This window comes from Haemaphysalis longicornis, unplaced genomic scaffold (genome assembly GCF_048455015.1).
Source record: "Haemaphysalis longicornis isolate Haplotype H1 unplaced genomic scaffold, Haemaphysalis longicornis Haplotype H1 scaffold_1, whole genome shotgun sequence".
Taxonomy (NCBI): Eukaryota; Metazoa; Arthropoda; class Arachnida; order Ixodida; family Ixodidae; genus Haemaphysalis; species Haemaphysalis longicornis.
Genome location: NW_027526203.1, coordinates 134,681,613 through 134,825,791, shown reverse-complemented (window position 1 = coordinate 134,825,791; position 144,179 = coordinate 134,681,613). Strand labels below are relative to the sequence as shown.

The 144,179-nt window shown below is 46.8% G+C and overlaps 1 protein-coding gene across 1 annotated transcript; it reads right to left on the bottom strand.

The window, feature by feature from the left end:
• Positions 1-88,316: 88,316 nt before the first annotated feature.
• LOC144152322 (uncharacterized) lies at positions 88,317-88,972 on the bottom strand. Its single transcript, XM_077683616.1, has 2 exons — positions 88,370-88,972; positions 88,317-88,325 (listed from the first exon to the last, which is right to left on the bottom strand). The coding sequence occupies exons 1-2, from the start codon at positions 88,970-88,972 to the stop codon at positions 88,317-88,319; spliced, it is 612 nt and encodes a 203-aa protein (XP_077539742.1).
• Positions 88,973-144,179: the final 55,207 nt, after the last annotated feature.

The window sequence follows — 144,179 nt, the reverse complement described above, 5'->3', positions numbered from 1 at the left end:
CGCGGGATATCCACCACATATTTTATATGCACCCGGGCCAGTTTCATGAACTAGAATCTTCACCTGATACGGTGTAGCTCCTTAGAAATAAACGTTATAGAAAGCCGACAAATGACCAACTTATGACATTCACTTGAAACAGTATCAGCAAATAGACTTTTATAATAACAGCGTGCAGACTTAACAGCTTATTAAAAGGTTTAAATTTATAAAACTATAAAAAGTTTGCTTCAATTGTTATAAATTAAGTACACCGTTTCTGTTGCGTTACAATAGAGTGTAACTGTCGTGAAAAATGAAATTCTCTTCGTGTTATTTACTTCTATTGGGTCTGTTTTTGTGTTGGTCAAGTTGATTTGCCTTTTGTGAATTGCTTTGAATTTTCAATGAGTTTTTCGCCTCTTCAAGCCGCGTTCATGTTACACCTTCTCTTTTTATTGACAAATTGTTCGTTCGGTAAAACGTAAGCGGATGGTATGCGTATGTACATTTTTATTTATTCCTTTCACTGTTCCCGTTTTTTGGCTTTGTTATGCTGCTATGCTGTTATGTTATGCTGTTCCTTTTCAGCGTAGGATGAGAAAGTATTTGTATCTTAGACTTTTTCCTTTTTTTCCTTTGTTTATGGGCTGTGTGCGGCCCTCGGCTCAGGTGTAGGTCACAGGCTTTAGCCTTTTGCACTGCTCCCTAGGTGTAAATGTATTTCCCCCATCGAATAAATAAATAAATAAAATAAAAAAATCAGTATTTGTGCCCTATATTCAACAAACGCCTCGACGATGCCGCCGCCGTGCTCAGCATATGCCTCCTCACACGCGGTCACCTGTTCGCCACGCTTTCCATACTTCTCAACCAGTGCACCTTGACACAACGTGGTCTGCTGGTTGATTTGGACGCAGGTTCGACACCGATCATGGTGGGAGCTTTTCAGATGGAGGCGAAAGGCGGAAACGCCCGCGTGTCGATACTTCGGCGCACGTTAAATATTCCTCCCAGTTGTTCGAACTTAATCCCAGATCCTTCCGCGCGTAAACCCCCGAAATTAAAAAAAAAAATTGTTTGATTTCAGATTCAAAATCAATGTATCGTATTCAACCGGAGCCGTCCATGGGCATGTGTCAGCCGGATTTCTCGCAATTTCGAGACTTGATAAAAGGCTGAGTAAGGCGTTCTAAAACATATTTAGTCGAAATCACGCGGCTGCAACTAGCAGAGACAAGAAATGGCAGTGAGTGATCCCTGAGGAACTATCACTGAAGTACAGCAACGCGTAGGGATAAGTAGGTTCGTGTCTGGACGATGGAAAACTATCTGGATGAACTGACAAGCCACTCCGCGCGTGCATGTACCCGTTGGGTGCGGAAACTGTTGCGCACAGCAGTGCTTGCGGCAACCGCCACTTTATCCCGAGCTGTCGGAAGTTTCGCAAATTCCACTCAATGTACGACGCTCCAGCGCGCTACTATAGCAGCAGCTCGCACGATGGTCCTCTAGGAAATCGGATGCAAACACCATTAGGGAAACGCATTAACCGCGGCGCGTTCACCGACATGTCGCCGCGCCTCACGTCGTCCCTGGCGTCGCCGCCCACGCTGCCGCCTCGGATTTGCCACATCCGGGAGGGCCGCTGGCCTCCTCGTCGTGTCACCGTACCGATTGGCGGGCTTACGCTTCATATTTCTCCGCCTTGTGATTTATTCATTAGAAGCTTTATGTGGCTAGGGCGAAAGGAAAATCCCGTGTACGCAGAAAAACTCCTCCGCCGCAACCGGAGAAGAATGTGTGAAAACCATCTGTCGTAGAGGAGTCAGGGGGGAGAGAGTAGCTCTCTCGCAGAAGAGCACGCCCTCAGCGAGCTACTGTGTAAGCACACGTCGGCCAGCAGGGGCAGCGGTACTTCGGATGGAGCAGCTTCAACGTGGCACTGACAAATACTGGCCACACGTTACTTGGAAATTGGAATGACGCGCACCATACGCGTACTTCCCAGCAGCCGCACGGTACAGCTTCAGTGATTAAATATTTGTTAGGAGTGCATGGGCGAATTCCTTTTTTCGTAGAAAATCATGCGCCTTCAGAAAAGAACGTTTTATTTCGGTTGCACACTAGTGGTTCACGTTAGCTTGGCTGTACTCCCCGATTCCCTGCATGTGACGCGTATATTAACTGCATTTACGAACATCTCAATTACTTGCAGTCATGGGCTAGGCGGGCCAATTTATAACCCATGCGAATTCATCGAAGAACCTCTCAACAGCCACCATGCGCTGATGTTTGGCACACAAGCATATATGCCATTACATACCCCGTGGCTCGAGGCGCCCTTTTTAGGGTGCGAGGTAGCGCCCTCGCCTCCGCCCCTGTCTTCGAGTTGGATTAACTCGATCGTCGGCACCGTACCCAACGTATCAAAAGCCACAATTAACAAGATCAAAGCTGCGCGAGTGTAGCAAGAGAGAAGCGTGTCACCGGACCGCCAGTAGACGTGTTATCGTCTGGGTCTGACCGGATGTGTTAGCGTGACCAGCGGCCGATCAGAGGTGTCCTGTTTACTTTAAGACGGCCACGTGAGTGCGATAGCGTACTCACAGAAGAAACGGCAGGCCGCGCAGCGTTCGCAGCACGCACACACATAATTTTAACATAGTTTTCGGAAACATGCTTGAAAAAAAAAAAAAAAATGAGTACTCTCGTTTCGATAACTCTAACTGGGCTAAGTCCTCTTAAAACAAGGATCGCAGTAGAGCAAAAAGTTATCGTGGGATATGTGTCAGGTCTGTTCTATTTGGAAAGCACTTCTCTGGGATCGCATTTTATACTTTTTAAAGGCTAACTGCGACGAAATTTTCGGCGCCTAAATATACTGTTTTGCTGTAGCATTACTTTAAAAGGTGCTACCTACAAAATTTACAGGCCCAAATTTGCGTCGCTGCAATGTAAACGAAGGTCAAAAGTGCTCTTTTCCGAACCGAAATCGGAAAAACGGGCGGTCATTACGGCCGGCCGGAAGTCACGTTCCAGCCAGGAATCGAGTGGGCGCGGTCGGCGGGTTCGCCCACGGTTGCCTGCGAGAAGACGGCGCGCATTCGATGTGTTTCGGGTCGTCCGTTTCTTCGAAAACTCAAAACATGCGCGAAAGGAGTTTGGGAAGTGCGTGCAAGCATTACTCCTTCCCTAGCAGCGGCTGATACGCGCCTATAGTCGCCCGGAAAAGGGTAAAAACAGGAATCGCGAGGCGTCGTGAGAGCTAGGATATCGGCATACCGACAAGAGCTTTGAGAGCTAGGTGGGCGCTCGCACCGGGCGCCCATCGAACCGGGCTTTGCGAATCGAAATACCCTGTATTTGTGAGAGAAGAAAACAAAAAGAAGGTACTCTGGGAGCAAAGCGCCGAAACATGCCGGCTAACCTGAAAGAATTTGGTTGAAGCGTTTGTCATCGAAGTTGAAACCCGGAATTTTGTTATTATTTTGTTTACACAGGCAGTTTTGTTCCTGTTGGCAGGGTGGCCGCGCCAAATCTTTTGATAATGATGTCCACCTGTATAAAAAGCCACGCAGCGACGAAAGCACTGCCGTATATAGCTGGCGCCGGGAAAAAAAAACGTATAATCGATGTTTCCAACGTTGTTAATACCCATTCCGCCAAATTTAACCCCCCCCCCCCCCCCTTTTAATCCTTTTTTTTCTAATCGGTGAGCGAAGTGTTTCCAACAGCGGCTATTCCTTCGTTACTTTTTGACGAAGTTTTTTGAACTGAATCATTTCGGTACATTACGTCGCGCAGCTCCTGTACGTCTTCGCGCCCCTACCGGCCGCGACAACAGCGTATCGCCAGTATCGCCTCGCGTCGGCTGTACCACGGCCGCGCTCTCGTAAAGTCGACCGGCCGCGATCGTGCAGTGCGCCGCACAGCAGCCGTACCCGTTCGTGCCCCGACCAGCCGCGACAACAGCGCATCGCCTAGCGTACTCCGTTCGTAGATCCGCCCGGCTGCGACCTTGCAGTGCGCCGCATGCAGCCGCTGTACACGTTCGCGTGCCGACGCACCAACCAGCCAGCCACGCCAACAGCGTATCGTCTCGCGTATACGACGTACACGCGGCTCGTGTGCTCGTAGAGTCGACGGAGAGCCTGCTGCGGCCATCGAAACCATGAAATCGGCCCCTGTCCAACTGCCGTACTCGCTCGCCGACGGCGAATCGCCTTGCGACGACCGGCGGCCGACCCCGGAACTTTTCGAGTTTGCCCTTTTTGTATCGGCAACCCAGTGCTTCTTCTTCATCTCGCATCGCATTTCGGAAACGCGTGAAAACAGTTATTCACGCAGGAGGCAGGAATTACGCTGCACACTGGCGTTAGGCCTCACGGTAAATGCACAGAACAGGGAGGTAAACGGGCTACTGAGGTGAGACGACAGCACGACGGGGGTCCTGATTGGAACGTCACATCCGGAAGTTCGCCGCAGTGGCGATCAGTTGTAGCGACGCTCCGCTAGGTGTTGCGTTGGCTGAAGCGTCGTGTTTTCTAACGCTTCTAACAAAAATACCGCAATTACCCGATTCTAACGCGCCCCCGATTCTAACGCGCTCCCGATTTTCCTGAGAAAAAACCCGAAAAAACTTGCACCTCCGATTGTAACGCGCACGGAACTGTGTGAGCAAGAAAAACGAATGCGAGAGAAACGGGTGATTTATTTCCCGAAGTAACATCACTCATCTCACTCCTCGTCGCTCTCCGCAGACCACATCTCGTCCTCGGTGCCGTCAAGCACGTTCGCGATGCCACACTTCTGAACTAACGTTCAACCATGGTCGATGGGATCGTAGCCCACGCCTCACACGCCCATCCCGTGAGCTTCTCCAGAGGCGCACGCTTCAGCCGACCACTCGTTTTGAACGCGTGAGAGCCGCTGCTTCCATTGCTGTTATCAAGCACGCAAGTGGAACGATTTGACAATTTGTGTGAACGCCGATAGAAAAGCCTAGGCGCCTATGCTTCCTGCGTCCGAAAAATCGTTGCTAAAAGCTTTAGCGCCATCTTGACATGGCGATGGCGATGGGTGGGACGAAATTTCCGATGTTTCTGTTTCGTATCCGATTCTAACGCGCATGCGATTTGTCGACCTAATTTTCCGGAAAAAAAGTGCGCGTTAGAATCGGGTAAGTACGGTACTGCGCGCGTGTGGGGCTGAAAATTTGGTCAAAACAAAGTTTATGGGTGTATATACCACACGTTGAAACAGAATTTGGGGCGGGTAAATTTTCGTTGAAGATGGCCTTTGACTCACAGGTGGATGCTAGGACTGACGCCACCTATCTACGACTCCTAGCATGAAACTTGCGCCTACTCATCCACCACACCGAGCAGCGTGCTGATGCGGCGTTGCGCTACCCCTGTACCAGGCGCGGCATGTACCGACGTCACGCGTCATCTTGCTTTTCCTCGGTATTTGGATTATGGCGTCGGCAACAGGTGGGGCATGTCGGGAAAATTTCCGCATCGGTCGGTCTACGCATCCACGGGGCTGGGTCATGATAGCGGACGGGACAGGGCGGAAATATACTAAACACAACGCGCAGAGATTGCTGCCTTCGAGAATAGAAAGGGTGACGTCACTAGGGAAAAGTGTTTCCTATTGCCCTTTCCTGTCATCCTCCCCTCCATAGCCTTCCTGCTCCATCCGGGCGGGAGCAGTTTCCGCCAGCGCGCTCCTACCGGGGATAAGCGGTCAAAGTAGGCGTGGTGAAGTCGGCGTTTGTCTCCGTTGATGCATAGTATGAAGTGGGCCTCGGGAAAATGTAGAAAATGCTCCCCGGCGACGGTATGCCCAAACCGCTGAACAACTGAAGGAGTGAGATGTCGAGGCCTTATTCATTTACCCTAGAGGCCCATACGGTCCTTACATAGTGTGGGAGTGAAACAGAGTACACATTTTGGCATTAAAAGCATCAACACTCGTGGAAAGACAAATACAAGCGCATTCATGTCGAAATGCATAGTTGCAAAATAGGGGTACAGAAAAAGAGGCACAACAGTTATCCAATTTGAAAAATAACGGTTAAAAATGACACAAGTTCATTTTTAGCGCTGTTCATTGAACATTAAATATTGAACAAATCCAACAGGTTCACAAATGACACAGACATTGAAAAATGACATATACATGGAGGAATAACTAAGTCTTTGGTGAATGAGTTGTGGTTAATTAGCGTGACGATTTTACCTGGGAGCTGATTTCAGTGACGAATAGCAAGTAAGCATGTAAGCAAGTAATGCATGATCTAAATATAAAAAAAAAAACGCTGGTCGCGGATTTCATGTGCGAGACAGCGAAAGAAGACTGGCTGTGGTATAGCCTATGAAAAACCGATAAAAGACTATGAAGCCGGCGTTGTTGTAGAGCTCGTAAGTTTATAATTTTTTTTTTCATTTCTGTTATACTTGATGTTCATGAGTAGTTCCTGAGAAGTAATCAGGCAACTTTATTTTGGGGTGCTTCAAGTTTGTTTACGTGATCGACTGAAGGGAGTTCCAGATTAGTGCTGCATATTCCAGCTTTGATGGAACTAGTGTTTGGTAGGCCAGATGCTTTGTGGATGTGTTAGCTGAATGCAGACCGCGCCTAAAGAATAAGAGCGATTTAGATGCTTTGCTGGTTATTTTATCGCTATGATGGTTGCAGGTTAGATCAGACGTTATGCGGACCCCGAAGTATTTTACCATGCTTACGGTTTGTACAGGCATACTATTGACAAAATAGTGACGGGGCTCTGACGCGTTAGTGTTGGTAAATGTTATGGCGTTAGTTTTGGGCTCATTTTCTTCCATATGCTAATCCCGATACCATTTTCTCAGTTTATTGAGGTTTGGTAGCAAGAATAACGAATATTGGGCTTTTTCATTTGTCTATAAATTACGCAGTCATCCACAAATAATCGAATAGTAGAAGGAATATTACTGTTATAGGCATTGATATATATTTAAAAAAAATAAGACCCAAAACTGAGCTTGGTTAGACACCGCAAGTTACTTCAGCTACAGGGGAGGGGTGGTTATTAATGGTTATTGACTGATACCGATGGGTTATGAAGTCATTCATCCACCTGTTAGCCTTAGTGTTGATATTCAGAGCAGTAAGTTTTCCCATCAGGTGGATGTGAGGGACCTTGCCGAAGGCCTTCACGAAATCTATGAATATAGCACTATTCATGAGGCTGAATGAACTGAAATATGAATATCAGTAATTAATTCGATTGACTAAGTTTCACAGTAACGGCCTTTCAAAAAACCAGGTTGATTGAAAAAAAAGAAGCTGTGTTTTATTGGGTAGCTCATTATGGCAGATGATATTATATGTTCTGGAGGTTTGCAAACTATGCTGGTTAAGGACATCGGTGTGTAATTCAGAGGCACAGGTGTGTCGCCTGACGTGAAGATGGGGGTGACACGCGCAATTTTCCAGGCAAATGGTACGCATCCCGTCTCTATGGATTGCTGATATAAAGGAGCTAAGATCAGGGATATGGCCATTTTAGTTATGTTTACTACTTTGCTGCATGTTTCATCGGGGCCTGGCACCGAGTAGGTTCGGAGTCTGTCAATGGTTGCAGCAATAACCTCATGAGTGATAAACAACACATCTATTGCTGAATCTGAAGACTGTGTGGGAAGAGTGGCTGGTAATGGGATTTCATTCGTAAACACAGAACAAAAAAACATATTCGAATTCCTCGGCAGCTTCTGACCAGGAAAGGGGTGTGCCATTTTTTAATAATGATATGAACGATGATGATGAGCAGTTTGGATTTATACTTTCCAAAATATTCTTGTGTTAGTCTGCGGTATAAAGTTTCATATATCGTTGTTGAAGACATTTTCGTTGGCTGCCTAGATTTCGGCATTGCACAGTTCAGATTGTTCTTTGTTGCGTTTCCAGTCACCGGATGAATCAAATCGATTGGCTTTCGAATAAAGAAGCTTTTTCTTATTGATGCAGCGTTTAACGCCGGTTGTAAACCACTCGCTTTGCGTCGATGACGTGATACTGGTTCTAGGAACGCATTTTTCTTTCAGTCGCAGAAGCTTATCGCGAACAAATTACGAGTTATTATTTACAATTCCTACCGCAAAGGAAGTGAAGCACTCCGCGGAAAATGGCTATTCGGTTATCCTTGTAGTCCAGTACACAGCCTATATGTTGAATGCCAAAAATGGTCGTTACATCACCAGTGAACATACATACACGTTTTATACGCGTTTAGAGCTTCATCACTGACCCGCCATCCTTTTAAACCTTTCATCTGTGATGCAGCCACAACCAAACTTCTTTTAAACTGTCCATCTTATCCTGCTCCATTGTCACATCGAGTGCGAGATGAAGCGTCTAATCTTAGTGTTCATCTTTTCAGACACCTTTCCAGACACCTGCAAATAATCTTTTTTCTGACCTTTTGCTGCCATGAAAGAACGCTTAAGTATACAAAAAAAAGAAAACAAGTAGACTTACGACGCATAGGATACACCCGACAGAATGTCAGTACTCGAAAATCTTTTCATTTATTTATTTATTTATTTATTTATTTATTTATTTATTTATTTATTAGGGATACTGCCGGGCAATTCTTTGGCCATGGCAGAAGGGGCATTACATAAACAATGATAAACCGTATTAATCCAAAAAAAGATCACAGTGGACTAGGCAAGCACAACTGGCATACATTTGCCAAAACAAAAAACAGGTATTTAATCATCGTCAACACTTAGAAACATAAGACCGTAAGCTTAATAAATTACAGAACAAAAAAGGCACAAACCCCAACCTATTCACCAGACCTCCGGTACCACACGTAATCTTCAGAGGCCCTGGTGGAATGACGATTGCAAGAAGGCCAGAAATGCTCAGAATAAGGCCTTGGGGGTCCTCCGCAGGTATCCTACTACAGAAAACCTAATTTCCTTCAAGTGCGCAAAATCCATGCGACGGCGAATCCGACGTCAGGCAAAAACAGATAGTTGGAGGTCTTTTCTATCATCGATAAATTCCTATACAGATGCGCGCAAAGTTTAGAACAGGACACGGAAACTGCAGGGGCCGAAAACATATGTCACACCTCTTGTCGGAACCACTGGCGATACACTTGAAGACCAAGCGAACACCCTGGGACAACATTTTGAACATAGTTCCAGCTCCTCCCACTACACCGAGACATTCCTGCGGTACAAAGAATCTGTTGAAAGAAAGCCTATTCGTGACAACAAGAAATCTAATTATGGGTGTAACTCTCCTTTTTCGCTGCAGAAACTTATGGTAGCCCTCAACACATGCCGTTATTCAGCGCCAGGAGCTGATAAAATAACATACACAATGATTCAGCACCTGCACATAGATACCCTCAATACTCATCTCTTCTTGTACAACAAGATATGGTGTGCTGGGTACTTTCCTCGTGCTTGGAAAGAGGCAATTGTGTTAGCTATATTGAGAGAGGGAAAAGATGCCTCTTCTGGGACGAGCTATCGCCTTATTGCTTTGACAAGCTGCTTGAGCAAGCTCTTTGAAAAGATGAAAAATAGACGGCTGATCTATTTCTTGGAATATTATGGTGTCCGCGATAGCTGCCAGGCAGGCTTTCGGTTGGGCATATCAACAAGTGACAATCTTATAGCTGTTGAATCTTATGTAAAGGATGCTTTTGCTCATAAACAACACTGTATATCTGTATTTTTTTGACATTGAAAAGGCCTATGACACCGCTTGGCGGTATGGCATCCTGCATGACCTCAAATCTGTCGGCATTTGTGGAAACATGTTAAAAACACTGGAAAGCTACTTATCAGATAGAACATTCCGGGTACGAGTTGGTGCAGCGGTATCCAGGACGTATACACAAGAAAATGGCGTTCCCCAGGGTGGAGTGCTTAGCTCCACACTTTCCATTGTAAAAATGAATACGTTAGGGAGAGCACTGCCACCCACCATTTTTTATTCAATCTACGTAGACGATGCTGACATAAGCTTCAGGTCATGCAACCCCTGTATCTGTGAATGGCAGATTCAAGTTGCTGTGAACAGACTAGCCAAGTGGGGAGACACAATGGTTTTAACCTAAATCCGCAGAAAAGCACTCGTGTTCTCTTTTCCAGGAAGCGTGGGATCCATCTGCAACCGACCATACAACTTAAGGGAGTGGACATACCCGTAAAAAGAGAACACAAGTTTCTTGGAAGAGTTTTAGATGATAAGTTTACATCATCGCACATATTAAACAATGAAATGTGTGAAGTCTACGAACATCTTTAAAGTCCTTACCCGCCAGTCATATGGCGCAGATACAACATGCCTTTTACGTGTTTTTAACAGTCTTGTCAGGTCCAGTATGGATTACGGAAGTGTAGTGTATGGGTCTGCCTCAAAAACAGCTCTAAAAATGCTGGACGCAGTGCTGCACTTCGGGCTCCGCCTGGCGTCCGGGCCTTTCCGGACGAGTCCTATTGAAAGCCTCTATGTTGAAACTCATCAGTGGTGCTTAGAGAACCAGCGTACATACATGGCACTTTTGCACTGCGTAAGGGCGACATCCTTAAAAAGTCATCCGCTCAATGCTATTATTGAAAACACATCCCCCGAAAGGCTCTTTTTAAGCCGTCCGTCGCTTCCTCTGCCTTTCTCTATCCGAGTGAAAGAGGAGGCACAGAAACTGGTCGTTATCTTATCTCAATCTTATAACACTGACTTCGCCGAGTTCATGCCGCCTTGGCAACTGCGCCCTATCACCTGTGACATGTCGTTCAAAGAAATTTACAAAAAAACATTCACCCACAGAACTCATCCGACAACACTTCCTGTACATGCAAAAAAAATTCCCATACACTGCTTTTTACACAGATGCCTCCAAAACTGCCACTGCTGTGGTATGTGCTGCACACGGTTCCAACTTTGCCAGCACAAGGACACTAAATACAAACACAAGTATATTTACGGCTGAGGCACATGCTATATTGATTACGCTAGAACACATAATACGAACAAAGCACAACAATGTATTATATACACAGACTCATTGAGTGTTGTGACAGCATTGCATTATGGAAAACCAAGTAGGAACATTGTGCTGAACAGATTAGTTAAAGAGATAATGGCAACCTACGCTTTAACACAGGTCATAGTCGTGTGTTGGGTGCCTGGACACAGGGACATTCCTGGTAATGAACTCGCAGACCAGAGCGCCGCTGTGGCAGCGCTTCGCTGTGGCGTCGACGTTCAGCAACTTCCCTATCTGGACTGGAAACCATTCATTCGATAGGCAATCCGACAACGCTGGCAGCAACACTAGGACACTCAGACAGATAACAAACTCCACACTATAAAACCCCAATTAGGCAGCTATTATACAGAAAAACACAACAGAACAAGGGAAGTTTACATGTGCAGATTACGAATAGGCCATACACACGCTACCCACTCGCACCTTCTGCAGGAAAAACCACCGCCACAATGCGACAGGTGCGGACATCGCCTATCAGTCACACTTGTCTTAGTTGAGTGCGGGTACTTCCAAAAGGCAAAGAAAAAGCATTTCCGGGAACTCTACACTAACAAAATTCCACTTCATCCCTCGAAGTTTCAGCTGATCAACCCCTAATTCCAAGTAAACGCCTTTTTGCTTACCTGGGAGGTATTAGTTTTATACACCGCATATCATACCACGTGTAACCTCAGGGCCCCTCAGTGTGGGAGGAAGCTATGAGTGTCTATTTATTCTTTACATTCTTATCCCGCCATCCCCATTTTCCCAATTTTATTGTTGTTTTAAATTAGGGCTGTATACACCCCCACACTAACCTCTTTTAGTATCATCACATTTACAGCACCATCTTACTAAAACATCATTCAAAATGATCAACCATTGCGTTGGCGCTCTTTGGCCATCGTTGCCCTTGCGCCATAAAACAAACAGATACGAATTCAAGTGGGAATGTCTTAGATTTGTGCCTTTGCCTGAGTAGTTCTGAAGCTGTCGAGGTCTCACGCAGTAAAAATAACCTGGCAAAACCTGACAAGTTTCATCCTCCATTGCATATTTCATTGCGCTACGTATCTCCCCTTCATCACAGTCCCCCTATTTGCCCTCGAGGAAGCAGTATTTATGACTGTGCTCGTGAGGACTACTTTATTTGAGTTTCGTAATAACACTGACTGGTCGCCAATAGCTATCTTCAACGACGTTGACGAACAGACAGATTTTTTACTGAAGTTCTTCACGATGACTCGAGTACCTTTGTTCCAAAAAAAACCGAAAAGAAAGGCAATTTCCCGCGTTGGTTTTCTGCTGAACTAAAACGAGCTTTGGGGAGGAAAAATCGGGCGCACAAGCAAGCTAAGAAAACGGGGCAAGAAAGATGGCAGGATGAGTTTCGTCAACTCAGATCTCTGTGTAAATGTCTGGTTAAGCGCGATAGGTCGTGTTACATTGCCGCGGTTGAGGCTGATGCAACCCGCAATGCAAAAGCTTTCGGGGGCCACGTGCACTCCCAAACGTCTAAAAATTCACCTGTAGACATTAACCTCCTCGAGGAACAAGGAGAGAGCATATCGGACGTTGCCAATGCCTTTGCGCAACAATTCCGTACCGCATACGGCATAAAAATGCAGCTTGCCCCCCCCCCCCCCCCCCACAACTGTCTCTAGGTAACTATAATTGCTAAAAAGTGTTGGTTTCCGAAAGTCTCGTTTCGAAAGCTCTAAAACAATTCAAATCGTCATTTTCGTGCGGCCCTGACGGCATTCCATCTGCCGTACTGAAAGCGTTTGGTTATATCCTTGTTCCAGTCTACGTGTGTATATTTCAAACTTCTCTCAAGACTGGCAAGTTCCCCACTCGTTGGAAGAATGCAAGGGATGCTCCGGTATTTAAGTCAGGTTAAACATTGGATCCCACGACCTACGGATCAATATCAATTCTACGTGCTGCTTCTAAACTGTTTGATTCCGTACTGCATAAACTACTCCCGTTCAGTATAAAAACCATATTAATACCTGAACAGCATGGCTTTTTTCTCCGGGCGATCAACCACTACAAATCTCGTCAACTTTATGCTGCATGCTTCGGAAGCTGTGCAAGGAAGAGGTCAACTTGATGTCGTCTACTTTGATTTGAGCAAGGCTTTTGATATCGTCTGCCACGAGCTCTTATTCAAAAAACTGTCTCAGCTAAATCTTCCACCATCCCTCATATCCCTTATATGCAAATATTTATGTGATAGATCATGTTTCGTACGTGCAAATGGGTAGTCGTCTATTTCCTATGACGCCACCAGTGGTGTCCGTTAGGGCTCAGTTCTCGGCCACTTCTTTTCGCAATCTTTAAAAATGATGTCTCACCAGTATTTAATGATTGCAATTTTCTTTTATATGCCGATGATGTAAAAGCATTTAAACCCGTTGCGAACACTGCCAGCTGCTCCGCTCTCCAGAGTGCAATCTCGTCCATTTCGCATTGGTGCTCATGCGACAAACTCCTCATCAACACATCTAAAACTAAGGTAATGACATACACAAGAAAAACTGACAACATCTTCTTCCCCTATAACATCAACGGTGGATATATTCAATGATTGCCCTACTCTGTTTCGCAAACTTCTCTGTGGGTTTGTATTGGCGTAACTGTCAACTTTACTTATTCTGCATTTGGCTTTTACCCCTGTGTCCATGACCTTGATTGACTTTCATTCTGTGACTTCAGCATAAGCTATCCTTTCGTTCTTTTCTTTTTATTCGCTTTTAATTGTCTCGTTTATTTCAGTCAGATATGATCCTCTTTTAGGCATTACGTGAGTGTATGAATGGGTGCTTGTAAGTGTGTGTGTTTGTGTATGTTTATGTCAAAATGTGTAGTTTTCTTCGTATGTAACCACTACTATTGTGTTCGTGCGTGTGTGTGCGTTTATGTCAAAATGTGTAGTTTTCTTCGTGTGTAACCACTACTGTTCTCTTATTTCTTCTTTAGAGATATGTACATCATGTTTCGTGTGTTGTTTCCGTGCGCCATCACAATGGCCCCCAGCTGTTCCTAGGCACGCAAATTAATGATTGATTGATTGATTGATTGATTGATTGATTGATTGATTGATTGATTGATTGATTGATTGATTGATTGATTGATTGATTACCTATTAGCTATACAAAATTATTCACGGCTCAGCGTCTTCTGTAATGCTGCTACAACATGTTTCACTCTACGTGCTGCGGAAATTGACCCGTAAGCACGATGCTTTCTTAATTTCAAATGTCTGCGTGGCTTGTGCACCATGTTTTCAATGCAGTGTTTGTACAACCGGTACTCTGAATACTTAGATATATTTAATAATTCCTCGACTCTCTCTCGCAAGAATGTCCGCGAGCTTGTAACGCCATAACTTTGAGCTTTTTTCACTTTTGCCATCACGATGTAGGACTGACTTTTATGCTGTTAATGCGGCGTGAAGTGCTAGCAACACAAACCTTTTTCCTTCTTTATTATTGCATTTGTATTTTTTTTCTCGTATCTTTTCATGTATACATTCCTTTTATGCTGTTTTATCTCGAGTGGAAGCCATCTAGGATCACTCCGTTTTTTTTTTGTCCGCACATTATTTCTTCTGTACATTTCTCTTGCCAGTATGTGTGCATGCGCAATAACCGTTTGCGTGCATTGCGCTATTGATATAGGCACTAGAATTTGTATATATATATATATATATATATATAAATTGTAGTGGTTGTTGTTATTGCTGTGGTTGTTGTCGTCGTTACCGCTCGTACAGCCAGGTGCGAGGCAGGTTGGCATTGCGCCAGGGCCGGCACATAAAAAAAACGCAGAGTGTTGGCGGAATCGCGAAATCCTTCCGTGCGCGGCCGCACTGGTCAATAGCACCACAATCCTAATGCACCGAACTGGCAAGGTTCTCGCACAGGGGTGAAGACAAACGCAAGCGAAAAGAAGAAACTTATAGAGCCGACGCAACTTCACTGCAACTTTCAGCCAAGACGTCCGGCAAAAACACTGCTGCAGACTCCGCGCCTCCGCGCTACGCGTGCCCGCAGCGCCCTCTCAGCTCTAAGGAGGAAATTACGCCCGCTGGGGAAGCGCAGTTCCGGAACCTAAAAGTGCATGGCCCAGCCGCCATGCGCCGACACTTTGGGGGCCTCTTGGTCGACGCCGCGTGTTTCGAATGTTGTTAGTGCAAAAACAAGGTACAGATCTGAGGTCACTCCAAACGCCTGTACGGGGAGTAACCAACCGCCTAATACCTCTATCTCTTAGCTAATTGAATATGACAATGGAAAATCAGCTAACAAGAGATTCAGTAAAACTGGGTGGCTTGGTGGGCGAGCTGGCGGGTGTCTTGAACAACGCACGCAGGCGAGGACACTCAAACCAGACACGGAGAACAACGTGCTGTCCTTTAGGTGCGCTGTTAATATCCGTTAGTGAAACGCGCGCACTCTTTGAGATAAACAACAAAAACCTTTGTCCTCTCTCCTTAACCCAATGAATTCTAGAGTATTCTTTGCAAAGTACATGCCCGCTGTCTTTCAGTGATTCTTCACAGTTTGAGGTGCTTTCTGAGAGTGGTCTTTTGGTGAGGTGGTGGAACGCATGGCACCAAACGCAGGGACGTAGCAAGGAGACGGGTTTGAACCCTTCTTGCGAATTTTTCCCAGCCAGTGCAAACGCTCGTTTTGACAAAACTTCTCTCTTTTCATAACCCCTTCCCCCCACGAAAAAAATTTCTGTGTCCCTGACCACACGCGTAGTTCGCAAAGAGAGGCCTCACAAATGTACTCCGATAATTCATTCATTCATTCATTCATTCATTCATTCAGTGAAAGCGAAAACGCTTGTGTGCTCGACATTTCTGCGCACGTTAGGTATCCCCAGGTGGTCAAAATTAATCCGGAGCCTCCCACTACGGCACACCTCATCGCCCGTGTAGCGTCGCACGTTAAAACCCACAATAAATCAATCAGCTTTATTCACCTTTGTTGCACATAGTCCTTTTCTCTTGTTTGCCAAAGCACTGAATGCTTGTCGGCTTTCCAGCAGGTGGTGAAAACATAAACAAAAGGGAACAAGCACAGTCAGAAGTTTTTAGCATCAAAAATAATTCTTTCTTAGAAATCACAGCAGAATTATGCTCTGCAACACAACATAAAAGCAAAAAAAACTCTTGCAGTCTATACGTGACTTCCCACGTAACAATATTCCCTGTAGCCATGTGTCAGTGTCAACTTCTGCTTCCAGTAACAGTATATACAATTGTACACCAATATATGTTACCTCAGACGCAGTATTCCCTAATTTTCTTCAGCATTTTCGTCGCGTTTTTATCGTATAAATCGTTTCGGAGAGCAATTACAACTTCCGGCAAGTAACGTTTCCTCATTTTTTTCAAAAAGTTTGAGTACACTCGCGGCTTCACGAACATTTGTGATTTTCTGAGTGTTCTATTTTTCTCAACAGTAAATTTGAACCCATCGCTGAAATTACCTCGTGTAGTACCTCGTGCCTAAACAGCTGGCGCACCTGAAGTATGCCTTAATAAGAATACTTGCCTTCTATTTTTGCGTTTGAACTTTGTTTCATAGGTAATACTATTTGCCATTCCATTAATTACTCGGTTTAAACATCGTTGTTTATGATCCATGCAGAAACCATACAAGGTAACTCCATGATTCAATATGCCTTCCGCCAGTGCTTTATATATATTTTGTTGATTTCAATGGTGCCTTCCCCCTCAAATTGTGAATCATGGCTCCTATATCCCTTAATTTTGTACATTCAAAGAGGACATGATTATTTCGCGTTAAATGTTCAGCTAAGAAGAGGCCTAAATATTTTCTTCGGGCCTAAATTCAAGGGATGTATGCAAACATATAGGCTAATCCAGACAAACAAATTTGTGTGGATTCCTAAAGCATTTCAATTTTCTTTCCTGTGGATTTACAAAAATTGAATTTCGTTCCATCCAATTCATGACTTTGGGAATGTAATTTGGATAAGTGTTCGTTCCGCAGAAGGAAGGAGTCATTGAATTTAAGAGCTATAACGGTGTCATCTGCATAATGGAACATGTTCGAGTTTAGTGGGAGTAACGATCGGTAACGTATATTGTGAAAGGTATATATGGGGCCTAGTGTGCTGCCCTGACGCACCCCACACTACTTACTTAAGTTAACTATATTCTCCCTGGGGTTTTGCGCATTGAAATGGTTGTGAGAAATAACTATAAAGAACTTAAGAAATTTCCCATGAAACTACGAAACCTGAAAGTGCAGAATTTGTAACATCAATTTATGGTGTACTGCATCGAATGCTTTCGACAGGTTTTAAAATAACACTAAAACGATTTCATTATTTTTAATGAAGCCATTAACATGGTCCGAAAATTGTTCTAATAGCGAAATAATGGTTCTGTTCTTTTTGTGAATCCGAACTGCGCAGGGCTACTTAAGTTGTACTTTTCGCAAAAGAATGGTACTACAGGCGCCATATGTTTCTCCATTGCATGCGATAACACTGAATAGAGAGGTTTAGTTCCGTACGTTCCGTTTGTACCGAGCGTACCGGGACCCGACTTTGTTCGAGCTGGCATGGCGAGGAGGGCCGCACTCCACCGGCACGAATGCGCGCGAATAGCGAGGCGGAGGCGGCCCGTCAGCACAACTACGCCACCCTACGGAACGAATGCACACGTGCGTAGTCGGGTCCCGGTACATACGGCACACGCGGAACGTACGGAACACGCGCTATGCGAAAATTCTCTAATATTGCAATCGGCCTGTAACTTTTATTTCTTTTGGTACGTCTCCTGTCTCAAATATTCCATTCAGAATCTTCAAAACCACACGCTTTGATCTTTTGAATTTTAACAAGTCTTTGAATTGAATGCTCTGAAATGCGGGTGATTTAAACGGTTTCATTCCGCGAACCATGCTCCAAAGCTCCGCTTCGGTAATCAACGGTAATCAGGCTGTGTTCGCGCACGCGCGTAATAGGTTGTACTTTTGATTTCACCGTCCCCCTTTCCTATCAATTCCTCAGCGGTTTGTATAAACATGTCGTTCAATTTATTGAACCACTCATGCATGTATGTTTTCGGAAAGTTTTTTTTCTTATTGTGTTATCTACGCTCGCTTGTTTACCTCTTCTCATTATTTCGTTAGCCATCCTCAACGTTTTTTACTGTTATTGTTATGTTGGGAAAATTGAAGCAAGTGGTACCACCTCCTTTTACCGTGGCGTATTTCGGCTTTTACCCAATTCTGCAAGGTCGGAAACTCTTCTCACTTTAACTTATCCGGTGCTTCTTTCCTTCATCTTCGCCATGCCTTGTCTTTGAAATAGCAAATCTCCATTGTTTCAGTTGTGATCCACCGGTTCTTTGTTTGCCTTTGTTTTTATTTTACGCACCTACTCGCGCGCTCGTAGATGCCATGAAAAATTTCCGTTACTTTGGTGTACAAGCTAAGGTGACCCAGCGCCAGCAGGGTGTTCCAATTAGGCTTACGTATGTAAGTATAAATTTTTAAGAAAAGCTTTCTACCTCTACCAGCCAACGTTTTTTTCGCGGCGTGCGGAACAATAAACTCCCAACGCGGCGGACTCGGCAGTGGTGGGGGGAGAGAGGGTTTCACTCACGGAGCACACTAGATGGCGCAGCGACTTTACCCAGCGTAGATCCACTAGATCAGTTGTCAGAACATCGGTACTTTTTTCTTTCATTGTTGTATGCGTCCGAAAGCGGGCATTGGTCAAACCGCCCCACGTGACGTTTCTTTAACCCGGAAGACCCATGGGCGCTGACATTTTGTTGCCTCTATGTTGCCGCGGGCACGCGTTATTCGATAAAACATGATTTGGGGAGCGCAGTGCAGCTGTATGGCACGTTGAGAGTGCGTTTTTAAGCCCCAGGCAGAGTAGGGATGCTGTGCTGCTCTGCGCTGGGCTGATGCAACCGTCCGGAAGGTGGAAAACGCCTGCTTTTCTTCCCGCTGCAAAAGAATGACTGTGGCCTAGCATAACCTACAGCCACTAGTAAAGCATTGCTTATTTAGTGGGTTTAGCGTAACTTAGAGCCACTAAATAAGCTACGCTAGCGTAGCCGAGCGTGACCCTGTCGCGCCGGCGTGCAGCCTCGAAATCCTCAAAAAGTAAACGCAGCTGCCATGGTTGCTAAGCGGCGCCCGGATCAATTCCGGCCGCCAATGTCGGCTGCAATCGGTCGAATAAAGCTGACCACTCTGGCACTAGCACCAGAATGGCTACCGCCGTGCGTCAGTGTCATTACTCTAAAGCGTAGCTTGTTTAGTGGTTCTAACCCAGCGTTCTCCGCGCGAAAGTGTCTGCTCACCGGCGGTGGCGTCGGCCGTACGGCTTTGTCGTCTGCTTTAGCGACGGTTGTTTTGGGTCTGTTTTGGCACAGCTTCGCGTCCATTGCGCGCTGCCCTCGCACGGCTTGATTAACTTGTTCGACAGCACCTCCAGGGTAATCCGCATCTGACGGAATTAAGTGGTCGTGCGGCAAAGATACGTTAAGGATTGGTTTGCAGGGTGGGAAAACAAAATTTACAAACCATACAGACATCTGGCCGATAGAGAAACGCTACCTTTTGCGCACTGCTTGCAACGAATGGGACTCTGTTTTCTAAATTGGTGAATACCTATTCGGTTGTGTTTTAAGAGGTATTAGAAAAGGCGAAAGGAGCAACTGGTCCTGATAAATAGCGATTATAAAAGGTTTCTCAGCTTTCTCGCAATTCTCAAACTTACTAAACAAACTAGTTTAAATCGGTATACATGGGAATCACGAAGCTCGCATGCCGAATTGTTTCGGTGTCTGCGCATGTGTCGCGCGGTTCTGTAGCCAAAAGCTAGCATACCAGGATGGCTAGGTTCCGCTGTCTCACCCCTCCTTTGAAAGACGCTCCTCTACGTTTTCCTTCTCCCGACCAGGGATGCCAGGCCAGCAACCAAAGTTGCCTACTTGCTTTTAGGATTGGCGGGAAGAATGGTTGGTTGGCTATTTGGCTATTTTGGGGCTATTCTGTATTTATGCTTGAGACATCCTAAAAATGTAGACAAAACACCACTTTCAGGCTGGCTTGCCAAAAAAAATAAACGAATCAATCGCAATTTTGTATTCTAATCAAGGCAATTTTACAGTCCAAACATAACGGAAAAAAGCCAAAGATATGAAGTTTTAAATGGTTGATGGTAGCTATTGCGCTCAGCAACAAGTTTAAAAAACGTCCAGAAATTTTATCTCTTTTTCAAACATTTGCTGTGCCGATGGGAGCCGACTTGCAGTAAGCAGAAATTTAGGAGGACACGTCGGCGACATAAATCTGCGGTGTAGGCCAAAGCTTGAAAAGAAACGTTCCCCAACAGGCTCGAATAAGAGAGAGAGAGAGATTATATATTGTAGCCATTTAATGCATGTTCGAGCCTGCCAACGTGGAACTGTTTTCCGTGACCCCTTGGAAAAGTTTTTCCTCAGTGAGGGCAAGAAGGCCAGCATTCTTGACCGGTGCCGTCCATTTGTGATCGCATGTGTGAAAAGTACTTTGAAGCGCCTTGCATCCAATATGAACGTGTTAGGCGACCACCACTGTAACAACATTAGTAATTCTTCTTCGATGCTCTGGTGAAAGGTTCGGAAAATTGATTCCGGCGTCAAACATTTCTTTAATGGAGTCAGAATATTGCTTGCTGCAATGTAGGCTTGATTACTTCCGTGATCACGATTACCTACGTGATCACTACGTGATCACCACTTGATTACCTCCGTGATCACCACGTGATCACCTCCGTGATCCCGTCGTGACTCAGTCACAATTTTTTGAAGAATTTACTGTGCGCCAAAAACAGTGCTAGAGTGCGAATGTTGATGATGATGATGATGGTTGGGTTTTTATGGCGCAAGGCCGACTAAGGGCAAAGAGCGCCAGAGACAAAGTTATTTAATGAAGTGAAGTGGTTATCACAAAAAGGGTAGGTAAAAAACGTGTAAACCGAACATAGTAAAATCAATTAAAGATAATGGTTATGGCTGGTGTATAGGGCCAGATTTGATTATGCGTGATAGGAAATGAGGTTTAAAAACTTGACTTCTGACAAATACTCAAACACACGTTTCACGGAAACACTGGCATCGTCACCTAGAAACAGCGATGGATGTAGTGGGATATGTTGTCTGTAGAGTTCTCTGAAGTGTTTGTGTCGTGTTGTGTGAAGTGCCTTACATTGTATGACGATGTGGATCACGGATAGGGCCTCTCCGCACCTGCTGCACAGAGGTCTTGGAGATGCAGTCAGAAGGTGCGAGTGCGTTGCATGTGTGTGCCCTATCCGTAATCTGGCCAAGGCGACTTCAGAGTATCTATTGCGTGTGTCGGTGGTGTACGGTCCCAAGTGAGGTTTTATCACGTGTAACTTGTTGTCTGTTTGCTCACTCCAGTGTGTTTGCCATGTTTTGCGAAGTTGTTGTCTGATGTGTGGTTTCACGTCGGTGTAGGGTAATGTGGTTATGTCTACTGCGTTCAAGAGTGCAGCAGCAGCAGCCATACGGTCCGCTGCTTCGTTCCCGGCTATACCACTGTGGCCGGGGACCAGAGTGCGAATGTTTCCGCTGCTGTCGCAACTAGTCATTTCTTTTCTCACACTGCCAGTTTCAAATGCAGTGGTTGAAAGAGTTTTTAATCACGTAACTCTAACGAAAACAGGCTTGCGGAACAGAATGTCGCTAGATACGTTGTAGAACACCCTTCATGTAAAGTTTGGAGTCACGAGAAACGGCAAGTGATCCAAGGACTTTATACCATCCGAGATCGTTTTGGAGCGGTTCACTACGTACTCAGGTGCAGCTGTTTGTTTTCCAAAAGAGTTTTCTTTTGCACTGATTCTGTGAATACCTCAAATCTGACTTCTGACAAATAGCAGACATATGAACAAACGTTTGAAGTGAATCGTGCGCACTTTTCTGATTTGGCTATTTGGGCTATTTTTCGGGGGTTGACATTGGGCTACGTTTGGGCTATGTGGCCCAAAAATTTGGAGGGTTGCCCTGTGACAACCTGGCATCCCTGCTCAAGGCTCAAGGCGGGGTTACAGCGACGGCGTCCGCCGCTCTAGCCCGGCCGTGGCCGACGCTGCTGCTGTGTTCGGGACGCCGCCTCTGTGAATTCCAGGTAACGGCTGGCAGAATCCGTGGTTTCACTCTTTGTAGAGACACGTGTGTGAATTCAAGTGACGTCGCATGGGCAATTGTTGTGGGTGTCGTTTAAAGCTTTGCTTTCCAACCACCTTCACATCTTGGATTGAAGCCAATTTGTTTTTGTCGTCTGCAGTTTGTTTCACTGGTTAATGATCAGCATTTTCATCACTCCCTTAGAAATGATCGCAAATGCGATAACGTAATAATCAGCGAACTTTACCCTGATTACACCGCTCGTTTTGACTCCGTTCCACTCTGCCCCTTTCCGTTCCACTCCGCTCCGTTGTGCGTATTATACAAAGATCTCTGCATGGTCCGTTAATTTTCCCCTTAAGTATTCTTCCCTTAAGTAGACGCTGATGACCGCTGAAAGCCCGAATCGCGATAATTATTGAGGTAGTCCGTTACAACGGTTTTTTAATGCAGAAGTTTGCTATTCACTATAATGAAAAATTAATAATACAAATACACTTCGGACTCCCGAAGGAATCGGAGCAGGGCGCCATAATGTGAACCTTGTATCCACGCCATGAAATCTGGTGGACGTCCCGGGCGCGTGCCGCAGGAGGCGATGTGCACAATGCGTAGGCTTCGCAGGGCAGGGCAGCTCTACACCAAATGCCCTGCTGTAGCCTGGTGAGCAGGAGCGGGGCAAAAGGGGCACGTGGGGTTAAACGGGGCTTGGTATGAGGTGGCCAGGACCTCGTCACAGCCGGTGTGAGGGCGACTCCCAGGCGTAGACGTCGGAGCAGGACCTCATTTTGGCGAGACAACCAGCCAGAGAGATCCGTACCGCGCGGGGCTATGAGAGCCCGCGCGGTGTTCTTTTTTACTGTCAAGTCGAACAGCTTTTGAAGAAGGAGCAAGATAAGGAGAAGGATATTGCATTGCGAAGGGGGGGGGGGGCCTCTTGCGTTGGCGCCATGACTTGCGAATGCGAACTCGACATGGGTAAGTGTTCACTATATTCTGAATTTCTAGCAGAAGTTAGTTGGACGTCAGAGTTTTACGAAGCTCTCGTACAGCTGCCAATAATTCAGTGCAAATTGTACACTGTGGTGAAGCCTGGTTGATAATCAACGATGTGTGTAGCAGAGCATCCCGCACTGCAGTGATTTCTGCCTGCGTTTATGGCCGCTTCTCCGTTGTAATGTAAGTGTAGGTCACTGGATCAGGAGCCACAGTCAGACAAAGTAGAGTGCTGTGTAGAAAGGTATTTCAAGCATTGGCGTCGACAAACAGAAGGCGGAATCGGCTGCACTAAAGTGGGGACGAAATCCAATTAGGCTTGGGTGGTAACGATGGTGCCCGTCGAGCCACCAATGAAGGCGTGTGGCAATCATTCGTTCCAACAGATTCCAAATGGTCGCCGAGAGTGCGATTGGTCGGAGGTTGCCGATATCTGTGCTCGGTTTACCGGGTTTCGGAATAGTGATAACATCCGCGTGAAGCCAGGCCCGGGGGATCGTACACATGAGCCATACCCGGTTGTGCACCTGTAGGCGTCCCTGGAGAGAAGAATCGTCGAAATTCTTGAAAGATTCAAATGTTACTCCGTCAGGGGCGGGAGCTCTGCGGAGTATAGCCATGTAAATGGATGCGGTTAGTTCCGCAATTGTAAATAATGAGAGTATGCCCTCAGTTGCTGCTTCCGATGGCGGCGTACCAGCACCAGGCGGAAGAGTGAAAGGAGGGGGCATGCTGGCTGGGTCCAAGTCAGATCGGCGTATAAAGTATGAGCCAGCGTATCTGCCAATTGCAACGAAGTCTGGTTGGAGGTGAGGAAAACTGACGCAGCAGGATCTGGGGATCGTGGTGATAATTCCAATGAATTAAAAATACGCCATATGGAGCGTAGTCCAGACTGGAGCCCTAACAAAGCGCACATGTCAAGTCAGCGCCGGCGGTACAGCCAGCGTTCATGGCGACGAGCCGCGGCAGTGAGCTGTTTAAGGCGGAGTTGGCAAGTCGGAGAGTTGGGATGGCGACAAGCAAACACTTCCACTTGGCGGCGCTGCGCCCACAGCTGAAGGAGGCGCAAATCAAAGTTAAGGCAGCTCTAATTAACCCAGTTTACAGTTCTAGAAACTTCAGGAGCCTTTTGTATGTATGACAAAGGGTCCTATTTGAATGTTGATATCTGACTAATGGAATCCCGAAACTCGTCCCACTTGATATGACATTTACGACGTAGGCGACGAGAGGGTGAAGATGAAAAATCTAGGTGAATGAGACCATCGTGAATGAGACCAGTCTGGCTCCCGCCGCCAAGTAACGGACGAGGAACCAAGCCACTAAGCTAGGTCTTGGGAACGGGGAGGCATGCGGGTAGACGGGGAGCGGCGAGGCGACTGGGTCGGGTCATTAAGCAGACTGAAGGGAGCATGCTCCATGATCTTTTGGAGATCTGAACCTCGCGCACTCACCATGTCTTAGCCCAAGGCTGGGTGTGGAGCATTAAAGTCACCGGCGATGATGATGGGACAACTAGGATGTTATGCTCGTATATGCGAAACCCACCCAAACCGAACACGCGGGGCGTGACCACTGCGAGGACGCACATAACAGGACCAAAGGATCCCTGCACAGTGACTTCTTTGAACTTTCACCGCAGCAGGGCTCCCGTTGACTTTCACCGCTGGTGCTCCAGTTGGCCCCAGTGGGGCCACGGGGAGCACCACTGGGAGCACCACAGTTGGCACTGGGGGTGCCACGGGGGGCGTTACGGTGGTCAATGATTGTTGTAGACGCATAGCCGGTTAAAAAGGGGATACGGGGTAGACCGTTCGCTTCCTGAAGCAGTAGCGCCCATGCACGAAGTGAGCCTAGGCGAAGGCGTTCCTTAAGTTCACCAACATGGGGGGGCAGGCCCCGACAGTTCCATTGTAGTGTAGTGTCCTTGCGCGTAGTTACAGGTACGGCGGGTGCATAAATTAGCGAAGGCATGCTACGAGAGTCCTGGTTAACGTTTGTAGTTGGCTGCACCACGTAGTTAAGAATGGACCGAGCGCCAGATGCTGACTTGATCGAGGCTGCTGCTGGTGACGACACAGGAGGAGCACACGTGGGAGCAAGGGCGAAGTTGACAGAGGAGGTATAGCTTCACATTAGTTTCTTTTGCAGCGGCACCCTTTAGGCGTATCTGTGCCAGTAACTGGGCGCGACGAACGAACAAATTCGCAAGCTCCGTTTGTAATGCCTGTAGGCGAAGATCTATCTCTTCTAGGGCAGGGGAATGCTGGTCCGCCTCTTGTAGACGGGGCCGCTGACGAGGTCGACAAAATCGCACCCCTTGGCTGTATGAAACTGAATTCATAGCTGATGGGGCACACTGTAAACGCAAACTAGCCGGAAATGGAGTTTTAATCAAGTAATGTGCCCTGAAAAGTACTTATAGCAAAAAATGTACTCCCTAGGCATGGTCTAAACAAGTGGACGAACCTCCACGGTAGTACCGTTGCCCATCCGTGTAGCAAAAGGGAGGATTTAGAACGACATAACACCATTTGTGAGATGGCGTTCGGTCCCTTGTAAACAACCACGTTCACAATAAACTCCCCATCTGGGGTAATCATCTCAAGCGGGCGGTCGCCATGTTAGTCTTGTGATGTTTCCGTGTGTCAGCACTTCAACCGTGGACTAATGCTAATTAGAACGAGAAAGCAGGACGTGACAGTTGCATGCAGCTACAAAACCGATACCGTACGTATACCAGTATAGATGCTTCAGCCAGCGCGATCACAAGCAGACAGCGCGGCCGTGTTGTTTCAATCTGTTTATTTTGGCGGTAGGTGTTGTCAAACTCTGCTGCTAACAAAGAGACAGTTCTCGCCGTTGCAAACAATTGCAATGTTCATCTGCTTCGCATGCTTGCGCATATATAGACAATTTAAATTCTCGTGCCAGCGCGCCAACGCACCCGACTGCAGCGACTCAACTTGCCCTGGCGGCACGACTTGCTGCCCGGATGTAAACAACCTCCGTGCTATCAATGCAGCGCGGCCGGTGACTTGGTGCGGCGGGAGCTTCAAGCGCCTCGCCTTGGGCCATCATTTTTCCTTATTTGAGAAGGACTAGTAGTGCCATTTGGTGGAAAGATTTTTATGTGCCCCTGTCACACGACGAACGGCCGCTAACAACATTTGGATACGGCGACAGCTGTGGACAGCTCGCTGGTAAGTGCTCTTTCATCAGTCGATGGTTTGTCAAACGTTTGGATAGGGTTAACTGCGAAGTACCCGTGCCGCACACAGCACGTACACGCACGGGCAAAGAAAAAAGCGCACACTCGTTTTATTGTACTTGTTTGTGGCTTTTGGGGTATGCATTCGCATTCTTTTGTAGGCCGGTTTGTAACACGGCATTCGATATGAAATCGTTTGTCGCGCGCGGCGTCGTTTCAAAGCAACGTGACGGTTACTAAGGTAGCCGAATCGCCTCCGACAGCGGTGCATCGTCGGGCCCGGTCGGTGAATATTGTGGGACTTGCAAAGAAAAAAGCGCACACTCGTTTTATTGTACTTGTTTGTGGCTTTTGGGGTATGCATTCGCATTCTTTTGTAGGCCGGTTTGTAACAGGGCATTCGATATGAAATCGTTTGTCGCGCGCGGCGTCGTTTCAAAGCAACGTGACGGTTACTCAGGTAGCCGAATCGCCTCCGACAGCGGTGCATTGTCGGGCCCGGTCGGTGAATATTGTGGGACTCTGTCTCTCATATGCATCGAACTGCTCGTGTTCTTTTTAGTTAACTGCTCTACTTTGTAATATCTATTTGTTAACGCTCCTGATGGCTTGCCTGTCCAAATATAAGTCTTTGTGTTGTTTTCATTCAAGGCTCTGACTCATTCTTAGCGCTCTGGTCGGCGAAAGCCGCAGGTCAGACGGCCGCCCCCTTCGAAAACTGTGCCCTGTAGATTCGGTGGGGTTGTTTGCTCGCTTGAGTCGACTCTTCACATCTAACAGCGTACCCTATTAAGGAAACGGTGACATGCGTAAAAGATGCTATGAGCCTATCGAACGATTAAATGCATATAGTGTGGACCACGACGGCGACGTGGTTCGAAACCGAAATGTTTTTATTCCCTTTCGGATGATAATGAGGGGTCTGTATACAATCGGGGCCCGTCAGTCGCCAGCTAAGGCCACGTAATTAAAAACACAAATTCATGCCCTTATGGAAGAGAACAGAGTTTGCCGTAGCATGACACAAGTCTGCCGGGTATAAAAAAGGATATCATTTTTTTACAAGAACAATGCACACACTCTTCTTTTGTTGGTAATAAATTTGTCATAATCAATAGTAAGACCATACACAAAAATTACTCGATTCATCTGACACCCGATTTTGACACGGGGCTTACAGCTCCAAAAAGTGCACTGTGGTTTTACGTGACGGAAACTTCTACAATCACGGTAAATTAACTAAGGCAGGTGTGTGTGGCATGCAGCGTTGGTAAGTTTGCGAGAATAGCGTTTCCATTTCAGCTGTTTTTTTTTTTTTTTGTTGCCATGCAATCACAAGTAATTTGGTGCCATGAACGAGGTTTACGTTAGCTATCAAGGCTGTAGTAACGGTTGCGGCTACAAATGACCTTATGCACCAATCACGCTTGTCTGCTCGGTGACACAGAATATTAAGGTGTCAGAATACGGATGACTGAGTCGCCTAGTTTATTACTACTGTAAAAAAAGAAAGTGTTTTCTGACCCAGTGAAGGACTTCCCTGTATGACTAGCTGTGTTATGACAAATGACCATACTTGACGAGACAAGCCGTAACAAATTAGCTTTGGATGTAACACCAGGAGGGAAATAGGTGGAGGTATCTGCAAGTATAACTGAAACAGTGGGTGCCTGTCCGGCATGAATTCATTATTTGCTGACACGATTTTCTTCTGCAGATCCTGATACATGATCGAGTTGAATGACTTCATAGATCTTAAGGCAGGATAGGCTGTGCTGTACAAGGCAAGGCTGCATTCGGAAACCAAGTTGGCCCCTCCAGCAGAAGTGAGTATTGCCACGGCTTGCAACAGCCGTCCAGCTCGCAAAAGCTCCACTTTTTCTATGAAAGTGAGCCACCATGGTAGGGGAGAGGCAGTGTAAGGGTTTGCATCTTTAACTGTGTGCCCACTCACTTGAATAGATGCAAGCTGGCATCTTAAAGCAAGAAACAGCAGTTAACAAAATCATGCAATACCAAAGTGTTTTTCAGTCAAAAACAAAAACTAATCTATCAACCTACAGAGACTTGCATTTTATCTTCACTGTCATTTAAAGTTGTGCTCGAGTATATTGTGCGGAAGTAATATCTTTTTTATTGCTGCAAAAGCCACGACGGTTAATGTACTGGCACTTGGTTTTATGAAGCCTTTGCATTCCTAATTTGGGTACTGGAATTCGCAGGGAACCTGGCCTTACAATTTTATTACTGTACCGAATTATTAATTTCATTTAACCATAGTGTCTGTTTTGAATTTTACGTGTGGGGCATTTTTTTTCTTTTTTGCTTTTTCAGGCAGATGTTCCTCTGACTCCCTGCCTGCATTCCGTGAACGGGGAAGTTAGCCTCCACATCGATGGCCAGCGTGTCTTGACTGCATCATCTTTACTGGGAGGACTGTGTAGTCTGTTTGCATCGTTCTGGATTTTCAACATTCAATATCCCAAGAAGGCACACAGAGCTCTGACGTTTGTGGAACATGGCTTTTTGGTCCTTGCCTGCGCCAACCCACGTGTGAAGGATTTAGAACTAATTAACTTTTATCGCATCAATATCGCTCGCTAATATTTGTTTTCAATCCTGTAATCATTGGATAGTAGTCAAAAAGAATTCCGTATCATATTTCTGACTTTTTCTTTTTTCTTTTTTTTTACTGAAAAAGGGATATTTGATGGGCCGTTCTGTATGCTCATAATACAGCTATCTTTCAGTGAAGCAATAATATTAACAAACTAATTTAACTTGAAACAATTATCTAAATAATATTGGCAACTGGTGCGAAATGAATCAACTAAAAATTATCCGAAAAACACGAATTTCATGGCTTTTTGTTCTCACTCTAAAGAAGCTGTCGCGATACCACCCATTCTGTTCTATATCATTGCAATTAACCCGTCAGACTCGGTCACTTTTCTTGGCGCATTTGTGTCTTTATCAAAACGCACTGGTATTTTCCGCAGCATATTTTTCGTTCTTTATATTACTCATTTATCCATAGCCATCTCACTGCAGTCTGTCTCCTACATCATTTATCTCTTGTGCCTATACCACCTACAAAATGCTTGTTACCTTTCAATATCAAATCGTTGCACAGCTCTCGCTTATTTCACGACAAATTGAAAAATTGTTTTGTTGTTGTAAACCACTGCAACCATTTTTTCTTCACTTTGTGTACTTAGTACTGATGTGTACTGATAAGTTCTGATAAATACTGACGGGTTCTCGATCCTCTAGTATTATATAATGATTTCATTTACCATGCGGTTGTGTTTGTGCCTATCTGTTTTTCAATTATTTCCAGTTCTTGTATTATTATTGTTTCTACAATTTGTTCAACTAGCAGACAGCTCTCGCTCATTTCACCACCTACTGAATTTTTTTGTTGTTGTTGTAAACCACTGCAGCCATTTTTTTCACTGTGTACTGAGCGCTGATGCGTATTGATAAGTTCTGATAAGTACTGACGCGTTCTCGATCCTCTAGTATTCTATAATGATTTCACTTACCATGCGGTTGTGTTTGTGCCTATCTTTGTTTTTCGCGTATTTCCAGTTCTTGTAGTAATATTGTTTCTACGTTTTGTTCAACTAGCACCGTATTGCTGTCTTCAATTCCTAACTGGCGTGTTATTTAGCAATGTACCATTTGTGATTTCTAATATGAGGTCGCCATAAGTATTTATTTCGGAACCTCCTTGTGTACACCATGTACCATGTAAACTTGTCTGCGATAGTTCGTTTGAAATAAACCTGAAATCGAGAAAAACCGTGTGAAATCAGTACTCCCGCAGGGAACTAGAAATTACCCGCCGCGGTGGCTCAGTGGCTAAGGCGTTGTGCTGCTGAGCACGAGGTCGCGGGTTCGATTCCCGGCCGCGGCGGCCGCTTTTCTGATGGAGGTGAAAGGCAAAAACGCCCGTGTGTACGAGATTTCGGCGCACGTTAAAGATCCCCAGGTGGTCAAAATTAATCCGGAGCCCTCCACTACGGCGCGCCTCATCGCCTGCGCTGCGTCGGCGCGTTAAAACCCTACAATCAATCAATCAATCAATGGAACTAGAAATTCTCCCTTGTGGCCTTGAAAACCTCCTTTCGGAAGGCCTACAAAACTCCCCAAGCTTTCGTCAAACTCCATTCAAAAGAAGTAAATGCTTCCCTTGAACCTCCTAAAAACGCCCCTAAACTAACAAAAGTACTTCCAAAGGGAGCCATAATAGGCTCCTATTCAACCGCCTAAAAATTCCATAAACATCACTTAAAAACGCCCTTCAGGAAGTAAGGAATACTCCATTTTGACCTCCCTAAATTCTCCCGAACATTTCTTAACACTCCCTAAATACCTCCTTTCTATAACCTAAAAACTCCCTGTTTTGAGGAGGTAAACAAAATCTCCCTGTTCCATGTAGTAAAAAAACTCCTACAAGGAGGACCACTAGAGGACAGGCGAAAAAGAACCTCTATGGAGTATATGGGAGGAAAAAAAGTTTAGAGTGCGGGGACCAGTTCTGGTACGTGATCTGCAATATCATCGCCGTAGCTGGAAGCTAGGAGTTCATACCGGTTTGAAAGCGAGAGCCGTTGACCAACCTGGGAGCTCTTCACACTCGTACGTGTCTTGGCGTTAAGTTTTCATTCTTGCTTAACATCAATGTTAAGGTTTGCTATTATTATAAGCTTCTTCTTATTCGTATGACTGTTTCTCGTGTGTTTCAGTTCAACCATAAACAAGTTAATGTTCATGTTGGGTGGCGTGTAAATGGGCATATCGTGTACGTTACATTTTTGCTAATGATCGACAGCATCAATGCGTCCGGATATTGAAATTTTACTTCAGTGGAACCTGACAGCCAGTTCTCGTTAAGGAATACGAATACGAATACTACGAAGGAATTTTGAATTTTCACGATCAGCACAGCTCTCGTATGCCCACTGCAAGAAAAAGCATCAATGTTGACTTGAGTTAAAACAACTGTGCCACGGTGGCTGGGCCCCGACATGATATAACCCACTTCTGTTCGTCATGCAGGATCTGGTTTGCGCTATCTCCAGCGTGCTGGTCCCCGTTCTTCTGGGCCCAGTATCAGCCATCCACGTGAAGTACCCTTTCTCGGCAAGGCTTGTCACCGTGTACGACCAGCGCCTCCATCCAGTGTTGGCCACCGCAGTTTCTACGGCGCTGGAACCTGCAAACTGGGCGCTCGAAAGGGAAATCAAGGCCACACCGTCATCGACTTCATCAGGCGCACTGTGTATAAATCGTCCCCGCCATCCCGGTGCACTCTGTGGGCTCGGTGGGTGTGCCACGACACGGTCTAACCCATTTCTGTTCGCCATGAATGTCAGTAACCAGTATTGACTTTTCGCTAAAAAATCAAGCAATCGATGCCTTATTCAGCTACCGAGCCCTCAGTGCTGTGTTTGTATCGTGTCTGATTGTATGAGCATTGTTTTTTCTCTGCTGCTGGTGTTATCTGGTGACATCGAAACTAACCCAGGACCCCCCCCCCCCCCCCCCCAATAGAAGAAATTCTAAATGAAGTTAAAAGCTTGTCTTCCGGTCAAGCCCAGCTTATTGGTGACATGCAGAGCCTAAAATGCCAGCTCTCTAACACCAATAATGCAATTTCCGTTCTAGGCAAACGAATCGACAGCTTAGAATCACACTACCATCAGGTTCGAACGCTCCGAAGGGAATTAGACACCATAACAACCATCACCTCCCAGACTGCTAGCCAGGTCTCTGTACTGGAGGCTCGGCTGGACGACGCGGAGAACCGTTCCCGACGAAACAACCTGCTGTTTTCCGGAATAGCCGACGACACGCCATCCGAGACCTACGTACAGTCTGAGGAGCTAACCACTGCGTTCTGTAAGAACCACTTCAAAATATCTATTGAATCAAAGGAAATTGAGCGTGGCCACCGTCTTGGTCGCCACTCGCTAGACCGGTGTCGGCCCGTAATAGTAAAATTCACCTCTTTCAAAACCAAGGAAGCTGTCCTTGCTAATGGTCCTCAACCTTAAAAATACCGATTTTAGCATTGGGGAAGATTTTTTGCTGCAATTCTGGAACGCGCGGAACCACCTTCTCGCCTTTGCTAAAGAAAAAACGGGTCCTTTCCTTCTACGGTACAAAACACTGTTTATGGGCTCTAAACGCTACGTTTTCGACGATACAACTGGAACTGTAGAAGAAAAATCGTAGCACCCCCCTTCCCACCTTAGATCGTTAAATTGTTCAATTCAATTCAATTCAATTCAGGCTTATTTTTCCCAGAATCAACTGGACGACTTCCTGGCCAAAAGCTGCTTGAACAGCTTGACAAAGGCCAGGAAGCCGTTACAAGGCACAGCAGACAATGTACAAAAATACAGCTGGAATAAGACACGTTTTTGCCTAAGTTTCACAAAAATATTTCATAAAGAAGCAATTTTCGGGAAGAAAGGAAAAGAAACAAACTTTTTGACAGGATCAGAAATAAGAATGAAAAATTTAGATTCATTCCACGCAGAAAATTCATATACACTATACATAATCACAATGCAGCAACTACGAAAGTAGAAACTAAACATGATGTACAACACACTGTACAGGCACACTGTACATAACCATCAGGTCGGACACGGAAACTAGATACAATAATGACTGAACACTCCAGATCTTTTTTTTTTTGTTATAATAGCACCATGTATTTTCGAAGCTGCCTCCTGCTGTATCCAGTAGTTTCTTGGTGTTTGTTCAGAGTCATGGGAATATTTTGAGCTATTGATTGAAACTTGTAATTTGTACGGAAGGGTAGTACCGCCCATATATCGGTGCAGCGTGTTTTCACGGCCTGTGAGTAAGGTTGTAACGATGCAAGAAAGGAGAGGTAATCAACAGTTTTAGTTAATGAAAATTGAACGTTTGCAATAGGCGAATATACATTTTATCGGCTCGTAGCAAATTATGCACTTCAAACGCTTCTCTGGTTGTGTCTGTGCGATTTAGATTTGATATTTGTCGAACAATTCTTTTCTGTATTGTGACAATCCTATTCATGTTGGTTTTTGTGGTTGTAGCCCAGACCAAACTGCAATAATTTAAGTATGAATAAAATAAAGCGTAGTAGATTTGAAGCTTTGCTTCTATCGGAAGGATGCTACGACAACGCGATAGTAGTCCTGTAACTTTTGCTAAGAAAGACAATTTGAGTGTCCCACTTTAGGTTGAAGAAAAATATACTCCTAGAATTTTGTGGTCACTAACAATGGAAACAGGCTGGTGTTCATATTTCAGCTGATGAGAAAAAGATAGTTGTTTCCTTTTAGCACGGAAGATGATAGCCTTCGTTTTCGTTGGATTAATTCTGAGCTTATTCATTTTGGACCACAAAGATACCTTGTTAAGGACTTCATTGCATTTTACAATTATGTTATCTAGATTAGAACCTCAGACAATAAAAGTGGTATCGTCAGCATTGATCATAAATTTAACTTCACCATCAATGTGGACAATGTCGTTTATGTAAGTAATAAATAAAAGGGGACCCAATACACTACCCTGAGGTACTCCCTGCGAGACAGGATAAAGAGATGACTTGTGGTTATTAATAAAAACGCATTGCTGTCGGCCGTGCAGGTAAGAGCCAAGCAAGCCCAAAGGTTTTCCGCGAATACCGTATTGTGCAAGCTTAGCAGTAAGAACGTCATGATCAATTACGTCGAAAGCCTTACTGAAGTCCAGAAAGAGGCCTACTGTATACAAGTTTTGTTCGATGTTTCTTATGAAGTTTTCTTTTAGGGTCAATAAAGCCAATTCTGTGGATTTTCCTGCCCGAAAGCCAAATTGAGACTCAGTTAGCACTTTTTTTGCTTCGAAAAAGTTTGTTAAAAGGGAAAATATAGTTTTTTCAAGCGCTTTGGAAAAAACAGGTAGAACAGAGATTGGTCTGTAATTTGTAGCATTGTTCCTGTCTCCACCTTTGTATATAAATGATACTCTGGCCCTTTTCATGGCATCGGGAAAAATGGCAGACTCAATTGCTAAGTTAAAGATGTGAGCAAGTGGGGAAGTGATAAACGGCAAGACATACTTAACAGATCGAATTTGAATGTTATCAATATCCAGTGACCTGCTATTTCGCAAAATCATAAACGTATTGTGGATTTCATATTCGTATGTTGGTTTGAGAAATATGCTATCAATATAACTGCTATTGTGACTGCTAATATCTGGTGGGCAATTATCGGTTAAATTTGTATTAACAAAGTGATTATTTAAGTAGTCCCCAAGCTCTTTGCCTTTAAGTTCACGGTTGCCCACAGTTAACATTTCCACAGCAGACCTATTAGTTTTCCGACCGAGGACATCGTTTATCGTCTTCCAAGCAACATCAGGGCGTTGCCGAGTAATATGCTCAAAGATATGTTGATAATAATGTATTTTTGAACGCCGCAACTCGGTGTTCAGGTGATTTCTGAAACGTTTAAACTGTTTAAGCTTTGCCTCCGAGCGGGTTCACAAAAAAGAATGATAAAGACGATTTTTAGTTTTTATCATATTTATGTGTTCTTGAGTCACCCAAGGCTTCCGTTCTTTTTCAATAACTTCAATTCTGTGAACGGAAAATGACGTGCGTAAATGCGCACAAAAGCTTGCATAAACTCATTGTACGCATCATTTACATTTTTTTTGTGAAGTACAGACGACCAGTCATGGTTCATGACGTCTTCTTCAAATGATTCGAGCCTGTCTTGGGTGACCCGCTGAACAATTAAAGGCACATATCGAGCATCTTTTTCCACGAAAGATGTGTGGTAAATAGAAAAGACCGGACAGTGATCGCTCAAATCTGATGCTACTGTCCCAGCACTGCAGGCACTAGTTTCAATATTGGTGATAAGCAAGTCAAGCGCAGAGGAAATAGATTGTGTGACTCTTGTTGCAGTGCTGATTAACTTTACGAAACCATATGAAGAAATTCTAGAATTGAATTCTCCAACGAACCGATCTGGGTCCAAGATATTCAAGTTGAAATCCCCGCCACAAATTAGGTTATAATTGTTCTGGCTTGCGAAATCTAAAAACTCTTCAAAGAAATCTAGAAAGTGCAGAACACTACCTGTCGGAAGGTGATAGATAACACAGACGATTTGCTTTTGCCATACCAAGGTAAGTACTTCGTAATCATCCGTAACTCGTGAGAATTCGGATAGCATTACACACTTTTTGTCATCAGTAACATAGATAGCCACTCCACCCCCTCGTTTGTTCGCACGATTTACGTAAAATGTATTATAGCCGGGTAAATTTAGTATTTCAGAATCGCTTTGATACCAGGTTTCGGAAAACATGATTATGGTAAACTTAAAACAAAATTGGTCTAAGAACAAAGCAACGGAATCCTCTTTATTTCTAATAGAACGTATATTAATATGTACGACCGATTCACACGACAAATCCTGAAGTTCAACATTGTGTGGGAGACAAAACTCGTTGTAGTTCATTGTGTACTTTTCGGTTTCGGACAGAAGCGTTTTTTGTTTTGTTCAGGGCCCTACAGCTGGTCTTGCCGCTTCAGCATGCGCTAAGCTTGGTGTAGTGGTACGCTTCTTCGCACAGATCTTGCCGAGATCGTTTTCATGCGTTATGGACACAATTGGCGAGTCATCACCTTCCTTCGCAAATATCTTTCCATTGAACGACCAGACGCTTTTCCAGTGGTGTTCGTGCTTCTTTTTGACGGCCATGGGGAGCAGTTTTTTTTTTTTGTGCGGGGCAAAGATTTTCATTAAGATATACTGGTGCGGTGTTTTCGAGCCCGAGGTCATTGTAGGTTAGCCGAGTTTTCTTTGCTTTTTTCAGCACAGTGTCGCGTTTTTTGCGCGATTTGAACTGGACAATGATATGAGACCTATCAGCGTTGCGAGTGGGCACACGATGGCAAGCCTCGATATCAGCGTCGTCGATCGGCTTGTTTATGGCAGAGCCAACTTTCGAGATGATTTCAGTGACGGATTCATCGTCTTTTCTTATTACACCCTGTATCTCCAAATTAGTTTTCCTGGAGTACTGCTCCATGTGAACAAGTCGTGTTTCCAAATCTCGCAGCGTGCGTTCTTCGCGTGAAGCGCATCGTTTTCAGACGCAAACCTTACATTCTCAGTGGTTTCATCGTTCAGTTGCTTTTTTAGGTCCGCAATGTTTCCGTGAGCAAACTCAAGGCTTTGTGCCAAAGCTTGCTGTTCGACTTTCAGTTCACGAAAGTCGTTCCGCATTTGGCGTTCGAGCGCTTCGCGATGTTCCTTCAGCTCAACCCTCATTTCGTTCTTTAGTTTCGTAAATTCTCCCTTCATCTCATCTTTCATCTTTGCTATTTCCTTAGCCATTCTAAGACCCATTCTAAGCGACGAGCGTGCAACAATTTTTTTAAATTGGGGGGGAGGGGGGATTCGTGCGTTATTGGCACTAACCTGCAGTGTACGAAGGACCGGGATTAACGTGTCCGGAAACACGCCCGTCGCTACTGCCAAGTGTCGCGCCCACGACGAGGAAGATGCTTTCGAGGGGTCAACGCTGTGACGTACAGGCCCACGTGGCAGGTCACCGGTGCAGCCGACGATAACGCCTTCCTGGTGACAGATGATCCAGGCTTGGGCTTACACACGTAAACGTGTGCTGGCAGCCGGTCTCGCGGGGCGCGTTGTGTGGCTGCGTGGCAATAACCTGCAGTGTACGAAGGACCGTGATTAACGTGTCCGGAAACACGCCCGGCGCTACTGCCAAGTCTTGGTTACAAAGCCAATCAGTTCTTGGTTACAAATCCAGTTAGAGTTCTTGGTTACAAAGCCAATATCTGTTTTTCGGTTATATTCCCAAACATTCGCAGCGTCTTTCTAAACGCGACCACGTGTCGAAGCTTGTATCTTCATCCAGTAGCAGTTTACTTATACTAACCAAAACGTGGTTGACTTCTGACGTCACAAACGGCGAAGTTTTGACCGACTTGCCCAACTTTAATCTCTTTAGAAATGATCGTCCCGGCACACGTGGCGAGGCGTTCTCATTGCGGTAAACAAACAACTTTCATGCTCTGCTATCAAAATAGCCTCTGACCTCGAAATCATATGGTTGATCTGTCGTTCCGCACCACAGTCGGTGCTCTTAGGTGTTTGTTACAAGCCCCCTAAAAGCAGTCCAGATTTCTTTCGCGAACTTAACAGTACTTTAACCAAACTTTCGCACAAATACCCAAATGCTCACGTCCTTCTCTTTGGGTACTAACTTTCCGAACATCGATTGGACGAACCTAACCTCATCAGCACCCAACGCAAAAGAAGCTAACGAATTTCTTGACGCCTGCCTAAACTTCAATCTCACTCAGCTGATATCCCAACCTACACCAGTCACTTCCGATACCGCCAATATTCTTGACTTAATATTAACAACGGATCAAGGCAGCCTTTCTTCCATAACATATCTAAATGAAATAAGTGATCACAAAGTCATTCACGCTAATTTTGCCTTTGTTCCTGAAATACATTAAGCTTGCAGTAAAACAATTCGACTATATGATAAGTGGAACTATGAGGCTATCATTCCTGGACTTGATGCCTTTCTTCTGTCGTTTCAGGACGGTTTTTGGGATCGATCAATAACAAAAACTGGTTACTCTTCAAAAACAAAATGAACTGGTTAGCTGATGAATTCAACCCTAAGGTAACTTCCGTCCCACCCGCCAAAACCCCTGGTTTCCGAAGTCATTAAAACCACTTGAAAAGAAGAAGAAACGCATTTTAAAGCAAAGCTTTTTACCTCTACCCCCCAAGGGTTCTTTCGCGACCGTTGGTGTCACCAGAAAACTCCAGCGAACAAATAAAAGAATTTACTGGCACCGCCGGGAATCCAACCTGGAACTAATAGACTAACAAAGCGAGAGCCCGTTGTCTTACCGATTTAGCTACCAGCCCACGCGACGACTGGGAAGACAGGTGGTGTACTCACCAAGCACATCGACGGGTTTACCCCCTGCGTTCTCGCTGAATGCCACGTGAAAGCGTTACGCGACCACTCACGCCCGTCTAGCGGCCTTGTGCGCACCTTGCTCATGTGCTAAGAGTTACAAAAATTAAAGGAAGCTCACACCAATGCATGGCATCTCACTTCTAGTACGCCAATGTGCTAAAGCCTGTGACCTCCAGTGTTCACGTAAACAATCACAGCTCCTTGTCTTCCCCCCTCACGCCAAACCAAAGAATACATTCAAATACTCCTTGATGGCCAGGCCATCACTCCAAACCCCAGCATCAAGATCCTGGGCCTACATCTCGAGGCTAACACCAAGAGTGACGTCTCCTTGCAGCGCCCCAAAAACAGCATTAATCAAATCATACACATGATCAGGCGAGTTGCCACCAAGAAGCGAGGCCTAAAGGAATCCGGTATTTTCGATTAATTGAAGCGTTTGTCCTCTCGAGAGCTACTGACGTCAACCCCCTGTCTTCTTCTCGACAAGGAAGACATAGAGATGCTTTATATAATGATAAGAAAGGCGGTCGAGCAGGCTATTGGTCTTCTCATGAGTGCGTCCACACAGAGGCTGCTTAGCACGGGGCTCCACAACACGGTGGAAGAGCTGATAGAAGGCCATCTTTCTAGCCAGAAGGTCCGAATCAGAACTGCGATGGGTAACCGCATATGCTTCACCAGATTGGCTGGGCAGCCCAGAATGTCACTCCGCTTGATGTACTCCCAGACTCTCGGTGACTAAAACTGAAGATGCTCCCTTTGCTTAGAAATATGAACCCCTCACATGACGAGGGTCACCGAAAAGCACGGGGTCAAGCGCTAAACACCACCCTCGGTGGGGATCATGCAGTTATCTACATAGACGCCTCCAAACATCGAGGGCAGCAATACGTCATCATCGTGGCTACCTCGAGAACCAACTTCCTTGCGTGTACCTCGCTTTGGACCAAAGAAATGACGGCAGCAGAAGAGGCAGCCATCACCTTGGCTCTCCATCAACCAGAGGTTCGGAGGGTAGTCATCGATTCCCAGCAAGCCTACTGGAATTACCAGTAGAATTGGGTGTCCTGACCTGCACTGCGCGTGCTAAAAACCCCCTCCCCAAACGGTTCCATTCACCTCATCTGGACACCCCCTCACGCTTCAGTGGAGGGCAACAAATACGCCCACCCAACAAGCCTGCGCTTTTACTTCCCGTGCTATGGAGCTGCACGAGGACAGTCACCCGCTTGTCACGTTCAGGGAGATAACCCAGCATTATCGCCTTCTGAGACAGACCGTACCTTCGCCTTACCGACCTTTCCCGACGACAACATACTACCCTACGGCTCATACAATCCGGGCTCCTTCCCACAGCCTACGCGTCTTCCCTTAATGTATCCGAATCGCTACGACGCCGAATGTAAATTTTGCTCAGAAGTAGGAAAACTCCGCCCCGTAATCGGGGTGTGGTGGTGGTGGTGATTTATTAACAAAGGAGGGGAGAGAAAAGGCCTGGGGATATTGTTGAACTCAACGGGGAGTTCACCCTCATACGACCCAGTCCAGAGAAGGGGAATGGGGCTTCAAAGGATAGGAAGAGAGAAGGGGGAAGAGAAGAGCGGTAGGAGAGTGGGAGATAGTCTATATCGCGTTCGTTTAGTCCATGACTCGATGGCTACAAACGCAGCGCTAGTCCTGTTGTAACCAGGAAGTTGACTACGTGCTGGAAGACCTCCCGTCGGATGGCGTCCGGTCCCGTGGGGAACAGGAAGTCTTCTAGCTTGTGGCTTGGGGCACCGAGTCGCTGGAGTTCGGCCCGGAGTTGTGCTCTTGCGGTGTCGTGCTGCGGGCAAGAGCACAGCAAGTGCTCTAGCGTCTCAGGCTCTGGGCAGTCGGCGCAGGTGGGGGATGCTCGGCGGCCTTGGTGGTGCAAGCGCGCTCCCACGTTGCAGCAATTGAGCCGCAGGCGAAGAAGGAGCGACCGGGCGTCTCTGCTAATGCGTCCGGGCAAGACCCGTGGGGCCTGGCCACTGACTACTCGGGAATCTGGATGCATGGCCTCCACCACTCGTGCCAGGATAGTCCTTGCTGCGTCAAATGACACCACATCCCGGGAGGCTGGAACCCCTGCCTGGCGAGCAGCACCTTTGGCCAAGGCGATGATGATGATGATGGTTTGATGTTTATGGCGCAAGGCCAACTGGGGCAAAGAGCGCCAAAACAATAGTCGTATATGAGAGGTGATACCTTAAACACTAAGTAAAATCAACAAAAACAAAAGTAAAATCACAAAACGACAATGAGCATGGCTGGTGTATAGGGCCAGATTTCATGATGCGTGATAGGAAATGAGGTTTAAAAACTTGACGTCCGACAAATACTCAAAAACACGTTTCACGGAAACAATGGCTTCGTCACCTAGAAACAACGATGGATGTAGTGGGATATGTTGTCTGTAGAGTTCTCTGAAGTGTTTGTGTCGTGTTGTGTGAAGTCCCTTGCATGTGATTAGAATGTGCACTACGGATAGGGCTTCTCCGCACCTGCTGCACTGGGGTCTACAAGATCCCGTCAGCAGATACGAGTGCGTCGCATGGGTGTGCCCTATCCGCAGCCTACCCAAGGCGACTTCCGTGTGTCTGTTGTGTGAGTCAGATGTATACCGTCCCAAGTGTGGCTTTATTACATGTAGTTTGTTGTCTGTCTGTTCGTCCCAGTGTGTTTGCCATGTTCTGCGCAGGTGTTGTCTTATGTGTGGCTTGAGGTCTGTGTAGGGTATCGCTGTAATATCTACAGTGTTCCTGAGTGCAGCAGCAGCGGCCCTCTCGTCTGCCAACTCATTCCCAGCGATCCCTGCATGTCCTGGGACCCAGCAGAGGACCAGCTTATGCTTTTGTGCATACACGGACATGATAGTGTTAAATACAAGATTAACTATGTGGTTTTTCGGGGGTGTATGCGATGACAGTGCACGAACAACACTCAAAGAATCTGTATAGATGATGGAATTGGGAATTTGATTTTCAAGAATGTGTCGTACAATCAGTAAAATTCCATACGCTTCGGCTGAAAAAACTGTTGTGTGCACGCTCATGGTTCTGGCTGCATTAAAATTTGGACCATGAGCAGCGCACGACACCATAGTGGAGGTTTTAGAAGCGTCACTATAAAATTCTGCACATGTGTATTATGTGTATTTAAACTGCAAAGACCGAAAGTGCTGCAGTATTGCAGCTCGTGGTACACGATTTTTGTCAAGTCTTATAAAAGAAAGGTCACACGACACAGGGCGAACTTGCCAAGGCGGTAAACTATTAGAAAAGGATGACCTGTACACGTCTAAAAACGAAGCACTGAGATCCGAGGCTCGCTCTCTCACTCTAAGTGAAAAGGGCAGAGGAACGGATGGGCTATTTACAAAGAGCAGAGATGTTGATGTATCATTAAAGACAGGATAAAAAGGATGATTATTCAGCGATGAAATTTTAAAAGCATAAAGCAAGTCCATGTATGTTCGTTGGTTCTCAAGGCTCCACTTATTACATTCGACATAAAGACTCTCAGCAGGGCTAGTGCGAAAAGCACCCGACGAAAGACGAAGGCCCAAGTGTAGCACTGGGTCAAGAATTCGCAAGGCTGTCTTAGTCGCCGACCCATATACCACACTGCCATAGTCCAAACGAGACCCAACCAAAGCAGTATACAAGCGAAGCAAGAGTTCTTTGTCGGAACCATAGGATTGGTGGGAAAGAACCTTAAGTATATTCATTGTTTTGAGACATTTATTTTTAAGTTCCTTGATGTGGGGAATGAATGTGAGTTTGTTATCAAACACCACACCTAAGAACTTGTGCTCCTTGTTCACAGGAAGCGACATGCCATTAAGATGAATGTCTGGGTCCGGATGGACCCCACGCTTCCTGGAGAACACAACGCAGGAACTTTTTGCAGGATTCAATTTAAAACCATTGTTGTCTGCCCAGCCGGCAAGTTTCTTGACACCATGCTGGACTTGACGTTCGCAGATTGACATATTACATGATTTATAGGATATCTGGACGTCATCTACATACATGGAATAAGAGATTGTGGGTGGCAGTGCCTTACCAAGAGAGTTCATTTTTACTATAAAGAGAGTGCAGCTCAACACGCCACCCTGTGGCACGCCATTTTCTTGCACGTGAACCTTTGAGAGTGCACAACCAACTCTTACTAGAAACGTTCTGTCGGACAAGTAACTAACAAGAATGTTCAACATGTTACCCGAAACACCGATTGACTTGAGGTCACTAAGGATCCCATAACGCCAAGCGGTGTCGTATGCCTTCTCAAGGTCGAAAAACACAGTTAAACAATACTGCTTATGCGCGAAGGCATCCTTGATGTACGAATCAAGAGCTACCAGTTGATCGTTCGTCGATCGCCCCACCCTAAAGCCTGCCTGGCAGCCCTCGAGAAGACCGTTGTACTCGAGGAAGTACACGAGCCTGCGATTTACCATCTTCTCGAAGAGCTTGCACAGGCAGCTCGTCAGGGCTATAGGACGGTAGCTTGAGGGGGACGACGGGTCCTTTCCCTCTTTCAGGAAAGCAACAACTATAGCCTTCTTCCAAGAGTTTGGAATGTGCCCCGAAAGCCATATCTTGTTATATAGGTGTAAGAGTGTTAGAAGAGTGTCTGCGAGCAGGTGTTGTATCATTGTGTATGTGATGTTGTCTGGGCCTGGAGCTGAGGGTTTACACGTGCTCAAAGCAGCCCTCAGCTCATGCAGTGAAAACTCTGAGTTATAAGAAGATGTTGACCTATTGTTATCTAGTATAGGTTTCTTTTCGGCCGTTTGTTTGTGTTTCATGAAAGTGTTTGTGTAGTGTGCTGAACTGGACACGTGTTGGAAGTGTTGTGCGAGGGTGTCAGCCTGGTCTTCGAGTGTGTCCCCTGTTGTGCTGACCAGAGGCAGGCTGTGTGTTTGTTGTCCTTTGAGTTTCCGTATTCTTGTCCATACTTTCCGTGTGTCTGTGTAGGAGTTTATTGATGTTATGAAGGAACGCCAACTCTCTCGTTTTGCCTCACGGCGCACACGTTTTCCTAACGCCTTGGCCCGTTTGAACAAAATGAGGTTACCCGACGTGGGGTACCGACGAAGGACACCCCACGCCTTGTTCTGGGCCTCTCGCGCCCGCCTACAGTCCTCATTCCACCACGGCCTCCGCTGGTTGCGCGGGGCACCAGAGGCGTGGGGAATGGACTTTTCGGCGGCGTCGAGGATGTGCGCCGTGAGCAGTTGGGTAGCTTCTTGGACGTGTAGGTGTCCTATGGATGTGTGGTGTAGTTTGGATGTCTCTGTAAATGTATTCCAGTTAGCTCGTGCTTCATTGAACCTATTATGGGAAGATGGACTGCATGGGCCTTTACCTATGTATGTGAGTGAGGTGGGGAAGTGGTCACTACCGTATGGGTCAGTGCCCACACCCCACTCGAGGAGAGGAACGAGAACTGCTGAGCCAATCGCCAAGTCAAGACATGAGTATGTGTTGTGTCCTATGTTATGGTATGTAGGCTGTTTACTGTTGAAAAGGCATGCTCCAGAAGATGTAAGGAATTTCTCTATCAGGCGACCTCGGGCATCCGTACGAGAAGAGCCCCAAAGAGAATTGTGAGCATTAAGGTCGCCTGTTAGAATGTACGGTTCGGGCAGCTGGTCAACCAACGCCTCGACGTCAGAGCTCGAAAGTGAGACATCAGGAGGAATGTATATGGAGCATACCGTTATCAACCTATTAAATATTATCAAGCGTATTGCTACAGCCTCAAGGACAGTGTTCAGAGTGACAGGGTGGCATGCTAAAGATTTCCGGGCAATTATGGCCACACCGCCAGAAGAGTGTGTGCAGCCATCCCTGTCCTTTCTGAAGACCATGTAACTATTCAAGAAATTTGTGTGCTTGGAATTCAAATGTGTTTCCTGAACACACATTACACTTGGCTGATTAGCATGCAGTAGTTCGTATACATCGTCAAGATTTTTAAGAAGGCCTCTACAGTTCCATTGAATTATGTTTTCTCTTCCCATTATTTAGTGTGAGAGCTACTGGAGTGTGTGTGTTTGTTTATGTGTCGTCTTTCGGGGCTGTGACTCTCGCCTTTTTTGGCTTGTCGGGAGGCTTTGGCGTCGGGACGCGTTCCTTGCGCTGCGTTGAAGGCAGGAACGGCCCGACATCCATGTCGTCGTCGCATGTCCGAGGGGTGCCCGACGGACCGGGCCCCCCGGACTTGGCCCCCCCTCGGGAGCCCTTCGTTTGAGCCACCACCGCCGAGGGCGTCCGGGGCGCCAGAGGTGGCACGGGCGGTGCGGTGGCGGTGGGAACCCGCGCGGGGCCCGTGGTGTCCATCACCTCGGTACCCTCCAACGCACTGGAGGATGGGGAGATAGAGGCGGGAGCGGCACCGGTCCCGACGGAAGAGGTTGCCACCACAACCGCTGCTGCCTCAGCAAGCGGCGTGATGGTGGGTTGGGCTGCCAGAGGCAACCCAGGGGGGGGCGGGGGAGGGACCAGGTCAGACTCGCTGAACTGGGTCCCTGTGGAAACGAGACGCCGCTCCGCCCCCCGGCGAGCTGCGTCGGCGTACCTCCCCAGGGGGAAAGAGGCGAACCTCTTTCGCGCCTCTGGGAAGGTAAGGTTCTCAGTGACTTTCACCTTGATGATCTCCTTCTCCTGTTTGAATTTCTCGCATGTTCTAGAGTAGGCCCCGTGGGGCCCCTGGCAGTTAGCACACATGAGGGTTTGCGATGGGCAGTTGTCTGATGGATGATCGTGTTGTGCGCACTTGGCGCATGTTAGTCGACCACGGCAGGCGTTAGTGCCATGCCCAAACCGCTGGCATTTAAAACACCGGCGGGGGTTGGGGATGTATGGCCTGACGGGGCAATGAATGAAACCTGCATTTACTGATTCAGGAACTGTGGAATGGTCAAAAGTCAATATTACATGTTTTGTTAGGATTTCCTTGTTGTCTCTACGAATCATGATACGCCTCACTGCTGTCACACCTTGGTCCTTAAGGCCTTCCAACAGATCGGTGTCAGTTTCATTCATTAGATCTGACTCAGAGATCACACCCTGGGAGCTATTAAGGCTGCGGTGGGGTGTGACCCTGATGTCGAGATCTGCGATGCGAGTTTGAGTCAAGAGATTTGTAGCTTGTTGCTTGTTATTCACTTCTACAAGAACTTCTCCTGTTCTGAGTTTTTTGGCTTTGTAGGACTGACCAACAATGCCCTCAAGAAATTTGGAGATCAGGAAGACAGACTTTGTGGCAAGGGGGTTCGACGCATCAACAGATTCGATTACCAAAAACCTAGCATAGTTGTCCGGCTTTCGGAAACTCGTCGTTGGCAACGGAGGAAAGGATACTTCGGTGCGGCCCCTTTTAGGGGGCCGATCTTTGGGTTTGGAAAATTTGGAAGCCATATATCATAGTATAAAAGCAGGGAGACGGGGGTACTTTCTCCTTTGACCTTACCCTGGTAGTCAAAGAGGTCCCGGAGCTCCCTGCCTGGTAGACAGGCAGGGAGCCCATCGGCCGGAGCTTGACCAAGGCTCCGACGGCCACCGTTAGAGGTTTCTACCCTTCACCTTAAAAACACATCACCACGGTAGGGCACAGCTTATGTTGGGGGGCTCGGGGTCCGCGGTATCGCCAGTACCGTCACCAAGATTACTCAAGGTGCCCCGTGCGGGGCTTTGGCCAAGGCGTCTGCAACCTCGTTGCCTATGATGTTCACGTGCGATGGCAGCCAGTGAAGTCGCAGTCGACACCCCTGCGCTTCCACCGCATGAAGCTTGGCCGCCAGCCACCGCTCAACATAGCCGCTAAAGCTGGCTGGCTGGTCAGCGGCACGCAGACGGAGGAGGGCAGACCGTGAGTCAGTCAGGATGATGGCCCCCCGGGCCTGGGTGCCCTGCTTGAGAAGAAGATCTGCAGCCAAGTGGAGTCCAGCCAGCTCTGCGTGGGTGGATGAGGCAGGGAAGGGCAGGCTGCACACCTGGCTGATGCCGAGTTCTAGGGCCGTGCAGGCGGCTCCGGCTCTGCCCATCGACTGTTGTACAGATCCATCCGTGTACACTTGCAGATGTCCGGCAGCGTCGCCTTGTGTGCGACTTTAGCCCTGAGCACCCTCCTCTCTTTCCGTCAACTACCCAACAAGAGCAATGGGAGATTCTGCTGTCCGTGCCCTCTCTACCTACCCAGCTTCAGCGGGTGGACAGAACACAGGCCGCGCGTACTGCATATGGGCCCCACAGAAGAAGGAATCACTCCCCAGGGCTGCACTCTGGGCCGTTCAGAAATCTGAACAAAAGTATTTCTTCCTCCTCCTCCTTCTCTGCCGCTAATCTCGTCGCCTGCGTCCGCGGTGCAGAGACGGAGAAGACAGATCGCCTAACACCGGGTTGGAGCTTACATTAATTTTATAAAAAAAGTTTTCACTCATGTGCTACACCAATACAACTCAACCAAACACCGTTCATGCTTTATGCATTGATTTAACCTTAACAAGAATATCTCTTTGAAGTAATAAATGGTGTAGTTAAGTGCATTTCACTTCTCCCTGGTTTTGCTATTTGTAGAGCGATTTGAGTGAATTTAAGTGGCGTCGCATGTGCAATCGTTATGGGTGCTGTTTACAGCTTTGCTTTCCAACCACATTCACGGGGTGGATTAGCGCGATTTTTTTCCTGTCGCAAAGACTAGAAATAGCGTTTGCGCATGGGAAAAATACTTTGCAGAAAATGCATATTTAAGACAACTGCGCAACACCAAGTACTCATTCTTTCAGGCTCAACTACCTAACATCCTCGCTGATTCACTCAAAACGTTTTTGGCAAATTTTAAACCCAAAAGACACCCCACCCCCCCTTGTTATCCTTACTAATCAGACTGGTCAAGACGCAAGTAGTTCAGAAAGTGCCAATAAGTTTATTGTAACCTTTCGTTCTTTCTTTACAAACGAACCTGACCCTACTGAAACTGAACTGTTCTCTGTTAGTCTGCCTGAAATGCCACCCATAAGCATAAGCTTCTCTGCTATCCTGTCGTTAATAGAAAAAATGAAGTCATCTTCTATTGGTACGGACGAAATAAATACGAAGCTCTTGAAAAACACAAAGCACATATTTGCCGAATTTTATCTATTGCTGTTTTCTAAATCCCTCTCCTCAGGAATTCTGCTTTACGACTGGAAGTGTGGGAAGGTCAATCCAGTTCACAAATCAGGTAACAGAGACTGTCCGCTATATTCATTGCTTGATGTGTTGACAAAATGTGTATATCCTCCCACCCTGTACCAGCCCGAAAAGGGCTAACAGTATTCGAAAATAAATAAATAAATAAATTACCGCCCCATATCAGTGTGTTGTGCAAACTCACAGAACATATATGCTCTCTAATCATGCAGTTGCTTGATTCCAACAGCTTTTTTAATCGCTCACAACATAGATTTCGAAAAGGCCTTTCATGCGCAACCCAACTAGGCCTTTTCCTTCGTGACCGGCATACTAACCTCGACACTAACCTACAAACAGATGCTATCTTTCTTGACTTCGCCAAGGCGTTTGATAAAGTACCCCACAAGCGCATACGAAGGAAGCTTTCTCAACTGAATCTGCCACCCGACTTTCTAAACTGGATTGCCCAATTTCTGACTAACCGCCCTCAATTTGTTTCCCTTAACAATGTCCAGTATAACTCGCTTCCTGTAACGTCTGGTGTACCGCAGGGGTCTCTCCTCAGCCCGCTTTTATTCCTAATATATATCAACGACTTGCCTAATAATTTACCATGCAACATCCCCATGTTCGTTGACGACTATGTCATCTACCGCAAAATAACTAACACTTCTGACCAAATAGCCCCACAGAATGACCTTAATAAAGTGTTAGACTGGTGTAACCGTTGTCTAATGACCCTTATTCCTAACAAATGTAATTTAGTTTCGCTTCACCGCCGCAAAAATCCGCTCCTATTTTCCAATGAAATCGCTAACATACCTGTTGAAACAAGTGACTCTTATAAATACCTTGGTGCAACACTAACCCCTGATCTTTCCTGGCGCACGCATAATACTAATATCGTTTCATCGGATAACCGGTCATTAGGATTTCTAAAACGCCATCTGCGTCACTCACCCTACCAGGTAAGACTTTTGGCTTACCAATCGCTAATTCGGCCCAAACTTGCGTACGCATCACCCATTTGGAGCCCTCACCAAGTTTACTTGATCAACGCTATCGAAGCAGTGCAAAATCGTGCTGCTCGATTCATTCATTCTTCCTATTCAAATGATATCAGCGTGTCATCCCTTAAAAATGAATATGGTCTGTCCACTCTTTCGTCTCGCCGCAGAATCGCTACACTATCACTTTACCCGAAGCTTTATCACAGTTCTTTCAGCCACCCACCTTACATCGCTCCCGCCGCGCGCATTTCCCCCCGCACGGGCCATCCACTTCGTCTCCCCACCCCGTTCTGGCACCACAACTTTTAAAGCAAAGCTTTTTACCTCTACCACCCAAGGGTTCTTTCGCGACCGTTGGTGTCACCAGAAAACTCCAGCGAACAACTAAAAGAATTTACTGCACCACCAGGAATCGAACCTGGAACTAACAAAGTAACAAAGCAAGAGCCCGTTATCTTACCGATTGAGGTACGAGCCTACGCGGAAACGGGGAAGAAAAGTGGTGCACTCATCAAGCACATCTACGGGTTTAAACCCTGCATTCACGCTGAATGCCATGCGATAGGGATTAAAGGAAGCTCACACCAACCCATGGCATCTCACTTCTAGTACGCCAATGTGCTAAAGCCTGTGGCTTCCAGTGTTCACGTAAAAACTGTCAGATCCTTGTCGTCCGCTCTCACGCCAAACGACACCTCAAGGAACACATTCAAATACTCCTTGATGGCCAGGCCATCACTCCAATCCCCAGTATCAAGATCCTGGGCCTACATCTTCAGGCAAACACCAAGAGTGACGTATCCTTGCAGCGCCTCAAACACAGTATCAATAAAATCATACACATGATCAGGTGAGTTGCCACCAAAAAGCGAGGCCTCAAGAAATCCGATACCTTTCGATTAATTCAAGCTGTTCTGCTCTCGAGAATCACTTACGTCAACCCCGTCTTCTTCTCGGCAAGGAGGACATAAAGATGATTTATACAATTATTAGAAAGGCGGTTAAGCAAGCCATTGCTCGTCCCATGAGTGCGTCCGCAGAGAGGCTGCTTAGAACGGGGCTCTGCAACACGGTGGAAGAGCGGTTAGAGGGCCATCTTTCTATCCAGAAGCACCGAATGAGCAGAACTGCGGCGGGTCGCAACATCATTCTCCCGATTAGCTGGGCAGCACAGAATGCCAATCCGCTTGATATACTCCTGGACTTCTGGCGACAAGAAATAAAGATGCTCCCTATGCTTTGAAATATAAACCCCTCACACGACGAGGGTCGCGCACAAGCACGGGCTCAGCGCTGAACACCAGCCTCGGTAGAATCATGCAGTTATCTACACAGACGACTCCCAACATTGAGGGCAGCAGTATGCCATCATTGTGGCTACCTACAGAACCAGCCTTCTTGCGTGGGCCTCACTAGAGACCGAAGAAATGACGGCAGCAGAAAAGGCAGCCATCGCCTTGGCTCTCACTCTAACAGGGGTTCGTAAGGTAGTCACCGATTCCTAACGAGCCTATCAGAATAACCAGTCAGGTTTGGTGTCCCGACCTGCACTGCGCGTGCTAAACACCACTAACGAAATGGTTCCAATCAGCTAATCTGGACACCAGCTCACGCTTCCATGGAGGGCAACGAATACGCCCATCAAGCCTGCACTTTCACCCCAGTGCTATGGAGCTGCATGGGGACACTCACCCGCTTGTCTCGTTCAGGCACATAACTCAGCATTATCGCCTTCTGATACAGACCCTATCTTCGCCTTACCCTGACCTTTCCACAGAACATCAAACTAGCCTACGGCTCATACAATCCGGCTCCTTCCCACACCCTACGCGTCTTCACCTAATGCACCCGAATCGCTACGAAGCTGAAGGTAAATTTTGCTCAGAAGTAGGAACGCTCTGCCACATAATCGGGGCGTGGGACTTTAGCCCTGAGCACCCTCCTCTCTATCCGTCAACTACCGCACAAGAGGAATGTGAGATGCTGCAGTCCAGCCCCTTTCTGCCTACCCAGTTTCAGCTGGTGAGCAGAGCACAGGCGGCGCGGACAGAATATGCGCTACAGTGAAGAAGGAATCAGTCCCCTGGGCGGCACTCTGCGCCGTTCAGAAATCTGAATAGAAGTATTTCCTCATGCTCTTCCTCCTTCTCTTGCTCCTCCTCCGACTCTGCAGCCGATCTCATCGCCTCCGTCCGCGACGGCAGAGACGGAGAAGTGAGGTCGTCTAACCGGGTTTGAGATTTAATTTTATAAAAAAAGTGTTTCCACTAATTTGCTACACCAATACAACTTAATCTACACTCTTAATCTGGTTCCACGTAAGATCCACTTAGTAACTGGAACTTTTTTGCAAAAAAGTTCGTTATATAATTGGAACCGTGTTCCACATATCCCGAAAATTAAGTGGAACAGTGCACCACATATTTTTGCAACTAAATTATGTGGATCGGTGTTCCAAATAAAAGTATGCGGATCACTGTTCCAAATAAAATGGTAGTTTAAGTTAGTGGAACATTGATCCATGTAAAATGATTATGGAATTTATCCGGTGCGCCGTTCCAGGTACCTTCAGACCAGCTGTTTATATAAAACGGTGTTCCTATAGACATTGGGAAGCTGTCTATGGGACTCCACTTTTCCAATATTTCTGCTTTCCTGTCGATATACACCGAGGTCATATGCCAGGCTGGCGGATGCATTGATATCAGCAGGAAACCGCAAGCACCATTTTAACACAGCCTTGATATATCACCCGCAGTCATACCAACAATTGAAAAGCAGAAACCACCGCAGCAGTGTGGTCCCTGACAGTTCCCAACAGTTGCCTATCGGAGCACAGTTCTATATAAAAGTTGGTCTGAGGCACCTAGAGCGGCACACAGTCTTTGGCTTGACCCGCGGAATCCTGTTCTGGGTTTCAGCTGCATGTAAAAGAAACAATATATTGCATTAAAATACGCACGAAACCAACTATTATGACTCATACACTGCTTTTCAACACACTATACAACTTTATTGGGTGTTAGTATGATACATTTCAGATTTGAATAGCTGTCTATTTTAAATTGCACAGAAAATGACCAACGTACAAAGAATAAATACCATAACGATAACACTAGGCTCCAAGTGGCATTTTCACATATTCACCTTTACTCAAAAACATGGTTAATAAAGACAGTATTAGGGGCAACTGCTTCACAAATAAATAGACGTGTGCGTCTACCGCGGTACTGACACAGACATTATACAAGAGTGAGCATCAAATATGCTGTTTTATCAGATAAACCAAGGTAATTCAAAGGCGGAATGACTCATTGCGCTTGCCATACTATGTTTACGCATAACTGTTTGGGAAAATGCAGTTTGCTATTAAATTGTAGGGAAAGGCCTAAAAACAAGCTATACACGGTTGTATTATCACAAACCTACAACAGTGCAGTGCAAGAGTTTAGGAAAACAACGCTCGAGCCAAGATTAACGATAAAATATTTTGACACGAGAGGTCACATGTGGCAGTATGCCACCATTAAAACATGATTATTAAAGATAGTGGTTTCCTGACACCAGACGTAAGTGTAACATCAAGCTTTTTGTGAGCAAAATAGACTTTATGAGCGTCCTGAAAAGGCCTTTGACTTAAGGCACGTTACTTGCCCAAACAATTTGTAGTTGTTTAAAATAATTCATCCCAAGGAATCTCACAAAAGCCAGCGTGAATATTATATAATATTGCAAACCAGGTAGCTGGAAGCATGTTACACATATTAAAATTTAACATGCAAACTAATTATAGACGTCATCAATTCAAGCGGGAACAAGTCAGACATCCTTAAGAAGCAAACAAGCCAGCATTGAATCATAGAGGTGACCAGTTTTACAAAACAGACTTGAAAGCATTTTTTCCAGCCTCAACATTTTACCTTAGGTGAAATTCACAGTGCTATAAAAACCCTCCCGTCTTGCTATCAGTGTAATTGTGACGAAAGCCCTGCTTCTGCCAAGCAAGAAATGCAGCTTTGTTCAAAGAAGAAAACTTGTTCAAGCCAAATACGCACATTTTCAATTATTCTAGGTCATGGGTGTCAGCTCACATCTGGTACTAAAATTTATCAATGAAGGTGGAAGCCATCTGCGTAAATAATCACTGTCATTTTTGCATCAGCAGCAGCACTGCCACGAAAAAAAATCTCATGAGCTACACTTGAATAATAAGGACGTTACAATGCGGTACCATGAACTACATTAACACCCACTATAGATTCAAAGGCAGCCTGCGCATTGTGCCAATGATGAAAAGTAAGGCACGACTTCAGTGTTCAGTTGACATGAAACTTGCATGTGCCAGTAACTTAAACCTCTTCATCTGATTTCACCCCCTTCATGCGTTTCATCTGACCTCCTTCATGCCTTTCAAGAGATACTTTAACCTCTACCAATAATTTAAAATCCCAAGTAGAGCTGAACACTTCAAGTATTTCAACAGAGACTATAACTTAAATGACACCAGGCCACTGTCAAACTTCTCATGCTTTCCAAGAACTCCCTGCAAAAGTCCCAAGAACTCTCCAAAGGCACACAACCATATGAACATGATGACACGATGAAAAAGATGACATATGCGGCGAAGAGGATGACCACATCCTGAAGTGACAATGCAGGCGGCGAATCCGTGATGTGTTTCTTGCGGGCAATATTGATGCCGCCAGTCTCTTCTCTCAGAATAACCGGGCCTCGAGAAGACTTACTGCTCACCTCATGTACCTTCAAGGAAACAAGAAAATTTTGTTACATGGTTGCTTTAAATGAGTGAGTTGCTTAGTCCCTTTCATAACACAGTAATTGATTTAAAATCAGTGATTTCTTGGGTTTTTTCTGGGAGTGCTGCTAAAGGTGAAAGTGCGCTAAACAATATCACCACAGACAATCAATGAAATTGCCCTGATTCTGGAAAGTATCCAACTTTGCTGCCTCGGTATCCTGAATATAAGGTTTTTTTTTATCCTTGAGACGTTTCGTTTATTAATCAAATAATAATTACTATAATCACCTTTCGGCATTATATTTTACACACCTTCTCTCTGCAAAAAATGTTCTCTGTACTGTATAATGTGCTCCCTAGAATGCTGTAGTGAGGCTGGCTTATTGTAACTTACAGCTAAACGTTGTTTCTACCACAAAGAAATAAATGGCCAGTCATAGGAAATCATAAATATCGCACTGTGGCAGAAATTGTTTGTGGAATTAGTTCCACCCAAAATATATCCCTCTCGATATGTATTACCTCCATGGTTCGTAGAGGTAAGATGCAGAAGTTGAGCTGACTAATGCTGAACTAGGCTGTTGCACAATTTTCTTATAAATCGCAACTATAGCACATTTTCTTGCAGACGTCACTTTCTGTGCTCTAAACAATTCCCTTAAAAAAATTACCCCTATTTAACCACCTGTCAAAATCCAATGCAAGCATTACTCATGCTACGCCTGTATTTGGGAGTATTATTGGTGCTACGGGCGTATTAAAAGCGGGAAATTTAAATCGTCAGTTGCCACCGTATTGTTGTAGCAGCAACCACATTGGGCGTGTCCGTGGTGCTGGCAAATCACAGCAACAACTCTCAACGTGTAAAAGCTAAACATTTACAAAACTAAAATACAAAAGTGGTTTTTTTCGCCACTGTTGGAGCATCCGTAATAGGCGGAATATGAACACAATGGCCAATATTGGCGTTCACGATAACTTCTTAACAGTGAGATTTTATTAGGACGAACAGACCCAGAAATTGAGTCTCGCAAAAACAAAATGCCAGCTTGCCCAACCAAAGTTAAGACCCGAGTGTTTCTGCCAGGGCCGTATCAAAGTGCACTTCCAGGAAAGTTTCGCTGACGTGTTCCGAAGAGCTCCTACTGTCACCTTGAGCCACAGGCCAAGCTGTCACTGAAAAGAAGTTTCAAACCATTAGTTATAAAGAAACTACCTAAAAATGGCAGTGCGTACTTACTTGTAGAATGCAATGAATTCATCCCGTGCAAGAGCTTTAATGTGTTGCCTTCTGATGATACACTTCCAAGAAGGGGTCCAAATACAATTAAAATGGCCATATGCATTCCTTGTACCGCTGCTTTAGGTCTATCTTCGCCCTATTGCCTAGAAAATAAACAGTACAAAAATATCAGAGAATAAATTTATGCCTTGCTTTACCCAGGGAGCACGAGAAAATATTGAACAATGTCTGATTCGTTCCACGAAAGTAGAATGTCTTTTTTACAGCAGAAGCCCTGGTAATCTTTTCTTGCTGAACAATTTGAGATATGACAATATTTGAACATACTTTAAGCTCACCTGTCCTTCGTCTATGCGAAGTGGTGAATATCTGCACAATATGCCCGACTCAAAAAGTACTCTTTTGTGACTTATGAGCTCCACAGGGCATTCATAATCCGCCACACTCTCCCCGACGACCCTTCAGCATGCCGAAGATGTCTTCAGCCAGTAAATGCCACAGCCATGACTTCGCAGGAGCATGTAAAGAAAGGAAATAATTTGTTTTCATTTTTTTTGCAGAGGAACAAAAACATTTGTCACAACCTATCAGTGGAGGGCCAAATGTCTCCACAGTCAGCCATATACTCTTTCTGAACATATACTCTTTCTGAACATATACTCTTTCTGAATACAGAATGTAGCAATCTGCTTTTGCAGTAGAATTTCTACGTTCAAAGGAGAACAGAAATGAATTAATGTTTGGTGCACATCATGATGCAACAACTTTGCACCCGAGCGTTTTGAAAATTATTCCAACTCTCGAGCTGCCACTGACATTGATAGCATAAAATGGCAGGAATGGATTATTTTTAAACTTACTTTGTGACGTTAAAGTTTCTAATAATCCACACGTGAGTTTTATGGGTAATTATTCTGAGGTTTCCGGTTACCACTGACATTGACAGCATAGAAACGGCACCACACTTTCTGCGTGTTTCCACCTGCCTTCCCCTCCACAAAAGGAACGTTTTGTTACTACGCTACTGCTCAACCACTTTCCCTTTAATTTCACTACACGTCAGGGAGCCAACTAACGTTGACTAGTGTAAATAGACCACCTGAATTCATCGAAGGCATTGGAAGAAACAAGGAACAACTACACACACAGCACAGATAAACGTAAGCAGTGCTGCCGCCAACGCCTTGAACGCACATCAACATTAGGCGGAATAGCGTGATTAGCACAGTAAATTTATGGCTCTCAGAAGACCAACACAACGCAATTAACACGGAAGTTTGAAAATACCGAAAAGTCTAAAGACAGACGCTCGGATGAACATGTTGTGCAGTGTGTGCGCGTGAGACAATAGCGTGCGACTAACCCGAGAAGATTCAGTACCGCTGACAGGTACAGCAACCGTCAATATACAACTAAGCAACACCACACCATAAGGGGACATGCAGACTCGTGAAATGCGCGCACCAGCCACTTTCTAAATAGTACTAGCTAACGTACGCAGTCAGAAATGTCAAGCCGACTCCGACCCACAAACACACAAGCTTAAATAACGGCCGCAAACGTTTCTCCCATCGAACAGGCAGCGGAGTGGCACGTTTATCGGACGCAGTGATGAACAAGTCAAAGAACAACAACCGTTACCAGAACATAAATAAGCAGCACTGACCTTTTTTACGCCTCCCGGCAAAACTTCACTTCGTCGAACAGTAAGTACAGCCCAAGGACATGAAGAAATCCGCAGTTTCACGCCACAACCAAACTGGTAACCGTTCCCGCCAGTCTGACCGAGAGTTCATTTAGTACATCAGGCGCATAACGCGAGATAGAAGGCCACTGGTGGCGCTGCATGCGGACGAACAAAAACTAGCTTCCGTAAACGTCGAGACGTAGGGGCGCTGCTGTCGTTAATAGTGTTCACGCAGTCCCGTTTTTCCCTCATCGTCGTTGTACCCGTTGCCGTCCCACTATACCTTGCATCAACGCAAGCGGCGCTGCCTTGTATTCTTTCCTCCATGCTGTCAACGCATGCGCACGGCATGCCGCACTGAAGTGGCGGTCGTTTCGTAATCGTTTCGGCCAACTTTTTCTTCCTCCGTGCCTTTGGCGATGCACGCCGTGGCCAGTGATCAGTCCGCGGAAGAGATCACAAGCTCGGCACCCTTGAGCGCTTATATTTGCTTTGGAAAATGGGAGTAGGCCTTTAAGTGGACGTCTACGCGGCTCTGAGGCTGGAACAAAGAGCTCAGATATTAGCCAATTTAACACGTTCTCTCCGCGGGCCGTGAGCGCGTGCGGTATGTGTGCATAAACTTTTATGACAGCTTTATTTCGTTCTTTGCAGTGAAAACAAAACGACGCTTCTTTATTGACTGCGTTATCTTGACAACAAGTCTTTCCAATACCAATAATATATACTGCGACGCTCTTTGATACCCACGTTATAGAAAACTACTTCCGCATAGTGAATCCAGTGTGATTACTCGCTAATTAGCGAGTAATAATACATCTGCCCGTTTTCCAGCAGTTTTTCTTCATGAACACCAATAGTGCAGGAAAATAGCAACGGGGGGACCAGCAGGAGAAGGCAGGTCATTCGGTGAACTTGAATTACTACGGCCAGTAACAACATGAAGGTAACACTGCGAAGTTTCGCGATACTGCAATGCATAATTTGAAATAAGAATGCCATTTCAGTATAAATATATAGAATGTAAGGCAGATACCGCGGGGTAGATTTAGTTCTCCGGGTTTTGTGTCATTCTCTTCCTGCAAAGAGGCTTTCGTTTTTGCTTGTGAAAATTACTAGCCGGGACGGGACAAAATACAAAAACTAACTTCTAAGCATATAACTGCATTCGTGGCATGATGTGTGTGGTGTAAAATATGACGCAGTCGGTTACCATTATGTATGTACCCCATCACAACATAAGTAACGTGGACTAAGTACCATTGAGCGCGTACTACACCACAGCGAGATGATGACTGAGTGTTGAACAAAAACTACCGTTTCTGCGAAGCTTTGTAAACCAAATGCATAAAATGTAATGGCCTCAAAAAATATTTCGTTATGAAGGTGCTCACAAAAGCACCACGAATTCTTCACCGGTCACTGCTCAGAGGGCGCGACGAATAAAGTACACCCAGCGCCGCCCCGCGGAAGCTTGAGCTAACTTCGGGTCGGTGAGAGGCAGACGGCGGCCGCGCATTCACATATTCGACACCTCTCGGTTTGTTTTTGCGATTCTGCAATTGTTTTTTGAAAGGAGTCTCGATCTCGAAGACTGTTCTGGCAAATAGTTTCCCCGTGTCTCAAGTTACAGAGATTGTACGTTCCCGCGCGCGTGTGCGCCGTGAAAGAAATTGACGGGACAGACATCGTTGCGAAGTCACATTCTCAGCAAGGGAAGGTTATTTACAGCGCCAATTCAGGTCAGTAGCCAGCGTATACAACGGCGCTCCACGACAGAAGCGTGTTTGTGTTATTGTTTCCTTTGTTCGCGCAACCACACTACAGTTACTTTTTCGGTTGCCCTTCTTCAGCTCGGTTGGTGTTGTCACTAATTAACAACGCATTCCAAACGTTATTAGCTGTTGACAAAGTAAACGCAGTTCCACACAGTTTGAAATCTGCTGCGGAGCGGCGGTTGTCTTTACGAAGATTCCGTTTAGGTTCGGCTTCTGTCTTGTGAGTAATGTTAGAGTCGTCTTAGCGGCTAATTGTGATACAGTTCATTCAGGCCGTTCGGAAATCTCCAAAAAAGTATTTCCTCCTCCTCCTCATCCTCTGCTTAAACAATAATAACCTCAACTTTCAGAGTACGCAAAACGCATTAAAGAAGTCAGCGCGAGTGAATGCAACCTTGCCTTTGATAGCTTTCCACGCTCTCGTTGGGAATGCGTGGCCGAACTATGTACACTATTGGGAACAAAGTAGGGCAGTAAGCGGGATGCGTACTGACCGTCTTGACATTGCTTTTGGCATCACCCGCGAAGTGCTGTGAATGCATATTCTCGAGCCGCCTTTTGGTATCCATTCGGTACCGTGAATGTCGCTAAAAAAAGGTTACTTCTGATAGCGGTAATACCTTGTGTTATGCAACTACTACGACGGCATGCGATTCATCGCAGCGCATGATGTGTATGAACACTGAAATCAAAGGCTTTAGTTTTACGGCCCTTCGCGTCTGCGCTGCGCATAAACGGTAATCGTACTCATAAGTTTACTCCTTCCACTGACAAATAAATGTCATGACTTTCTTACTTCCTTGACTTTTCTTACTTCTAAAATCATTTCTTGCGACGCTTATTCTCACACGGCTGCCCGAGCGAGAAACCTGTACAGAACGATGGCAGGCTGCCTTTCGTGATTGTGGCTGTCCTTCGCGCAGCAGTAGCGGCGCTGCCATTAATTCTTTCCTGCAGCTTTTTTATCCTTTCGGACCCTGCAACTTGCAATTATAACTATGTTTCTTAAAAAAATTCCGCCACACAACGTCGAACCGCACGCAGCGCGATGTTTTTACGTGCGCTGAACGGCCGGTCGCGACATCCACCGACCCGGAGTTGCTAAGCGGCGGCGAGAGGCGGCGCTGGAGTCGCGCGCAAACTGCAGTGTCCGGTGCCTATAGCAGTTGTGGCTTCGCCGGAACGCAGACTGAGAAAGAGAAGACGTTTAGTTCTTCTCAAATTCAGGTCACTGGTGATTTTGTACTTCACGCCTCAAATTAGAAAAATACGGTGGTCACGAAAGCGGTTTGAGTGCCGCAGAACACCAGAGAATGGGTTCCTGCAATTTCGTCTTTTCCCTAAGATATCTTTCTCGAGATATTTTTAATGCTTTGTACGGCGTTGACAAAAAAGTGGGATTTAGTTTTTTGTCAAAGGACATCACTAAAACAACAGCTTAGCCGTATTATGAAAGTTAACTGCTGCAAGGCAGTTTCAGAGATGTCGGCGAAGTTCATTAAATTTTATGTGCGGTGTGCGCGTGTATATTAAACGCGCACGTGCATCTTGGGTCAAGAAGCACCTAATATATATGCGGTTCATTGTTCCAGTTGATGCATGAAAGAGTGCATACTTCACTGCCGTGCACAAGTTATGTGGAACAAGACACGAGCAAAAAATATACAAACGCACTCTCCCCAACCATTTACTGGGACATAATTGGAACAGTAACCGGAACCGCCGACACCGCATGACCCCATTTCTTCGTTTCCAGATAAAAACCACGAACATAAAGAAAACAAGCTGACGGTTCCAGATAAGATCCACCTATATGCCTCGTTCCAGTTATTCTTTCGTTCGGATCCACATAAAATATATGGATCACCCTTTTTAACTGGAACTTATATGGAACCAGATTAAGAGTGTACCACCGTTAAAAAGGGGCCCTGAAAGGCGTTTTGAGCACACTAAATTGACTAGCGCAATCGTTAGATTGGGTCGTCAACATCATCTGTGCCAAGTATTACTCTTTTACGCGCAGCGGAAAGCTCACACTTTTGTTGCAAAGTTGGTCGTTTTTTTCTCACCCTTTCCTTCGTGTTTTTGGACGCCGCCATCTTCACATGTCTACATCATCGATTCCCAGATGTTCGTCATGAGCTAGACATTCTGCTATTGGGCGGCTTTTTCACGCACTTCCGGCAAAGAGATGAGTCGTCTGCTCAGCGTCGGCTCGCCGGCTGATCTGCCAGCGGAGTGCCGGAGTGCTTGGACATTTTACGACAAACGAAACAAGTGTAAACAAACGCTTAACCGTTTGTATTGAATGCAACAGGGCCATAACACGACATGAATATTCTCTTACTTGAGTACGTTCCATAAAAAAAGCGTTGAAGCCCCGTGGCACTTCTTTCGTGCAATCGCAGAGAACACCCTGAGCCGAATGCCCGGGTTTGACGCATACATTTTATTCAACTTCCAAACAATCCAGAGATGCGTTTCGAACGAACACAACGTCACAACATGCGTTGCAAGTCCGAACCGCGATTGACAGACGATGGGTTGCCTCCTCCGGCCCCTCGTAAATTCGGCACTCACCTCGCGCGCGGTTTGCGGGGACGAACAGCAAGTCACTTAACTCTGGCGCACAAGCCGAGATGGCTTTTAGCCACGCACACTGCACATACCCCATGGTTGAGTCGTACGCCGCTTGAGAAAGATAATCCAGACCATGGGAAGCACTATCCACCTGCAGAAGCACAACGTCGCATTTCATCGCGAAACAAAGGCGTCCACAACACACACACCATCGCCTCCTGTAATGCCAAACGCATCTCGCGCTTCCAAATAGGAGTGAGTGGTATGCCTGCAGTGCCCATAAGCCGCGAGGTGGGGCCCCAAGCTGAACCGGGATCATGCAACCGTAACTGACTTCTAGAGCGATTTGTGCTTTGTTGCCAGGGCAACCGATGTTTGATATTGTCAAAGAAATGGTGCTCGCTCCAGCGCTGGAAAGCTCAGAGCCGCGGTGGAGCATGTTTTGCCAACGTTGCCGCTCTCCACCACGCGTCGCCCCAAGCTGAACTGGCGTTTTGTGCACGGGTTCGGTATCGGTTTAAAATGTCTTTTTCACATGCCGCCGGCAGGAATTACCACCGCCACAAAATAAGACCCGGCACCAGCGGGGCCACATCTGAAACGGCGCTTTTTGGATAAACAGTGCGCTGTGCATCCAAGGGAGCGAGCGCAGAATCCTCCCCGTGCGGCTGCGAGTTCGCCGCCGATAATAAGTCGCGTGCCGCCGATAGCAAAGTTCTGCAGCAACGTACACCGCGAAAGGGCAAGGCCAGGCCGCCGCTTATATGGGGCCAGATGTTTCGTTCGCTTTTCCAGCCTTGAGCAGAGTGCGAGATTCATGGTGTCAACAAAGCTTGCCCGTAGCAGACGGCTGTGTGAGCAGCGCAATAGCGGAAGTACGTCACCGCCGGGGAGCGCAGCATCATGGGAGGGAAGGCTCGCTCGCCGTCAGCAGCGGAGAGTAAGTTGAAAGGAGGAGGAAACGCGGCGCGACGATAATGCGCGGTTTTTGATTTCCGATTTCTCAGCTAATACTCATCGCTTCAACAAAATTCTTGCGGGAGGAGATTGCTAATACATTGCTTTATTTGGTTACATGTACATCCACGCATCGGCGGAAGGTATTTCAGGACCCCTTTAATGCATCGTGCATTAATTTAACCTTACCAAGAATATCTCTTTGAAGTAATAGAGGGTGTGGTTAAGTGCATTCCACTTCTGTCTGGCTTCACTCTTTGTGAAGCGACGCGAGTAAATTTAAGTGACGTCGCATGGGTATTCATTGTATGTGTCGTTTACAGCTTTGCTTTCCAACCACATTCACAGTGTGGATTGGCGCTAATTTTTTTTCTGCATCTTTTTTCTGCCGCACAGATGCAGAATGGAACGGACTTCCCCACGACATCGTTTCTATCACCAGTGCATCATAGTTTGTTTAAAGTGTATCCATGTACCTGTCTTGTTAAAAAAATGTGGCATTTGTAACATCTCTGTACAACCCCCCGCCCCCTTATGTAACACCCCCTTGTGGGGTCTTTAAGGAAATAAAGTGAAGTAAAGTGAAGCAATCTACGTTTCAATCAAATGCCTACATAACTGGTCCAAGTTTTTAGTAATGCTTTGGACATTACTAAGCATTATGGTGACGTCTAGTTGATGGGAGTACTCGAACATCACCGCTTGGAGACAGACGTACCATTCGTAAAGTGAATCAAAATAGGTCTTCTACAAGTTATGCTAGGTAATTTTTACTGTCGATTCTGATTCCAGGTCCTCACTTTTCCGCGCTAAAATTTTGCCTTAACTCATTCACACTAACTTGGAGGGTTTTTTTTTTTGCTTGCCAATTTCCAGGCATTTCTAGAAGAGCTATGTTTGCGCAGCAAATTTTCATTTATGATGATTATTTTCGTTCCTGAGTGCCTTTTTCTGTGATAACAATAGGTAACGTTCCTCTTGACCTCTGAAGCGAACAATGATACAGGCAGTCTTATCTTGGTTCGCCTTGAGCCTGTGTATAGCTTCGACCGATCGATTTCCGGGTAGTTTTATTTCCAGTTTACGGCCAAGATTGAGAAGAACCTGGTGTAAATTTTCTTCTGGTGGCTGGGCTGCACGGTGTATCTCAACATTCCTTCGCCTAGAATACTGCTCAAAATTGTTGACAGTATATCGTCTTTAGTTGCGCTATTCGCGCCTCTTCTTCCTCAAGTTCTCTGGCAAGTTAAAGGAGCGAATCAGCTTTTCATGCTCCGAATTTTAAATGCAGAGCATTTCAGTAACTCACGATGTCACCCGCGTTGACGTCCGTAGTCCGCACCGCACCCCTCCCTACTATATATTAAAAAAAAACTATCCGGCGCCTGGTTTCGATCCCTCGACCCTGCGGACGGAACGCAATGTACATGGTGCTCTACCCACTGCGCCACAAAGCCGACACAGAATGGGACCCTACGAACGCGCCTTATATCGTTGACTCATTCAAATTACTGCTGACGAGCGCTCTCTCGTCAGCAGTTGCCACAAGTGCAACAACATTAACGTAACGCAAACTACTTAACGTCGTGCGCCCCCGGAAATGCTCTGCATTTGATCGTGCCCCTCGTGAGGGGGATGTTTCACTGCGTCTTCTCTCGGTCGCGGGACCCGTGGCGCCATCTGGCGGAGGCGCGGCACAACTCGTAGAACTTTTTTTGAAAAAGCGCCTCGAAAGCGCGGCAAATATGAAATAGGGATGACGCGCTTTTTCCCCAGAACATTACCATACTTACCATTGATTTTTTCAATGGCCTCCATTGTCACGCATTTCTTATATAGTTTCACTTCCTAAACTTGCTTGTCTACGTCGAGCTGCAGCTAGCATCATGTTCATAACCAAAGCATAATGCAAGCTGCCCGACACTAAAGTTATTCACAGTGACGAGGGGGCATAGACAAATGGAACGAGCTGGAAAGCTCTGTGTGAAAAGTATGATCGACACGACAGTTTCAACAGGTACAAGGCTACCTTGTCTCAGTAGCTTTACCCAGCAAGGCCGTGGCACTCAGCAACGAAAATAGTTGCACCAGAAAACACAGCTAGGTCTCACAGCTCGAGGAGGGCGCTCCTCGTGATAGAAAAAATATGGTTCATCGAAGTTGCGACTGCTTCTCATCATGTTTCGATTCTCCATCCATGCGTCTTCACTGGCACTGTGCTGACATGAATGCAGCTGACAGCAACAAGTCTGCACAATGTCGAATGTCAGGGATACTATTCCAGTTGACACTGGACACGGACACAGGCCAAATTACTGCTTACTAAAATCATCCTGTACACAACGAAGGGATCACTTTCTTTCTTGTTTTCCCATAGCTGAAAACACGCCATTAAATAATGCAGTGCTGAACAGGTGCCACTGATTACAGGCCAGGCACGGGCGTCGCCTGCAACATTAGGTTCCAAAAAGTGGCATGCACACATCAGTCCTAGAGCGGTAAGGCGAGGGATCACTGCAGGCAGGGTAGGGGCGGGCACCGTGACATCAGTCAGGAAATGCTAAAAGAGGAAGAAATGAGCATGAACAATGAAACACAGTTCCCGCAGCAGTAAATAAGACTGCATGGCTGATGAAACGCAGGGAAACGACAGAGAAGACCACACAAGCAAGGCTCCTGCTCTGTTGATAGATCCGTCGTTCCCACTCTGATTTCCATCAGTTATGAAGCACTGATCAACTTCATTGCTGCGCATTAAAGCGCACAACGAAGCAAGCACTCGTTGGCAGGTATGTCTGGCAAGCAAAAGCACTGGATACCATAAGGGGGTGCAACCGGCCAACGTGTTCCAACGCCCTCAAGATGTACATGCTCACACAGCTCTGCCGAGAGCGCTCTTTCCTCTTGTAACTTCGCGCATAGATCGCACTGCAAAAATCCGCTTCTTTACAAGGTCGAATCTGACAATATGATTGCTAGGCACGAACCATGTCGCCTACAAAAATTGCAGATGATGCCAAGTGGTTTTAATAGCGCCCCATTGACAATTAAATGAAGAAATGCCATGGGCGAGACAGGTTCACGAGACGTGTGAGAAATTTCATTAGAGTGTTCCTGCAACAAACCGTCAAAAGCACGCGAACGCTGACAAATGCTAGCAGTGCAGCATCAACTGCGCCAAATTCAAGGCGGTAAAAGTGTGTCGTCATGTATTTCATCACTGTCTGAATTATACCTGTTGCGAGCCGAACAGCGACAGGGCGACAGTAGCACGTATGCGAACACTGCAACAGACTTTCTAGATGGCAAGCCCGCCAAAGAAAGAGCTAAGTCTGCCGACGCTTAACGGCTGAACGTCGACAGCTGGCAGCAAAGCCGCAGTGCCAGAAAGAAGCTGGAGCTCTTGAACGACGCTTGATTCGGCGGCCACCATTACCAGTTTTAAGATTTCTTCAGTACCACGTGACTTCGCGAAACGCTGCCCACGCGTTCGCCGTGCAGGCAGCCACAACACTCTGAAAATGTAAACAAACTGCCTGGAAATGTCTGCAGGTATTAAACGTGATGTCATATCCACGAAGGGCTCACTCTCACCCGTCATAATGGTCGGTGAATTCTTCCGATGAAGGCAAGGTGTCTAAGAGGAGCGGCGCGCTTGCCTAATCAGGGCGATCATGACCATGGATGAGAGCGAGCCCAGGCCGTCTTTCCTGAACGTTTCGCAGGATAGGGAGGCTTTGAGCCGTCGTCGACAAGCGGCGTCTGACCATCCCACGGATGTCGCCCGGTGAGGTATTTCACTAGAGAGGATTCGAATGCCAGGCATGCGAAGCTAGCGTCGGAGACTGGGGAGACCCACCCGTGCGGCTCGCAAAACGGCAAAAGCGGGAACAAAACTGTAGACAAAGGCGAGCTATAATAATTACAGCCAAACAACACCAGTTTTCATTCCCTGTGAAGCTGCGTTATACGGCGCCGCTCAAGGGCTCCTCCTCGCCACCGCCAACCCCTCTTTGACAACTGGTATTCTCCTCGCCAACACTTATGCCTTTTTCACGAGTTGCGGAATCGAGTAATACCGGCGCTAGCGCTCTCATCAGATGATTGCGGAGAATCAGCAGAAGCGCGAATGGGCGTGAAAATGCTGAAAAGCCGCTGGCGCCGAACGTGTAGCCGCAGCCGTCGCCGGCTCAAATTCTGTCCCTTTGAGTAGCTGCGAAAGAAATGTAGAGTAAGTTACTCATCGGAACGTGGGCGTGAGCCCATAATTCTTCTTCAGGTTGAAAGGCTTTTCGCGCGACGTTTTCGCTCGTGCATTTACGCCTAAAGGCCACTAGATGGTACCTCGGCAAAATCGTTCCGTTCAGGCCAAAAGCAATCCACCGGGCGCAACGGCAGGTCATCCGGCAGAAAATTTCCTTCCGCCAGAAGTTGGCTACCTTCAACTTTTGCCAGTCCGGCGAGAATGACGCAATCCGCCAGCCATCATCCACGCCCTGATTGGTTCCTACCGACCTCCTCCCGGAGAATCAGAGGTGCCAGAGTCGCAGGCTAAACAACGTGGCGGCGTTGCCCAAGCAAAGCGAAGCGGAGGAACGTCGCAAGGCCGAGTCGTCCACTCCAAGCTATTTTGTGGCTGTTTGAATCAGGTAGAAATGCACGAAGCATCTGTTTGCGCCGATGGCAGCACGGCGCTTAGGTTGAGATCCGCTTAGGTTGAGCAAGCATACCCCGATGTTTGCTTGGGTGACGGCTGGCCTCTCTTTTCTGTGCGTGCGTGAGTGTGTTTGAAGAAATTGATACCGTCATTGGTGCGCGCCGGCTTCCAAAATGTCACAGAGGAGTGATAAACCAGTACCCAGACAGTTATGTGTGCGTCCCGGTGAGTTCTTGGTGCCGCAAAGACTACGGCCTGGGTCTCGCGCCGATGCGCAGTACGGGCGATTTTGTGCGCGACTCGTTTCTAAAAGTTCCTACCTTGATACATCATGAAGCGAGAAAATGAAATTATTGTCTAGCTCGCTGTAATAAACCACGCGCGCGCGATTTATTACAGTCAGCTAGACATCCACGGAGATTGATGCAGACGGAAAAAGTAGTATTTATTTGTGCCGACAGCGCCATCTATACCCCTTGCGCAAAAGTGGACCTGTTCGATTTTCCCCTTCTGGCTGCCCGCGTGTAGCCCACTGGCAGCCAGAGGCAAGAGCGAGTATTCGTTTTTCTCGGGTAGCTTATACGTCACTTCCGGTGGCGCCAGTTCGTCTTCGATTTTCTCTGGTCAAGCAATCTCTGGCTACTTGCGGGCTTCTATAACTGCCAGGACGATTGTGGTCTGGCGGCGAGCTGGCTACAGTGTGGAAGCTAGCAGAAGACACTCTTTGCCGACGACTAAAGGAGATCGAGTCTTTCCATGCGGCCAGTTTCGACATAACATTATAGAATTGATTGGTTCTTCATTGTTTTAAAGTTTGAAGTTGCTTTAACTGATGCAGAACTTGCTCGGGAGAGCAATATTCTACTTTAATAAAATGTTGTCGTTTCTTAAAGCATGGTTTCGTTGCAAAATCCGGCCCTCTTTTTTTTCCTCCGGAAAGTTCGATACAAGACGACAGCTTCCCGTTTCAGCTGACGCTCATTTTCGATTCAGTTTGCGTTAAAAATACCAAGTATTTCCCGTATAGTGGACGTGAGCAGCATTCCGAATTTAGAAGGAAACATACATGTTTTTGTTAGTTAAGGTGAATGCTTTTTGCACGAACATATAGACTGTACGTGCGTGAAGCCTTTGAATGGATGTTTTGGTTTGTGCTCCTGCAAACGGGTCCGCCTGCTTCTCAAAAAACGTCGTCAAAAAATTCCCTCGCACTTCCCCGAGGGGGAGAGTGTGTAAGTGCGAATGCACAGTTGTTGATTGCGCGATTACGGTGGATATCGTGATCTTGGAGTGAAGAGGAGGCGCCCAACACCCGCAGTCACTGAGCGGAGAGAGGAGGAGGAGAGTAGCGCCCGCCGTTACGGCGAGGGCTACACGAGCGTCCTCACGCGTCGGAATGCGAAGCGCCCGCTACGCGAGCGAGAGCTCTCCCGCCCGAAGTGGAGAGGAGGCGCCCAACACCCGCCGTTACTGAGCGGAGAGAGGAGGAGGAGAATAGCGCGCGCCCATCTCCCCCCGTTGCTAGGGAAGACGAGGAGGAAGACGAGGAGCGCGCGCACCCGCAGCTGTTGCTATGCGGACAACGGCGGCGGACGATTCAGGCTCGCTTAAGAAGTGCATTCGCACTTAAAAGCGCATAACAGCGGCTTTGAATTGGTTTGAGGCGCACTTTTTTTCCCATTGACGCGTAGGAGTACCCAAAGGTTATCCATGGAAAACATGCAGACAAAGTGTAACGTGCGGGAGGCTTCAAAAAAAAACATATTGACCTCTTCTGAAGGACCGTGACGATTTCGCAAGTCGAAAAGGAATGAATGTCCATGTGATCGCAAGGGGCTGCCGAAATATGAGTCGGTGTCACTGCGTCATGCTCGCGTTCAGCTTTACGAAGAGGACCTTCCCTAGCGAGTGCGCCGGCGAGACATAAATGGCGAAAACAGTGGTACCACAAAATTTCTTAGTAAGTATACCAGAGAGGAAACTGCACCTGGGAATCCATGTCGTCGTGCAGGGTTATGGGACGACCAGAGCTTCTGGCTTGGGCTTGGCATGACAAGTGGATTATTACATGGCCTTGGGGATTTGCTTTCTTCATTATGAATTAACATGTCTGCGACCATTGAGGTAGCCGAAATCCTTCCTATTCTGTGGTAGCTGTGAGCCGTGACAACTGTGTGTTTGGTGAAAGAGCAGTGAGTGCGTGACTGTACCTATCATGCCATAGACGAAGAAACTATGACTGAGCGGGCAATATGCCGCCGCGAAAGCTGTAGCTGACGAAGAAAATAAACCAAACGTACTTCAGCGAAGGCAAATTACGACAGATACAACACTTTTTTTTTCTTCAAGTATGAACATACTCGCTCGGCAAAAGGTTTTGTTAAACTGTCGCTGACGGCCAGTGCACCGGTTCACCTCGAAGGCAGAGCTTTCATAGGGACGCTCAAAAACAATTCGAAGCTCTTCGAAACACTTGTTATTCAAAATAATGGCAACATTAACAAGTGTCTCTAATGAGTTTCCTCCAAAATATTAATAACCCTAACTACCAGCTTGGCCTGCAGAATAGTAGGCACAACCGTTCAGGAAAAAAAATACACTTTATTTTCTTTTTTCTTAGCTTTAAAACACTGTGTTTCATTTTCCACTTGTATAATAACACATCATTCTCTGCGTTTTTGTGGCATTGTGTTCGAATGTACGGCCACTAAAACATTTCAATCCAAGCCAATCACGAAACTAAGGCGAGCGCATGGTATAATGGCGGCCCATGACGACACCGACGGCCTTGATATGAGCTGCATAGACGCTAGCGCCAGACTCCTTTTTAGTGTATATAGTAAGGAACTCTATGAGTGATGAAACATTTTCGGAAGTCGACCGTAGCCGACGACACAATGAAAAGTGGCTGTCTTTAATGTCCGTTGCGGCTGCCCTGCTCCTAGATTTTTCGGTTTCTGGTGTACACTAAGTCGCTTGAGCTACGTAGTAATGACGCCAATTCCTGTCCGAGAGCAAGCATCTGGCGGCCCGCTGGCTGCCAAATGCCCGTAAATCGAACAAGCCCAGCGTTCAACAAATGGCTTGTGCCGAATTTTGTTTTTGACACTAACGGGGGTTCTGTTTTGCGTGCGGGAAATGGAAGGCGGCCGCAGTAATGCGCTTCCTCAGGAGGGTATCTAACAGACGAGCGGGAATGAAAGAGGAAAGCCTCACTCGCCCCGTCCAATCCTTCGCAATCAGCCACATAGCGTATGTGGCCGCCTTCCACAACTGGCGGCCGTGCGAGCGCAACAAAATTGACGCCACCATACGTAAGGCATGCAAGACAGCGCTTGGGCACCTATGGAGCACGAATACCGACAAGTTCATGGCCCTGGGCGTCCACGACACCCTGGACGAAATAGCCGAAGCGCAGCGCACGGCACCACTCGAGCGACTCTCCGAGACGAGGACTGGGCGGTACATATTACGACACGTGGGCCTTACGTGCACGGCGGACAGGACACAGAGCAAAGTCCTGCTGCCGGACAATATCAGCCGATAGCTCAGTGTCTGCCCGATACCGCGGAATATGAACCCCGAGCACAACAAGGAGCGGCGATTAACCAGAGCAAAGGCCCTCATAGACCTCCCTGCTAGAGGCAACGACGCTGTCTACGAGGACGAGGCGGAAAGTCAATACCGAAACGGCACTTACGCGGCGGCGGTAGTAGAAGCATCAACGGGAGTTACAAGGACGGCGGTGAGCATCCATGCCACGAAAACGCACCAAGCGGAATAGGCGGCCATCGCCCTGGCAGTTGCCGACCCCAGCTGCAGGACGATGTTGTGCGACTCTCGAAGAGCGGTACAGAATTACGCCAAGAGCCGAGTGTGCCGTGAGGCCATGCGCATCTTACGCAAGGCTGAACACAACGGGCGCGCCAGCGCTGTGGTGATCAAACGGTTCCCGGCCCACATGGGCAACACCATATTGGGGCGGGCGAACGCGAACCACAACGAGACGGCCAACGCAGTCACGCGAGGACTCACCAACCGCGCGACAGCACGCCAAGCCGACCCGGGGTACGGGACGCTCGACAACACCAAAGAAACGATGACCAGCTTCAACGACATAGTAAAGGGGTACAGACTGAACAGACGAACTATGCCGCCCCCTCATCCGGGACTCACCTGATCTGAGGCAGTGTTACATAGACAATTGCAGACGGGATCCCTGCTCACCCCGGTGCTTGCCAAACACATTTTCCCCAGTGTGTAGGACAGTGATGTGTGTAGACTGTGCACAAATGAACGAGCCATGGCACCTCACATCCCTTGGGACTGTAGCGTAAATCCGCGAGAGGCCACCGAGAAGACGATCCCACCGCAGCTGGAGGCTGCGACGAGTAGCTATGACTACGACACACAACTCAAGGCCGTCCAGCAGGTATCGACCGCCCTTGAGAAGCAGCGGCCGGGCAAAGCTGCGGGGGAAGGGGGCGCTAGCCTTCCTGGACCCGTGGACGGAGCTCGTGCGCAGACCTCAAGGGATGCCCGGGACGGCGCCCAGGCCGCGTCACGGTGACAGCACCCCTCCCCCATGGGGAAGGAGCCTAACCGAACTGCACGCAATTCAATAAAGTTGTTCTCTCTCTCTCTCTCTCTCTCTCTCTCTCTCTCTCTCTCTCTCTCTCTCTCTCTCTCTCTCTCTCTCTCTCTCGGAAAATGGTGGTGTAATGCTAAAGGCAGTGATTTCCATATGCAAGAATATGCTGTGTAGCAACACCATTCAGCTATATAAGTGCACGCAAAACCTCTCTTAACAGCTGACAGTAGTCATTTTGACAGCCGTCTTTCGAAATATTAGCGACTGACCCAGTCCACTCGACGACTGTCTGGCTTGGGTGTGTGCTAGGCTTATTCAGTGTGCTTTTTTGTGTAAAGAATGTTCAAGCAGTAAGAGTGCACGCTCCTTGGGGTGAAGCAGATACACTATTCTGTGTTGCGTCTGGGGTAGACCCATTGTATGCAATAGGCTCGTCACCTGCTGAGTGTACTGGTGTTTGTGTGAAACTCTCGTTCTTTGAAATCAATCGACAACCATTCCACATGTCCGAATGTGTAGTGTCGAGAGCAAAAGTCTGGATTCCATGGGAGCAGCAACCAAAACACAGGGCAGCGCCGCCTTGCGAAAGGGCGACTGGTGCCGAGACAAAGGCTGTGTTGCATGTTTTAACTTACGCATCATAGTTTGCACCCATAAGTTTGCAACATAATGGCCCAACAGTGTTGCTTCCGCTGCACATGTTGTGCGTCTTTGCACAGGTTGGCCCCAGTGAGGGGATGAATTTGCGGTTGCTATCTTTGCGTGCAATAATGCTCGACTGTATTTTGTTCCTCATTGTTACTCGTAAAATTGTTGTGCTTCCGCTTCCAATTCAAGGTGGGCCTCAAGACTAAACCAATATATACTCTGGCCTTGTTTGAATGAAGCATGTCACGTGCTTGAGTTCATGATAAGGAGTAACAAGAAAGGCCCCATGGTTCAGAACATCCTTCTGCGCTAATTGCACCCTTCATCCTTGCTCGGCGAGAACACTTTGAAAAGTCGCGACACATGCACAACCGAAGCGAAACTGCCCGCCCTTTTTCGTGCCAGCAGCGTAACAACTCAGGTGAGCCAGGAAAGATGCATGCAGTTAAAATGTGGCGCGCAAGCACTGTGTGGTGGCACTAAATGGGACGCACAACCGCCTGATGGCCCTGCAACGCATTCTGGCGCCGCTCGCATGGACTCCAGATATTGCGGCCGACAGTAATTTAGAGGGACCCTACAGCACTTACTCGACTACTCGGAATGTATCTTGGGGTAAATTCTATCGTCCCAGCTATCTCCTCCCACAAGAATTATGGAAATCCGTTCACTATCACCAAAGCTACGCGAGATGAAAAAGCGCGCACAATCGTTTCCTCTCAACTCGACCGAGGACAAAGCGACGAAAGATGCGCGCTCCCTACAGGAGAGGCAGCGGCTCGTGCAGTACCAATTGGAAAGGGAGAAGGCCTCAGTTCTGCGCCCTTGCCACTCGCACTACGTCAGCTAATGGGGCAACTACGTGAGTTGGCTGACGAGTACTGCGGGGTCAATCTCCCGTGCACCTGTCACCGCGGCGTCGCAGCAGCGCACTTCCGGCTGAAGACGGACCTTACTGTCTGCCCCGCGGAATCTGCATTACCCGGCACGTCTTTCTCGGCGTGCATTTCTTCACCGTTGAGTTGCTCGTGTTTTGGCGGGTTGCTGTGGGTGTTTCTGTATAGGCGAGGTTTCGAAATGTCAAAAGAACGACGCTTAGGTGCGGTGCAAGTGCTGTGTACCATGATGCCACGCAAGTATAGTGCGGACACGAAGGTGCACGTGCAAGTTCCTCAGTGAGGAAATTCTGAGCAACGCTTGTATATGCACTGTGCCGCTGGAAAGCCTCTGTGTCACAGAGCATTCAGGTTTGAAATCATTTGCTGGTCACTGACCAAAGTCAAAATATACAAATGACGTTTTGGGAGCGATACCGCTTTCTTGTTTACATTGTAGGAACCGGGTGGACGTCCCCGGTTTGTGTAGCACTCAGCAGCGTTTTCAGTGATTTTACTTAGATAGGCTCCAAAGTTCCATCGTTCCTGTTTAGCGTGTTGGACGTTGTCTGGTTAATTAGTGATTCAAAGTTTCGACTCATTGATACATTCTTTTTCGTTGTCATTACCTTTGTTTCGTTCAATGTAATCTGATTGCTGGTTTTCTTTGAATTTAAAGTGCGAAAATCCAGTTAGGGGACGAAGAGGACAAGGACAAGCGCTTGTCATTGTCCCTTTCGTCCCCTCTATGAATTTTTGGGCTTTAAATTCGTCAATGGATTACCAACTAGCTCAAACTCACACGTTGTTGGGTTTTCTTCGCATGCTCGGCGATTCAGATTGTTAAGACCTTTTCCTTCCGTACGCCATTCTGGTGGCGTACGTCATTTTGGTGCACGTCATTCTTACGCATTACTGAACTTTATTAAGAGTTCAGTGAATCTAAGTGAGGTAGGCGGGGCAAGCTGCACGAGCAGGGACGGGTGCCACGGCTCGTGTAAACATGCTGATGCAGTTGCTATGTTCGTCAACTCAGAACTGCGAGCACTGGGCAGCTACTGCCCAATTTTAGCACCGGTATCAACGCCGGTGTTCCCTCTGTTTGAGGCAACAAAATGTTAGACGTATGGATTTGCCCGCAATATCTGCGTCGAAGCACGTGCCGACGCCGCACGGGCAGAAGCTCCGCGCGTACCCGTAGGAAGGGGTAAGTAAGGATGAGCACCGTAATACAGAAGAGGGATAAACCATACAGATTGTTACATCATCAGCAACACGTAATACTAAAATGCCGGGGTAGGCACAAGCTCCGCGACCAAAAAGAAAACGACAGACGCCGTCACTGCTTCAAGATGATCGAAGCGCATACTAATGGCCCATTCGTTTAGCTGTGGTTGTTTTCTGTGGAATCACTGCAGTTTTGTGTCAACAGTTACTCTGCGTCATATTCCGTAGCACTCAGGGAAGAGTGCTGGCGTGTATGATGACGCGCTGTTTTTGTTCCCTACGAACAACGAAGTTTAGGTGGCTGCCTTTGCAAGTTTCGCCGGGCACCGGCTGTCACAGGTCCTCCAGAAGCTGATAGCGGGCCACATTCACACAACACACAAAACAGCAAAACGAACGTTTATTGGCAGAATTCGATCGGCGTTGTTCAGACTGCACGTCGCACTGCGCGGATTCATCGAAGTCGCCTTTCAGCTTCATTTGCACTCTCTATGTGGGTCATTTGCACTATGTGAGTCATTTGCACTCGCAATGTGAGTGCTATGCACTCACATTGAACTCAAAAACGACATACAGTCGCTTGCCAAAGGCGTACACGAAATAGAAGGTAAGTTAGAATCGTTGTCCGCCCAGGCATCACTATCGAGTCCGGATGCTAGTCTAACAAAAATGCAAAACCAAATCAACGATTTAGAATCAAGGTGTGCATCAGGAGCTTCGACTCACCCTTCCAGCAGCAGCCAGCGTGACATTGCTGTAATGCAGGACAAAATAGACGATTTAGAAAACCGCTCCGGGCGGTTTTCTAAATCAGAAGGGTGGCAAACGTCCGAGCAAATAGCAGGAAAATTCTGCGAACACCGGCTGGGCGTAACAGCAGCATCAATTTTCGAACGAGCGCACTCGACCCATAATCGAGGAGTTTTTGAAAGAAAAAGAAATTGTCACAATACTAAGTAATGGTCACAAGTTTTGGGATTTCGCGAGGTTACTCCGAGGCAGTTCCTGAAAAGAGAAGAAAATTAGGGCAGTTCTCAAAGACTATAAAGAAAAAAAAGACAGCGTCAACCTTGTCTTTAACAAGCTAAAAATTAATAAGCATGCTTACATATGGGATACCGAAGTCAATTGTGCGAATCTTGTTTCCCCTGTGGTTTCTGTAAATTGACGCGACGTAAGCCCTTCATCCTCAGCTAAGCTGCCACGAGCAACAGCAAACAGCAATATTAGTACCCAGGATAGATGCCACTTTTTATACACTAACTTTAGGAGTGTTACTAGTAAAAATGTCGCATTATCTTAATTAATAAGCTCAACATCTGCAACCGTTCTAGCTTTAACTGAAACTTGATTTAATGATTATATTCCTAGCAATAGCATATTCATTTGTGAATCAGACTTCAATACTTTTAGCTGCGATAGGCAAAACCGCCGGGGTGGCTGCGTCCTTCTTTCTTTAAGCATACTTTACTTGGTTGTGCCAATGATCATCAGCGCTTTTCTGGAATGTGAAGTAATATCTTTAATATTCAAATCCAGTAATATAATTGTGAGCGTTTTTTATCGCCCTCCAGATTCTACACACGGTTTCATTGCAGAATTCCATCGTATTCTAGCCGACCTTGCTCGTCGGTTTCAGCAGTCAAACATAATAATTTTGGGGGATTTCAATTTCCCTGACATAGCGTGGTATACTCAATTAACTTCTAGCCCACCATCCGAATCTAATACGTCTCTACAATGTTGTCTTGATTTCCACCTCACCCAATTAGTTACAAGCCCAACACAACGTTCAACCCACTGTTCGAATATTCTTGACTTGGTACTGACTAACAACGCAGATATACGCTCTGATATAACACATCTTAATAGTTTATCCGTTCACGACGTGTTAACCGGTCGCATAGTTCCTCCTTTTATCAAACGGCAAACATTTAACAAGCTCATCCGATGTTACAAGAAAGCTAATTTCGGTCGTATTGACTACAAACTAACACTTTTTGCCATTGACTTTCTAACTGATAACTTCTCGCGGACCGTCGAAGAAAACTGGTTACTCCTGAAGAACGCTCTCACTAATCTGATAGATAAGTATATCCCGGTCATCTCTATAAACTCCGATAATACCGCCCCTTGGTTTTCACAGAAACTTCGCTGCCTAAACAACAAAAAGAAAACGTTTTTCAGGCTAGCTGACAAAAGTAAATTAACTGTTTCTTGGCATCGGTATAAGGAATGTGACAGAGAATATCAAAAATTGCTCAAAACCACGCGCACAGTTTTTCTAACGCGATTTATCATCCATGCTAACAAATAATCCTCGGCGTTTCTGGCGTGCCATCCATCCCAAGCATAATCCCTACATCGTCTTTTCTGGTCAGAACGGCGTAATAATAACTGGCAGTGACTGTTCGGTACTACTGAACAAAACATTTTTTTTTTGTATTTACAATTGAATCTTTCCACCCACAGGCAACCGTACCCAGTCGCACTGATGCGTTTATGCCAGAAATAACAATAACCGAGGCTGGCATATATTCTCTTCTGACTAATCTCAAGATTTCTTCTTCAGCTGACAACACTGGTTTAAATAAAACCATTCTATTGATTGTAGGGTTTAACGCGCCGACGCAACGCAGGCGATGAGGCGTGCCGTAGTGGAGGGCTCCGGATTAATTTTGACCACCTGGGGATCTTTAACGTGCGCCGAAATCTCGTACACACGGGCGTTTTTTTGCTTTTCGCCTCCATCAGAAAAGCGGCCGCCGCGGCCGGGAATCGAACCCGCGCCCTCTTGCTCAGCAGCGCAACGCCTGCTGAGCCACTGAGCCACCGCGGCGGGTAATAAAACCATTCTAACCCTTTCAGCCCTGGTGGTGTCAATTGACGCCATCACATAAAAGTTCCTCTAGAGCATAGAGAACGAAACCAAAACTGCTAGTTTTTTTGGGGAATTGTCCTTCAACGATGCCCATTGCGATAGATATCCCGGTTGTTTCATTTTATTGGAGCTACTCGCTACAAAAAAGAAGAAGCTCCGGTGTAGCCGAAATTACGACACCGAAGCTGAAAAAAAAATGGCGGTCTCAGTTTTATTCCCAAGCTTGTAAATCTATCAATACGTGCACTACGAAGCTGATTTTTTTTTGTTTTTAGGTTCATGTAGTCATAACGTTTAGGAAAATCTGCAAAGTGATGTCATTGCTCTACATAAAATTTTTAATGGCGAATTGCCTTAATTGCCTCATTAATAAATTTGTTATTACTTTTACCTCCAGATCTATGTTTCATTTGTGGGCTTATGGGACCCTAAAATTTAGGAAAACACTCAGAAAACACTCTTTTGCTTGAAATAAAAAATCAGGGCTTTAAGGGCTAAAAAAAATTCCCCCGCATTTCCCCGAGGGGGAGAATGTGAAAGTGCGAATGCACGGTTGTCGGCCCGCTTGCGGCCCGCTTGCGGCCCACCGCCTCGCCGCCTTCTCTTCCATCTCTTCCATCGGGTTTGTAGTATCACGTGTACACCACGCAGTTATCAAGCCGCTATAACGCCGCTGAGTCGCCAACGCACGCCGCTGACGACGTAGTTTGAATGCGTTAAAGATATAAGGCGCGTTACTGACACCGATATCAGCGTCGCGTCCGTGGCTTATTCGGTAGAGCGTCGGGCTGCGGCCCGCAAAGTCCTCGGATTAAAACCTGGCGCCGGATGCTGTTTCTTTTTTAAATATAGAGGAGCATTCGCACTTAAAAGATATCACAAAGCATATTCCCGATATTATTCGCCCTATTCCAACAGTCTATCTACCGGCGTTATACCCCATGACTGGAAGGTGGCGAAGGTTGTTCTGTTTCAAATCTGGTAAATCTGGTGCTCGTACATCACCCCTGCACTATCGCCCCATTTCACTAACCAGTACCATATGCAAACTCATCGAGCATATTATACACTCCCAGATTATAACTACCTCGAAAAACATTACTTTATTTTTCGGCATCAGCATGGTTTCCGTAAAGGCTTTTCATGTGACACCCTACTAGCTGGATAACCGAGATAAACTATTTCTTCGGCAGCCGGCTCGCGTCCTTTTTAAAAATTTTTGCGGGAGCCATAGGCCCTTCTGAAGAAAAAAAATGAGGGGAATGAGACGTGCTGCAGCTAGGCTATGACCGGTTTAAAGCCAATATAAAATAAACAAATAGGGCCGAAAGCAGACTAAACCTTTTTAAGGAAAAGCAAATTTGATGATTAGAAAAAAACGAAGTCCCCGACATACGTAACAACAGGACGTCAAACCAAAGTTTAAAAGGAAAACTAAGCGCCGGAACATAAAACAAAGCAGAAGAAAGTTCCCCAGTCAGTTCGGCACAAAAGATCGCACAACGCACCAGTTTCACTCTAAGAAAACCCCTATCGCGATACACCGCTCACTGTATGCCCACAATTTAAAATCGAATGAAAGACCACGTGTAAGCATGTAATCCCAAGAACCCATAAACACAGAAAGAGAAAAACAAATAATTCGCACACCAAAGTAAGCACGGCAATCACATAACGTTACACCAACTCCCCAGATAGAGAATTAAGCACTAAAAATAAAGTAATCACACACAAAGATAGTAAAAGCCTTACACGGCGTATCGCGAAGGTAAACTACGAACATAATATGTACATTATTTGCAGGAAAAGTACCAGCAGAAAAGAGCAGTCCGAGCTGTGGGTTTTTAAAAGATTACCTTAAGTGTGTGTAGTACTCTAAAAAAAAAGCCAGATTAAGACCTGAGACGACATTACCCACATCTCACAGACACCAGCAGGTCACACGTTGTAGCACTGGGACCTTGGGCACACGATATCGCAGAGGGCGCAGTTCATGGCTGGCACGTATCTAGGTGTTATCCAGTTAAGCACAAATTGCGGGAAGTGGGTGTGAAGATATAAAATAAAATGCTGAATAAAAACGCCCTCCACAACGTTAACGTAGAACCAGCAGTACACAGAAATACGCTAGTTCGATTTTTTCGCAACGACTGCGGAATCTCTGGCCCGTACCGCCGCTCCTTCGGGCTGGCCAACAGCCAATTTTTTACGGCGCAGCTGTTCGGAGGCGCTGCGGTCGCGCTCGAAACACCAATGCAGGGAGCCTATTCCTAGCGAAATACAACGCAAATGCTACTCTGCTGGTTTCATCGTGTTCTGTTAAATTCTTTTCGCTATATTTTCCCATGCGCACGCTTAAATGAACAGCGAAGCATCAGCTCGACACATCCTATGACGATCAGATCAGTACGCTGGTCTTACGTTATGAGCCCTGAGCAAAACATTCCTCAACTACATGGCGAGAAGAACTTCTGCCTTAAAGGTCACCAGCGCTTTGTCACAGTTATGATAACGAAATACATACAAAGCTGCACCTTTACTACGGTAACATTACCGCCGCTGCGCTTAACACAAACGAAACTGCAACTTGTGTAGAGAGCTGAACGGCAAACTTTTTGACGCTGCGGATAAGTAAAAAAAGGAAGCTACAACTCCCCCGTTCCGAAGAAGAAGTCAAGTACGCCGACCACAAGTCAATTCAGTTTAGAGGAAATTAACGTTTCGGCTCCCACACGGAAGCCTTGGTCACAATAAAATATTGAAGGGAAATGATCGCCTTATATACGTTTCACAACGCTGCGCAGGCTACTTGCGTAGATGGGCGGCAGGTTTCCGGAGTTGCTATTCAGCGTGTGTTCCGTCGTCTGTATATGAAGTGATTCCTGTAACAGGCGTAACGTAGCATTCCTTTCTTTTGCGAGGACGCGTGCAGCAGACCAGTTGATTGTGTGCGATGTGGTATCGCAGTGCTCGGCAAGGGCGCTTGTCGACACGTGGCTCTGGTTTACATCGTTGCGATGTTCGGCGTACTTGTAATCTTTTTCAAAATGCATCCCGACCAGACGGGCTTCCGTCACATCCTTGACTTCAACTCTTCCGTTCCAATTTGTGTATTGTTCTTGTATAGCGCCAACACGAAATAAAACTGGATTGTGTAAACAAATTTTTTGCTACTACCTATAATTTTTTCCGGGCCAAATTTTGTAAATGTGCATGCAGGCCCGTTTTTACAAAAAAAAAAAATTCCGCACGGCACAACTACGCGACAACCTCTCTTGAACAGCGCTCCGTAGTTTTACCTATCCGCCCTAACGTGTGACGTCAAGGAAAGAGAGATAAGGCCTCAAACTATTCTAGAGGGTTTTGGGTCACTGCGTTCTCTTCTGCTGCTTTCGGTATATCACAGGCCAGGGAGTTTTCTCCTTTTCTGCTTAACTAGGAGGGGTGTATTTCCGGTCTGGTGCAACAACAAAGCAGGCATGGCTGTCCGCTCGCAAGCGCGAGATCAGGCTGGTAAGGGGTACGTAACAATTCATGGAACACCGCTTCATCGAACGCCGTTTTATGGAAGGGATGTCCGTTTCATCGAAACCGTTTTATCGAACGCTGTTTCATGGAAGTGACGTCGCCCGTTTTATAGAATGCTTTTAGGAAGCTGCAGTCGCGACGAGTATTGCTGCTAGAAATGTTCAAGTTTTTTCGTCATAAAGAGATGCATGAAGCATGAAAGGCTTTATAATATATGGTCGCCTAAGCAAACCCCTCATTTTTCAGGCACAAGTCTTCGTCACCGCCACTCCCGTGGCAATTACCGACTAGATGCAATGTGTTGAAGTTGCTCCGGGTGGTACTGCCTTTTGTGCTGCGATTACTGAAGTTTGTTGTTATTTCCTTTCTTCTGGTTTTCTGATATCGTGTTTACACAAAGTATTTGACCGCCCAAATTGTCAGAAGGTACACATTTCCAGGAAGCACTACAAATCCCTCAACCGATTGGCAGCAATCAAAGAAGGATATTTTTCAAGGATGATATGAGTAGTTTATGTGCTTGCATTGTACAATGACATAAACATGTACTAAGCCTCTGTGACTGATATAATTAATTAGCATTTGCCCTCGAAAAGTCCTTTACTGGCATGTTTTCCTGGTGGTTCGAGGTGCACTCTAGGGCCTCTTCTTAGCTATAGCACAGCCTTCCTCTGCTTAGGCGGCTTCTGGCTACGCAAAAGGCCTTGCAGCCATTCGTCCGTAGCTTTTTGCTTGTGTCGCAGGCGGCTGAGGAACCGCGAAATGCCGGGGTATGAGATTCCCTTGTTCCGGTGACCAGTGAATAGACCACAAGGCAGGCGGAAACCGGGGTGGCGCGCACCGCCAGTCTACCGGGAAGCCCGCGTGGCTTTCCCACGACCTAATTTTTTTCGAACCAGCATACCAGCTGCGAGACTGCTGGCAGAAACCCTTTCTTCAGCTCGTCGAACTCCTGCCAGCCAGCAAGATTCAAGCAATGCGCGCAGTAACTCTAGTCAGTTGACGTTCCGTCGAATTCTATATGGTGTGGCAGGAAGGACAAAGCGCAGAATTGTCGGACGGAGGCCAAAAAATTGGAGTCGCGGGCTGAGGCTAAGGCACTCATGCAGATGAGAGTATCTAGCGAACTCATGAAAACTTCTCCACAGACCAAAGTGCTAGATCACATGCTTGAACAAAACAAATGAGCAGTTTCTCCCGCAATGAAGTGGTCTTATCGAAACCATCAACATGAAGGTAGAAGCTTGCGAAAAAAATTACAACCTCATTTGATTCTGCCTATGCGCCTATGCTCTTCTCATTTGGTACGACCAAATTCGATGAAATGTCCTCGATGAAACGTTCTTCTACCAAACGGCGTTCGATGAAACGGCTTCTATGAAGTGGAGTTCGATGAATTGTCTGCAACCCACTGCTATGGCGTTTTTGAATCAATACACGTTTATTGGCGAGTGGTCTAGTTTAAAGTGCAGTATTAAGGTGTTAACTCAAACTCCGCGCACCCTCAAAACACAATATATACGCCAGAACTTTCGTACAGGTTAGGCATAGGAGACGTTTGTGCACAACACCGCCGACGGAGGATCGTCGCAATAAATGCGAGAAATAAGCCGTGAAGTTGACAAGCGGTAGCCAATAGAGCAGCCACCGCACAAATGACGTGATTTCGGCGGTGCCAGTGGTGGACAGAGGGAAATTGAAGAGCCCGCGGTTGGTTTTTCCGCGTCTTTCAGAGCGTTTGCGTGCTCCCCGCTTCACGTGCACGTGTTTGGCTCAGGTATTCCTGGCAGTGTAGTCTAAACGTCACGAATGTTTCTTTGCACTGGTCAAAGAGCGTTGCAGTTCCTCTTTAACTGGAAAAGTTGGCTTGTCATTTAGGAATCGGCATAGCATAGCTGCAGCCTCGTGTATTCTTCAGTGTCCCAACTTTGTGTATGACTAGGAAAGCTGGGATTACCGTGTTTAATTGATGGAGTGGACGCTTTCTCTTCTTTGCGCAGCCTCAAAATGGGGGAGCAAAATAGGTGGCACATGAGGTGCGCACTTAACTAAGGTCACGATTGCTCGGCTGCTTTCTTGTCGTCGCCTTCTGCCTTCAACACACTCAGCTAATGGCTCCAATCCACGCTGTGAAGGTGGTTGGAAAGCAAAGCTGCAAACGACACCCACAATCATTGCCCATGTGACGTCACTTGAATTCACACACGTGGATTTACAAAACGTGAAACCATAGATTCTGCCTGCCTTTACCTAGAATTCACAGGTGCGGTGTCGCGAACGCAGAAGCGCCGGCCGCGGCAGGGCTAGAACGGCGCACGCCGCCGCTGTAACCAGGAAGTGCGTCGGCGGAGAAAAAATGGCGAGGAGCGTCATTCGAAGGGTGAGACAGCGGAACGTAGCCACCCTGATGTGCTAGCTCAGGGCTACATCATCGTGCGACGCAAGCGCGGACACCGAAACAATTCGGCATGTTCGATGTAAGCTTAGTTCAGTTCAGTTCAGTTCAGTTCGTTTATTCACCAAAATGGATCTAGATGAATATACATGGATTCCTGGGCTAAAAGTTGTATAAACAACTTGACTAGGGCCCAGGCGATTCATGGCGCGGCATACAAGACATTGCATATAGGAAAAAAATATTAGGAACAAGTGCAATGTTTTTTTTGAAGATGTGTATGATCTAAACAACAACAATAAAAATTGCAGTAGATATCACAAAACATAGCATATAACAAGAAGGATACTGAATGAAACATTAGCAAAGAGCACTGTTTGTGAGCAAAATAAAAGAAAAAGAAATAAGGGGACAAGCAGATGTACGTAACTTAGTACAATGCAACAGTGACGGATAATTGTTTGAATAAGTAAACGTATAAGCGGAGGAAATACAAAGAGAGAGAGCGGGTTTTACCTCCACCATAACAAACAACTACTAAAATATAAGCGCAGACACTGGCAAAACAACTGAAACAGGAAAAACACCATAAATAATTCAACTCTCATCAAGTAGTATCAAGTCTACAAAATATCGATGGGTTTCCTTAAGTGAAAAATGTTGTACTGCTTTAAATCTGTTAAGAATATCAGGAAGGTTATGCCGAAGAGATTGTAGCTTGTAGTTTGTACGAAAGCGGGGTATGTTCCAGATGTCAGTGTTGCGCGTGTTTACTACGTTTGCTGTATGTGTTAGCAGTGCTGTAGACGATAAAAAGTTTTTTAATGGGACGGATGAAAAATAAAAGGAGCGTACGATGCGGAAATTATACATATGCTGAAAAGCTATAATATTATAGGAGTTAAATATACCGGCTGTTGGTGATAAATAATGCGCACCTGAAATGAGTCGCATGATTTTTTTTTGCAATATTTGAATTTTTGTTATATTTGTTTTTGTCGTGGTTGCCCAGACTAGGCTGCAGTAATTGAGGTGGGATTCAAATAATGCAAAGTAGAGTTTCAGTTTTACTTTTGAAGGTAGAAGTGACCGGGTGCGGGCCAAAGCCCCTGTTGCTGAAGAAAGTTTTTTACAAATGTTACTGATGTGGGTATCCCAGCTGAGGCATGCTGAAAAGGTGACACCAAGAATTTTGATTTCATTTACTATTTCAATGGTACTGTTTGAATATTTAATGATATGGTTTAGTTTCACTGGTTTGTGTTTTGCTCTAAATATAACTACAGTCGAACACGGATATATCGAACACGGTTATATCGAATTATTGTCTATATCGAACTCATAAATTATCCCCTTGAAAATTCTGTGTAAAAGTATAGGAATTCGTACGTTTATATCGAACCGCATTTTTCCCGACATTGGGTGTATCGAACGCCGCGCGACTTCGAAGGTGCTCTTCGGCGGTCGCTGCACTCCCGATTGAGGTTGAGGAGGATGTGGAGGAATGCGCGGGCATGGCGAAGACTGGCTCGCGTAACTAATCCCCCCTACCGGAACGAATTTGCGCTTGCCCAGTCGGGCCCCGCTACCGGCCACCGTAGCGTTAGCGGACGGAGCCCGGTATGCTAAATCTCTCTAGGCACACAAGCCCGAACGCTCGGAAAATATGACAGTGCGTAGGCATCTGCCCCGACTGCGCACGTCCTTTCGGCGCACGATAAAGATCCCCAGGTGGTCAAAATTAATCCGGAGCCCTCCACTACGGCGCGCCTCATCGCCTGCGTTGCGTCGGCGCGTTAAACCCTACAATCAATCAACGTCCTTTTTTTTCGGCTGCCTTAAAAGTTCTTGTGGTAGGCGCGCGCTGTTCTTCTTTTGCGTGCGTTTTGTGCATGGTGTGCGAAGGCGCAGCGTGCTGCTGGAATTTTCCAGTTGTGCAGCCTCGAGAAGATCGAGACCAGCGCCTTTAAATTCATTTCCAGGACGAAGAAGCAGGCCAAGATGATCGATTTTTTTTCACGGAAATAAAGTGTCCTGTTGCGTCGTGAGTGCGGAATTAGTGGTCATTCTTGAATGCGACGATCGGTAAGCGATCGTCCGCCATAGGTGAGGTCTCAGAGCCCATATTTTTTATATCGAATTTTTCATATATCGAACTAATTCGCGATCCCCTTGGAGTTCGATATATCCGTGTTCGACTGTACCTTTGTTTTTGCTGGGTTTATATTCTGTTGGATTGAGACCATGAGTGCAACCTGATATAGCAAATGACAGTCACGCCAAGTGCCGGGGAAGGAAAGAACATTTATTGCAACGAGCGCCCTGCTCTTATACTCGCCGCTCGCGGCGCATGCGCACTGACGGTACTTGCGTCAGCGCCAAGCCACAACACTTTCTCCCCCCTTATTTTTTTTCTTATTCGTAGCCCCAACGATCTGGCTTTCGCTTGGGTCTTGTGCTTCTACGGAGAGGTGCGGGGGAGACTCGCACTCGAGTTTCCAAGCTTTGCTCGCCTCCGACGTTCGGGCTTGCAGCGTTGGAATTGGAAGGCGTCGATGGCCGAAGAATGGTCTCTGAACCCTCTCTCTGTTGTCCCATTTTCTCGTGGTGTTCCTCAGCTGGTGGTCCTGAAGGGGTTGGCACCGGGCTTGGTTCAGGCTCGGGCTGAGTCTCACCAGGGCACTGCTCTGGCAATTGACGGGGCAGACGTCTTGGCAAGGGTACAGGGTGACGAATCACTCTTGGCTCAGGAACGGGAAATGTAGCTGTTACCAAGTGGTCGGCGTGCACATAACGCTCTTCGTTGTTGACGTTCACAGCATATGTCACCGCACTCACTCGCCTCATAATGGTGCCAACTAGCCACGCAGGGTCACCTGGTCTCGTTCCTTTCAGCCGCACCCTGTCACCTTCGTTGAACTCGCGCCACCGGGAAGCAGGATGTTCCGTGCCCCCCCCGTTCGTTCTCCGGGCGATCCCCGAGCTGAGGATGTAGCAGTGTAAGCCGTGTCCTCGGGGTCCATGACAGGAACAGCTCCGCTGGAGTCTTGGACGTCGCTGCACAAGGGGTGTTCCTGTAGTGGAAAAGAAACTGGTCGACACGGTGCTGAATAGTCTTCTGCACACCTCGCGTTTTTTCATCCTGCAGTTGCTTTTGGAGATCTTTCTTAACGGTCTGTACAAGTCGTTCCGCAGTGCCGTTAGACGCTGGATGATAAGGTGGTGTCTTTTTATGGCGTATGCCGTTGGATGAAAGGAACGTCGTGAACTCGGTAGAAACAAACTGCGGTCCATTATCTGTCACTACCTCTTCTGGTAGACCGAACGTTGCAAAAATGGTTCGCAGCTTTTCCACAGTTTTTGCGGCCGTTGTGACGGTCATGCATACGACGTCAACCCACTTAGAGTAGGCATCGACAAGCACCAACAACCAATTCGGGTTGCTGTAAGCAAAATCCAGGTGAATCCTTTGCCAACGCCGAGTCGGCCATTCCCATGACGTTATGGGCAAGCGCGGGGCGGCATTTTGAGTCAGCTGGCAAGTTTCACACTCTTTCACCGTTTGTTCAATGCTTTCGGTCTGCCCAGGCCACCACACGTGACTTCGTGCCAGCATTTTCATCCGAGTGGCTCCCGGGTGTCCTTCGTGTAGCAGCCGCAAGACCGGACCTTGCAACGAACACGGCACAACCACACGGTTACGCCACGTGACACAATCACGTTCTATAGACAGTTCGTGGCGCCTATTAAAGTACGGTGCCAGCATTTCATCGGTTACTTTTGAAGGCCAACCGCTTCTCGTGTACAACAGAACCTTCGATAACGCAGCGTCTTTCTGCGTTTCCTTTCGAATCGAGTCCGCTGATAAGGGCAGATTCTGAGCCACTGAGAAGAACTGGACGTAGTCACTTGCATCGCGCGCGTTCTTCAACGGAATGCGCGATAGTGCGTCCGCATTTGCGACGGATTGCCCCTTGCGATACTGCCATGTGTAGCGGTATGCTGCCAGTAGAAGCATCCACCTTTGCATTCGAGCTGCGGCTGATGCAGGAATAGGCTTGTCGTGACCTAGTAAACCCTTCAGTGGCAAGTGATCCGAGTATATTGTAAACTCCCGACCGAAGATGTATTTGTGAAATCGCTTGATTCCAAATACGACTGCTAGAGCCTCTTTTTCGAGGTGCGAATAGCCTATCTCGGCCTTGCTGAGGGTTCGGGAGGCATACGCAATTGGTTTTTCATGGCCATCAACTACATGAAAAAGCACTGCCCCCACTCCGTAGGCTGACGCGTCCGCCACTAAACCTAACGGTTTTGACGGATCATAGAAAGTGAGGACGCTTTCATGAGTGAGCCACCGTTTGCTTTCTTGGAAGCATTTCTCTTCGGTTTGGGACCAATGCCAGGGCTGGTTCTTCTGTAGAAGATTATACAAAGGCTTTAGCCTTGCTGACATCTGGGGAATGAACTTCGAGTAGAATGTTAGCATTCCTAGATATGCCTTGAGCTCTGTCTGGTTTGTCGGAGCTGGTGCGTTTTTCACCGCCTCAATCTTTTCCTCACATGGGTGGATTCCGGCACTGTCAACAACGTGGCCCAAATACCTCACGGAGTCTTGAAAAAACTTACATTTTTGTTCCTTCAACCGGACTCCGTGGCGCTGGAACCTTTCCAGGACGGCCTCGACACGGTTCAGGCATTCGTCAATTGAGGCTCCCGCAATCAGGACGTCGTCCAGGTAACAGGCAACTCCATTGAGCCCCTTGAGCATCTCGTCCATGACAGACTGAAAAATGGCCGGTGCGCTAGAAATTCCGTACGGCATGCGCAGGCATTTAAACAGTCCCAGGTGCGTGTTAATTGTTAGCAATTTCTGAGAGTCTTCATGCACCTGAATTTGTTGGTACGCCGTTGACAAGTCAAGTACTGTGAAGAACTTGCCACCCACAAGCACAGCGAAAATGTCCTCCACTAAAGGAAGGGGATAGTGCTCAGTCTTTATAGCTGGGTTGAGCGTGATTTTGTAGTCTCCACAAAGTCTCACCATGTTGTCAGCCTTCTGCACTGTCACCAGCGGTGTGGCCCAGTCGCTCTGCAGAACTGGCTCCAAGACTCCTCGTTCTTGCAACGTGCGGAGCTCCAGTTCGACGGGGTCTTTCAGTGCGTAGGGAACAGCTCGGGCTCTGCAAAACACTGGCTGAACTCCATCTTTCAACACCACTTGCGCTTGATAGCCTTTGATCAAGCCTATTTCCGTGGAAAACACGTCCCGGAACTTCTGAAGCAAGTAGTTCACTTTTTGTTCCGTTTCTACGCTGAAAATGTGAGCCCAGTTTAGTTTCAGCTTCGCGAGCCAATCTCGTCCCAGCAAACACGGTTGTAGTCCGGGAACGACGACGACAGGCAAAGTTTTTCTTTGCCCTTCTTATTCCACGACAACATTCGTCTGTCCTTTCGTTTCCAGTAAAGTGCCCCCGTACGTCTTCAGTTCGAGCGGGCATTTTTCCAGCTTTACTTGTCGCGGCAGCTTCGCAAAGACTTGGTCGTTGATAATAGAAACAGCTGCCCCGTTATCAATGTGCATGCTCACTGGCTGGTCAAAAATTTTAACTTCAACTTGATAGGGACGCTGAGTCTGTTTGCTTCCGTGCACGTGAAAAAGTTGCAACTGGTCATGCTCGCTATCTGCTTCAAGAACGTTGACCGCTTTCCCTCTCTTTTTCATGCATACCTTCGCCAAGTGTCCCAAATTTTTGCACCAGTGACATCTCGACTTCCGATACCGGCATTCGCTAGCGTCGTGCTTCTCACCGCATCTGTGACAAGTACCAGCAGTGAAAAAGTTTGACGGCGGGCTCACCTTCGGTTTGTGCTGCGGTGGACGCTTTTTCCCAATAGAGTTCACGCTCCCTTCTGTCGACGCGCAGGCTTCCGCCGGCCTGAAACTTCTCGACTCCTTTTCGGCCAACTCTGTGGTTCTCGCCAACTCGCAGGCTGTCTCGAAGTTAAGTTCTTTCTTCTTGAGCAGCGCCGCTTGGATTGCAGGGTTCCGAAGCCCCGCGACGAACCGGTCGCGCAATGCGTCGTCCAGAAAATTCCCGAATGCGCACTTGGCAGCAAGGTGTCGTAGTTGCACGGCAAACGTTGAAACTGTTTCCGTTTCTAGCTGGTATCGGCGGTTGAACTTGAACCTTTCCGCTATGACTTGACTCCCCGGTGCGTAGTGCTCTTTCAGGACTTTCACGAGGTCCTCGAACGACTTCTCCTCCGGGCTTGAGGGCAACAGCAGATCCTTGAGGGTCTTGTACGGGTGCTTCCCGAGGGCTGTGATGAAAGCGGTCTTCTTCAAGCTGTCGTCTTCAATTTGGGTAACCTTCCAGTAGTGGTTGAACCGCTCGACGTACGAACTGAAGTCTTCATCGCCGCCTTCGACGTAAGCGTCAAACTCCCAGAACTTTGACATGCTTCCGTCGACGCCCCTTCAGCAGCAATCCCGAACACGCCGGTAACGCTATCAGTTTGCCGCCATCCTCGTCGCCAGTTGATATAGCAAATGACAGTCACGCCAAGTGCCGGGGAAGGAAAGAACATTTATTGCAACGAGCGCCCTGCTCTTATACTCGCCGCTCGCGGCGCATGCGCACTGACGGTACTTGCGTCAGCGCCAAGCCACAACACAACCTTTCAAGAATACCGTTACATTTCATTATTAAATTATCTTCACATTTACCAGATATCAGTAAAGTACAGTCGTCAGCATACATTATAAATTTTGCTTCCGAGTCAATTTTTACGATATCATTAATGAATACATTGAAAAGGAGGGGTCCCAGTACACTTCCCTGCGGTACACCCGTTGTTGTGGGCAAAAAGGGTGAAATGTTATTATCAATACAAACGCATTGGTGCCTGTTGGTTAAGTAAGACTGGAGTAGCGATAACGGAGTTCCACGTATACCATTAAGCCTTAGTTTGTGTATTAGTATATCATGATTAAGACAGTCAAAAGCCTTCGTGAAATCTATGAAAAGGCCGAGAGTGTAATGCTTGTTCTCAATATTTTGCAAAATGTTTTCTTTGATTGTTAAGAGAGCTTTCTCAGTTGATTTATTTTTTCGGAAACCAAATTGTGCATCAGATAAAATGTTGCCTCTGTCAAGAAAACTTGTCAGTCGGGATAGCAGCAACTTTTCAATTGCTTTAGAAAACACCGAAATTACGGATATAGGTCGATAATTTGATCTGTTAGTTTTATCCCCACTTTTATGTATCACCGAAACCCTACTTTTCTTCATAGCATCAGGAAAAATGCCACTTTCAAAGCATAAGTTATAAATGTAAGTAAGAACTGGGGCAATTGATTCTATGACAAATTTTATGGGTTTAATTTGTAGGTTGTCAGTGTCCAAGGCTTTGCTGTTTGAAAGGTTCATAAATGTAGAATAAACTTCTTGCTGATCAGTAGGCGTAAGAAAAAAGCTTCCAATGGACTCTGTAATGGGGTTATCTATGGGGTTCCCATTTATACCGCGTTAATGCTCTTCTCATTTTGTACGACCAAATTCGATGAAAAGTCCTCGATGAAACGTCCTTCTACCAAACGGCGTTCGATAAAACAGTGTTCGATGAAACTAGTAAGTTTGTGAATTGAGAGAAAGCTGAGGGAACTCTTACAATCGCTATTTATCAGAAGCACTTGCTCCTTTCGCCTTTTGAGATACCTGTTAAACCACAACTGCTTTGGTACACCAATTTAGAAAGCGGAGTCCCATTCAAGGCAAGGAGTGCCAAAAGGTAGTGTTCGTTTAGCGGCGAGATATCTTTACGTTGTCTCTAAATTTTGTTTTCGTGCCCTGCAAACCAATCTTTAACGCATCTTTGCCGTACGACCACTTAAGTCCGTCGCGTCCGGGTTACCAGGAGGTGCTGTCGAACAATTTAATCAACATCTGCAAAAAGCGCAACACGGACGAGGACGGAAGAAGTAGACAAGACGAGCGCTGTCGTGTCTACTTCTTCCGTCCTCGTCCGTGTTGCGCTGTTTCCAGATGTCACCTTACCAACTCGCCCAGCTTTCCAGTCTTTTACAATTTAATCAAGCCGTGCAAAGGAAGCGCGCAATGGACGCGAAGCTGCGCCTTAAGAGGCCTAAAACAACCCTCGCAAAGCAGACGATAAACCCGGGTCGCGCCAATGCGCCCGCCGGCGTGAGCGCGCGGGGAACGCTGGGTACATTTGCCGCGCGATCTACACTCTGCTCCGTGAGGGATAACCGCCGTTTCCTCTGCGGCCGCCTTTTGAGTTTTTTGTCCCGCACGCCAGGAAAGAACCTTTGGCTGGTAGAGGTAGAAAGCTTCGCTTTAAAATATTTTTCAGCAACATGATTCATTCAAATCCAAATCGGTTTTAACCACAGTTGCCACCTGGACATGAGGAAACAGTGCGACTATGTAAATAGTGCCGATATCTTTTTGAAAGCAGACTGTTGATCTTTGAATTGTCAGCTTTCCATGTGATGTGAGGGGTGGGGACGCAATGAACTTCTGACAGTTGTGACGGGAGGAGGAGGAGAAGGAGGAGAAAAGCGAAAGGAAAGGCCGAGAGGTTATCCAGGCTGAGAGCCCGGATTGCTACTCGGCACTGGGGAAGGGGTGTTCAGGGGATAAAAGAGATGAATAGCTGTGCTACCTTTGCTCACACCTTAAGTTTGAATCTAAAGGTCTGGCTTGTTAATCAAACATTGTTGATTCCACTTGGCAGTTGCGTGGTCGATTGCGATGATGCTACTTGATTCAGCATTTACTGTTTCCACTCGCTTATAAATATGTTGAGGATGTCCCTCGCAGCGACTGTCGTAACCAGCGGTATCAGGTAACACAATTATCATTATTTTCAACATAACCGCTAGTGTGGAATGTTGTTTCATTTAGTGCGGGTGCAAGGATGAATGATTGTTGCCTGGCCAAGACCACTTATCAAAGCCTGCTTCAGTCGCATTGACATTGTTACGGCGAAATCGGGGTGACTGTTGGCGAGGAACGCATTTATTTACAAACGGCCGGCAAGCCAAGGTGGCGGATCAAGTTGATGATGATGATGATGTCCTCAAAGATTTTGGCACGTGCCCACAAGGGGGGCTTGGCCAGCGCTAAATCGGTTGTTGAAATACGTGGGGACCTCAAAATACTAAATTATTTCCGGAAAGAGGCCATAACAGGAAACTTAGTTACGAATAAAACCCGAATTACCCATTAATTAGCATCCTTCAGCAATTCAAACAACCTGAAGCAGAAAGAAATTTTCGAATAAAATTATATATATATCCCTTTTTGCAAACCCCAAGTTTGATGCGTCAATAGATAATATAAGTGGAATAGAAAAAGTCAACCCCAAACGCTGAATTATGTCCTTCAAGTTACCAGCCAGCTTCGTCTTCGTCCTCCTTGTTTAGCTCCCAGTATTGCAGAGTGACATCTTCCTCGCTGGTGTCGAAGCCTAACACCGAAGCCGGCCAGAAGGCCGGGTCCCGGAAATTAGCCAGCCAGCACAAAGAGGGGTGGTCAGTAACGATTGTGAGCCGTTGTTCGTATAGGTATGGGCGGAATTTCGGTGTGGCAAATATAATCGCTAAGCACTCCTGTTCTTTGACGGTGTATTTCACTTTAGTTTCGCTGCGGGATCGGCTTGCGTATGCAATGACATGTTGCTGTTCATTTCTGTTGGGAGGTTGGACCAGCACGGCCCCGAGGCCCATGCCACTGTCGTCCGTATGAAGCTCAGTAGGGTCACGGAGGTCGAAGTGGCGGAGAATCGATCCGGATGTCAAGAAGAGCATTAACTGATGTAACGCTGCGTCACAGTCTGCAGTCCAGAAGAAAGGAGTGTGTTTCTGGAGAAGTCATGTCACAGGAGAAGTGACACCTGAGAATCTAAGAATAAAACGACGTAAATAAGAACAAAGGCCAAGAAAAGTCCTCCGATCTGTGACGACTGTGGTTACTCGAAGGACGTTACAGCCTTAGTCTGCTACTTATGTGGTCGAATGCCTTCGCCGTGAACTAAAATTCACAGAACGAGCGCTTGACGTTCACTGAAGCGGAATTATTTAGAATTGACGACAAAACCAGTTTTTTATTCGTAGTCCGGTAAAACAGACTACCGAGCGTTGTGTTTGAAAAAAGTGCGGCCAAAGAACATGACATCATCCAGATTACACAGACAGATTTTCCACGAGTCCTGCAAAACGGTGTCTATGAGTCTTTCGAAACTTGCTGGCGCATTGCACAGTACAAATGTGATTATGTTAAATTCGTAAAAGCCATCCGGTGGTACAAAAGCTGTTTTATTTTTGTCGCTCGGGTGCATCGGAATTTGCGCATACCCGGACCGCAAATTCACAGATGAATTACGAAGTGCAAGTCAGCCAGTCAAGGGCAGCGTCTATTCGTGGGAGTGCACAGATATTAAAGACGACAGTCTTTCTTGGGCTCATTAAACCCAGAAACTTTGGTCTGTCTGTCTATCTGTCTGTCTGTCTGTCTGTCTGTCTGTCTGTCTGTATGTCTGTCTGTCTGTCTGTCTGTCTGTCTGTCTGTCTGTCTGTAACTCGATTCAGCCACCCGGCCAAAGTGAAACAAATCTGCGCAATAGTCTTATACACTCACAGCCAAATCTAAACGTTTCAGTCCGGTGGAATGTTCATTTTGTCAACATTGTTGAACAAGAACAAAACATTACGCAAATATAAGACCGAAAATTAATGCATAAGTAATATTTACAGTATTCCTGTCAATAAAATATTATTGGCCATCCTACACGTATCAATCAGCGTTGGGAAGCATTATTACACCTGTGCTTTACGAATTTAACCATGAACGAAATCCTGTTTACCGTTTTTTCATCTAGTTTAAGGGATCACTTGCCGTTGTAAAGATGACAGTGTTTCTTGGGCTAATTTAACGCAGACATTTTGGTCTGTCTGTCTGTGTGTCTGTCTGTCTGTCTGTCTGTCTGTCTGTCTGTCTGTCTGTGACTCGATTTAGCCACCCAGCTAAAGCTGCACAATGGGCTTATATACCCACAGCCAAATCTGAACACCGAAGTCCGGTGGCAATCTCCATACTTGTCAACACTTTTGAAAAAGAACAATACCTTACGCAAATATGATGTGAAAAATCAATACATAAGTGATATTTGCAGTGTTCCTTCGTTAAAAAATTATGGATGCTTGATTTTTCCGAAATTAAATACTACATCCACTGCAGAAAAAAAAACATTCACTCCGTCGCCGGCTGTCGCCCGCGCAACTACAGCTTCTGGCGGCATTTTAGGAAATCAAGGGGCAGCAGTTACAAAGCTTCCATTAGATAGGTTCCACGTTCTGCTTGGAAGGCACGTGTAGTAGGGAAACGTGGTTGGTTGTAGGGAAACGGGGTTGGAAGTAGGGCGCCTCGAGTCACACACATCTCCGCCGTAGGGCAGTGCTGGCACCGAGGCACCCGGCCTGGTGCAGTGGAACGCGGTAAACTTAAATTGACTTGAGCAAATCTGTAGTGTGTTTGCTTTGGGAGAAGCATGACGGAAGACAAACAGCATGATAGGTGAGCGGGAAAGCAAAGGAAGGCATTCACTTGGCAAATGTCGACGAGAGACTATCGTATTTGGCCGACATTTGGAACGAAAGGAGCAGATACACGGCCATTTTTAAGTGACTGAACACTGACAGCGGTAACTGACACCAAGTCTCCAGGTTCCATCTTTTTTTCCCAAGCATTACCACAGCTGCCCATGGATTTGAAGATTCTAGAATGACTCCTTGTGCCAGCATATCACGCACTCGATCAGCTATTGCTTCGCGCTCTGAAAAAGACACCATGTAAGGTTGTTGCGTAATTGGAGTTGTGGATCCAATATTTATGGCGTGACGTGCTTGGGATGCAAGAACGGAAAGCTTGCAAGTTGCAGCAGCTAGAATCTTCTGCATCGTGGCCTACAGTATTCATGAATTTGCCGGTGAAATTTTGCAGGCTTAACCGAGCCAATTCTGTAGTGTTGCCTAATCCCGAAATTGCAGGTCGTGTGCTGGTTACATGGTAACTTTTAGGTTGCCATGTTCTGTCGCTTTGTAATGCGCATCCTCGCTTGGTCAACTCATCGGCATTTTTGTCGTGCATGCACAGTCCCCCAAAAGTGTGCTCTCCCGCAATCCACTTTCTTTCTTTGTGTTAACAGTAGGCAGGAAAAAACCATTTGCAGTATTTTTCTTTGAAAGTGTACTTTGGCCAAAACATGAACAAATATGCATTTAGAAGCCCAGTTCACGGATATAGATTAGTGGAGATACTGAACTTCAGTCATGTGCCTTTAGTGGGAGCGACAGGTGTAATAGATGACTTGGTAATCGGAAAAGAGAGAGAGAGAGAGAGAGAGATACATTGTTTTTATTAGATTACAGTCAAACCGGTTTATAGCGAACTGCAATATGCACCGCGATTTGTTCGATATATCCAATAGTGCGATATAGCCGAACCCGCCTATAACGAGCTTATTGTTACGAGTTCACATTGCGCGGTAGCCCCCTCCCCTCCTCAACTCCACCATCCCCGCATGCAGAAACGAACACAGTAAAGTAGCCATTAACCATTCCCAAAATAACCCATTTATTGCAATTTATAAAGCTTCTTTCCGCCTTAACTGCCTACTTTGCAAAAAAAAACGGTGATTTTGGTTTTCACTTTCGTTTTAGCGGCTACAACTAGCATAGCATTCTCTACACGAAACATCGTTTGGCGCAGTACGAGTCCGCGTTCTCCAAAATCGAGGAAGCATTGGCGCAGCACATCGACTGCCGAAAGCGCTTCACTATAAGCATCGGACGGCTTTCACTCGCGACATCATCGGCAACGTTGGCGAGCTCTTCCCACAGTTCATCGATGCTGCTGTCTTGGCCCGGACTCGCTGACTGGGCGGGTTCGTAAGTCCCACGCGCAGGAAATAGTTACGGAAAGTGTCGGCAGTCACGTCGCTCTGTGCAAGGCGCAACGTCCCAGTCGCGGTTCTTGCTCCGTGGTCGCGGCCAATCCACATCTCAATCGCCGCTCCGAGACCATGCATTTCGGCGGCCATTCTCGGCGCGCGGAGTTCGATATATCGGATGTGAACTTCGTCATAAGGAATATGTTTCCCATGTATTTCCGTAACTAAATTTTTTTTGTTCGATATATAGCATAATTCGCTCTATCAGGGTTCATTATAGCCGGGTTTGGCTGTATTAAAGATATGCTTCAGAGCACTCAATTCCAGTGCACCTCAAACCTCCGCTCAAATGTAGCCCATGCATTAAATAAAAGCTCCTTATACCCCTAAAAAGAGGAGACAGGAGGGTCGTGTCTTGTCTTTGCCTGCCAGCGGCCACAAAAAGAGTATCCACTAACGTTGTGAGGAGACGAACCTGTGCCACCAGTTATTTCATGCGCTTTTGCTGAGATATTCTGTCTATTGCTTCACAAGTCCAGATGCGGCCACTGCTGGTGGCAGTAGCTTTCAGTATTCCTAGCGTACCTAGAGACAACATACGTTTATTTTCAGAGATCCTGGGTGTTTTTTGCTAGATGCATTTTTTTTGCAAACATTTCTCTTCTGTGCGAAGGAAAACATGGTACTGGTGTTTAAACAAGAAAAACTCAAATCGAAATCTAAAATTATTTTTCCGTCTTGCTCTTTTTACACACAATGAATAAAATTCAGTGTCTTGAAAATTCAAATTTGCAATCCTTGTGGAGATACTTAGCACATCTTGTGCACACAACAGCGTTGAAGTGCAGTGAGTATAGTATTCCAGGAATAAAAAACAAAAAAAAACGGTTAAAAACTTTCCAAATGAATAAGTAATTGCCGTTTAGGTTCCTATGTTGAACTGATAACTTTAGAGCTATAGAGTTGCTGTCTCTCATTGCAAGATACTATCGATAACGACAACTTATACTTCCGAGGGTTAGAAGTAAAAGCGCATCATTAGGCTGTCCCTCGCTGTCGTCTAAAAACTCTGCTAGTATTGCCAACTTTGAATGAACGTTAAAAAACGGCGGGACTTTAATTCTCTAGTGAACTGATTTCAACCCACATTAAGTATTTTAGAAAATCTGCCGTTTTAAATTGGACATCAACCTTTTTAACCAGATTACACTTTCAAAATACTTCAAGAGGATCAGAATGCCTTCAAGTATGTTTCTCTATCAACTATGACTGCTTGACGCGTCAATTTGGCACGGACGTTGACGTCGAAATGGAATCTCATGCATTTTTTAATATGTGTGGGTCAAATAATCTTCAAGCTTTGTGGCCCCCAAGGGAATTGTGTAACACCTAAAAAACTCAAAATTCAGGACTGGTCCTTGTATTTACTGAAAATATTTGTTTCTTTCAGCTTAAGTGGATGAAAAGCTCAAAATGGAAGAGGATGCTAGACCTCCTAAGCCTGTTTATATTTAAATGTCAGTAGGTGGGAAATTTATCGTGTTTCCCTCCATTTTATTGGAACCGGCGCAAAAAACACTATTTATAACGGGAAACATTTAGCTTCTTCGGCAGTCTCCTGAGTAAACGATGACTCCAATGATCATTCCAACCGTTAATATTTAGCTCCTTCTTGGAAGACCTCCTACATTGGTGAAGACTACGGGATGGCGATGATTGCACTCCACCTACCAACTAACTTGGGATTCACTATTCCCTCTGAAATGCATAGGGTTGATGACTGCGCTGTAAAAACACCTTCTTGCACATGTATGCATGCTGACAGGGAAGTGTGAACATGCAATAGCCTGTTAATACAAGCGAGGACCTATTTGGCTGTGCCTTGCACGGATCTAACTTCATTCTTTGACTGTTATTTTATTTGCCAGAGAATGGCAACAAAGTTTCCGGGGAGTAAAAATGCGGTTTCATTTAGAGTTTTCTAACTTCTTGAAGTCAAGTACCTGCTGTCCTTTCGCAGGGAAAATTTGTTTTTCCAGAGGGCGCACATAGAAAGCTTTGCTTTTTTTATTTTGTGTGCATTTGTTTATTTGTTAATAAATTTTATTTCATATTGCAGTGGGAATGCTCTTGCGCATTTATCCATACTCGGAAATAAAGATCCTGCTGAAGACACGTGTTTTGTGCTTTCTACTCTTTTTGCAACTTTCTTAAGCATGCAACAAGAGAGGGGAATGTTCCAACTCCTCCTCGTTGCTTGTTAAAAGCCATTCTAGACTCCAGTCCATTAGTTTTTCGAATGGTATTCCAAATGTGCATTTTCGGCAAGGAAACCTCACCCTGAGGCAAACAGATGCACTATGGCTTAAAGTAATGTGTTTTTAACACTTATTGCTTAGTAGTGAGATAATATTTTTCACCCGCAAATCACAAGCGTGAACGAGCTTCTGCTGAAGTCTTCGGAGCTAACATTACTGAAGCATTTATAAATACTTATTATGCATTTGGTTGAGGATCAAAGAAAAACTGCGCTTTTTACATAAGAAAGTATAATTCATTGAGTTACATTGTGGCCATTTTAAGTATTTATAATGAAGGTATCCACCAAACCCACACCATTATCAGTATTTTTGCTTTTCCTGAACACAAACCTAAACTATTTTCCAGCATGATGAACGTAAATGGAACTGAACCAAAAAGAGCATATCAGTTACTGGTTCACGACAAAACAGTTTGGCTATTCGTTGTTGATAATCCACAGTCAGTGACATTTGGGGGCTTACTCTTGCGCGTGCCCCCCATTTTATAATCCCCCATACACTTTTCACCATCAGACCAATCACAACACTGCAAGAATTCTATTCATGGAAAGGAATGCGCACCAATATTGAAATGGTGCGTTGCTGCTGGCTGCGCACAGATAAAAAGGCTAGGCAGACAAAGTATCACACTCTCGGCAGCCTGAGGGCGATATGAAATATCTCAACACTTCCAGACCTAGATCTCGCTGAGACAATAGAAGAATTTTATATCACTACAAAATTGAGTCGAGAGGCTTCGAGCGGATTAGAGTCCTCAGGAGTCGAGCAGATTGTGTTGGTGTGGTTGTGTTTGTGTGCAAACAGTAAGTAGCATGCGACGCGCGATGTAAAAAGACAGCCCCATGTTTGTCCGCTAGTATGAAGCTTGAGTCCATCCAAGTTTCATTCAGCTAACTGAGTGATAAATCGGAATGCTCAATCCCGAATTACAACCAAACGTATCTTGTTTCGTGCAACTGCGTCCAGCTTCGCAGATCACCCCTCTTCGCAGAGTGGAAAGGGCAGAATGTTTTTTTCGCTTTGCGTAGACGCCTTGGCAATGAGCCGTGCTTCAGTTGAGGCGGAATAAGTTGCAAAGCCCGGGGTTTATTGACCAGCGCCTAAATGTCGCACTCGTGGGCTTTTGTTTTCTACCTCCGAGCTGCCAGCGATGACGATATGGAAGCGCGAAAGTTGTACTGATATTAACAGCAAAACTGTGAAGCAGATCGTAATTTTTCCTGTCAGCAGTTAAAAATACCCAGAAAATGTCGCGCGCGCGCCCGTGGTCGCGTGCCTGCACGGCGGCGGCAAGGCAGTTTAACAATAAATAAAATGCCGAACGCCCGTGTGTGCGTGCCTCACGGCGACCTCCCAGCGTGCCCGGCGCACGTTTGTCAAGCTTACGAGGTTGGCTAAGATGATATCGACCGCCCGACAGTAAAAAAAAACAAGAAAATGCCAAGCGCTCGTTTGTCAAGCCAAGCATACCCACTTAAAGAGATTGGCCAAGATTGGCCAAAACAACTCCAGCGTTCGTCGTAATCGTGGCAACACTTGCTCGGAACGAGAAAGACACGTAATCGCGTACGCCCCTACAAGGTGACGTCCAATGATTGTCACTTCCAAAAAAAAATGAACGAAGCTCACACTTATACACCAATGATGTAGCAAAGGTCGTTGCGGCAGCGAAGAAGCAGCAAAACGGCTGCAATCGTGGACCTAAACGGTCGTTACGGTCGTGAAGGTTGCGTGCAGCTTCTTTACCTTCAAGTCTTACGCGTTAGCCAGAGCTTCCCTAATTTTTCAAACGATGGTGTTAATGTGGTGTAAAGAGTGGGACAATTTCATACGGTCTATTCAGTCCCTTGTGCGACCGTGTAACCTAGTGTCTCTAAACTTAAGTACAGTCGATTGACGAGCCGCGTTACCTTTAAGCTGCGCTATGAAATATCGGTACTCAAAGGGATCTGCAGGTAAACATATAGCTTACCATGTTCCTCCATCTTTTCTATTTCGCAACTACTACAACTGTCATTGTGTGCCGTTATTCCGACGGTGGTAGAGTGAACTTTAGGGGGATTGCTTTTTTTTTTTTTTTGAGCATGCAGCGACAAAAAACGGGGTTGAGGGGCGGCTCGCAAGAGAGCCTTGCGGGAGGCCTGTCAGCGGCACGCGGCTCGCTTGTGGAGTGCAAACGAGCTTCTGTCGCCCTTGTTGCCGGCGTCTATTGTGAACAGCGGCGGCGGCGGGAGTTGAAGCGCCCACAAGAGTTGCGGGGCTGCCTTTTTTCAGCAATAGACCCCTGCTCTGCACCAGTTTCGGCCTTCGTCCTTCTTTCAATTCGCGGCCGGCTGGGGTCTGTTGGTTTCATAAGCTTCCCGCTCGAGAGGAAATTGTAGAGAAGCCTGAAATGTGGCTCGAACGTCACGTGTAAAATGAACGTCACGTTTACAAAAGAGCAATCTTCCCTTTGCTCGTATCGCATGTGTGCACATATCTGTTAACCACCGTCCAAAAAGCCGTGTCAGAAACACGGGCTTCCCGGCGTAAGAATGCTTTCTTCAAAGACCCGTGTAGAAGAAAACAACTAAGGCAGGATGAATTCACGGGCGAGGTGGATCTTAAGGAGCCCCTTCGAAGCGGAAGAGAGAAAGGCAATTTCGGCCTTTTCAAGAAGTCGTGAACTCGGAACAATGCTTGTCATGGTATTGACATCAGTGACCATGCATCCGGACAGACTCCGTTTACTCCGAATGAATCCGGGGGAAGCACAGGCAGCGCATTGGACTGGCAATTCGAGGTAACACCAGAGCCTCATTACATTCGCGCCCCCATTTTCCCAGCGGTGCCACGCACTTGCAATTCCTGAGTCCGGGCGAAATATATCCTTTTCAGAGCAACTTAAAGAGGCAAGGTTTTCCACACGTACAAACCGTCTGCTCACGTCTACCCATTTACTCGTTTTCGGTTTATTTATTTATTAGTCACCTAAGTACAACGCCGGGCACATAAGCATTATGCCAGTCTGAAAAGCTGAAAACCAGCGCTAGTACAAGCACTGCATCAATATATGTAACTTCGCGGCGGAGAGTACACCGTTAACAACGAACTACGAAATTTAAAACAGAACCACCTAAAAAAGCGAAGAGGAATGACAGTCGGAGCGCAAATCGGATGACACTCGGGGCGCAATTTGGATGTCATTCGAGTCCTCGTACACCTCGCCCTCGCCATCATCCACGGAGTTGAGGTGCTGCTATTTTTTACACTACCTGCAGTCGTATACCCTAGGCAAAACCATCCCCCTTTCACGTCACCATGCCCAAATTGGTAATGTCTGCGTGTGTAGCATAAAAAAAGTTTTAACCCCCCCCCCCCCCCCCCCCCCCCGCCGCGCTCCTGGCATCCGCCTAAATCTTTTAAGGACGTTGTTATCCTGACCTCTGTGTAAAGGCTCCTGTACATGGATTCAGGGCATAAAAATTCAATAACATCGCAATACAGACGCTTGCACATGACCTTAATTCAGCAAGTAGTGTAGTGTAAATCATGCATTCAGAAATCGGTAAGGGGCAAAACTTTACGTAAATACCCACTGACAGTGTGTTGTCGGATATCTTTTATTGAGACCATAAAATTGGGCAATATACAGGACGATCTAACCTGGCTGTTCGTTTCAATGGGTCACACTGATCACGTAAAAACAAGAACCTCCACAACAACTGTTTTATAAGTAAATTAGGCAGTCTCAGACCCCCCACTGTAAACGGTTGAAACAAGTTGCTGCACTTTGTTTGATAAAAAGACGGTTCCCAATCAAACACAGAAAAAACCGAGGAAATCTCTGATTGTTCGCTTGCGTAAAGAACAGTTCCTGCATGAGGTACGATAACTTTAAAAAATGAGCATGTTGCATGTGGTTGCTCCCGCGAAGATTGATGCGTGGCGGACTGCCCATGCATTCGTTTTGTGCGCGCGCATTTGCTGTTTTTTTTTTCCCAATAAGTTGTATTCTTGCGGCATTCGCCCAAAGGCACTCCCAAATACTTGACGGGTGTTGTTGACCATACTACGTTATCACAGACGCGGAGCGTTTCCGGTCACTCACCAAGCCACATTCTAGTACATTTCTCTAGGTTCACACTGCCGCCAGTTAAGTCGCACAGACGCGTAGCGTCTCCTGTCACTCACCAAGCCACATTCTAGGACATTTCTCTAGGTTCACACTGCCGCCAGTTAAGTCGCAAAACTCTCTGGTCACAGATAAAGCGTTTGTTACCCTTGCTTAGTCGTTACATAATGCGGTCACGTCGTCCGCTTACGTAAGTACTTTGACCTCGGTTGCTTCCAAAACTGCAAAATAATATTGGCGAAATTATTGAAATGAAATTAATATTGAAAGTAATACTGTTAGTTCCGAAAACTACCAGTTGGGGATTGCATAAAATTATTATTGTTAGTTCTAAAAACAAAGTATACGTACTGCGCCGTCTGTGGGTTCCACGCTACCATGGGACTTAATTTTACCTGCGTAGCACACGTTTAATGTCCATATGGGGTATTACAGGTGGCCTGTTCATTGAATGTTGGATCTGGATCGGTGACGCAAATGCAATACAATTTGTTAGTGCGTATTTTTCTGGTTTTCGGCGGATTGTGCGTGTTGTAAACGGTATAGTTTGCCTACGGCAGTACTGAGGCGCATTACAGAGGCAGGGCTAAACCTTAACAGAAAATGAGTCCTTGATACGTAGGAGCCTGCGTTTTCGGGCCTCAGAGTAAAGGCAAACCTTGTTGTACCGCTGAAGGACAAGGTTGCTTCCATCTGAAACACCCCAGCGGCCACTCCCACAGCCAGCCTTCGATCATTTTCGCGATTGCTCGAATAGTATGCTAGGTTCATCGCAATTTCGCTGACGTTGTCGAACCAATGTTGTTCCGCTGAGAAAGGGGCAGCGATTCGTTTGGTCTGATCAGGCAGACGCTAGTTTCCCAAAGGCCGAAGACGCACTGGGGTCTAGTACTACACTGCGAATGTCCGATGCATCCCTTAGAGTTGTAGTGGCCACTGACGCGTCAGAGTGCGGGCTTGGAGTGGTCCTACAACACGTGGATGGACATGGACTGCACACTGTTGCTTTCGCCCCTCGAGTTCTTTCGCCAGCTGAGAGTAAATATTTTCTAGGAGAACGGGAAGCCCTTGCCTGTGTTAGGGTGTGCCACCAGTGGCATGTGTACCTATGAGGAGGCACTTCACGTTAAGTCACCACCAAGCCTTCGTGGCATTGGTTTCAACCCAAGGGTCAGGAAGGCGCCCCTTGCGGGTAGAGCGGTGGCAGAACGCCTGTTACGGTACAGCTGTACGTGAAAGGCCGCAAGCGGTAGCAAAATCAACAAGTGGAGGATTCACTTTCAGGCTTGCCCGCGTCACCTTCGCAGGAAGAGGAAACGATGTTAGATGAGGGGATGTCAGTTCTTGAAATTCCTTTTGCATTACCAGAGAACAGTTTGAACAGGCCCAGTTGCAAGATAGCACACCGCAACAAAGCAAGATCTGACGTCGCGGCCAGCGCACAACTCCTTATCGGCTGATCTTGAACCTTTCTTGAAGTACGCGACGAACTTTCAGTGGTAGACAATCTTACATTGGGGCTCTTCGATTTACAGTCTCGGACTCACCGCGGATAGTCCGCGGGTAGTCCGAAGATTCCCCGAAGCCATAGGGATACATGTAAAAATCGAATGCTGGACTGATTCTCGGGGAGTCCGCGGTGAGTCCGAGACTGTAAATCGAAGAGCCCCATTATGTGGCGAAAGGATGGTGGTTCACACGTCACTCACGGAGCAGATAATCGCCGCTGCTCATGAGGTGAATCCCACAGTGGTGCCAACAAAAGCACGGCTGCGGGAAAAATATTGTTGGCCAGCAATGGACCGCCAAGTCCAGCTAGCTATCCAGAGGTGTAGCATGTTCCAGGAAGCAGAAAAACGCATCAAGGTGAGGCTACAGCCTACATATTGTCACGAAGCCAAGGGCGACGCAGTTGTTTTGGAAAAGAAACAAGTTTATTGGATCGAACTTGTGCTCCCCTGACAACTCAAAAGAATACAGAGGCGGCGAAGCAGCGGTCAACAAAGTGACGTGCGTCGGCGAGCGTCGCAGAATCGAATACCCCGGCGTCTGCTCTGCAGGCTTTTTATCTTTCGGCGCGCGTGGTTCTCGAACCGTCAATTCGCATCGAGAACACTGTAGATCCAACAAGATTATTCCGGGCTGTTCACGTTAGATCGGAATTCTCTCCCTATCAGAACAGATAACACATGCGGCACAGAAAGAAAGAATGGAACACGCGCTTCCCTTGACACAGAGATAACACAGACGGCCGCAGCCGGGCGGTAAAAGCAAAACGCAAATAAACAAACGCAATGCATGGTTCGCAGCAATATGAAAGCTGCATATGCAAAGGCCAACGTACACATGTAAGCCACACTGTTACCATATCCGTCTGCTCGACAAGTAGTGTTTATTTTCGAGCATTTTCATTCATTTAAACACGCAGGAACTTTGTCGACTTTCACTTTACGTCGAAGAGTTTTCGTTTCACATGAAGTTCATTCTATATGCAGGTGCAAAGGTTCGCAGGGAAGGCTCGAATTTGTATAAACACTCCAACATGGCCATTCTGTACGTGGAAGCGCCGTCATTCTTGCGGGAGAACAATGTTTTTTTCCAGCGAAGGTAGCAGCTATCGCCAACAACCTCTTTAACAGTTGGGGCGTTTTCACTATAACTGGAGCCACTCTTGTATAGGTACACCCGTGGCTTGCAAGCCCGAAAAGGGGCAAAGTTCGCGTGACAGTCGTCCCCGGCAAGTGCCTGCGGTGACAAGCGGTTGTATTTGGGAGATGTTTTTTAACCACTGCCCCCGTATCAAAGTGATTGGAACTAGGTGAAAACGAACTGGCTTTACCGTGCGCTATCCGGGCTTGCTCAGCTGTGCTCCACAAATACCATCGCGTACGATATGTTCACTGAAAGTACGATGCAAAAATGTTGCAGGATATTTCGGCATTTTCTTTTGCGAAAGCGCTTCTTTCGGCTATGTTTGTCGCCCAGCCTCCTGCCTATGTCGAATATAACCTACAACCTCGGCATCAAACTCACTGCAGCTGCTTTTTCAATAATCACTACTCATGCTGCTGCTGCACGGCCTCCACAGAAACTGAAGGCCACCCAAACTGCCCAGAAAATTTCTGACGCGCGCTCGTTTTTTTTTTTTAAAGACGGTTGCCCTTTTTGGGCCACTTGAACGCGAAAATTTTGGTCTGTCTGTATGTCTGCTTATTTATCTGCCTGTAACTCGAACTATCCACCCGGCCAAAGTGAAACGGAAGCTGCGCAATAGATTTACATACCCACAGCCAAGTCTAAGCGTCAAGTCCGGTGGCAATGTTCACACTCGTCAACATTGCTGAACAAGAACAAAACATTACGCAAATATGAGGCAGAAAATCAATACATAAGGGATATTTGCAGTGCTCCTTTATAACAAATTCATGAATGCTTGATTTTTTTGCTAATGAAATACTGCATGCACTCCTTAAAAAAAATCGCTCAGTCGCCTGCTGTCGCCGGCACCACTACAGCTTCTAGCGGCATTTTACGAAATCAAATGGAAGAAGTTACGAAAGGTTCCACTAGATAGGTTCCACGTTTCACGTGGAACGCGCGTGGAGTAGAGCAACGTGGTTCTATAAACGTTGAAGTAGGGAGCCTCGATTCACGCGCGTCTTCGCCGTACGGCAGTGCTTGCATCGAGGCACCCGGCCTGGAGCAGTGGAAGCGGAAAATTTTATATTGACTTGAGCAAACCTCTAGCGTGTTTACTTGGGAGGAGCGCGACGGGAGATGAACAGTGGGAAAGCGAAGGGAGGCATTTACTTGGCAAATGTTTCTGAAAGACTCGTCTTTCGTCGACATTTTAAACGAAAGCAGCAGATACGCGACTATTTTTTTATTCTCGTGCTATGCGTCATGGGCCAATGGGGATTGACCACGCACCGAGTGTTTTTTTTTCCTCTTTGCCCTTTTTCTTTTCATGCACTATACCAAACAGTGCACGGGAAGGTCTTCTTTCTGTTCATTTTTTTTTCTTATCCATGCTATAGAACAGGGGTCGGCAACCTTTCGAGGTGGGGAGCCGAGTTCCATGAAGCCGACACGGCGGGCGGCAACATGGCAAATCGGGTGGGTAGGAAGAGGTTTCGCATGCAAAGATAAAAAATTCAGCGAATTGACAATAATATTTTGCAATAAGTGACAAAAATTAGTAGTGGCTTTGCTCTGCTTTGCCAGGATATATGTAGCGTGAGTTAAGGTTCAGCAATCCAGTCCAGTCCAGTCCAGTCCATTCCATTCCATTCCAGTCCAGTCCAGTCCAGTCCAGTCCAGTCCAGTCCAGTCCAGTCACGGCTCCTCGCGCATGCTCAGCACGGCTCTTCACGAGCCACGCGAAACGGCTTGCAAGCGGCTCCGGTGCAGCGTCAGACTTGGCTACTGCGCAATTGAGGCGCACACCTGGGCATGCGCCGGCGCCAGTGCGTCTGCCGCGGCTACGACGCAACACAATCCAACACAATCCACTTTGATCCAACCCAATCCAAATTCAATTCAATCTAATACAAGCCAAGCAAAGCCAATCCAATCCAATCCAATGTCCCTCGCGCTTGCGCAGAACGGCCCTTCACGGCACACGTGGAACTGCTCAACCTCGGGCACTGTAGCTTACGCTACAATAATCAGGCTAAATATGAAGATGGGGGACAATGCCAAAGGGAAGCCATCAATCCTGTGTTCTTGTCTCCCGTCTAACCCCATTTGAGGTCAAAACTGGCGTGGAGGCCATCATAAAGTAAGTGATACAGAAAAGGAGGGGGCGGGGGAGGTTCTGATGACGTGCTTGGCGCCGCATAATACTGCATTGCTGGCAGCATGTTGCCGAACCCTGCTATAAAACAAAACACGCTGAATATTTTGGGGTGTTTCATTCTTTCAGATGTGCGCGCGCTCTCAACCGCGTGGAACGTCATTGAACGCGTTAGCAAAGGATTTGCGGCTATGGAAACCTTTTTTCGGACAATATCCGGGTGAGTGCACTTCCGGTGGACGCCGACGGGGTGCGTGCTTTCACCAGCCTCGCCAAATAACAATTTCTTGTCAAAAAAGCTCTTGTTTGAGCAGAGCCCACAGAAAATGCGCACTTCCTCCAGTGTAAATCGGCAAAGACTGAGCACAACAGACTCGGGATCAAAGAAATCGGGATCAAATGCAGCGCCAGGCGATTCAGGGGGTATAATAACTAAAAAAAAGCCAAAGAAGCAGTAACAAATTCCTCACGCGATATCGGGGAGCATGAGCAGGTCGCTTCCTCTAATGCTGGTCGTGGTTTGGACCACATGGCGATTCCCATCTCGAGACTTGCCCTGCAACTGTAAATAAACCCGTCCCGACAGTTACATTTATAATAATATGCAAATTCGACCCATGAAACATGTCCTCGATTTCATCTGCCACTAGCACGTCAGTATTGAGAACCTTGCTTTACAAACATCGTGCTACATAGCTAACATAAAATGATCGTAAGTGTCAGTGATATTTCAGGGGGGCGGCAAGACCAACGCCGCCAACCATAGGTTTATCACAGTCATTTCGATCTTTACAAAGCATTTAAAAATTATTCTGTCCCACCTTAATGCCATTTTAAAACACAAAACTCTGTTGGAATGCCAGCATGGCTTCCGCAAAGGCTGTTCGGCTGAATCGGTTGGCTTAGTACAAAAAGAATTAATACTGAAGACTACTAAAGCTGGTATACTATCTCTGCACTGTAAAAAAATTTTCCTCGAGAAAACATGAATGTTCTGTTAGCTGTCCTGCGAGAAATTTTCTGTGAAGTTAGGTTTTCGGTTTTTCATGTTTGTTATGTTGCAAGCATTTTCTCTTTTTCACTACAGAAAATTTATGTCAATTTTCTGTTTTAGGTTTTTAGTTTTCTGCTTTGTTACAAAATTGTTCTGTTATTTAGGGTTCTGTTTTCCTCCACAGAAAATCTATGAACATTCTGTTTTTCACTGCCAGCCTTTTGACAGACTATTTGTGTTGCGCATACATCGTTTTTTCTTACCACAATTATAATAAGGTACTGTTTCAAGTTTCCGGTAAAATTGTTTTGCTCATTTAACAAGGTTCAACTGTTTTGCTTTGACTTATTCTGAGATCAATCTGTTAAAATAAGTCAAAGCAAAAGTATTCAGCACCTTTACACTATTTCGGTTATGGTCGTTCATAAAATACATTTTCTGTTACTTTTTCACATCTTGGAAGTACTGCGGTTGACTTCGCGGCTTTATGCTTCATGGTTGAGAATAATCATGCCTTGAAAATAAAACATCAGCCTGTATCATACTGTTTGAAACTGCCAACACAATTATGGTGTACAGTACATAGCATACAGTGACCACTTAGGTACACAAGAAAGCAGGGTGGAAGTATTACGGACATTATTTTTTTTGCCAAACTTAAGGCTATTACTACCACGAAGTAACTCAGTTTCAAACAACGTATCAAAAATATTATTCAGATATGAGGATCTATGAGCATGATAACAAAATCACATTTCATGATATTCGATCAGATTTATGGGAAATCCCCTAGGTGGAGTAAGCTTCTGCGAACGCAAGTTTGACATCCACCTCAATGCAGCCGTACAAACTTTCTTCGCATTTCATGATTTGTGGCACAGTGAACAAAACGAGACTTTTAGTGACAGAAGTGTTGTTAGGCAAGGAATATGACTTTTTTGCGTTCATTTTTCAGAAATGCACACAAACACGCCATTGGGGCAAAAAAACTATTTGCAGAACGTAATTTCCTACAGTGACATTAAGCTACAAAATGTTCATATCTTGTTCTACTACAGTACAATACTGCTACGGTGAGAACTCCGCTAGGACTAGGAACACATTTTTTTCTACTTCCAACAAAGGAACGTCAATAAAATAAAATCAGAAATTTTCCCGCAGATGCAACACAACACAAGTAACACGGTAATCAACAATTAGGGAGGAAGTGTTGTGAGACTAGGAACATAATATCTTCTCCACCTTAATGAAATCACAAAAAAGCAGAGAACATTTAAATGCCAAATCAAATAATAGCAGAGTAACCAAGGATGTGGCAAGCTTGGTGCAAAGCGCTTCCGTCAGAGGCATCGTCATTGCTGCTCAGGGAAAGTGGAGGGGAGGGGGGACTAGTAGATTTCGTGGTCTTTCAACACAGTGATCAGAGATGCGACCCTGGGAAACAGGAAATGCTGCTTTTGCTTTGATGTCTCCACCTTTGCTCCCATGTTCGGGTTGACGGCTGCAGTAACCCTGCAACAAGAATAGCACACGTTCCACCTATATCCACATGTGCACCAACAAGTTTGCAGGGTTTTGTGTGGGGTATTATGCGGTATTAACAGGCTGCCAGTTGTTTGAAATCAAGTTTTAAGCTAGACTCAGGTGTTTGATAACTGAATTCCATTTTCTTGTGCTACTGAGGCGATCCAGACGTATCCACTGAACACAGCCAAGAATTATATCTAGCATATTGCCAACATTGCAAGGGGATGAATAAACTCAGTTCACTGTATTTCTTCACTGCCCGCTTCACAATACGCAGCGGGAGCAGTCAACCTTGCAGATTTTTGCAGATATTTGCATATTATCCTACGTAACTCTACCAATGGCTACATCAGCCCTAGCTTCAGTGAGCGGCAGTGGCTCAGCCGATTGAATAAAAATCAAGACCGACTGCTCTCAGCTCGTGAATTGCTAAGCGGGGCGTGATGTATAGCTACAGCTATTACAAAAGGCCAGCCACGGCCACACAAAAAAAAGAGGAAAGCATAGGGAGACTCGCACCCGTGATTAAAACATCCGTAAGCAGACACGTAACCTCTACCATAAACTCCTCGGCGGAAAACGCCATCTGATCACCCGAATTTCATTCCGTCAGGACGGAACTTTTAGCAACCCACGGTAGAAACTGCCAATCTATAACCACAGATAACGAGTGAGGCGGTATTGATCTGCGGCCATCAGCGGGTAAAGGGTAAATAGAGAGGAGAATAAGAGCATGGTGGCCGCATCGTGCGTAAACATTCTTCATCAAAACAAAAAAAACTCATGTTAAAGCTAGTGTCACAATCGAGGCACGGCACAAAGGTCTTGTCGCGCGAGGCGACGTATCGTTGCCCTACGGGGCGAGCGCTTTATAACAAACCCGCCGTGGTGGCTCAGTGGCTAAGGCGTTCTGCTGCTGAGCACGAGGTCGCGGGTTCGATTCCCGGCTGCGGCGGCCGCTTTTCTGATGGAGGCGAAAAGCAAAAACGCCCGTGTGTACGAGATTTCGGCGCACGTTAAAGATCCCCAGGCGGTTAAAATTATTCCGGAGCCCTCCACTACGGCGCGCCTCATCGCCTGAGTTACGTCGGCGCGTTAAACCCCACCATCAATCATCAATCAGCTTCATAACAATCTATTTCCATCCAACAAGCGAACAACAGTGCAAGAACGAAATATGGAGGCATAAATAGGAACGAGGCGCAGCCTCCACACGACATAGTTAAAATGTAGTACTAACCTTTGGAAGAGGAAACATTGAAGAAAAAAGCCCGCCGCTGTATCGTTCGGCTGGTACCTAGTACAGTCGAACACGGATATATCGAACACAGGTATATCGAATTATTGTCTATATCGAACTCATAAATTATCCCCTTGAAAATTCTGTGTAAAAGTATAGGAATTCGTACGTTTATATCGAACCGTATTTTTCCCGACATTGGGTATATCGAACACCGCGAGAGCTGGAAGGTGCTCTTCGGCGGTCGCTGCACCCCCGATTGAGGTTGAAGAGGATATGGAGGAATGCGCGGGCATGGCGAAGACTGGCTTGCGCAACTAATCCCCCCTACCGGAACGAATTTGCGCTTGCCCAGTCGGGCCCCGCTACCGGCCGCCGTAGCGTTAGCGGACGGAGCCCGGTGTGCTAAATCTCTCTAGGCACACAAGCCCGAACGCTCGGAAAATGTGACAGTGCGAGGTAGGGATGCCCCGACTGCGCACGTCCTTTTTTTTTTTTTTTTTTTTTTTGCGGCTGCGTACGTTCCCCGGCTTGCCGAAAAAGAGTTTTTTTCTCTCTCTCTGGGTCTGTCTTCCCCCGATGTCGTCTCGGGAAAGGGAAGAGAGAACGAAGGCGCTGGCGGCCTCTTCCTCCTCCTTTTGCATTTTGCTGCTGTTGCTGCTGTTTGGCGAGTTGCACCGCAACTTTCGGAGAACACTGTTTCTCTCGGAGGTGATCATCGCGAGCGCTTTTTTGGAGTCCGTTCAGAGAGCCATGGAATTCTTACCTTCAAAGTTCTTGTGGTACGTGCGCGCTGTTCTTCTTTTGCGTGCGTGTTGTGCATGGTGTGCGAAGGCGCAGCGTACAGCTGGAATTTTCTAGTTGTGCAGCCTCGAGAAGATCGAGACCAGCATCTTTAATTTCATTTCCAGGACGAAGAAGTAGGCCAAGATCAGCGATTTTTTTTTTCACGGAAATAAAGCGTCCTGTTGCGTCGTGAGTTCGGAATTAATTGCCATTCTTGAATGCGACGATCGGTAAGTGATCGTCCGCCATAGGTGAGGTCTCAGAGCCCATATTTTTTATATCGAATTTTTCATATATCGAACTATTTCGCGATCCCCTTGGAGTTCGATATATCCGTGTTCGACTGTACTACCTACAGGGCGGCCATTTGCAAAGGGCTGCATTTGAAAATTGCAGAAGCGCAACAAAATGACGTCGGCCGGGAGCTGTTTTCACGGTTCAGTAAATTCTTGAAGAACTTTTAAAAGTTATTCACATTGTATTTTTTATGCAAATTAATGGTCGAATATTTTCACGATTTGACGCAGGTTATTGGAAAAGACGAGGAAATAAAGAAATTAGTGTTTTTTTTTTCGATGAACAGGTTTCTGTTCACTGACCACTATAGAAAATGTATGTACTGCAACAGACATCGTATCTAAAGACTTTGCAAATTCATAGAAGTGTTTTACAGTGAATGTTTAAGCAGAAAAGTATGGAACAAATGATGCAGGGCACGCCACGATTTACTTTTGCTGCCTACTCCAGACTCGTCGCGCTGTTTGTTTCACTAGTCGATTTGCATCTACGTGACAGTGGTGATCAGTCCCTTAAACATCACTGCCCTAAAGCTTGACGTTGGCCTAGTTGGGTACCCATTACTTGAAAATTGGAAAACTTGAATGAAGAAGTAAAACGACAACAAGCGCCCCCGTTCATTTAGCGGTGTCCTGCATAGTTTGTGTGTCTACGCCTTGAAGCAGGGTTCCTGCTTCACGTGGTGCTCTGTAGATGCTAACATTGATTGGGACGGCGAGGAAGAAAAGGCAGTCCGCCTAATTTCAATGTACGTACCTCCTAAACCTTTCGGGCTGAATACCAAACGTTTTGCAAAAATGGAATTATATTGCACGTGCTATAGCACGGGTTGCTGTGAGGCTTGGAATGGGGTATCGTTTTGGTGCTTTTGTTTCCGTGTTTTCATTTTATTTTGTTGTCCTTAGTTGAGCGCCATTTTTGTGGCCAATCACTCGTGAGCTGTTGAACTTCCACTACTTCTTCTTGTGCCACTGCCACGGGCTGCGTGCGAAAGCCTTTGTTGAATCGAGCGGTCACATCATTCCCGTCGAGAGGTCGGCGCTCGCATTCAGACCCACACCCGGGCTGCGCACCCTTCGAGGGCAGGTGAAGGTATGTTCGGCACCGCATCTTCGATCACGCGGCTCCTGAGGCACGACGAGGACCCCACAGAAGAGCTCGGCGCTCTCTTCGGGCGCCGGCGGAGCAAGAAAGTGATGGTTCTCGTGGCCGTCGCTTGTTTCCTTCTCGTGGCCGCCTCGGTGGTGGCCCTCGTGGTGGCCTTCAAGGGCCGGACGAAGCACGAGGTGAGCGGAGTCATGGCGCGCCTGAGGGACGCCGACATCAACTTTGACGGAGTCAGCCCTCAGGGGGGCCGCCGTCCAGGTGCTCCTGGTGGAGTTCCTCTGTTGGACTTTCGGAACCCCGGCCGCAACAAGACGCGCCCGGTGACCGACGACTACGGGGAACTATACAATATATGAGGACGCCGGCACGGCATGGGAGGGAATCAACACACGTCCAGGAAAGCATTTTGGATCTCTTTCTTTTCGACTCTCGAGTCACTTGCCCTAACTACTTTTTTCATTGGCGTGGGACCTGAGGACAATTCTTTCACAGAAAATCGGGACCGTTTCTCCAAACTCTCCTGGAGTCGAAGTGCAAAGAATTTCTTGAAGTTAATAAATCTCCCCACCTACGGCGCTACTGTTTCATCGGGAAAGTACATTTTATCAACGGGAATAATGTTAAAAGTTCGAAACGAATTGCGGTTTGGGAGGTAAAATATGGAGCGTTATCAATGTAGTGGGTAGTGTTTTTTTGCAACATGATAATATTTGTAATATTTGGCTGAGAAGTTGTTGTCGAAATTAGGCTGCAATAATCAAGATGCGAAGGAAACAGAGCATAATATACGTTAAGTTTCACTGGAATGGGAAGAAATGGCTGAAGTCTAGATAACGCTTCGGTTGTACAGAAAAGTTTTTTAGAGGGGTGGAAATGTGAGAGTCCCAGCAGAGATTTGACGAAAATGTCACACCCAAAATTTTATGTGATTCAACAATTGCAATTTCCTACCCTTCATACGTAATGACATTTTGGGTTTGACACGCCTTGTTTTTTGCAGGAAAATTGATTACTTTTGTATGTGAGGGGTTGATTCTGGTTTGATTTGAGTTTGCTCATATATCAAGCTTATGAAGAATATCATTCCAATTTTTAATTGGGGCATCAAGGTCAGGTTCAAAGAGAAACAGAGAGTTATCGTCAGCATATATAATAAACTTCACGGTTCTATCGATTGTAATAATATCATTCATGCAGATCTTAAAAAGTAAGGGCCCTAAGACGTTGCCCTCTGGTACGTCACATACGGGAACCGGTAAATAAGTTGACTTGTTGCTGCCTATATAAACACACTGTGTTTATTCGTGCAAATATGATTGTAGCAAAGATAAAAGAACGCGCCAAAACCGTAGTGAGCCAGGTTATGATGAAGGATTTTGTTATCAAGGCACACCAATGCTTTTATGAGTGTATAAATAAAGCTAAGATGAGAAAGTTTTTTCGGTGTCGGTGTTTCGCAGTATCGTGTTTCTAAGCAGAAGCAAAGCATTTTCGGCCAACCTCACTTTGCGAAAACCGAACTGGGCGTCAGTTAAAACGGCGGTTTTATCTAGAAGTTGGTTATCCTCTAAAAAAGTATTTTTTCTAAGTCTTTGGAAAACAGGAAAAAATGATATAGGACGATAGTAAGATGGTACATTTCTATCTCCCCCTTTAAAAAGGACTGATACTCGGGGCTTCTTCATCGTTGTGAAAGATTTGCCTTGTTCAAAAGATAAGTTAAAAATGTGTATTAAAATAAAAAATGTGTACCTTTATAACAAAGCTTTATCGCTGCTATTTGTAAGTTAGTAACATCAACAGCCTTGCTATTGTTCAGGCACGTGAAAGTTCGGTAGATCTCTGTTGCCTTTGTCGGATCACGAACCATGCTATCAGTAGGTCCAGAGGATAGCATTTCTTTGTAGGGGCAAATTTTGGTTGGGCGGGTTATTTGAAACAAAATGCAGATTGAAGTAGTCTGCAAGCCCTTTACCGGTTAGCGGATTTCTAATATGTAATATATTGACTAGTTCGTTGCTTTTATTTTTACAACCCAAAATTCCGTGTTCCAAACTACATGAGGGCGGTGCGCCCCAATATTAGAAAACAACTGTCGATAATAAACTATTTTAGCGCATGTAAGTTGACAGTTCAGTCAGTTTCTAAGCATCTTGATTTCTGAAGTGATTTGTAAACATTGTGGGATGTAGGCCATGTTTCGCTTGTGTTGTCTTCATCTTCCCTTCGTCCCGTGCTTCGCGCTGTTTTGTTAAAGCCATGTTTCAACCACTCTCGCTGCGTTTCCGTGATTTTATTCACTAGAAAAATCAATTCGAAAATGCTGTCCTCCTCTCTGCATCCTCACCCACTTTTTGTGCCGTTTCGCATCACCTAAAAAAAGGGTGGCTTCGCTTGACTGCGCTACTGCACGGGTCGCCGACTCTCCGACCGAGTCAGTCGGCGCAGCGTTTAGTCTGCCAGCCACCGGCGGTTCGTCGCAATTCGCTTGCTCAGTTGGAACTAAACCACCACACGTTTGTGCATGCAAGAATGCGCCTTTAGTTTGTTAGTTTGTACGGTGTATCAAGCTCTAAGTCCAGGTCGCTCCACACAAGCGCAGCACAAGCGCACATGCGACGCTTCGCTGACTGGTACGCTAATAGGAAAATCTAAGGGCGATTGAAGGCGGGAGAAGAGTCAGCGAAGTTAATATAGGTACTAAAGAATTAAAACTAACCTCAACTTTTATCGTGCAGCGTAAAACCAAGGTTTGGTAAGCCCTTTTTTAGAGGGCTGGATGAACTATCACAGTGGTCAGCAGTACGACCACACATCTGCGAACGCTTTTTCGTCTAAGGAATGCAGTCGGTAAACATGTGGTTCGCTATACAGTCGAGCCTCGTTATAACAGTAGTATTGGGACAGTAATGTGGTTCGGTATACCCGATATTCGTTGTAACAGTAGAGCTAAAATTCGACTCGAACCAATCGATAATCTGGCTCCCCCGAAAATCCTTGAAACAAAAGCCCATTCTTTTAATTTCGAACCTACTATAGACGATATAACCCTTATCTTTCTCCATGTGGCATTTCAAGCTCAATGAACCAGAACACAAAACGGGAAATTACAACAGAACAAAGTTAATTTGACAAAGCATGCCTGCGTTCCCATTTTTCCGAGGAAGGATGTGTTCATTGTCTGGTGGCTATTCGTAACACTGAGCAGGATGAAGTTTCCCAGTGTGCACGAACAAAGGGGCCTGTACTACTTCTACAGTTTCGGACGCCGGGAGTTTTTCCAAGTAGCTTCTCAACCTACTGGTCAAATATTATTTCGTTATATCCGATAGTATGCGTGGCTCTCGCATTTTCACTTTCGTTATAAAAGAATAAGTGTCATTGAAATGAAGCGTAGCCAACCAAAGTTTGCATTTAGTGCGCTATAGCCGATACATCAGTGTTTGTTTAACGGGGTTCAAGTGTACAAGAAATAGTCATTCAAGCTTCTTGAAAGAGAGAGAGAGATAATCAATTTTATTGAGCTCGAAAATTCCATAGTGCACGCAGGCACCAGACGGAATGGTTCCCTATTCACGTGACCCATATGTCCCCAGCAACTCCTGGCCCCTGGCCGTCAGTGCGAGCTGAGTTCGCAGGGCGGGGCTGGACAACATGATCTCCCATCGCCGGGGTGGGGTTTGGGATTAGGGGTGTTTGGGGGAAGAGGAAGCGGGGGGTTATTGAGGTCTTTGCACTCGACTATCATGTGTACCAGAGTGCCTCTTTCCGTTTTGCAGAAAGGGCAGAGTGTGTCGTGCTCCGCCGGGTATATCGGTGTAACAGAACGGGATGCGCTAGCGATCCCGCCTGCGTGCGCCGCAGGATCGTTTGATGTTGCCTGGTTAACTGCGGGTGCGGTTCGGGAAGTTTGCACCTCGCTTTTCTGCACATCTGAGTAATGTCTTTAAAGCTCGTCACGGGATACAGTAGCTCAGTCGGCTCGTCCTCTGCCCGGATGGACAGTTCGTTCTCGGGCGTGGTGGTTGGTGAGGGCGTTGTCTTCCACCTTCGAGTGAGCCGGTACCCACACGAGCTCGATGGCGCATCCCGGAGGCTTGTGCTTGGAGAGAATGGCTCGCGCCGAGGCAGAGATTACTCCCCTGTAGGCTGACTTCGAATCTATGACCACGGTGTCCACGCTCAGTTGCACGAGTGCGTGGGCCACGGCTGCTTCTTCCGTAGCGGCTGGGTCTGTCAACCTCAGCGACGCGCTGACGAACAGCTTGTCGATGGACGTGGCTACCGCCGTTGCTCGGTCGTCGTGTTTTCTGAGCGAGGCGTCCGCGTAGAGTACCCTAGGGTTCTCCTCCAGCTTTCGGGCCAGGGCCTTGGCTCGCGCGGTCCGCCTCCCTTCTTCGTTCCCCGGTTGCATGTTCCTGGGGCATGGCTTGGTTTAAATTGCCTCTTTCCACTGCTCGGGAAGGGCCGCTTTGGTTGGCAGTGGTTCTATCTGCCATCCTATTTTCCGTAGGACGACCCGGCCATGCTCCATTTGACTTAGCCGTACCCTTTGGTTGGACAGGTGAGCCTCGATCGGCTCCTCCCCCGCGTTGTGGGCGCCCACGTCCAGCAGTTTCGGCGTGGACGAGTAGATCGGCAGGCCCATTGCCTGCTTGGTTGCTTCACGCCGCATCGTGTTCAGGGTGTTTCTGTTTGCCTTCGTTAGCTGAAGGTACGAAGCAGAGTAGGTCACCCTCGACACGACGAACGCCCGCACTAGGCGCATTGCGTCGTCTTCCTTTAGGCCTCTGCTACGGTTAGAGACCTTTTGGATCATGCTTAATATCAGTTCCGAGGTGTTGTTGATCTTCGTGATGGCCGCGTACACTTGTCCGTCGCTTTGCAGCCGCAAACCCAGGATTCTGATCTGTTGCGTCGGTTTAATGGATGTGCCGTCGATGGGAATGGCCACGTTCGGCGGCAGTTCCTCCTTGGGTCGTCCCGGCTGAACCATGAGCAGCTCCGATTTCTGGGGAGCACAGCTCAGCCCGCAGGTCTTTGCATATTCATGTACGGTCGTTGCCGCCTTCTGCAAGGCTTCGTCCGCCCAGGCATCGGACCCGGCTCGGTTAGTCCACACCGTAATATTGTCGGCGTAGAGCGCGTGGTCCACGCCTTCGATTTGCTTGAGTAGATTGGGCAGCGGAAGGAGGGCCAGATTGAAGAGCAGGGGCGACAAGACTGATCCCTGGGGGGGTCCTCTGTCGCCGAGCTCGACAGGTTCCGACTTCTCTTCCCCTATCTTGATGGTCGCTGTTCTTCTCGTTAAGAAGTCCTTGATGTAGCCGAAGGTCTTCGGACCGCATCCCGTTTTGTTTAAATTTTGGAGCACGCTCGCGTGACACACGTTGTCGAATGTCCCTTTTAGGTCTAGGGCGAGTATCCCCCGCGGCGCGTTCCCCGTTGCCTTCTTGACGACGAGTTCTTGCGGTTCGATCAGGACGTCCTGGGTGCCCAGGGGTTCTCTGAACCCATACATGGTCTCGGGTTTTCGTTTGTTTCTTCCAAGTGTTTTTGAAGTCTGTGAAGGACCATACGTTCCATCACCTTCCCCACGCACGACGTGAGGGAGATGGGCCGCATGTTGTCGATCGACAGCGCTTTGCCGGGTTTCGGGATGAATCGAACCTCGGCCTCTTTCCATTCTTTCGGCAGCCGCGAGCTCTGCTTGAAATGCGAAACCAAAATAAAAATGATACGTTCAATACTTCATATATCCGCGTGTACTATACCTAGCTTGTGGCCGAGTAGTCTCGAGCTCCAGGTGCGTTGTTTTGCAAGTCAGAAGTTCGAATCCCCGATAGTGCATTTTTTTGTGAAATTGATTTCTTTGTTTTGGGGAAATTTTTTTTCTACTGACTTCACCATTTTTGCGCTGCAGCATTCAGTGTCCCACGAGCGAGTTCGCATAATACGTGCAGACTTACACTGACGCGCTTGCGAGTTTTCCTTGGCGTGGTGTTCCCATAAGCACCGACTGGTTGCGGGCACAGTCCCGAATAGACCAACCCTTGGCCTGGTGCGAACACGCCTCTTACGATGCAGGCGCGATCCAGGCAAGCACCAAAGGTGGGGGAAAAGCGCATTGTATTTGAGCGTCTGCAGTAACGCGGAGGGCATTCGATCCACTGCGTACGCCTCCGCTAGTGATTGCTACGATTCCACGCCATGCTGGTAGACTTTTCTGACTCATTTAACAGCCAAAAACATGGCAGAAGAGCGGTGTAGGAAGCAGACTCGGTTGGTGTGGTTGATGCGGCTTCCTACATTTATTTGAACAGCGTAGGCCCAGCCAGAAGTGGGAGCGGCGAAGACGACCTACCGCCCTGGTGCGCAGTCGTGTTCGATCTGTTGTCGCGTGCAACTCCTGACGCTGGCCAGGCACCGTGATGATGATTGGACGCTGACGGTGACGATGGCGATGGTGTCGCTACAGCGGTATGCCGGCTACTGAGATATCGAGAATGCCCATCCAACGATAACGTCGAATGCCAAGCAGGTTGTTTCACGGAACAGAAACCGAAACTTGTTTGAATTCTAGTTCTGGATCACGTACCACCTTTTACGGACGTCACTGCTGTTGGTGTGGCCACCGCAAATCGCGCACGGTAGTTTTAGATGCGACTGCATATCATTCACTCGCCTTGTCCCTCCATACGGCGTTGTCCGTCCACACCCCTCCCCCTACACTATAAAAAAAAACAATAGTTAGCGGCGCCCGGTTTCGATCCCACGACCCTGTGGGCGGAACGCGAGGCACAAGGTGCTCTTCCCACTGCGCCACAAAACCGAGACAGAATCAAATGCTACGAACGCGCCTTATATCCTTGACTCATTCAAACTACATCAAGATGCTACTGATACAACGCATGATGGGGCAATGATTAACACTTGCAATAAAAGAAAAGAAGCTCCCACTTACAGCAACAATGATGGAGTAAAGGTCGTTGCGACAGCGAAGCCCCAAGCATAGCACTTAGAGAGATTGACCAAGATTGGCCAAAAAAAACATAATAATAATCATAAAACATAATAATCATACGCGTTCCCGACACGTTTCACGCGATTTCAGAATCAATCCAACGGAAACACCAAGTGAACCCCACGATGCGTCACATCTACACAGGGTTCCCCTCACGGGGACGTGGGCGCAATTTTTCTTCTTTCAGGCTTTATAAAATAAATACTGCCTTATCGCCCGGATAAACGGTCGAAAGTGTGTTTATGTGAGCCAGTCTACGCAGTGCAAGCAAAAACAAGAGCGTGACAAATTGACTTTAGTGTCCCTTCAAGTGTTTCAGGTATTCGTGTGCGTCAGAATTCCTAAAAAAGGTGATTTTTCTTTTTATCATTTGTAAATGCAACCGGATAACCCATGCTTTCCTTGCTTTGTTCTTTTTTGCATGGTTTGGAGATTTTAAAGGTAAAGTATGCAAGGTGTATGGTATGGAGTTTTCTATGAATAAAGAGTGTGCGTCATTCCCATTTTGCTGATTCAATACACAAGGCCAGTCATGAGAGCTCATGCCGATTTTAAAGCACTCTAAAGCCTAATGGGAAACAAACTGTGTGATAACAGCTTCTATACGACACTTTCTATTTTTTCAACTAGAGTAAAGTATAAAAACTCGACAGAATTGTGCCATCATCCGAAACCCTGTGTAAATTAATGAAACGGTCGAGAGCCGATGATGTTGGCATAGTAATGCTTCTTGGGGAAGGGATTAGATTCATAAATCTGCTTTATTTTGCACAGATCGTGAAATCGCGTACAGTGTGGCTGTGGTAGACATTTATGCTGAAGTCTCCCCCACAGATGTACTCAAAATTGTTTAAACAAATGTAATTTAACAGTTTCCGAGAAAGCAATAAAGCGAGAAATATTTCCATTAGGGGGCGATACACTTCCGAAACAATTTCTTTATTGCACTTATGCGGTAGTATTTTCCCATTGGCCATTCCCAAAAGCCTGTTCAACGTTGGACACAGGTGCTCATTAACAAAAACGGCGGCCGAATCGTCGACCCCGATATTGCTGTTGGTAAGCCTTATCTTCTTTGGCTTTATTTCGACAAATGCCTTACGGGCAAACACAAATAAGCGTTTTAAGCCAGCCTTTTACACCTAAGCTGTAGCTGCCTATAGATGAAACATCGCTCCGTGCCCAGGAGGGCCCTTCGGAGGAATCTATGCGCCGCGTGAAAGACAAACAAGTTTCAGAGGAGTAAGGAGAACAAAAGGACGTAGAATGGGCCTAGTTGGTGCTGCTTCATCTTGAATTGCGCTGGGTTTACTACGACAAACTGAACGACAAGGGGACGGCCGGGGACGAAGGGCATCGTCGGAGGGATGGACAGCTCCTAGCGTGGATGCCGCTCTCGCTTCGGCTGCTCGTTAACATTGCGCACGACGCAAGACAAGCGCTGCACACAATGAAAAAACGAATATGCGTACTTTCCTGGCAGTAAGTAAGCAATGGATTAGTGACCTCTGCTTGCAGATTTCATCTATACATATATGAACGCTTTAATGAGCTGCCATTAAGGAATAGCGGGCTACTTAATTTCGACGAAACGTCGTCGCCGTGGTCATCGCTTGATCGTGAGACGCGGTAAAATATAATTTCGACCGTTCACACTCTTCTTACCTAAGAGTGCAGCCGTCTGCGTCTTGGGAACGTGTAAGGGTGCTTTGGTGAAGGTAATTAACTACTCGAAACCGACAAGAGACGACAATACCCGGGCATATTTGTACATTTGCTACACTATGCCAGAATTGGGCTGTTTCCTATTAGAAATAAGAAACAAATAAAAACGTATTCTGCACAGGGCCCGTGGGATATGGCCCGCCCATAAATTAATGGGGAAGTATTTCATACACGCTTTTAAAGTGACTATGTCACGGAATTCTGCGCGCTTGTTTTTAAAAATAACTACTGTCTTTGTGCAGTCGTTGCGGACACCACTAACCATTCTTGATATTTTTTATGTAAAACGTGGTGTGTATTTTTTGCGGATGTGCCAGAGTATTTCAGGTGGTACTCTCGGTAAATTTAAGCTGTTGAGTTTGCGTCTGTCCTGTTTGCTTTCGTATCTCGTTTCCACGTATCCCATTTTTAAATCGCGACAGGAATCACCTCGCCCAAAAACGTGTTTTGCTCAGAATAAAATAGCAAGGTCTTAAACCCCCTAAGGTGGACGAAGTTCAAAGAAGCAGCAAGAATCCCGTAAATGAACATTACCCAACGAGTCAGGCAATTCATGAATACTAACAGGGAAGTGTTTTATGCCGGGATACACCAAGATTTCACTGACGTCATATCCGTCATGGAAACGACGCCAGTTACACCTTTGCCGAAGCAACCAGCCAGCAGGACGTCGCTCGCCAAGCACACCCACAAGGCAGCCGCCGACCCGCAAATCATGCTCACCAGCACATTTCGCCGCACATTTCACTTTCGTGTTTTACCGATTCCTATGAGGGAGGAATGAGAGAGAGAGAGAAATAACTTTTATTTGTCCAGCTTGTGGAGGAGAGATAGACCTCCACCCTAGACGTCGGCCAGGAGCCCTTGGGTCCTAGCAGCGTCTTCGGCTAACTGGACGGCCCAGACTTGATTCGCCGGGTCTGAGCTGAGCAGTACGGTCTCCCACTGCTCATTACTGCTAATTTTGCGGCTCTGAGGAGTCGCCTGAGGACATGCCCATAATATATGTGCAAGATCGGCCCGTTCCTTGCATCTCCGACATTTATCTGAAAACTGTCCAGGATAACAATGACTATACGCGACGGGGTTCGGGTACGAGTTCGTCTGAAGAAGCCGCCAAACCACAGATTGCCTTTTACTGAGGGATGGATGAGCGGGTGGGTAGCGGGCTCGTTCAAGCCGGTAATGAGTAGTCAGCTCCCTGTAAGACACAAGCCTGTCTCTGCCCGTCCAGCGGAGCGAGTGAGCGTCTGGGTCAGAAGTGTCGACGCCAGCTCGGTCGGTAAAACCTCGAGCCGCATCGTGCGCACACTTGTTTCCGGCCAGGCCCGAGTAGGCCGGTGCCCATATCAAGTATATCTTCCCGTTCCGCTCGTCATGGGATCGAGATTTTAGGATTTGGGACGCTTCGGGTGAAATTCGCCCTCTCGAATAATTTAAAATAGCCGACTTGGAGTCGCTAACAATGAATTTAATTTTTGGAGAAGCTGTCATCGCCAGGGCGATGGCCGCCTCTTCACCCACCTCTGTGTCCGTCGTGCGGACCGAGCATGAGGCAATTGAATCCCCACGGAAATTGACCACTGCGAGGGCCATGGCGTCGCGAGCAATGTAATCAGCGGCGTCTACGTATACCACGTCCTCTGATTTTTCATATCTTTTGTGTAGGGCTTTGGCCCTGGCCTGTCGCCGCTCTTGGTTATGTACGGGGTGCATGTTTTCCGGTAGCGGTGGTATGTGCATGCGATCCCCTATCTCCGCTGGTAGGTCTATTTTGGCTCGGGGTATCCCTGCAGGAAAAATGCCAAGTGATTTGAGGATATGTCTGCCGGTTAGACTCTGGAGAAGTCGCTCCCTCTGTGACAGCCTTTGAGCTTCGATAATCTCGCTGAGGGTATTGTGAAGCCCGAGTGCCTCGAACCGTGCGGTTGGGGCTGTTAACGGGATCCCTATGGCCTGTTTATAAGCCCGCCTTATCATGGCATTCAGCTTGGCTTCTTCATCGCGTTTCAGGTGCAGGAATGGAGCGACATATGTTACTCTACTAATGACGAAGGCTTGTACCAATCTCACCAGGTTGTGTTCTTTCATCCCGTGGTGTCGATTGGCTATTCGTGAGATCAGGCGAGTTGTTTGGTGTACGCTCTTTTCGAGAGCGAGTATGGTCTCTGAATTGTGTCCGTTGGCCTGGATGCGGAGGCCCAGGACTCGGATACTTGAAACTGTCGGGATGCGTTGGCCTCCGCATGTAAAGAGCTGGATGTCCGGAGGTACTGAGTCTGTCCGGCGTCCCCTGCTAGTCGGGCGATAGAGTAGAAGCGCTGATTTCTCTGGAGAGCAGTTCAGGCCACGAGGGATCACGTAAGTTTCTATTACCTCTATTGCCCTTTGTAGTGTGTCTTGTATCTGTCCGTCACTTCCACCCGAAGCCCACAGCGTGACGTCATCTGCATACAGGCTGTATTGCAAGCCGTGAATGTTATCCAGGAGTTCGGGGAGGCCAATCATGGCTACGTTGAACAGGAACGGAGAGAGGATAGAGCCTTGCGGCGTCCCCCTGCTCCCCAGTTCCAGCGTATCCGATTGAATACCCCCTACGCTGAGCGTAGCCGTGCGGTCCGAAAGGAAGTTGCTAACGTAATCGTATGTCCTTCGGCCTAGACCCAGTTTGGTTAGGTTTTCGAGGATGGCCGTGTGTCTTACGCAGTCAAATGCTTTCGTGAGATCAATTCCTAGTATGGCCCTGGTGTCTAGTGGTGAGCAATGCGCTCCGTCTATGATGTCATGTTTAAGTCGAATCATCACGTCTTGTGTTGAGAGTTTAGGCCGAAAACCGATCACTGTGTGTGGAAATAGGCCGTTTTCCTCCATGTATTTGTTAATTCTGTTGAGGATCACGTGTTCCATAAGTTTCCCGGCGCATGAAGTAAGAGGTATAAGTCTTAAATTTTCTATCTGGAGCTTTTTGCCTGATTTGGGAATCATGACTACCTTCGCGGTTTTCCACTGGCCCGGGATTTGACCCCGTTCCCAGCACACGTTCATGTATCGGGTTAAGGCCCCGACAGAATTGTTGTCCAGATTCCGTAGCATTTTATTTGTAATGCCGTCTGGACCTGGGGCGGAGCGGGTTCGCAGGTTGTGAATGGCACCTCGTACTTCGTGCACCGTGAGGGGGCGGTCCATGGTTTCGTTCCCGGTCCCTGAATATGGCGGGAGCACTTCTGCGGAGCAGTCCCCTATGTACTTCTGTCGAATTGTTTCAATTAGCTCTTTGTCGGAACCTTCAAATCTGTGAAGCAGAATACTCAAGTTGTGCCTTTGCGTGGTCTTGCTACTTTCCGGGTCAATGAGGCAGCGGAGAAGATTCCAAGTTTTCGCAAGACCAATCTGGGATTACATGCTGTCGCATGTACTGTACCAGTTTTGCCGCATCAGTTGATTGGCGTAGTTTTCAATGTCCCTATTGAGGGCAGCAAGACGTCGTCGTAAGTTACGATTTAATTTTTGTTTTCGGAGTCTCTTTTGTAAGCCTTGTTTGGCCTCCCACATGTGTAGGAGTTTAGCATCAGCCTGGTAAAGATCCGCCTCTACCGGGATATCCTTGGTGGCTTGCTTAGTATCTCTGTGCAGTTGTTCTGCCCATTCTTGAATATCGTCTATGTCGCTTGTAAGAGGGGCATCGTTTATATCATAGACACGCTCGGCGTCCCTGATCTTGCGAAAGGTATCCCAGTCAACAATCCTAAGTTGTTTCCCATTGTGCTTGGCGATCCTAGTCTCCACTGTGATAGTGATGATATAATGGTCACTACCTAAATTTTCGTGGGTGTTTAGCCACGTGGCTTCTTTTGCGTGTGTTTTTGGTGAACGTAAGGTCCGGAGTCCGGAGGAATGAACATAATTTTTTTCCACAGTATGTGCTGTATGTCGTTGCACGCAGGTGGGCGGGGCGTGCCTCACCACTCGCTAGATTTATTTTAGTTCCTTCACCCTGCCGGCTTTAGGTAGCGTTTTGAGAAATGGGAGCCATAATTCCTGTACAATGGAAAGGGAGCTAGTTAGTTTACGAAATATCGATGTTTATTGCTTGTTGAAATACTATTTTTTCAAGAGCTTCAGTGTTCTCACTCATGGCGTCTGTAACGCGAAAACGCCCTGCCGAAAAGTCAACTTTCTCTATGGTGATGAATAACCGCGTGTGAAGTGAAAGGAAAAAACGCTTCAGTAGCCGGAATCCAACCTGGGTCCCCCGCGTTTTGAAGCCGGCGTCTATCCCATATCTCTATTTCGTCCAAACCCAGAACACACACCCAAATAATCCGTCACGAGAAATCTTCGCGTTCAACCATCATCGTCGTTAGACGGAAGGGTGCATGAGTTTTTTGCCGTTACCAACACGACGCCGAGGGTACTTTGCAATTTCAAGTAATACTCGCCAACGTTTGGCTTTTCGCGTTATGTGCGTTTGATTCGCACTGCGACTGGAATGTCTGCAGGAACTCAAACAAAAGCACAAATAACTCCTATCCATCCATTTTCTAACTATTGTAAAAAATTGGATGCCAATACAAACGCGCGGTTCATTGGACGACATAGCGTAGTTGCCTCATTTTGTAAGGGGAAAATTGGGAGGAACATTTTGCCACCCCTGTACTGAACAAGTTCATTTGTCATATTCATGGTTTTGTTATTGATTGTTGTTTCACTGTCTTTGTAGGCGAAATTTTACAAGATTGCAAGCAGATCTCGCTGCTCTGGGAACCTGTGAGATTTTATGAACACAAATGGCCGACAGTGCAGCCGTGGCAGAAAATTTGTGCTCACTTTAAGATAAGCGTCCAAACCTTGATGCATTTCGCTAGTCACATCGCAAAAATATACCTAATAGTGACATGTTATCTGTACTTGGCTTATTTAAAATTTCATTCGCAAACTCAGTTGCGATGAAACCTTAGTAACCGCGACAGGACACCGTTTTTTGTCAATCCTGTATCCAATGCCGCTAAAATTTGACTTCACTGTAGCTGCACGAAAAGACACGTTTCAGTGTTTCAGTTTATATCTATGTGCTGGTTCAAAATTTCTAAATTCTATATTGCCTTCCGACTGCGAAGATATAGACCAATGGAACTTTGTTAGGAAGGTATACCCGTATAGAGCTTTAAGGTATAGAGCTTTAAAGGACGATACGGAGGGAAGGGATGGCGTCAAACTAAGTCCGGCTGAAGATGTCAGCCTGCCGTGCGAAATCCTAGGCGAAGAACGCAGGGCACAAGACACATTGATGCGCAAAAAACGTAAAAAGACAATATCCTAAGCTCTTATAAAAATGCGGGAGTTGTGAACCACTAGCGGTTACCTTTCAAGGCATCCCATAAATGCAATTATGCCTCACATTACAAAAGACAGAGACTAAAACTGCTTTAACCGACTGGATTCCCGAGATTGGGGCTCCCTGATTCGTCCCTATTTCAATTTTTATTCAATGTTCAAAGTCATATTCCGTAAAGGGCTTGCTAAAAACCACGACATACCGGTTCCGTGTCATTCTTTCGGCCGTTCAAGTGATTTCGGACGGGTCGCCGCTTTTTCAGCGTATAAATGAAAGTTTATTGTCGCTCCCATGCAAAACATTGGACGTTGAGGAGCCTAACTAGAGCATACTGCTGCTTTCTACACCTTTGACGCGCACATGTGACGCGAAACTGACACGAAGCGCGCCCACAGCGTGCATTCGTCCGCTACCGCTCAGCTAGCTCAGCGGAGCATCCACACTAGCAGCGCGACAGTGCCGCTACCTATAGGGCGATCTCGCGGGCAAAACCCAGCGCAATTCAAGACGAAGTTAGGAGGCTCTGGGTCTTTCATTTTGCTGTAGCATTGGAGCTGCTTTTAAAGACGATAGTCTTTCTTGGGCTACTTAAACGCAGAAATTTTCGTCTGACTGTATGTCTGTCTTATATACTCACAGCCAAATAAATCTAAAGGTCTAAGTGCGGTGTCAATGTTCATACTTGTCAATATTGTTGAACAAGAACAAGACATTACGCCAATATAAGGCATCAAATTAATACATAAGTGATATTTCCAGTGCTCCTTTATTAAAATATTCATGGATGCTTGGTTTTGGGATATCAAATGAAATTCTACATCAACGGCCGAAACCCATCGCCTGCAGTTGCCGCACTACCTCCTGGCGGCATTTAGGAAATCAAATGGTAATAGCAAAGGAAGGTTCCACTAGGTGGGATTCACGTTCCTCATGGACCGCTCGTGGAATAGGGGAACGTGGTTCTATAGACATTGTAGCAGGGCGCCTCGATTCACGCGCGTCTCCGCCGTACGGAAGCGCTGGCATCGAGACACCCGAAGCAGTGGAACGCGGTAAATTTAAATTGACTTGAGCAAATCTTTAGCCTGTTATCATGGGAGCAACGAGACAGGAGAGGAACAGCATGAGAAGTGAGCCAGAAAGAGAAGGGAAGCATTTACTTGCCAGGAGCGCTAGTCGACTATCGTCTTTCGTTGACGTTTGCAACGAAAGGAGCAGATAGGCGGCCATTTTTTGCCCTTGATCTCGCCCCCGCTGCCCTCTGCGCGTGAGCCCCGTTGTTATAGCAACGAAGGCGCGTCGTCAGCTTCCTGGGCGCTGCGGCGTCAAATTCAAACGGGAGGGCGCGGTGGTGTCGCATGACGCACGTCGAAACCCGCCGTCGGCCGCGAGAAGAAGCGTCGTCACCGCATATCCGAACGCTAAAATTAAATGCGAACGTAAAGCGCGAGGCATTCGGCGCATTGAGCTCAGCCTAGCGACGAACAGCTGATCTGACGATTCGTGCCAAATTTCGATATGCGCTGGCCGTGTCGAGCCGCTAGCAGGAGTTTTTTAGGGCTGGGCATCCATTAAAAAATTCAATCAGATTAATCGACAATCATGAATTATTTGATCGATTAATTCGTTGGTGCCAAAAACTAAATTTCGAGTTCGAAGTCTCTTTTTTTTTTCTTTTGCTATTAGGTCGTCCATACAGAAGAGTCAAAATCATATACATTCTAGAATTTTAAGGCAATCTGTCGTCTGCGTGTTTGGTTGTCCAAGTGGCGCCCTAAATAGACCCTCGCGCAGCAGATGTGGCTGGCATATGGTGGCTGGAACGCGTGCTTAAGGTCGCTTTTCTCAAAGGAGCGAACCCGCAGCCTCTCGTCGTTGCCACTTCAAACGTGCGGTTTTAATTATGGCATTACACGGGAGGCCTGTTATGATGTAAAGCAACAGCATGAGATAAGTAAGGTAGATTTTTGGGAAGCTCAGTTTTGGTTTAATGCGCTCACGTGAGTTGGGTCGATTAACTGATAGCAAATTATATCGCGATTACTTCATTAATTCATTAATCATTAGGGCAATCTATCAATCGCCCACCTCTAGATTTCATCACAATGGTCACTTGATACCATCGACGCCTTTGGCTGTGCACCCTATCCTAGTAACGTGTGCTTCGGAAACCGACTCCACGACGCAAACACGCTATGGTAATTTGCAAGGGATGTACGCTTTGTTTTGCTTGTCCTATTTTGTTTTGATAAAGGTGTTCTGTTACGCGTGCGTTAGATAAGGGAAAGGGAGTTCTGGTAAGTTGCTCAACAAGCAGGTGTTTAGGTGTGGTCAATGTCATGGAGTATACTAAAGGAGAGAATCTACATGCCCGTGGGCGTGCTGGTTTGTTAACTCGTGAATTAACAGACTCATCTTCCTTTTGTGATACATTTGCATACACTGTGTACCCCACATATGTATATTCAACTAAACTGGTCTTATATGTAAGATGCAATGATTAGGTTCCGTGCTTTGCTCTTAGCAGTTTTATCTGTCATAAATTTTGCTCGAACGCTCCTGTTTCTCAGAAACTGGCGTCACACCAGAGAGGCCGTTCTGATAGGTTGAACGAGCGGGCTTGCAGTGTAGGCGATGTTTTTGGTGTCGCTGAAGGAGGTCTACGTGCCATTGGAAAGATGGTGAATTGGCGCTTTGGGTGAGAGAGTCGTTTTGGTGAGAGAGTCAATAGAATTAGGCAGCTGTGTATTTCACTTGCTTAAACAATAGTCTATTGCTTCCATCTCTTTTAATATTGTGTATGTTATGGTAGGTTTCATTTGTGGTGTTAACCTGGATTCACACGAAACTATATCAGTAGGGTGAGGTATAGTTTTCAGGATTTCTTGTTTGCTGTAAGCACCGTTATTTATTCATACGGATGTTGTAAACATTGGCCATGCTTCTGCAGAGGTAAGAGACGTGTGGGAAGTACCTGCATGGTACTCATGTAAATGCGGGAACTTTTTTTTCAACCAATTGGCCTGCTAGACACCTGTTTTTCGTTTTTTTTTTAGGTTTTTCTGATGAGTACAAGGGGCTGAACTGGCTTGGGATATTGTTTCGCAAGCTTTTTAGTAAGTCAATACACTGCAAGAAATGCAACATCAAAAAAGAAATTGTCTATGGTCAAATCGCCCTCTCTTGATAAAATTAAATTTTGTGGGGAATTTTATCCTTGCTGCATTTTTTTCTTGTCTGACAGTTCAGGATATAATAAAAACTACACACTGCATTGTTTGAGTTTTGGATACCCTACATCTGTACCCTATACATACAAAACGAGGAAAACTTAGGTTAGGTATTCATCAATTGCATGACATCTGATCATGGCAATACACTGTCAACCGCCACATCACCTGCTCGGCCAAATACAGTTTTTTTAAATAAGTGGATAGTTCATGAATCGTGGGCTATTACCAGCCATCATTTGTTATTCAACCATTTTGTTATTGATTAGCATAGTCTAGCTCAGTCTACGAGTGCCTGAACCAAAAAGAAATGTTTAAGACCCCTCACTGCTTTGTTTACAATAGCAGCACGTATATTATTTTTTCGGACTGCGGTGCTTTTGAAAACTTCAAATTTACGACGTAAACGCTCGGTGTGGGGTATGTGGAAGAGCCTGCTTGAAAGCGTTCGTGTGAATTGGTGCCGAATTCTTCTTGGCGGGGTTTATGAAGGAACCGAACAACAACCAGGTGATCAAGCGTATCTTGCCAAGAAAAACAAGATTATTTCGCTTCTCACAAGCATCTTTCCTGGTCGAATGAAAAAAATATGAATGCGAGCATGTAAGCAAGCGCGCGCAATGCCGTCAACCATGCAATATCGAGTATACGTTTGCCTTTTCATTCGAGTTTTATGCTTCATGTATTTATTTATTTATTTATTTATTTATTTATTTGTTTATTTATTTATTTTGCTTTTGGGCTATCTATTTTATTCGCTTGTTTATTTGTACAGCAGGCCACTATTTGAGCCCAGGCAGGAGGGGCAACAAAACAACAACAAAAAGACTAAGCTACCAAAGACCAGCATAGTTTCTGACAAAGCAGGAAGCACATCAAATACATGAGAATGGATGAAAGTACAGGCTGCGGGAGTCTTACGGCACATGCGCGAGCAGTAACCAGGTACTTCCACCTATGGCACTCATTTTGGTAATTTCACCTGCGCCGCAAGGTTCCCCCAGCGCCGGTTATGGCGCTCCGCGGAGCAACGCACGCGCTGCCGTGTTGCATCAAACAGTGGCGGTGCCTGTACATACATCATTTCTATGAATAATATCGTGCTTGCATAGTGGAGTCGGTTTCTGAAGCAAACGCTACAAGGGCGTCAATGGTACCAAGGTTGTCAATGGTATCAAGCGACCATCGCGATGAATGCCCATGCTAGCACCGATTAGCCTAGCAATACCACTTGCGGATATCGAAATTCAACACGAATCGTCAGATCAGCTGTTCGTCGCTAGACTCGTCAAAATGCGCCAAATGCCTTGAGCTGAACGTTCGAATTTTTGAAATCGCGATCGGATGTGCCGCGGCATGCGGCGGCCACGCTTCTCGCTGACCACGGCGCGTTTCGACGAGCGGCATGCCGCACCCACCCGCTTGACTTCGGGGCCGTGGCGGGCAGCTGCGGTGGCCTGGAAGCATCGTCCATGCCTGGAAGCAGACGACGCGCCTCTGTAGCTATAGCAACAGGGCGGATGCGTAGCGCGCCAAGTGTGAGACGGTAGGGGGAGAGGGACGTCGCATTCAAAAAACGACGCCGCCAACAGCACCCGGAGACGCCCGCCACCGCCGCCGCCGTGCCGCCAACACTGCGCAATATCGGCACCGCAATGTCGAGCTACACGCGAACCAGAATATTGTAATAATGGCAAAAGCGGCTCCGGGAAGCTGAAGCCAGAAACCCGGAAATCCGCTGGAGGCGCTGCTGTGGAATTCGAGCAAAGAAGTCAGACTAGCACAAAAATTGCATGAAGCTTCTTTCTGTTTCTTTTTTGGGCGAGGTGATTGTATGGTGGCGTTACGAATAAGGTCGTAGTACAACGCCACCCCGTTAAAAAGGGGAAGCCGGAAAGCATGATCACCATCATTAGAGGGGACGTAGTATAGCGGACACAGTGTCCGCCTTCCAATTGGCAATCGTGGGTTCGAATCCCGGCGTACCAGTAGTTATTTTTTTTTTTTGCATTTGCATGGAGCGCACGTAAAATTAGTTTTAAAGAAGACTTGAGGTCACCAAAATTTTATTGTATTACAACGCAGCTGTATTGAGCCAGACTTCCATACATTTTTTGATTCATTCACATCAAGACGCCTTGCGGCAAAGCCAGCTTTATCCGCGCCTTTATAAAGTGCGAGGGGTCAAATAAAGCGAGGTGTTCGAGGCTGTGAGTGTATTTTTTGCTTGCGTGCGTGGTCATAGCGGCTCCAGAGTCCCCAAATGCGTTTAAAGCGCGGAGCGTACAAAAACACGCGTTTAACCAGGCAGTTTAGGGAAACAAGCAGAGGCGTAACGCGTTGGAGACTGATCGAATGCATTTGTAAGCGTAAGGCGGAAGGGTATCCCGATGCGAATTTCTAGAACTCCGGGCGGAAGCAACGTGTCCCATATAAGAGACGGTTTAGAACATGAGAAGAAATAGTAAACAAAAACAAAACACAAAACTGAACAAGAAATCAATTCAAAACCTAAAGAACTTCAGTACGCAGTCGGCGTGCTCTTCAAGTAGTCTAATCGCTTTACTTCGTGTTTTTCTTAGTGAGTATTCTTTAAGGTCAGGTGTCTTTCCGCCGTTAACACGAACGTATTGTACGAGGAGGGATCAAACGTGGTGAAATTAGAAGTCAAAGCCGTGTAAGCTTAAGTTTGTTACATCGCTTTAAAGAGAAAAATAAAAGGCCTAACTACATACAGCGGCAGCGAGAAGTTACGCTAAATATGTAACTTAATAGATACGGCAAACAGGTAGTGTGAGCGACAGCAACTATCGAATTTGGATTGGAAAACCTTGATTTATTAGCCACATGAACACCGGGGGCGACGACAGTAACAGCGACAGCGACGGGGCTTGGCCGCCGCTCGCTTTTCGCCAGCCAGAAGCAGCCCACAAGCTAGCGGCAGCGACGGTGGGCATTGGCGGCAGTATATTAATTTTTTTCTCTTGTCGCCGTCGCTGCATCTGCTCACCCCTTTAGTCTTAGTCGTCATTAGGACTAGCGTGCCAATATTCTATCCACTACGCACCCCCGAGAAAACCAAAAGAATTCGGTAACCATGACGACCCCTGAACTTCGCTTCCTCCCTACGGCAGAGCCCATCACGCTTTGGGTGGATGCGTCCTTGAAGAAAAAAAATAATAAATGCCTCGCCTGCGATGTCACGTTGGAAGAGCGCAGTAGTCTGAATACGTGTGTACGCTGAGCCACCGTTGCCGCTAAAAAGCGTGCGCGACGTGATGGTCCTTCCTCACAACTTCCTTTTTTTGAATGCCAGAATAGAGGCAGGTTAGGAATGCCCCGATAGTGTAAGCAATCACGAATGACAGCTTGTCAGACGAGGTCTTCACGGCATATTCTCCCGAGCAACTTTGAGAGGCAAAAGCATTCCAAATGTCTATTGGGTAGAGTTAACTGAAATATTCCAGATCACTCTTACAAGTGCGCGGCTCTTGGTAGGGAAACAGAGGAATTGTGGATTGGGGAAAGCGTACAACCATCATCCCTTACCTACGCCCCACTTAGCAGCTTTGCCGAAAGCAAGACCTAAGCGACGTTCTAGGCCCAAACTTTTTGCTGCCAATACCCAAAGCAAGCATACAATCAGGAGGTGCTTGGCATACAGCAGTTGCTTTTATTCATGTTCATGTGCTTCTAAAAAAGAAAAAAAGTGGTATGCGTGAGAACTAGTGGCAGTCGGGGACTGTATCTACTACACTAGTTCTTTTTTTTTCTTTATTGCTGGTCTTCGACACTACGACACAACACAAATGTACAAAGAAAAACACACAAACAACAATAAGGCATCTTGAAGTGTAGAGGTGCGCTGCCTGACACGAAACGTAGGACAGGGTTAATACCACAAAAACAGACAAGGTGAGGCGCCTCACCTTGTCTGTTTTTGTGGTATTAACCCTGTCCTACGTTTCGTGTCAGGCAGCGCACCTCTGCACTTCAAGATGCTAAAACACCAACTAGCCCACTCCCAAGCCTTGCTGAACAATAAGGCCTCCATGTCATGGTGGGCTGGCGTTGTCTTTTAAATTCCCTAAGCCTCGCGAGGGGTTCACGCCTTGGCAGCCACTCAGGTACAGAAGACTTTGTGCTCTGTAGTTAATAAACTCGGAAACCCTTTCGCGGAAGTATTACCGCGTCGGTCGCGCGTCTACATTAAGCCATCGCATGCCCGACCGCAAATACTGTGCATGCCGAAAAACATGATGAGATCATACGGCACTTCGTCCCCTCTCTCTCTCTCTCTCTCTCTCTCTCTCTCTCTCTCTCTCTCTCTCTCTCTCTCTCTCTCTCTCTCTCTCTCTCTCTCTCTCTCTCTCTCTCTCTCTCTCTCTCTCTCTCTCTCTCTCTCTCTCTCTCTCTCTCTCTCTCTCTCTCTCTCTTCTCTACACACACACAAAACCGTATGTCATGGGGGTTCCGTGGAAAGTCATTTCGAAGTGTCCTTTGGAGAACATCACATAAAAACACAGCTGCCCAGCAATGGAGAAAGACATGCCCAACAGCTTCCAGTTGCTTTCAAATAGAACAATAAGTTCCCCATGGCATAGAAAGCCCCTTATCCTTCATCCATGTTGCAACTGAAGGCGTGCCCGTATGTAGTTTAAAAAAGAAAGACTTCGCTCCTGGTGATACTTCCGTTCGCTTCGCCCTTTTTAGAACATCTTGTCGCGGACGTACACAGTATAAACCTCTACACATTGGTACCGGCAAGACTACATCGCTTACATCCTTATATAATTTTTTCCGCGTTATATTGGCCAAATACTGCATCAAAAATCGAGCAAACAAAAAACGGGATGACACAATAATCTCTTTAAAGTGTCCATAAATGACCCCTGTCATACTATTCGTAGAAACTACGATTTCGGGCAAAGCCCGCATAAGCCGCACTTGAACTACTGTGCGCAGAAAATGGTCTTGAACGTCCCGTAAAAACAAAAATCGATTCACGAGTTCTGTTACAAACAGGTGCGTCAGCCCTAAACCGCCATCGCGGGTTCGTCGAAACAAATTCATTCTACTGGTACTCTCCCAAGTGGAAGCTCATACAAGTACAGCGAACACGCGGTGAAGTCGTTGTATATTCACCCGGGAACAATGCAGTGCTGGCATAGCAAATACTATTTTCTAGCCAGAAAAATGTTGCGTGGAGTTGTCCTAGCAAACATATACAAATCATTGCCTCCCCATTTATTCGCTTTCTCACACAGCTCTTGAGCTTGCGCACGTCAATAGGGCTCGCTGTCCCTGTAAAACTCCAATGGAGTACCCAAGTACTTCACTGGATGGGTGACCCATCTGACGTTGGCGAAAATGTCTGGGGTTTTCGGCCAATCGCCATGCCAGAACCCCACACACTTTACCCAGTTTACAAGGCTACCCGCTGCAATACCAAACCGTTGCACGATTTCAATATTTAAGGGGTGTGGAGCGCAACGTAAGACCAAGGACGAACCACAAGGGCATAGCGCTTTGTCCTTGCGCTTTGTTTCTGTCCTTTGTCTTAAGTTGTGCCGTAAATCAACTTAAATATTGATACAGCACTGCTAACATGAGTGATCAGAAGATGCGTTCATGTGTCGCATCAGCGGCCTTAATTCAAGCGACCCGTTGACTTGCACAACTGAACAATGCCGATGATACATGCTTGGTAGCATGCACAACAATGATATTAAAGCGGCTCCAGTGCATTTTCGCAGTTATAAATAACAACCCCACACGCCGACTGACTGGCGTCGACAACGGAATATTGGCGCAATGAAAGCAACCACAGTAATTTTATCCTCCACCGGCTGGACGTCATCGCTTCCGTCTTTCCTCTCAAGCTCCTTCCTGGCGAGACTGAATTTCAGAGCGGGTGGTCGGGGTGGAATCGCACTTCTGGCCGCCGGTAATGGGTCAGTCAACAGACACGGGTCTTTGCCGAGGTGGCCATTTACTGTTCGGTTGCTCTACAACGCGAGCGCACTGCCAAGTGGAAGGAAGCTCCCTGGCTTCCGCAGGGATGAGCGCCTTCCGCAAGATGTGGTATCCGCTGGAAGGGATCATCGCGAAAGGTGAGACGGGGAGTCAACACGCCTGAAAAAGCACTTGTAAAAAGAACACGTTTTTCTGTCTCCTAGAGCAGCTGGGAACAAAAAAATGCGCTTCCCTTAGCTGAATTTTATGTGATCGAAGAATCTTTTCAGAACAGAAATTCAAAGTATTTTACTAGTTAATGGCTTCTGGATTTTACTAAACGTCTTTCATTTCAAGATGCCATGCAACAGTTTCGGTTGACACCGACCGCAACTTGCAGTGACGTCATGTTAAGAAACATTGTAGAGTTAAACGCCCTTTGTGTATATTACTTTGGTAAAGCTGGAACCCACATATTTAAGAAATCTAGGGCCATCTCCACTAACCCCAAACCTGGGGAGGGTCGAAGAATGCAGTGTATAAGTGTATTCTTGGCGCCTTGGCGTTTTTGCCCACGGTGATGAAACCGTTGGGGAGTAGAGACATACAGCTTTGCTGTCTTTGAGGCACAAAGCATTCTAGTGAGAGGCGTTGGAAAACGAGTGTCCGATGTGTTCTTTTAGTACGCGTTTAGTAGGACGCTAAGCTCCCGCCCCATATGTAATCACCGGCAGAACGCATTGGTTGTGCACTATTGTTTTACTTACAGAGGAAGTTTACTCTTCATTATGTGGGAGTGCTTGCGGAGTGCAGTCCATCCCTCTACTGTGCCGGAAATCATTCTCGTGATTGAGACGGCACTGACAACGTGTCCAACTGAGTTATATTCTTCTAATTCTTTTAGCATTTTATTAACTATGCTTCAGAGTATGCTTTTAGCATGTTTATTTGTCACTACTTTAAGTTTATTCATACCTTCAGCCCCAAGGCCAAGCTTTCTAAATTTTCTGATTGTAATTCCTCAAGCTTTTTTTTGAGGGTGTTCTGCTGGCTCAATGGGCAAAACTATGCCGTGAGCAAATATCGAATGCCTCAAGTATTCCCCGTTTATTCGTTATCCTGCATATTTCCAGTCAAGCTTCCTGGATACCCCACATTTCGGAAAGGTGGTATCTCCCTGTTGTACTCTCTTCCGAATCGGAAACTCTTCGCTTTGTTTGTGAAGGCTCTGTTTTTTTATTTTGTAGGCTGCGACAATTTCATTGTCATGTTTTAAGGCTTTCACTTTCGTTTGCCTTTTTTACTGTTCTTCATCTTCCTCGTCCAAGCTTTCTTCCGTTTTAAGGTGTTCTAGATCAACCACCAGCGCTAACTGCTTCTTTCCTTTCGTCTTCGGTGGCATGTCTAGTTCTCTGTTCGCTTCTGCGTTTGGCGTATACGGGTACGCTGCTTATTTCGTTTGGAATTTTGTCTAGTCTGTTGTAGATCGCTTCGTGCATTTGAGCTAAGAAGAGTCCTACTTCACTGGGGTTTTGTAATACGTTGTTAGGTACCATGGGTTGTGGGAGTGAGGCCCCCGGGCATTTTGTGTGGCAAAGCTCGGAGACGGGACACCGCAGCGCACTCCGGCGACCTTTCGTTAGCCTATGGCCGTAACTCCGAAGAGAATGTGCCGCGTGCTGACATGTCCGTCAGCCCCCGTCCGGCCCGTCACACGCAACTGATTCCGCTAACGCACCCTGCGGTCCCCGCTGCGGCTCACCGAAACTCGGCTGTAATTTTGTGCTCACAGGTTTGTCATGTCTTCTCCTCGAATTTATTGATACCTTACTGAATAATTGAGCTGCCTCGACTATTCGTAGCGGGTATAACCCAAACCCCTTTAAAAAAAAGGGGGCCTTTCTGGATATCTATTGATTGATTGATTGTAGGGTTGATTGATTGCAAAGACCACCTGGGGATCTTTCACGTGCGCCGAAATCTCGTACACACGGGCGTTTTTGCTTTTCGCCTAAAAAAGAAAAGCGGCCGCCGCCGCAGGGAATCGAACCCGCGACCTCGTGCTCAGCAGCGCAACGCGTCAACCACCTTTCTGGATATCTAACTCGCTGCATCAGATATTTTAAAGACCTCTTCGTTCAACGCCGTTTTTTGTATCTATTTTTTTTGCTTTCCTTTTTCTGATAGTATGGAAACGCTCATCCCATTATCTTGTAGTATAAAAACGTTTCCATAACAGGGGGCCATGGTGTCGTGACTGCACCCTACACGGGTTCAAAACGTCGCGGGCCGCATGTTGGTAGGTTTATGTAAGTACTTAAACGCAACTTGACGATGTTGTGCTTTTTAAACGTGCGCTTCCCTTTTCGTGCAAACATGGTTGCCAACCCACTGGCCTGGGCAAGCCATCGAGAAAGGAGGCGCAAACTCGTTCTCCAGAAAAAGGCCGGCCTGTCTCACATGCCCTGCTTGTGAGCGCTTCAATTTTTCCCGCCGCTATTCTCAATAAGGGCACGACCGTGTCGACACCTCATTTGCACTTCACGACAAACGCTGCTGTTGACCTGGAGGGAAAGCGGGACACTCAGTGCTCTGCCGACAGGCAGCTCGCCTCACAAACGGAGGCTTTTCACCTCCCTTTCCGTCTCTGCTCTCATCCACCACACGGTTGCCGGCCCGTTCTTCCTACATCCATCGATCGGTCTCTTTCCCGCGTCCACCCTCTCCGCTTCCTTGCCCGGTTGCGTGTGCGTGCGTGCATGCGTGCACGCCGTATCCAGAAATATTTTTCCAGAGGTGGTAAAATTTGAAAAAACGTCCTGTGAGTTATTTTTCCGGGACAAAAGAAATCCGGGAGTATGCGGGAGAACTTGATGGTTGAAGCTGCCCGCCCAGATATGGCAGCGTTCTCGTCCAAGATTTGAGGTGCTGGCATACGGTAGGTAATAGCTATAAGGCCCCCTTGATCTAAGCTCTGAACATTTCGCTCCTGCTGCACTCCGTAAAATTTGGGCGTCACACACTGGTGCGCTACCTGATGCAGGTCGGAGCCGCGGGTCTGGAGCATAGACCACCACTGGGCCTTGATATCTTTAGTTGTGTTGAATGTTGCCAGTTGTGTAGAAAATACCCACAACACAAAAGCTCACAGCTGTCGCTGTTGTTCCGGTTGGAGCTGGGCGGCGGCCACGCACGCCAGGAACGCCTTCCGAGCTGCCGGCAATGAACACATGGCGCATCACTACAAACCCAGAGGAACAGACCACAGATTTACTCAACATAGAAGACGACGCGCAGTGGGCCGCCACAATGCACTGCTCTACCGCTGAAGGTCGACAGGCTCCAGTCAGTATATCAAGGGAGGCCGCTGACTCCCATGCGGTCGGCCGAGCCCTAGATGGAAGAAGGAAGACATAGTTTTCACATTTTGGCTCAATAAAATCTTTTCTCTCTCATCTTGAATTGATACACCGTAATTTTCGACTTTACTGGAAAAAACCCCAAAGAAAATATTGATAGAGATTCAGGTGTTACCCTCGTGTACTCTTAAACAATTTGTCTGAATTCATGATAAAAAGCAATTCCCAGTAATTAATTTGCACTTGTCGTCTCAGTGTGGTGACATGATAGAGCCTCCCAATCAATTTTCCTTAAATTTAAATCACCCGCCAGTACTAACTAGTCGAGCGTTACCCTTCACGTGAGTGCAGGGAAATTTGTCAAGGTCGTCTAAAAATTGAGGTGCAGTAGCAGGTGGCCTAAACTACATCAGTAAGATACGCAATATCTCCAAAAGTTAATTTGCACAGTACCGTCTAAGCTCCTTTCAACCATTATGGCCCGAAAACAGTTTTTTTAATAATAATGGTCACGCCCCCAACTCGTGCATCTCCATCCCATCTAAACATGGTGTACCCTGGTGGTGCAATGCAGTCGCTAGGTATGCAGGTGTTTAACCAAGTTTCGGTTATTAACACTGCGCAAGGGCTCGCTGATAGTAGGTCGTATTCCAGATCAGTAATTTTATTAACAGTACTACGGACATTTAAGAGAATCAAGCGTAGCTATGCATCAGGCGTGTTCTTATGCAACGGATGGGCGTTTTGCGAAGTGGTGGCTCCAAATTGTCTTCCCTGATGGGCTTTACCTCGGCGATTCTGATACGCGCACCGTTCATTTTGTGTGGTGTCCCATGAATGCATTTGTGGTATTTTTTTTTTCGAAATGAGCCAGATCCACCTAACACGAATTCGAGAAACAAGCGGAAGTTTGTTACCGGACATAAATGGAACGCCGTCAAAGATATTATATGATATATTTTACATGTCAGCTAGGGAAAGTTTATGGCAGCAAGTAATTAAAAAATTATGCCGTGAATATCAGCAATATTCAGAATGCGCCATTCAGAATGCTTAAAATTCCTGTACACCTTGATTAATTCGCCGCGCTTGCCGTCGCTTCACAGGTATCTGCAGTTTGCCACACCACCCTCTGTTCACACCAGGAGTCAACAAGCGCTAAATATTACGCCATTTCACCCCAAAACTGAGTTGTTTAAGTATAGTTTTTTTTTCCTTTCACTATTGAGCTCTGGAACTTGCTACCCGGCGATACTCGCGGGCTCCCTTTAGATCAGTTTCTGAGTACAATATCACATGCGTGCTAAGTAGAGATTTCCATGTTTTCTTGCTTTCTTTGGTCTTGCCTTTGTTCATTTTGTTCATTCTGTATCTTGTGTAGTATTGTGAACCACAAATTTGTGCCCTGCGCTCATGTTTTTGTTCCTGCTTGTTATCACCTGATCATTTCTATGTCCACTCCTGCAATAACCCTAATAGGGGCTGCAGTGTGTATAAATAAATAAAATAAATAAATAATAAATAAAAATATTGGGGTGATAAGCTCGGCTTTGGGTCATATTCAATTGAAAGACTCCAGTTGATACAGTTAAATTTACTTTCAAGCGTGGTGCGCTTGCGTTCTGGTGGAAAAAGCAATAATATATGCAAGAGGGTTTCAAAAATAGTAGAAGTATACATGGAGAGCCGGTGAGTTCTCTTGGCATCATTACCAGTTCTGTTCGAATTCTTCCCTATGATAATTTTCTTGGGCACGTCTGAAGGCACTCACGAAGTCAGCAAGCTCTTCGTTACTTTGTCATGAATTTCCAAAACGCATCACAAGAAGGATGCTCATATCTTGTTCTTCACCTTAATGAACCGGTTCATACTCTCAGAGAGGGGGGCGGGATATTTTTGAGAGCTTGTAAGCGGCGGCTATTTAGTTAAGTACGAAATTGGTAAATATGGGAGTAAAAAATAAATATAACCAGAGTTATTTCGTAGGGCACGGTGACACGACATCAAATCATTGTTTCACATCTCTCAGTATCATTTCATTCACTTCTTATTCCGTTCACTTCGTCGTTGACATCTAGGGACAGAACTCTCGCTTATCTCCTAATTGTCGTCTGAATTCATAATACGCCAGCTCCGAAAAGCAAAAAAAAAAAACTTCCGAAAAGACCCAAAACAGATGAACAGTCAAGCCGAAAGCAAACACCCGTTGGGCAAATGGATTTGGCTCATTTTCGATACGAACTACGATCTGCGTACGCGTTTGCAGGACGTTATCTCAACTATTTTCTCGCCACCCCTGTTTTAGGGGAAAGTTGCGGAGTTTTTCTTGTCACTGAAATTTCATCCGACTTAGTTTCAGTGCAGTGGCTCATTTCGAAAAAAACGCCTCATTTGTTCGTCTACTTTATAATCTTGTCACCGAGAAGCGTTACCTTTTTGCCATTCGCCCTCTCTGCAGCAGCACTTTCACGCAATTTTTTTGCGAACGGCTGCAGTTTCCTTTGCATAATCTTTGCTGATGGCAACAAAACTCCCTTCAGCTTTTTGCAGTTCTGAAGCACGCTATTCGTTTCCTTGTATTCATAGAATTTCATTATTACGGTCGGCATTTGGCAGGGTGTTTTTCACCAGTAGTTCTTGCTATTGACTCTACTTGAGCGCCCAACTGCTTCTCAATTATGTCATTCACAATAGCATTCTTCAAATCCCCTGCCTAACGGTGTTGGATTACGGCCTACTCATGAAGCCGTTTTGGGAATCCAGGCACCGTTCACAGTGGCTGAATTCCTGGCAGCGATCGATCACGCTAAACAGCGGACTGCTCCGGGTCCCGACGGCATAACTTACGAGGTGTACAAGAACATCGACGACCCAGCCCTCGTGCCGCTTTTGGACTCGGTTAATCAGGTGTGGCTCTCCGGTCAACTACCTGACTCTTGGCTTCGGGCGGATATTGTTCCCATTCCAAAGCCCGGGAAACCACCACATGTACTTCGGAACTTGCGCCCCATCGCCCTGACATCGACGCTGTGCAAGTTATTAGAGCGAATGCTTGCAACACGGCTTCAGTGGTGGCTTGATACCTTTCAATGGTATCACCCGGCGCAAATTGGATTCAGGCCCTATCTCGGTACTGAGGATGGGTTGGAATACCTCTCATTTATGGTTTTAGTTGGAGGCCGATCCCGCCGTGTGAGATCTGTGCTCGCCATGGACATATGCAAGGCGTATGACAACGTTAGTCACGCTGCCATCCTACAAGTTCTACATGGCCTCCACCTTCCAGACAAAGTCTGCGATTTCGTCCGATACTTCCTTCAACACCGTTCTTTTTCCATCCGCATCAACGGAGCAAGTTTCGGTCACTTTACACCAGTCCGAGGCGTACCACAAGGGTCTGTTTTGTCTCCGCTTCTTTTCAACATCGTCGTGTTGCCGCTAGCTTGGCACCTTGCTTCAATCCGAGATCTATATTTCCTCATGTACGCGGATGACATTACGGTGTGGTCAGTGCATCCAGACCTGTCACGATAAGCTGAGTGCCTCCAGCAAGCACTAACAGACTGCCAGAGATGGTGCGAGTATGCGGGCCTCTCTCTCTCTCTCGCAAGAGAAAACTGCTTTACTTCCCGTGGCCAACGCTTGGGGCCGCCGCCTCCTTGCAGTGTCTCCCGTTTCACTGCAACTGAATGGGAACGACATACCCGTGGTTCACCGTCTTCGGGTCCTAGGACTAGAAATATCGGCATCAGGGTCAGCAGCTCAGTGGCTCCGATCTGCTCGGCAGAAAGCCGGACAGATGCTCCACCTCGTTCGCCGCATCGCTCAGAAGTCTGGCGGGGCCTGCTGGACTGTTGCCCGTCTCGTAGTGCGCGCCGTACTACAGCCACGGCTTGTGTATCAGGCCCAGTTCCAGCACCTGACGCAAGCGGACTGGGCTCGGCTTGAGGCCATCAAAAGGGCCGCCATGCGCACCATTACTGGCCTCCCTCGCATAACACCAATCCCGCCGCTACAAGCCGAAGCCCAGCTAAACACCCTAGATGAGATCATCCATCAGCGTCGTTCCGCTCGCCTGCTAAAGCGTGGATATGTACCGGAGGCAGCGGCTCTCGCTGCGTATATGGGCCACGTTCCTGATACGATGCCAGCCTTTTCTGCGGCTAGACCGCCCTGGCTCTACCATCAGGTGACGGACAACAATCCTCTGGCAAGGCTACATGTCCGAACCTCTGGCCTTCATCAACCTCCGGATGCAGCCCTCCTTCATGTCCGTCACTGGGCGCCTGCGACGCGGACACGAGTCATACAGGCTTTCGTGGACGCCGGGGCACACGACTGCCTCGTAACCACAGCCTTGGCTTGTCCCTCTCACCCAACCTTAAACCTGTGCTGCGCCTACGAGACCCTCCGCCCTCTTCCAAGCCTGTTGGCAGAACTTACTGCAAATCGGGATGGTCTCCAAGCGCTCTCATCGACAGTAACTACCGGTGTGACACTGGAAATTTACACGGACTCAACGACGGCGATACGTGATCTACGTCGCGTTGCGCGTAGCACCAGCATGTCGGCACGTATTCACGCGATCCTGGACACATACCCATGCCCTGTGCGTGTATTGTGGGTTCGCCGGGACATGCTCCTGGCCACATAGCGGCGGATCGCGCCTGTCGCCGTATAGACCTACAAAGGCCGCTGCCACTTCTTCCGGTGTCCACCCTAGAAGAACTGCTGGTGGAAAAGGAGAACCTCCGCCGCGCCACGCGTGCTTTACTTCAACCGCGTGGAACCGACCTCCCCAGTGGGCTCGCTCGCTGGGAGGAGGTCCTGCTGCAGAGGCTTCGAGTTGGGGTGGCATTATCCCCAGCAGTGACCCACGCTTGGCC

What these genes read in the sequence shown, in the direction of transcription:
- LOC144152322 (XM_077683616.1), bottom strand. Translation starts at nt 88,972, where the DNA reads ATGTCAAAGTTCTGGGAGTTTGACGCTTACGTCGAAGGCGGCGATGAA.